The sequence below is a fragment of the Anolis sagrei genome, chromosome 5, assembly GCF_037176765.1.
Source record: "Anolis sagrei isolate rAnoSag1 chromosome 5, rAnoSag1.mat, whole genome shotgun sequence".
Lineage (NCBI taxonomy): Eukaryota > Metazoa > Chordata > Lepidosauria > Squamata > Dactyloidae > Anolis > Anolis sagrei.
The window spans coordinates 49,897,805-50,041,983 of NC_090025.1; the positions used below are offsets into that span (position 1 = coordinate 49,897,805).

General features: G+C 39.5%; 2 protein-coding genes and 1 non-coding gene across 5 annotated transcripts; 2 read left to right on the forward strand and 1 right to left on the reverse strand.

The window, feature by feature from the left end:
* Positions 1-22,439: 22,439 nt before the first annotated feature.
* On the forward strand, positions 22,440-29,573 carry RPS3A (ribosomal protein S3A). Its single transcript, XM_060778847.2, has 6 exons — positions 22,440-22,549; positions 26,128-26,231; positions 27,215-27,402; positions 28,045-28,253; positions 29,037-29,146; positions 29,406-29,573. Exons 1-6 carry the CDS (start codon positions 22,488-22,490, stop codon positions 29,525-29,527), a joined length of 795 nt encoding a protein of 264 aa, XP_060634830.1. The 5' UTR covers positions 22,440-22,487; the 3' UTR covers positions 29,528-29,573.
* On the forward strand, positions 29,204-29,270 carry LOC132777399 (small nucleolar RNA SNORD73). The gene has a single exon (XR_009631681.1). It is a non-coding gene; the product is annotated as a small nucleolar RNA SNORD73 (small nucleolar RNA).
* Positions 29,574-35,487: 5,914 nt separating the features above from the next.
* SH3D19 (SH3 domain containing 19) lies at positions 35,488-113,792 on the reverse strand. 3 transcript variants are annotated; one of them, XM_067468690.1, is made up of 22 exons: positions 92,924-93,177; positions 91,110-91,149; positions 78,777-78,817; positions 75,073-75,113; positions 73,992-74,034; positions 70,484-70,604; positions 70,105-70,312; positions 66,898-67,884; positions 64,793-64,900; positions 62,710-62,822; positions 59,999-60,057; positions 56,433-56,691; positions 55,642-55,710; positions 55,407-55,547; positions 54,490-54,562; positions 53,353-53,483; positions 47,531-47,589; positions 45,164-45,351; positions 43,962-44,008; positions 42,568-42,754; positions 38,875-38,969; positions 35,488-36,836 (listed from the first exon to the last, which is right to left on the reverse strand). In XM_067468690.1, exons 4-22 carry the CDS (start codon positions 75,086-75,088, stop codon positions 36,720-36,722), a joined length of 3,021 nt encoding a protein of 1,006 aa, XP_067324791.1. In that variant the 5' UTR covers positions 75,089-75,113; positions 78,777-78,817; positions 91,110-91,149; positions 92,924-93,177; the 3' UTR covers positions 35,488-36,719. The 3 variants fall into 3 exon arrangements, with proteins under 3 accessions (XP_067324791.1, XP_060634829.2, XP_067324792.1); XM_060778846.2 differs by lacking the exons at positions 75,073-75,113; positions 92,924-93,177 and adding an exon at positions 113,296-113,791; XM_067468691.1 differs by lacking the exons at positions 35,488-36,836; positions 38,875-38,969; positions 42,568-42,754; ... (1 more) ...; positions 75,073-75,113; positions 92,924-93,177 and adding an exon at positions 113,296-113,792 and having other exon boundaries at positions 45,262-45,351; positions 47,488-47,589.
* Positions 113,793-144,179: the final 30,387 nt, after the last annotated feature.

A 144,179-nucleotide genomic window follows, 5' to 3' on the forward strand; every position in this document is an offset into this window, starting at 1 on the left:
GTTAGACATACAGGATAGATAACAGGTAGTGGTATTTGTTGACATTTTTCCAATTTCAGCATTCTGGAGGTTGTGCTCAATTCCAGGAATAGGGGGTGCTGTCGCTCCATCCTCTCTGATGACATGATGATCACAGACTTTTTTTCCCTCCTGTTGTTTGATTGCTGGCATTTTCTGGTATTTCCTTTTTATGGTGCTGTAAAATACCTCCCCACTTTAAGCAGTGCCTAATTTCTCTACTCACAGCTCAGAGCTGTTTCCAAACTGCTTAGGTGGACAGTTAGTTGGGCAGAAGGTTGGGTGCTCACCCTGACCTGGGCTTGAACTGCAAACCTTTCAGTTGGTAAATATCTATTGCTGCTGGTGATAAACCAGTTGTGCTAAAGCCCAGTCCTCTGTATTTGTATTTGAGTCTCATCTTCTTAATGAGGGTGGGATTGACAGCAGCTACACTTCACCTGTGTCTGATGAAGACAGAACTGGGTATTATCTTCCTACCAGCAATACTTCAGACCAAACCTCTGGAACTATTCCAGCAGTTTCATGGAGATAAGTAGTTCTTAAATTCTGGTTCTGCAAGTATTTGGAATTTCAACTCCCAGAAGTCCTAGCTAGAATATCAGTGTTCAGGAAGTATGGAAATTGAAATGAGAGACAAGTTTGAGAACCATTGAAGTAGATGCTGAACAGCATTTGAGGAAGAATACAACCCTGAAGAATTCAATCACGATTGGCAAAGGGTCATGAAATAATTTCCCAATAGTACCCACTGGAAACAGCCACTTGCCATTGGGCAAGCTGACATCCTGGCCAGTCTGCCACTGCTTTACCCCATTTAGGAGACACCTGTTCAACCCCACAGCCATTGTTTTGTGGAGTTCCTCAGGGCTCTATATTGTTCTCCATGTTGTTTCGGGGTGCGGTGTCATCTGTACGCAGATGATGTCCAACTCTGTCACTCCTTCCCACCTGCTACTAAGGAGGCTGTTCAGACCCTGAATCGGTGTTTACCTGCTGTGAAAGTCTGGATGAGAGCTAACAAATTGAAATTGAATCCAGACAAGACAGAGGAACTCCTTGTCCGTCGCAAGGCTGAACAGGGCATAGGGTTACAGCCTGTGCTGGACGGGGTTACACTCTCTCAAAGGTTCAGGTTCGCAGCCTGGGTGTGATCCTGGATTCATCGCTGAGCCTGGAACCTCAGGTTTTGGTGGTGTCCAGGGGAGCATTTGCACAGTTAAAACTTGTGCGCCAGCTGTGCCCGTACTTTGGGAAGTCTGACTTGGCCACGGCAGTCCACGCTCTGGTTACATCCCATATAGACTACTGCAATGCACTCTATGTGGGGTTGCCTTTGAAGACTGTCGGGAAGCTTCAAATGGTCCAACAGACGGCAGTCAGATTGCTAACAGGAGCAGTGCTCAGAGAGCACACAACTTCCCTGCTGTGCCAGCTCCACTGGCTGCCAGTCTGCTACCGAGCACAATTCAAAGTGGTGGCTTTAGCCTATAAAGCCCTAAATGGTTCTGGCCCAACTTACCTGTCTGAATGCTTCTCCCCTTATGAACCCTCCAGGACTTTAAGATCATCTGGGGAAGCCCTGCTCTTAGTCCCGCCTTTGTCACAAGTATGTCTGGTGGGGACGAGAGACAGGGCCTTCTCAGTGGTGGCCCCTCGGCTATGGAATGCCCTTCCTAGGAATATTAGATCGGCCCCTTCCCTTTTAACATTCCGAAAGAAAGTCAAGACTTTTTGAGCAAGTGTTTGCAGATACAATATAACAGACATAGAGGGGAAAAAAATGGAATGACCAGAAGATGCTATTGGATAATGCTTTTAACTTGGAGATTCAAATTGATACATGTTTTTATTGATATTGATTGTTTTATCTGGTTCTATATTTAAATTAACAGTTTTAATTGTATTTTATGTTTTTGATGTTGACTGTAAACCACCCTGAGTTGCCTGCGGGCTTAGAAAGGCGGTATATAAATATAGTAAATAAATAAATAAATTTAGAGGGAAAAATATGAGGACTTCAATGCAGCCATTTCTCAAGTGTCTTTCCCCCTTCCACAGCTGATAGAGACCTCCTCCAGGCACAAATTATATCATAACACCACCCCCCAGAACAGTGACATTGTACACTGATCATTAAAAAGTAATATGGTGATAACAGGCTTGCCAGATGGAGCTGTCCCACTCCCCAACTACACCACATTGCATGATAACACACCAATCTAGGACACACATTGGGGGAAACAGCAATAAAAAGTGAGTTTTAAAAATTACTTTAAAGTATAAAATTGCATTTTCACTATGAAAGTTGTTGCATGTTATGTGTTCCAACAGCAACAGCAACAGAAGTGAGGTGGTTATGGACATTTTAGCTGGTGTGGACCAGGCCTCAGTCATCTTTAGAAGAAAAGAAATGTTAATCAATGGCCTACAGAGGTTAATATTGTACAGGTCTAGCTTTAATATCTTCAGGAGCAATTTACCCTTTTTCACTGGATCATTTACAGTGTTCTGGAGCCAACCAGACATGCCTTCTTTCCTAGATACAATAAATTGCAAAGAGTAAGGATAAAATGGAGAAAAACCCACCAGAATCAATGCCTTTTTCATACCCTCAAGATCCAAAGTGAACCAAACCAGAAAATACTCTAGACTTTCCCATCAATAACACTAAATTCACAGTGGAGTCCAAAAAGAGTTGTCAGGTTGGATATGGGATGGCTCCGCTGGAACATCAGTCCTGAACAGACTGTGGAACAAAGTGATGTACTCACCGGAGACTACTCACCGGAGTGTCATACAGGGAGCATACCACCCCTCTGTTATGTCAGCTCCACTGGCTGCCGATCCAGTTCCGAGCACAATTCAAAGTGCTGGTTTTGACCTACAAAACCCTTTAAGGCTCTGGCCCAGCATACCTGTCTGAACATTCTACGTCCCACCTCGGAATCTAAGATCTGCTGGGGGGTGGCCCTGCTCTCGGTCCCACCTTTATCACAAGCGAGACTGGTGGGGACGAGGGACAGGGCCTTCTCGGTGGTGGCCCCTCGCCTGTGGAATGCGCTCCCCAGGGAAATTAGGACATCAACATCCCTCCTCTCCTTCAGAAGGATGCTAAAGATCTGGATGTGGGACCAGGCTTTCGGGTAAGCTGGCAGATGGGCAAGGACAACCAATAATGACCAGAGTAGGAAAGGCAATGACAATGCAAAATGGTTGGATTTGGTGAACATTGACCACTAGATGTTTTATTGATGCTAGTATACTGTTGATTGTTTTAATTAGTTATAACTGTGATAGTATATGGTAAATTGTGTATTGTATATTGTATTGTATTTTGTAACTGTCGGCATCGAATTGTGCCTTTTGTAAGCCGCCCTGAGTCCCCCCTAGGGGGTTGAGAAGGGCAGGGTAGAAGCACCCCAAATAAATAAATAAATAAATAAATAAAATGTACAGCAACACTGTGTCAGGCAGGATAAACGGGCATTGAGAGAACACAATAGCTGAGCAGGACAACTGTCCTTTCACCTATATCACCACCAATGAGTGAGATCATGGTGGTTTTCAGTTGTGTTCAATTGAATTTATCATTAGTTTTTCTTCTTCCATCCCAACAGCTTCCAGTCTGTGCTGCTGTCCGCTCAAGTAAATATTAAGAAGATACATGACTGAGCAACATTTACAGCATAAATGGAGTGATCTTTCCATGAGAAGAAAATGGATGTTGGAATGCTCATGCTTAGATTTCTGTGTCTCCCTGTCCAGTTGGGAAAATCAAGTCTAGAGCCCATGTTGATTCATGTGGGGAGATGATATTATTATTAATAATAATACACTTTATTTGTACCCCACCTTATCTTCCCATAGGGACTGATGGCATATTGGAACTTCTAAGCTTCCCCATAAAAAGCAGTTCTCATATGGACAATGAAGATTGTGGGCAGTCATCATAGGAATCCTCAGCACAAAGTCCAAAAACATGTCTACCAGATCAGGCAGTGGTTTCTCTTGGATATTGGGGGGAATGAAACACCCAGCAGAAGTGCCAGCTGTTCAAGATGCCAACACTCAAAATTGTTACACTATTGGTTCAGAGGCTGGGGAAAAGCCTGTAGAGAACAGCAAATCACTCTCTCTGGCTCTGATGCTGTGTTCAATGCTGACAAGGACATAGCTGGGAGAGACTAGACCAGGTACGGGCAAACACAGGCTCGGGGGCCAGAAGCAGCCCCTTGGACTCTTTTCTCACGTCCTCCTCTTTCATACAATTTTATCCTTCCTTCCTCATCTCTTTCCTCCCTCCTTCCCTTCCTTCTTTATCTCCCTCTTTCTCCCTCCCTCCCACCCTTCCTTCCTTCTATCCTTCTCTTCCTCCCTCCCTCCCATCTTTTTTCCTTCCTCCTTTCCTCCTGGGGGATGCTTAACTGGGAGAAGGTAGAGAGGGAACATGAGAACCATGTTTCAAGAATTAAAACGGTGTTCCATTGAGGAGGAGGGAGGGGAAAAACTGATTTTCTGCTGCTCTAGAGACAAGGCCACAAGGGAGCAATGGTTTCAAATCGCAGGGAAAGAGAGTTGACTGAAAAGATTAGTAAAAACTTTCTGAGAATAATTGCTGTTGGAGAGTGGCATAGGCTGCCTGGGAGTGTGATGGAGTCTCCTTCTCTGTAGTCTTTTCCGCATAGGCTGTCTATTGGGAGTGCTTTGATAGTGCCATCTTGCATGGCAGGGGGTTGGACTGGATAACTCTTGGGGGTCTCTTCTGGTGCTAGGATTCTATATCAGGAGTAGGCAATACGGGGGGGGGGGGGGGTCTAATGGATACACCTTTTCTCTCCTGTCCAATGTTTCCCATCTTTCTTTCACTTTCTCCCTCCGTAAGAAAAGAAGGAGGGGAGGAAAGAGCATGGAGGGGTCATGGGAGGGGGGACCCACTCCACTCTGGCCCACCATACACCCCCCCCCCCAAGTTAGAAAGTTTGCCCATACCTGGACTAGACCTACACCCAGCTACTATGAAAAAAATCAGGTCAGATTCTTCATCCATGGTTAAATCATGGAAGACTGAAATTTTATTTTGGACTGACTTTGCTATTCAATTGCAGTGCCAGGAGGCAAGAGGGCAATATGATAATCAGTAAGCTTCCTCTTGGGGTAGCAGCTGTAAGAGGGAACAGATGTTGGATCCTTATTCCCATTTGGGAGCTTATTTTGATGCAATCGCCTTCTGAGGGAACACACCATTTGTTTCTGTACTTGGTCTTTGTTTATTCTTAGCTGCACTTAGAAGAATATTTTTAATCAGGAAAATATATTCAGCAAAGCTTTGTACTGCATATTTTAAACAAAGGGTGGTTGGCAGCTTATCTGAGCCAAAGCTTGAACACCAGTTGCCACAGCTAACATTGTGTGTGTCTATTTCTCATATCTTTTCCTTCATTTGCTAATAAAATATATTTGCACTAAAACATCAGGGGGAAGAAAAGTGCACTCTGCCAGCCTCCATAGCCTCTTACAGACCTATGTTGAAGATTTCTAGAAGCTATAAATAGTGGGGAGGAGTGTTAAGTCTGGATTAGTACATCTGCAGTCAGAATTTGTCATGAGAGTGGGAAATAAGGAAGCTGCAATTCGAATGGTGTCTGTGGAAAGACAAACAGTGTATATGGAAATACATGTTCACCCTAGAGGACAAAGTAATGTACCATGAGTACTGTTGTGTTGACAATTTGCCATAATTTTATTTAGGTCTGACATAAATTTTCCCCATAAAGCCTGGTGAAGAGTGTCCCAGTGTGCAAGCCTGATTTAAAATGTATGTGTAGGCAGTATTGTTTCATTTATCTAGATCTTCCCTGTCCAGATCTTGTTATATGCTGACATACTTTATGTTCTTTGACACATCAATATTGGGATAGTATTGTTCTACAGGCGTCGTAATGTTTCTTCCTGGAACTCCCCTTTGTGTGATGCCTATAATAAATGTGACAGTAATCGGACAGTTTCTCATGGACCTCAGGATATACATATTTAGCTTTCTTCCCGAGTATTCTTCTTTAAAGAAAATACGATTTCTTACAGTGCTAAAGTTAACCATGGAGTACGAATGCCCTTGTTCAATATTCCATTGGTATGTTTTGTTTTTGCAACTACTCTGGTGTCATTCTGCTGACTCTTAAATCAACAGTTCAGTCCTGATAGATAACCTCCCCCATATGTTACATTACTCCTTGAAATAAAATATTGTGCACTGTGCAAATAAATCCATACAAAGATGAGACTGAAGATATAGTATTCTGAGATGTGAGAAATCATGTTACATGATTAACATACTGTATTACACACAACAGGATAGGGTTGGGAAATATTTCAACATCCAAGCATTTGTATCTTTAATACACTTACACTCAAAGGGAAAAAATGTAGGCAGCTACAAGAATGCAGATGTTAACTTTACTCATGATAAATACAATTGGCATTGGCTACAGTAGGGATTTGCTTTATATAATTACTAGGCAGCACAGTGTAGACAACAGAAACTATTTAATTTATGATACTACTATTGTCGCTGTTAAATGATCTGGCCAGAAATCCTGTTACAATAATGTGAAATATCAGACTAGTAAGTGTAGTCTGCATTATATTGCATAGCTACAACCGTAGTTCATCTAAAACAGTGTTTCTCAAACTTCCTAATGGTGTGACCTCGTAACACAGTTCCTCATGTTGTGGTGACCCCCAACCATAAAATTATTTTGGTTGCTCTTTCATAACTGTAATTTTGCTACTGTTATGAATCATAATGTAAATATCTGACATGCAGGATCTGTTGTCATTCACTTGACCAAATTTGGCCCAAATTTGATTACTGGTGTGATTGTTTGGGGGGGGGGGGAGGTTGATTTTGTCATTTGGGAGTTGTACTTTCAGGGATTTATAGTTAACCTACAATCAAAGAGCATTCAGAACTCCACCAACAATGGCATTTAACCAAGCTTGGTACACAGAACTCCCATGACCAAAATAAAATACTGGAACGTTTTAGTGGGCACTGACCTTAAGTTTTGGAGTTGTAGTTCACCCACATCCAGAGAGCACTGTGGACTCAAACAATGATCGGTTTGGACCAAATTGGCATGAATACTCAATATGCCCAGTTTGGAGAAAATAGACCTTAACATTTGGGAGTTGTAGTTGCTGGGATTTATAGTTCACTTACAATCAAAGAGAATTCTGAACCCCACCAATTATAGAATTGAGCCAAACTTCCCACACAGAACCCCCATACCTTGAAGGGACTTGCCTAAGACTGTCAGAAATATATGTTTTCTGATGGTCTTTGGCAACCTCCCCGCCTCCCCGTTGAGACCCCAAGGTTCAGAAACATTGATCAAAAACATTGCTTCACTTTTATTTCACTTTTATTTCATTTTTATAACTGTTACAAAAAAAAAAGGCCTGAGCAGCTTACAAGACCAGTAATAATATTTCTGCTTCAAGTTTGCAATTTAAAAATGAAAAAAGATGGGGTCGAAGTCATGTTCAATCAAGAATATTTAGTGTTCCTTAATGTCCACACTCGATTTATGTTAATTCCCTCATCCAACCACAGCCCCCTTTCACTACAACTCCATCTTCAAGTATTTCCACAATCTCATTGGAGTAGCCTTTTAGGCATTTCAGTAGGATGAACAGAGGAGTGAGGCTTCCATCCAGGTTACTATGGATTATTGCAACAACTATTTTTCAAGACCAGAGTGAAAAAGAACAGTTGCATAGGTGTACAGCAACAGTTCAAGGACTCAAAAGACTTCCTTTTGTGCACATAAAGCAATTGTGTGGGTGGCGGAAAGAGGAGAGGGGGCTTTATTTGCTCTGATGTGGTGGAACATGTGGTGACTTTGACGTACTCCTTCTTTCATTGCAAAGCACGGGATCACTGCATTCCACAAGGAAAAGAACAGCCATGCATTCTATGTCAAGCACTTCAAAATTAAGTGGTTTCAACAGTGTGTATCCATAAAGCCTCTATAAAATGTGGCCCTGACTCATAAAGGATGAAACGCAAATGATAAATATAAACGATGGAACTATATGTGTGTGTGTGTATGTATGTATGTATGTATATATATATATATATATATATATATATATATATATATATATATATATAATTTATTACAGTTTCAAAATCATTCTAGAGAAGTTTCCAATTAAAATTTACTGCTGAGAATGTGATTTTTGAATTTGCTTGTATCTGATCATAAAACATGAATCTGGCGATTTCATTAGCTTTCTCTTAATAGTATCAGGAGTAAACTGTTTAATTTTAGAAATGCCTGTAACTTGAAATGCAAAGCAATTTTCTATCTATTGTTGTAGAAGAGCCACAAAGTTGATATTATCAGTCTCTGGTTTGTGCACTTGACATTTTAATATTAGAAGGTCATTTAGACTCATGTTTCTATTTATATATTTTGAACGTTTGATATTTCCCCCATGACTTGCTTTACATTTATTCAGTTTTGTTCACTGCTAATATTGTACAATTGGTTCATTGGCAAGGTTTAGATACGTTGGCTATGCTGACCAACAACTTTCAAGTTGTCATCTTGAAAGTAAATTTTCTAAGCTCTGCATGTGTCCCTGCAATGTTAACTCTCGTGTGAGAATTTAACAATAAATATTTTCTCTGAAGAACCACACATTACTTTGCCACAGAACAAACTTTTAGATCAAGGGTGTAAAACCTATTTCCACTATTTTCACATCAGCCTCATAGTTGCCTTCAAAGGAGTGTTGGATCAATGGATGGAAAATCTATGGATACAGAGGGCCAACTATGATTTTTTTTACATAATGGTCAATGCTCTTTAGTTTTTACCCAATTTGTGTCCCCAGATGTTATTGAATGGTGACTCCCATCACTTTTGATTTATCTTCAATGCAAACTGGGGATTACAGGAATTGCAACCCAACAGTAGCTCTGAGGTTAAGGAACGTTTAAAGGACATTTTGATGTCAGACATGTGTCTAAATTCAAGTCCCACTCTCGTGAATAAACAGAACTACAGCCTCCCAGATGTTACTATATCACAACTGTCATCAACTTTAATCATGATGTCCCCGAGTTCCAAGCATCCAACTTACAAACAACTCATAGTTAAGTACAGGGTTGAGACAACAGGAAGTGAGAGCCATCTACTCCTCGGAAGGGAAATTCACTCCTGAAAGAGTTATCATAGGGAAAAGGTATCTCAACTGAAGCTTTAATACCAATCCTCATTTTCATGATAAGCAAAATTTTGCAAAATCCAATTCTCACAGGGACAGAAAGTGAGGTGAAATCTTCTCAATAGGGGCACAGAAAGCAAAACAAACACCACAGGGGTGTTAATCCTTCCTTATGATATCCAAAGCTTTGTGTGTGTGTGTGTTTATGTATGTGTATGTATGTACCTGTTCTGACTTACATACAAATTCAACTTAAGAACAAACCTACAGGACCTATCTTGTTTGTAACTTGGGGTCTGCCTGTATATACCTTTATATCGAGGGTCACATAAAAATCTCTCGAGCTGAAAGGGGTCTTGAGTGGAAAAGCTTAGGAAGCCCTGCTCTTGGATTGCTTGGCTTTTTGCACTTATGTCATAGATTGCACGTTACATGTTTTGGTTGAGATTTCTCATATTCCATCTTTTGCAGCTCTCTTTATGGGAAATAACGTAAGACTTGGTGTAGCTGTTAGTGAATGAAGCAAGAACCCAAATCCAGTCTCCTTTATTATAGGGATCTTTCAGGCAATTGAGAAATTGGGAACAGTCAGGATTCTCCCTTGCTTTAAGGAGTCTATATATGTAGGGCTGGAGAGAAAGCACACTCTGTGAGATCAGGAGCCAATTTTCCATCTCTGCAATCAGTTCTCTAACAAAAAATTGGAAGGACTTCATCAACTTTTCTAGATGGGAGCAAAAACAAATAACGGGGGCACACTTTGAAAGAGAAATCACCACTTTCACGGGCTTCCAAAAATAGTGATTCTCCTTTTCCTGGTCAGGTTGTTGTTGTTATTTTGCAAGTGAGAATTTACAAAAGCTGCAATATTCCAACCTTGATATGAGAATCTACCCAATGGGTGCGTTGCTGGTATAAGCATTAGTAGGCAGGCAAAGCTAACCACATTTTCCAGCTATCAGAGGGATTATGTGAACTGCCCAATATTATATGTGATTTTCCATAAAGCTGAACTATTAAACTGAATTACAAAAAGACAGTGTGGATATTTCAGGTGCTTTTACTACCCATCCTCCAAGCTTCACAGTTCAATAGTCAGCTAATACAGATTACTTTTTTAGACAGCAGTGTCAGCTTGCATTCTATCATCTTCTGTGGATTTCTTAGAGCTAAATAAATGCTTCCTTTGCCAGGTCTGATCACTAAAGGCATCTGGCTTGTGAAGCAGACATTGAAAATGGAAGGTGCTAAAAAGTGGCAAGATAGATTTTTGTTCTTAAGGCATGCACTGTAGTCATTGAACCCAGGCATGTCTAGAATTGTTATTTTTGCAAGAGAATTTCTTTTGTCTCAGCCTTTTTGCACAGCATCCCACTTTTGTCTCAGCCTTATTGCATAGCATCATTGTTCTTCCAGTGTTGGTTTGTGGTACAGCCATAGTGAATGTGATTTTTTTTGTCATATTCACAATAATCTATTAATGACCTCTTTCCCAGAAATGATTCAGTGGTCAATTTGAGTGTGGAAGTTTCATTCCACTTCATTATGAGAACACTCAGTGGATGTGATCCTTGGGCACAGAGATGGACAACCAGACTACACACCGCAATGTTGCTACCATAGCATTACTTTTTAAAATTATTTTTAATTTTTAAGGTACAATGTAATAATAATCATTTGAACACCACATTTCCGAGAGGCCTTCAATCCACATTAAGTGGTCAGTGTAGATGTGCCCGTAGGATCAGGGTTTTCTAGTTTCTATATCTCTGGCCCAATGGTTTTCTGACACTTTGGTCTCTGGGGTTTCTGGTTCTCCATTGGTGCTGATATATTGCCTTTCCTGTTGACACCACAGATATTTCAATTTTGGTGGCTGTGTCCAAATCAGTACTGGAATCTGGGTCAGAGCAAGTCTGAAGGCTACAAATGGAAAATGATAATTCCCACTCCCTGTGTCTACTCCTGTGTTCATGGAGATTAATGGTTGAGCTCTTAATTAAATGTGGGTGCACATTTTTAAGTTTATGCCATTTTCTGAGCAACACTTCGAAAGTTCAAGTTTCATAGCTTGGTATCTAAGTTAGCAAAACTTTTAAAATTTACTGGATGGTAAACCTCACACTCTATAATGGGACTTTCTTAAGAGTGGGTATGTTTACGATTTAGCTATAAATACCCCAAAGGTGCCAGATTCTGTTTGATCTTGGAAGCTAAGAAAAGTTAGAATCTGGATGGGAGACCACTAAGAAATACCAAGTGCGGTAGACTGTATTTCAGAGCCATGAACTGTGTCAAAGCCAAATATTCCTTGCAAAGAAAAAAATCCCACTATGAAATTAATGGGGCCACACTAAGTTGACAAGATTATTTGAAGGAGCATACATATATAAAACTGGGTTGGGAAACATTTTGTCCAGTTGTTGCCAGACTAGAAGTCATATCATTCCTCACCATTCATTGACTGTTTTGGATGGGAATTACAGTTCACAAACATTATCAAGTGCCATATTTTAAAACAGGTGTAGAAATCATACAGCCTTCCAAGTCATTATGAACTGCTCAACAGCCCTTGTCAGAACAGTCAATGGTAAAGAATGATGGGAGCTGCTGGTGTCCAACAGCAACTGGAGGGCTGTATGATGCTCATTTCTGCTTTGAAGGGTTTGTAATATGTTATCCATAACAAGGCAAAGAGAAGTGTCCCTCAGAGTGTAATCCTATAAATGTGTTCTCAACAATTCTCCCAACTTGGTTTCGTCAAATTTTCTTTCAGGAAGTTGTATGCGGGAATGAAGCTTTCATGAAATGAAGATAAATATATATAATGCTTATGGAAAAGCTTCAATTTAGAGCAAAAAAAAAATTAGGAAGAACAACAAAAGACATATGTCTCACCGTGTTCTGCTTTAGAACTATGGAGATACAATGGTTTATTATGGTATCTGCTTCTAATGATCTCTATACGATCTTACAAAAGTTCATATTACAAGAAACCCACTTCTAAAATGCCATACTGCTTTTGGCAAAGTTTCCATTATGTCACTTTTTACAGTTGAACTGCTTTCAGGAATTAAATCAAGCATAATAGCATTAGTAGAAGCAAGTGCAGGAGTGTCCAAACTTTTTGCAAAGAGGGCCAGATTTGATGAGGTGAAAATGGGTGGGGGCCGACCATTCAGCCTGACATTTTTTAAACCATAACATTAAATGCAAATGAACTACTTTATGAAATTTTTATTGCAAATGTTTCACTTCTTCACACAGAACACAAATAAATTTAAACATTGTAAGCCTCTTTTAAGAGAGGCAAAGGTTCCCCTTGACATTAAGTCTAGTTGTGTCCAACTCTGGGGGTTGGTGCTCATCTCCATTTCTAAGCTGAAGAGCTGGTGTTGTTCATAGATGCCTCCAAGGTCATGTGGCCGGCAAGATGGCATGAAGTGCCATTACCTTATCACCAAAGGATTACTTATTGATCTATCACATTAGCATGTTTTGGAACGGCTAGGTTGGCAGAAGCTGGGGCTAACAGCTGGAGCTCACCTCGCCCCTGGATTCGAACCGTCAACCTTTCGGTCAGCAAGTTCAGTGGTTTAATCCACTGCACCACCAGGGGGCTCCTTAAGAGAGGAAAAAGCAGGATATAAAAATCATCTATAATTTATCTAAGTCAGTGTTTCTCAACCTTCCTAATTTTGCAATCCCTTAATGTTGTGGTGACCCTCAAACCTAAAATTATAGTTCACCTACAATCAAAGAGCATTCTGAACCCCACTGACAATAGAATTGGGCCAAACTTCACGCACAGAACCCCCATGACCAACAGAAAATACTGTGTTTTCTGATGGTCTCTGGCGACCGTTCTGACCCCACCCAAAGGGGTCACAAGGGGGCTGTTTTTATATACACAGAAAAACACATGTGTGTGAATTTTAAAACAGGAGGAATAGGAATCAAGCACCACCTTTGAAACTCATTCATTTCAACATGTGCTTTCGTGGATTTTAATCCAATTCATGGACACATTGGTGGAGTTAATGCTAAAGCACCATCTGTGACAGGAACATAATAGTATACCAAAAGACACAAACTGTGATCATGCTAAAAACTTCAAATATTTGTATCAAACATAAATTTGTTGAGCTTTTAGTAATCTTTAAATTTGAAAATACCTAACAAATCTGCATAGTGGAAACTCTCTATGGAATCCCTCCCCAGTGAAATTAGATCTGTCCCATCCCCCCTGACCTTCAGGAAAAAACTGAAAACATGGCTCTGGGATCAGGCTTTCATCCAGTAATGGGAGTAGTGTAATATGAGACTATAAATTAAAATAATGACGACTTGGACCGGGCATGGAATACGATTTGAATCATGTGAATGTAATTGATGTTTTACTGCTATGTTTTTAATGGCTTGATTTTAACTTTTGTGTTTATTTACTGATGTATTAATAAATGACACTGAATTGTTGCCTTTGTAAGGTTGCTCTGAGAAGGGTGGGATATAAATGTGGTAAAAAAATAAATAGAACAGTAACTTCTTTGGGAAGAATTCACTTGTTGCACCTGTAGGTTCACTCTTTCCCCTGCACAACCTCCTCCCCTTCCTTTTTGAACCCTGTCTTGAGACCTCTAGACTTAGTCACCAAAGAGCTCCATGCATTCCCATTGGCCCAGCAACATAATGGCATCACATGCCAAATGTGAGGTACCCAGCCAATAAGGCACAACATCAGCAAGGTGGGTATTTTTAAAAGAAAAAACACCCGACGGAGCTGGAGGCGGTGTGCTGTGGGGTGCTGGCCAGCTTGAATGCCATCTTCTGGTCAAATATAAAATCTTTTTTGTACACATGTGGTCAACAGTGTGGGCTGCACTGTGGGCTGTACAATTGGCCCCTGGGCCAGACTTTGAACATACCTGAGCTAGTGGTTCCTCTGAAAAGATTTGCCATCCTGCCTTTGGGGAAGTCTATGTCCTATATCTGACAATATACTTTGTAAGGGAAAAATTCCTCTTGTCTTGGACCTGAAAAAAGTAGTTAAAATTACAAATTATATCAGTTCTGTGGTCAAAATGAAAATGCCAATGCTGGAGAATAAATATTATTCCCATGCATGCAGTTCTATATGTAATTATTGGGAGTAAGTTTAATTCAATTTGGTGGAATTTCAAGTGGATATGCAAAAATATTTCACAACGCATATGGAAGGCTATACAGGGCTCTGAATAATTTTCATTGTGCTGATCCCTTCTGCTAACAAGTGCATGGAAATAGTTATTGAAATGAGGACAGAGGGAGAAAGAGTCTCCAAACTTCCTAATCCAGAAGTGCTAAATCTCATTTTCAACTGATTCTTTTCCAGTGTGTTTGTGAGGACCATAGGGGTCAAAAATAGCCATTGGAGATACAGGCAGCCCATGGCCACATTAGTTTCATCCCTGTGAAAGACTTAAACATGCCATTTTGTAAACAAGACTTAAGAGGTGTGCAAAATCCATTAGTCTGCAAAGGGATTTGAAGAAAGACTCACTGGAGCCTTAATCCTCAGCCGATTTGGTCATACGAAAATGTACTACAATTCACTGACATTGTTACTAAAGCTGATGGGAGTTGTAATACAGTAACAAATAGAAGGCTGTAGTTTGTTTCATTTAGTCAGGATAGGGGGGTTTGAATTTAGATGCAAGTCTTGTGGATATGATGTCTTACTTTAAAATGTCCCTTAAGCTTTCCCCAACATCTGACCTACAAGTTCTGTCAGGTTGCTATTCCCATTATCCCCAATCTGCATGGCAGATAATCAAAAGTGATGGCAGTTGTTGTTCAGTTACATCTGGGGACCCAAACTAGGTAAACACTTAAGACACTTAAGAGCACCAACGACTATGTTAAAGTTATAGCTGGCCCTCCATGGCTCAACATAATGGAATCATGGGAATTGTACTTTCACAAGATCTTAAGCCTTCTCTGCCAAAAAGTGCTGGTGTCTCACCAAAGGATTCTATAGCTTTGAGCTATGTTTATTAAAAATGTGTCAAATGGCATTAATTCTGCAGTGTAGCTGCACCTGAAGTGTACATAGAAAGGGTCTGTGAATATTCATGGGGAGTCCTTATAATACATTTCCAAACTCCCAGCCTTAGACTGTGAGTGTTCTTTGAACATATGTGAAAGGAAGTAGGAGGGGGGTCTTCACTCTTTTCATTTGATAATGACACTTTAAAAAAAAAAACATGGTCAAGAGTTCGCATGGAACCAGATATTTGGCTCTAAAAATATGTTTTCTTTGGAATTCATTGATAAACTCCAGGAAATAAATCAAAGGTGAACTGTTGCTCCCAAAGGCTTATGCGAAATAAAACATCTTCAAGGTATCATAAGATCACCTCCCCCCCCCCCCCCCCCCCGGAAAATCAAAATGATTAGTTACGTCATTGGGGTAAACAACAGACTGAAACATAATTTTCTTTCCCTCAGTGGGTTTCTAGGTTTTCTCAAGCTTTCACTTCTTCAAAGCTAAGATCTCATACATATTTGTCAGGAAAGATGTCCTATTGAAATATGAGCACTTGCATTTGAGTAGATACCTTCAGGACTGAACTGTACTAGTGTGGTGAGTGAACCATTCAATGTAGCCATTTGCTCCTAGGGCTTCATCACACAAGGGGGGAAAGCATCTTTTCCCCATCACACATCGTAGCATTCCATCTTGAAAGTAGATGGAAATTTTATTAAACCTATCACACAGGATGTGCCTCACGTCATTTCTAATTAAACCATGAGCTTCATTCCTCATTACACAAGAGGCTATTGTTTCCTTCCAGTCTGTTGTCTCTGGAGTGCCCATGTTAGTTTTTTTTCATTCATTTTTTTAAAGTGCAATTTCGTGCGAGAGTGTTCTATGAGACCAAAACAATAAAGCAATAAAACCTAGCCATACATGCAAAACAGGAAATTATCAATAAGGCAGAATTATAGTAGTTTGAAATTATGCATACAGCAGCAACAACAAAAGGATAGAATTATTTACTGGTCCTTTTGACCTACAAAACCCTTTACGGCTCTGGCCCAGCGTACCTGTCCGAATATATCTCCTTCTACGTCCCACCTCGGAGTTTAAGATCTTCCGGGGAGGCCCTGCTCTCGGCCCCACCTTATCACAAGTGAGACTGGTGGGGACGAGGGACAGGGCCTTCTCGGTGGTGGCCCCTCACCTGTGGAATGCGCTCCCTGGGGAAATTAGGTCATCAACATCCCTCCTCTCCTTCAGGAGGAAGTTAAAAACCTGGATTTGGGACCAGGCCTTCGGGCAAGCTGGCAAATGGACAAAAGACAATGATGACCAGAGTAGGAAAGGACAATGACAATGCTGGATGGATTATGGATTTATGAATTGGCGAACATTGACCACAAAATGATTTTATTGCTGTTATTGTATTGATTTGATTGTTTTAACTAGTAATAACTGTTGATGTTAAATTGTAAATTGTATATTGTATTTTGTGAATTGTTGGGCATTGAATTGTGCCTTTTGTAAGCCGCCCTGAGTCCCCGCTAGGGGGTTGAGAAGGGTGGGGTAGAAGCACTCCAAGTAAATAATTAAATAAATAAATGTTCTGTGTCTGGAGAGCAATGGTGGCAGATGGAGCATCGAGGGGCATGAAAAGACCATCGTCATGCATGCTCACACTGAAACATCAGAAAATGAAATGAAAAAAAGCAAATGAACCATTTCCCATCTAACAGAAAAATACCAGTTTCTAAGTGTAAGGAGATAAGTGGACTTGATTCCAGCCTGTCTTTCAAATCCACCAATTTCTAGACACTGAGAAACGGAGTCCCATGAGCAACCCATATATGCCATTCAATGGGATCCATGGGATTTTGTCTTTGAAGCATGTACAAACGGAAGGCATATTCCATGTGATGAAGTCCTTAGATCAGTGGTTCCAGACCTTTTTTTGACCAGGGACCACTTGACCAGGGACCACTTTGAGCAGGGACAACTCTCCAACATTAGTGCCAAAAGGATTACGAATCCGTTTTTGGTAAACTTTAGATTTGGTTTGGTTATTTGGGGTGCTGATTCAGAAAATTGCATTGGATAGACCGCATCAGCCCTAGTTTCTAATACTGAACATATGCCATACAGTTATTGACATCTGCTCACCCACAGAAAACCATATTTAATATGCCCCGGGACTACAAGAGGCTTTTGCAAGACTGTCACTCTTGTTGCAATGATGCAGTAATGGTGAGGACCATATTTTAGTTCTTGCGGCCATTGGCGGTCCATAGACCACAAGTTGGGAACTATAGTCTTAGATCATACTGCCTCAGTCTGTCAATCTGATTGTTTATTTAGGTCCTTAAATTAAAAAAAAAACCCTGTAGGACCATCTTTATTGCTAAAGGAGAAAATGAATCTAAATTATCCAGTGACCTGTGACTTGTAATATTAAAAGTGTTGGGTTTATGCACTGTTTATGATTGATTCTTATAGGTATATTTATTTATTTTACATCTTGGTCTTAGGAATCAAACTTGTCTCCAACTAGAGGAAGCTTAATAAAACAATATCACTCATATCATATGATAACTATAAAAAGACTATAGCCATTCATGAGTTAAATAAAATAAGGCTAATGTAAAGGGATGAACTAGAATTGAATAACCTACATGTAGTTCTTTCATATGAATTATTTCATCACTAGTGTAGATACTCGATGTTGCCCAAGTATGTATTTTCTTTGTGGTGCTGTATTCCCTCATAAACTTTGACCCTATTGCTTTTCTTTCTTCCCGTACTTTCCCTCACATGCTTGCCCTCTCTTTTTCTCTCTCTCTTTCTTTCTTTCTTTCTTTCTTTCTTTCTTTCTTTCTTTTTCTTTTTCCCTCCCTTTCCCTTCTTTTGCTTTCTTTCCTTTCCTCATACTTTTCCCCCTTTCCGTTATCTTCCCTCCCTACTTTTTTCTTTATCCCACCCACCCATCATTCCTTTCTCTTGTTTTTTCTATCTTTACTTCCATCCTCTCTTCCCCTCATTGACGTCACTTACCATCAGCCAAGTCACTTCACTCTCTTCTTCCCCAGTAACATCACAGAGGGACACTTCACCTAGCAACAGCCAATCTCCCACAGCTATGGGCCTGTAAAAGGTGAGGGTTTTTTTAGATCAACTTCCTCAAGTATTTTAAGTTGGATAATGAAGGGTATCATGTGGGTGCCTTTGTGGAATCAAACAACCTATATATATAGATATAGATACACACACACACATATTTTGATTTTTATATGCATAGATAGATATGTATGTTTCAGTAATATTTCTTCCACTGAACTGGCAGCTTCTTGATCCGAGAGGAGCAAAGTACTTGACCAAACCTAGATGTAAGTGGAACATATATTCCAGGAAAATCACTAAAGGTTGCAATTTTTACCCAGTCACCATAATCTTGACAGGCTGTCATTAGCAATTTTGTCGTTATTAAGATGCCTATGATGTCTGCAAATATCATCTGGAGAAATGTCTATTTTTAAAGAAGAGTGCAAGTAATTGCCTTGAGGATCTAACAACTTGACCCTAACACCATAATTACTGTCACCCCCAAAAAGCTTGGTTGAGAAGGTGGTGATTTTGTAGTCATTGTGCAGCCAGAGCTGGATGGAAAGCACCCTTTGACTACATTACTCTTGTGATCTTACACAAATCTAATTTTCTTTTTAAAAAATCTTTTTAAAAGATCTCTATGTGTTAAAGGCTTCTAAGGCCTTGAATTGGGTTATATGGCAGTGTGAACTCAGATATTCCAGTTCAAAGCAGATATTGTGGGTTATTATGTCTTGATATTCTGGGTTATATGGCTGTGTGGAAGAGCCCTACGATATCCATGTAGTACATTTCCAAGCTTGTCTAGAATCATAGAATTATAGAGTTGGAAGAGATCTCATGGGCCATCTAGTCCAACCCCCTGCCAAGAACCAGGAAAATTACATCCAAAGCACTCCCGACAGATGGCCATCCAGCCTCTGCTTAAAAGCCTCCAAAGAAGGAGACTCCACCACACTTCGGAGCAGAGAGTTCCACTGCTGAACAGCTTTCACAGTTAGAAAGTTCTTCCTAATATTCAGGTGGAATCTCCTTTCCTGTAGTTTGAAACCATTGTTCTGCGTCCTAGTCTCCAGGACAGCAGAAAACAAGCTTGCTCCCTCCTCCCTATGACTTCCCCTCACATATTTATACATGGCCCCCATCATGTCTCCTCTCAGCCTTCTCTTCTTCAGGCTAAACATGGCCAGCTCTTTAAGCCACTCATCATAGGGCTTGTTCTCCAGACCCTTGATCATTTTAGTAGTCCTTCTCTGGACACATTCCAGCTTGTCAACATCTCCCTTCAATTGTGGTGCCCAGAATTGGACTCAGTGTGATTCCAGGTGTGGCCTGACCAAGACAGAATAGAGGGGTAGCATGACTTCCCTGGATCTAGACACCATACTTCTATTTATGCAGGTGAAAATCCTATTGGCTTTTTAAGCTGCCGCATGACATTGTTGCCTCATGCTTAACTTGTTGTCCATGAGGACTCACAAGATCTTTTTTACATGTACTGCTCTCGAGCCATACATCCCCCTTTCTGTATCTTTGCATTTCATTTTTTTCTGCCTAAGAGGAGTATCTTGCAATGTATTTATTTATTTATTTGTCGTGTCAGGAGCAACCGCTCCTGTTGTGAGAGAATTGGCCGTCTGCAAGGACGTTGCACAGGGGACGCCCGGATGATTTCTGATGTTTTGTCATCCTTGTGGGAGGCTTCTCTCTTGTCCCCGCATGAGGAGCTGGAGCCGATAGAGGGAGCTCATCTGCCTCTCCCGGGATTCGAACCTGCAACCTGTCGGTCTTCAGTCCTGCCAGCACAGGGCTTTAACCCACTGCGCCACCGGGGGCTCCTTATCTTGCAATTGTCACTTTTGAACTTCCTTTTGTTAGTTTTAGCCAATCATCTCTAATCCATTAAGATTGTTTTGAATTCTGCTCCTTTCTTCTGAAGTATTGGCTATCCTTCCCAACCTTCCAACCCTTCATCTAAGTCATTCATAAAGATGTTGAACAGGCCCAGGACCAGGACGGAACCCTGCGGCACTCCACTTGTCACTTCTGGATGAAGAGGAAACATTGGTGAGCACCCTCTGGGTTCATTCGCTTAACCAGTTACAGATCCATCTAACTGTAGTTTTGCCTATCCCACATTTGACTAGTTTGTTTGCCATAAGATCATGGGGGACCTTGTCAAAGGCCTTACTGAAATCCAGATATGCTACACCCACAGCATTCACTGCATATACCCAGCTTGTAACTAGGCCGGGCAAGCTGGCTGTGCAACCCTTGTGCCAGCTGAAATGCTGACTTGAAGTTTGGCAATTCGAATCCATGAGACGGGCTGAGCTCCCGTCTGTCAGCTCCAGTTCCCATGTGGGGACATGAGAGAAGCCTCCCACAGGTGGCAATTTATCATCAAAGGCTTTCATGGCTGGTCTCACTGGGTTGTTGTAAGTTTTTCGGGCTGCATGGCCATGTTCCAGAAGCATTCTATGCTGACGTTTTGCCCACATCTATGGCAGGCATCCTCAGAGATTGTGAGGTCTGTTCTTTCACACCAGATATGAAAGACGGTTCTGGCTGATTTCCAGACGGCGACTGGTCAGACCTCACTACCTCTGAGGATGCTTGCCATAGATGCAGGTGAAACATCAGGAGAGAATGCCTCTAGAACATGGCCATGTAGCCCAAAAAAAACCTACAACAACCCAGTGATTCCGGCCATGAAAGCCTTTGACAATACAGCGACTGGTCTTATCTATCTCCTCATTAACTCCACCAGGTGTCAAGCTATCTTGCAAACTTGAGCCTGGAGAAGGGAATAAACTTTCTTCCCTTGCTCTGACAGAAACTTTCTCATGAGAACTTAGCCTTTCCCTTGACCCTTCTTGATCAGTATGGTCAACATTTTCTAATGTTATACCATTAAGCTGTATTTCTGGCATTGGAAAGGGATGTTGATGCTATAGTGTAAACACACTATAACGCATTAATGCTATAGTATAAATGCTTACTTAGGCGATCCCTTGTTGGACGAGTAAGATGGTCTTCCATGATGGGTTTCCTTGTGGATTCGTAGGTGGCTGTGGAGCCCTATTCTTGACCCGCATCTTCTCCCACAGTGAAGGCATTGGTTTCCAGGTGGAAGGCGGTCCCGGTCGGGGTTGGCTTGACGCGCCTCCCCCCTGGCACGTTTCTCTCTTTCACCCTCCACTCGTGCCTCCTCGAATTCTGCAGCACTGCTGGTCACAGCTGACTTCCAGCAGAGCGCTCAAGGGCCAGGGCTTCCCAGTTCTCAGTGTCTATGCCAGAGATTTTAAGGTTGGCTTTGAGGCCATCTTTAAATCTCTTTTCCTGTCCACCAACGTTCCGTTTTCCGTTCTTAAGTTCAGAGTAGAGCAACTGCTTTGGGAGACAGTGGTCAGGCATCCGGACAACGTGGCCGGTCCAGCTGAGTTGATGGCAGAGGAGCATCGCTTCAGTGCTGGTGGTCTTTGCTCCTTCCAGCATACTGACATGTGTCTGCTTGTCTTCCCAAGACATTTGTACAATTTTTCTAAGTCAACGCTGATGGAATCGTTCTTGGAGTTGCATGTGATGTCTGTAAATAGTCCACATTTCACAGGCATATAGCAGAGTTGAGAGGACAATAGTTTTATAAACAAGCGCCTTGGTATCCCTATGGATGTCCCGGTCCTCAAGCACTTTCTGCTTCATTCAGAAAAAAACTGCACTTGCAGGGCTCAGGCGGTGTTGTATTTCAGTGTCAATGTTGACCTTTGTGGAGAGGTGGCTGCCAAAGTAGCGGAAATGGTCAACATTTTCTAATGTTACACAATTAAGCTGTATTTCTGGCATTGGAAAGAGATGTTAATGCTATAATGTAAAGACACTATAACGCATTAATGCTATAGTGTAAATGCACCCAAAGGTAGAAACACCACTTTCCCCTAAAGATGAAAGAATCCAATCCTACCAAGAGTGGCTCAGCTCCCAGCCGACCGCTAGAGGCCGCTGTGATATCCCGCGCCCATTTGGCTAATCCACGAACTCTCGCGCGAAGCCGACTCTCGTATATTCTCGCGTGCTTTTGAAGTTCCGGCCTTTTGGTTCCCGGCTCGGCGCTATGGCGGTTGGCAAGAACAAGCGCCTCACGAAAGGAGGCAAGAAAGGCGCCAAGAAGAAAGTGTAAGTCCGGCCGAGAAGACGCGCGGGAGTGAGAGGAAGGCGGCGGAGGGGCGGTGGTCGCCAGGGAATGGCGGATGGCTCCGATATTGCTTGGATTGAGGAAGGGGGGGTGCTGTAGGGAAAGCAGCGCTGCTGGCATGGCGGCCGCTTCGGAAAGGACAGCGAAGGGAGGGAAGGGGGGACAGAGAATAACAGTCCGGGTCCAATTAAGCCCCCGAAAAATTGTTCCGGGGGCCTCACAGCCCGTACCCTGAAAGTGAAGCTTTTCGCGGGGCCTTTGCGTTCATCTACGCTCTAGAATTCATACAGTTTGGCCTACGCTCAATATTGTGGAATCTTGGGAGGTTGTAGTTCCATTCCCAGGATCCCAGGGCATTGAAGCATAGCAGCTAAAGTGGTGCCAAACCGCATCAATTCTACAGTGTAGATCAGGCACGGGCAAACTTGGGCCTTCCGGGTGTTTTGGACTTCAACTCCCACAATTCCTAACAGCCTGGTGTAGATGCCCCCTTCCTTTCCTTTGCAGCAGTTTCTGTCCAAAGTCTTCTCTCGTAGAGGGAGAGATTGGTTGCACACAGAGGTTGGATAGCCATCTGTCGGGGGTGCTTTGAATGCAATTTTCCAGCTTCTTGGCAGGGGGTTAGGCTGGATGGCCCATGAGGTCTCATCCAACTCTATGATTCTATGACTTCAATTGCTATAAAGGGAAGCTAAGGCCCCTTTCACAGCCCTATATCCCAGAATATCAAGGCAGGAAATCCCACAATATCTGCTTTGAACTGGTGGGCTCTTCCACACAGCCATGTAACCCAGAATATCAAGACAAAAAATCCCACAATATTTGCTGGGTTCCTGAGTCCACACTGCCATATATATTCCAGTTCAAAACAGATAATGTGTGATTTTATTTAGCTGTGTGAAAGGGACCTGGGTTATCTGAGTCCACACTCAAATAATGTGGGATTTGGGTTGTAGGTTTTTTTGGGCTATATGGCCATGTTCTAGAGGCATTCTCTCCTGACGTTTCGCCTGCCTCTATGGCAAGCATCCTCCCTCTGATGATGCTTGCCATAGAGGCAGGCGAAACGTTGGGAGAGAATGCCTCTAGAATATGGCCATATAGCTTAAAAAAAAACCTACAACAACCCAGTGATTCTGGCTATGAAAGCCTTTGGCAATGTGGGATTTCCTGCCTTGATATCCTGGGATATAGGGCCCTTCCACACAGCCCTATAGCCCTGAGTAGGGCCCTTCCACACAGCCCTATAGCCCATAATTTCAAGGTAGAAAATCCCACATTATCTCAGTGTGGAGTCAGATGACCCAGTTCAAAGTAGATATTGTGGGATTTCCTGCCTTGGTATTCTGGGATATATGGCTGTGTGGAAGGGACCATGGATGATAATTGATGATGTGGCTTTCCAGAAACAGAAGGAGGGGAAAGACATTAAAATCTCCCACTTAGCAGTAGCTTTCCACGTGTTTGTTGATTTGTAAGCACAGTATTTGCTAGGGTTTGGTTCCAGGGGTTTTTTTAGTCGAGGAACATTCAGGGCCCTTCCACACAGCCCTATATCCCCAAATATCAAGACAGAATATCCCACAATATCTGTTTTGAATTGGGTTATCTGAGTCCATACTGCCATATATTCCAGTTCAAAGCAGATAATTTGGGATTTTGTTCAGCAGTGTGGAAGTGTGTATTGCTACAGTTCCCTCCTGATCTAATCGGTGGAACCCTTTATGCACTGGTGTCTCCCACACAAGTACAAACCAGGCCTAAGTCTGTTTACCTTCCAAGTTTAGATGGCATTGACATGTCTAGGCCATATGTAGGTGCATCTACACTGGAATGAATACTGTTGGACCCCACAAACAGCCCTAGCTCAATGTTGTGGAATCAGAGGAGTTGTTGTTTACCAGCTCTTTAGCCTTCTCAGCCAAAGAGTGATGATATCTCATTAAACTATAACTCCCAGGATTCGATTGCTTTGAGCCATGGCAGGTTAAAGGATCAAGCTGCAGTGTAGATGCACCCTCTAATAAAATTTTAGATGTTGCACAATCAATTTTCAGTTGAGAGTAAATGTATATAGAAAATCACATGCTATATCTGTCCTGAAATAGTACAGAGAACAGAGGTGATAGTCTAGATTTTCCCCTGATCACCAGGGAAGCATCATAATGTTATACCAAATGTCCCATGTACATACCATTGAATCCCCAGAGAAGCCTATAAAGCATTCCTTTCTGAAATGCTGGGAAGCCAATTCATGAAATTGTGATGGGGAAAATCTGTTATAAACAGGCAATCGTATATAAGTATATAAACTCTCTCAAGTTTGGCTACCAGTATTAAAAACTTAAATCAGGACATTAAATAAGGAGCAATGCTCAAAAAGCAGGGGAATTCCATAAAATAAACAATTAGGGCTAGCTAACACCTCCCAATAAATAATTTCTCCAGGCAGCAACCAGTTAGCCTTTGAAGCTGCTAGGCCATTAAATGCTATTCAAGGTGGCCAGTTGCAACATTCACATCTGCCTCAAGCAGACAAGAGTTATTTCTCCCACTCTAGACATTCCACAGATGTATAAACCTCACTGGCCTATCCACCAGACCCCTCAACCTCTGAGGATGCCTGCCATAGATGTGGGCGAAATGTCAGGAGAGAATATGGAATATGGCCATACAGCTTCTGGAATATGGCCATACAGCCCGGAAAATTCACAGCAATCCCTCAAGTTTATACATGAATTCTGTACTTAAAATAATATAATCTAAAACAATAACAGAAAGCTTTTGCGTTCTTACATATAAGTATTCTAAGGCACCCCTCTCCAACTGGATCCTAGCTGTTACGCTGTGCTTTTCAATATTTTACTTTCCAAAGCAATACATGTTGAGTATCCCTACTCCAAAATGCTTGGAACCTGAAGTGTTTTGGATTTCAGAGTTGGGAATGCTTGCATGTCCATTACCTTGGAGATGGAGCTTGTGTCTAAACACAACAGATTATGTTTCATATACATCTTGCTGGAGGAAATGTCATACAAATTCATTTAAAAATGTGCATAAAATAAAGTTTGTATACAGTTAATCTTTAGAAAGCAACAGTGTCACTATCTCAGCCACCCATGTTGGGAGCATTTCGGATTTCTGGTTAAGGGATACTCAGCCTGTAGGTGTTGTGGATGTGTATTGTAACTTCAAATCACCAGATAACCCCATGCATTTCATAAAGCTTTCTTAGGCAAGGAATACTCAAGAGGTTGCTTTGCCATTTCTTTCCTCTGAAACATCCTGCAGCACCTAATCTTTCATCCAAATGCTTAGCCAGGGCTGACCCTGGCTAAGTTCAGATAGGATCTGGTAGCTTTAGGATATTAAGCATTGCTGCTCATTAGTAATGTGAAATTGCATTTTGTCATAAAAAGGAATTTCAGCATTTCTTACCATAATTAGAAATCTGAAAATTGGGGGGCATGGATTCTGCGAGTTTGTAGCACTTTGGAAGTACTGGAAAATTCTGAGATGATTTAAAACTATTCCTCCTTTTTTTTTTCTTCAAAATCAGGGTCGATCCTTTCTCAAAGAAGGACTGGTACGATGTCAAGGCCCCAGCAATGTTTAATATTCGAAACATTGGGAAGACATTAGTCACCAGGACTCAGGGAACAAGTAAGTTGCATCAATATGAGGTCTGTGCTTTACTTCTAGTGTTGTAGGACCTGTTCAATAATATTTGATAAATTGAGGTGTTTCTACCAATCATTTCATATAGTACTTGATGTTTTTAGTTTAAATGCAAGGGTTAAGGTTGTCTAAATTGAGCTGTATAGGAAAAATCTTAAATTGTGTTTTCTCTATTTCTGGTAAAGTCTGTAATTAAAAGAAACTATAAAAGGTAGGGCTTAATCTGATTGTTAGTGTGACATAAAGTAGACCCACTGAATCGGTATGAACATTTATGTAAATTCCATTGATTTATTAGGTTTGTCTGGTATAACATTTGGACATAGGGTACTGTGTGTTGTTGAAGGCTTTCATGGCAAGATTCAGTGAATTGCTGTGAGTTTTCTGGGCTGTATGGCCAAATTCAGAAGTAGTCTCTCCTGATGTTTCGCCCACATCTATGGCAGGATGCCTGCCATTGATGCTGACGAAATATCAGGAGAGAATACTTATGGAACATGGTCATACAGCCCAGAAAGCTCACAGCAAGCCATAGGGTACTGTTTCATTAACTGGGCGGAGGCCATCAGGGGGTGCTAGAGAGAGGATTGTTCCATTTATTGGGGAGGGAGGTTAAAGGAGGAAAACCATATCTCCCGTTTTCACTAGTCATCCCCCCCCTTCCCATGGTTGTTTCCATGACTGGGGACATGGGTGGGAAATTGTTTTCCTCCTTCAACCCACCCTCCACCCCCATAAAAGGGACAATCCTCCTCTATAGCGCCCCTGGTGACCTCCACCTTGATAATGGAACAGTATGGACAGCATTGAACATTAGGATTACACTGTGCTTTTTACTTAAGATTTTTCACAATTTCTGGTGAAAAGATGATACAATTCTGAGGTGTTTTAGATTGCAGCATTAGCTTAGTATAATGGATTTTGCAACAAAGGCCTGATGAAATATTAACACAATGTAATTATTACAGAAATTGCCTCTGATGGACTTAAAGGCCGTGTGTTTGAAGTAAGTCTTGCTGACCTACAGAATGATGAAGTTGCCTTCCGTAAATTCAAACTGATCACTGAGGATGTGCAAGGAAAGAATTGTCTGACCAATTTCCATGGCATGGACCTGACACGTGACAAAATGTGCTCGATGGTCAAAAAATGGCAGGTTAGTAATGCTAGCATATAGTTGTACTAAGCTTTAAGTGTTACATTTCTTTGTGGGATTTTTAGACTCTATATGATTGCTAAAGATTGGTGAAGTAGACATTATGGAGGATGGTGGTCTAGGAACATGGGTGCTTGAGGAAATTATGCTGGTTTTGTTAAACTTGGATCATGGTAGTTCTAAGGGCATTTAATCTTGTTAATCTAATGTTAATGCTTTGGTAGTTAACACTTTTGTCTTAAGTTGCACATAAATTGTGATCTTATGTGGGGGGAGGGCTGGTGGAGCAGTGGGTTAAATCACTGAGTTTCTGAGCTTGTTGACCGAAAGGTTGGTTGTTCAAATCTGGGAAGTGGGATGAGCTCGTGCTGTGAGCCCAGCTTCTGCCAACCTAGCAGTTTGAAAACATGCAAGTGAGTAGATCAATAGGTACCGCTTCTACAGGAAGGTAACACCACTCCATGCAGTCATGCTGGGCACATGACCTTAGAGGTGTCTACAGACAATGCTGGCTCTTTGGCATAGAAATGGAGATGAGCACCCCCCCCCCCCCCCCCGGAGTCGGACGCGACTAGACTTAATGTCAGGAGAAACCTTTACTTTATCTTATGTTAAGTCTTACGTTTTATGTTTTTTCCCCAGACAATGATTGAAGCCCATGTTGATGTCAAAACTACAGACGGATATCTTCTGCGCCTTTTCTGTGTTGGCTTCACTAAGAAGCGTACCAACCAGATTCGCAAGACTTCCTATGCCCAGCACCAGCAGGTCCGCCAAATCCGGAAGAAAATGGTGGAAATCATGACACGAGAAGTACAAACAAATGATCTGAAAGAAGTTGTCAACAAACTGTAGGTTGATTTGTTTTTAGAAAGGCAGTCTTTACCTTAATGTGTAGCAGTGTTCTTGATTCTGCTTTTTGTTCTTACTTTATGCTTGCAGTCTCCAAAACAATGTTTTGAGTAAAAGCAATTTCAGTGCCACTGATATAGCCCAACTTCATGCAATGCAATGTTGTATAACAGCAGCATCATTTTATCTTGCCATTTGTAGATAATCTTAACTGTTACATTTTCCTCGGGTGGATCCACACTTGGTTGTAGGCAATTACAGGGGCTTTAATTGGTTATCACTGATCTGTCCTGTTAATTTTATTGGATTTGCTATGCTGTATCTAGTAATCTAGTTTGATCTCATTGTAGTTATTTGTAGACAATTTTTTCAGCCATACTTGGGATTAAGCTCTTCTTATAGGCATTGTAATGCTTCACAAATCACAGATGGTAATCAGACTTTTTAATTAAAAGGGGGGGATCAAATTTGGGTGAATTTAAGGTGATACCATTATATTTTGTAAAGAGGGAACTGTGCTTGTTTTGATGCTATCTACTGTTGTGCTCCCATCACGCACATAAGGGTTCTCTGTACTATCCAAATCACATTGGATGGCAAGTGATCTATTTTAGTTTGAAAATAGATCACAACATCTATCTGTTTTGCAACATGGGGATAATCCCATCAGCAAGTGGACGTCCGAAACCACCGTCATAAAACAGCCACATTTCAGTCTATCTATATTTCTGTTAAGTATGGTAATTTAGAAGAATGCTAAGTGAAAAATTTCTTTCTTTTAGGATTCCAGACAGCATTGGTAAAGATATAGAAAAGGCATGTCAGTCAATCTATCCCCTTCATGACGTCTATGTTCGTAAAGTCAAGATGCTTAAGAAACCCAAATTCGAATGTAAGTATTGTTTTATATCTCAAAAGATTATCATTCAATATATTCATTTGGTATGGGAATGAATGATGACACCTTGTTTCGGTCCCATATGAATCTGTGATTATGCTTTTCTAATGCTGACATTCCCATACACCACAAAAGAGTAATTTTAAAAGTTTTGTGAAAGATATAAAACAAATGTTCAAGCAGCTTAATATGAAATGTGGTTGGATTCCTTAAAGGCCCATGAATTCATTTAAACTTTAATTTTCTTTTGTAGTGGGTAAGCTGATGGAACTGCACGGTGAAGGTGGTGGTGCTGGAAAGCCATCCAGTGATGAAGCTGGTGCCAAGGTAGAACGGGCCGATGGGTATGAGCCCCCTGTGCAAGAATCTGTCTAAACTCAGTTAACAACAACACAAAATAAAAACAAAAGATTTAATATAACCTCTGGTGATGTGTTTGTGTGTGTGACACTTACTTACGTATTATTGTGGTTTGCTAACTTGCAGTGGTTCTCAACCTGTGGGTCCCCAGATCTTTTGGCCTTCAACTCCCAAAAATCCTGACAGCTGGTAAACTGGCTGAGATTACTGGGATTTGTAGGCCAAAGCACCTGGGGACCCACAGGTTGAGAACCACTGTGCTAAAAGTCTCTGACTTGGAAGCGATTTTGATAGTTGGAATTTTCTGTTTTGCTTTAATTTTGGGAGCAAAATTGTTCCCAGGCACAAGTACATGACTAAACCTGTCTGGGCAGATTGCCATGCAGCCTCTGAATGATAATAATAATAATGACAAAGTTCTATTCCTGGCTTGAAAGTATCAGTTTCTATTTAATAGTGTAGGTCTGATGCTGAAAGTAGTGGTTCTACTCCACAAACTTGGTGTGTCACAAACTTCATTAAATTTGTAGAGACAAAGTTTTCGCCCTCTAGTCAACTTTTGCCATTTTTTCAAGATAAAAACAATGAGGAACAGTTACGTGTGACCCAGGAACAAAATTTGTATGAACAATGCGGATATTTGCATCTGCGCATTTAGTTGTGGTTTTTTTAAGCCGAAATTTCCGGCAGACATCCCACAGCAGCCATCTTGCGAGCTTTGAAATCCTATCACAAGAAACGACTTGCAGTATTTTGACACTAAAATTGTACTTCTAAAATCTGGGAATGTCCCTACATATCCTTCTTGCTACCTGGAAAAATTGCTTTGTCAACTGTATGTTGGTTTCTGCTCTGTATTGACGTGAGCCATAATGTTATTATATGTAGAACAACTCTAGGTGGTTTCATCCAGACTTCAGTTAGGTAGCAGAAGTTGGCAGGCAGGGCTCTTCAGTTTCACCTGGGATTCTTGTCTCAGGCTACTTAGAAATACATGGTGTTATCTAGGTATTTTCTGTTCAAGGACTAAGTAAGTCCATACCAGTTTACCTGACAGGTTGTATTTAGGATGGTAAGTTAAATATAATGTGCTTAATACAGCACATTCAAGCTTTAAATATATGAGATGTAAGATTAGGATTATAAATATATTTTTAATTGACATATTTTAAGAGCCCTTTAGGTGGCACTGTTGGAATGAGGCTAGTACATTTGGCAACAGTTTGCAAAACTGAGATGACTCAGCCAGATGCTTATTTAAATTTATGAAATGCTAATAGATACAATAGCACCAATTTACTGTCTCACAAAATAACAATTAATGCATTTTTCATTAATAAGGCCAAAGAAACCCACACGGAATTCAAAGTACCATTAAATATCAGAATTTGCTCTTGATCAAAATACAAGTGTTTGTTATTCTAATGTTTCAAACAAGTAAACACTGTGTTTAGTCTGCTTAGAATTGGCTTTCAGTAAACACCTCAAGTGGCCCTTCACAGCTAAAGCGATAGTTTAAGAGTTGCACTGAATTTTATATTTAAATAAATTGACCTTAGCACATAGTGGGTTCAAGTTTTCTCTATGGCAAGATGGGAAATGTTTCAAAATAGGAGGTGCCCATATTTTACATTCGATCATTCTGCTATCATTTGGACTGTCTAATACCAGGCCCACACTTCCCATTCAAATAATAATAAGTTTATATTTGTTAAATTAGTTCTTCATTTTAATTACTGTATTGTTTTTTAAGTGTTTTTTGCACTTAAAATAAGATATGTGCAGTGTGCATAGGAATTCGTGTTTCTTTCAAATTATAATTCAGTCCTCCCAACAGTTTGAGGGATTGTGACCTGTCCCTCTGTTTATAAAGTTTGAGGACCCCTGGTCTAATAGATGCAATTATTTTCCTTACTGTGTCTCTTTCTATTGGGATGAATGATACTTCTTGTTTTGCAGCCACTTTCCTTTGTTAACTGAGTGAGCTCACCAGTTTAGAAGCTGCTCATGGTTACTTAAAAATATACATATTTATAAGATTAATGTTTATTTTTGTTTTTTAAAAATGAAACATGTCAGACTTAAGATGTCTGTATATCTTCCCATACAAAAGCTTAATTACCTAATAAGTAGACACCAAGATGCAACATCTATGGATTGTGTTATGAAAATATGCTAACTTGCGAAGTGTTGCATTACAATAGGAATCTGAGAAATTGTATTAGAAATCAAGGATTTCCCAATACCCAAACAAGTTTACTTGTGATAAAAATCTTTTCTTGAAAATAACATTTTATGCATCCTCAAAGTACTACTTATAGTACTTTCAACTTTTTTATGAAGTACACCTATTTTGAGCCCAACTTTATGCAATGGAAATACACCGTGAAGGAAAGCCAATGCTTTGATTGATCAGGAGGACATGTTTTGTTAAAAATGTAATACAACTGTCTGGTTGCTCCTGACACGATAAATAAGCAGGAGGACACAGCAATTAATGTTAACATGGTGAAGTGATTTGAGCATTGGACTAGAATTTGAGTCCTTGTTGGGCCATGGAAACCCATTGGGCGAGTCACACCCATCACCAGAAAATCCAGTAGAAGATTTACTTTAGGGTCACACTAGTCAGTAATGACTTGAAGACAAACAGATACATATTCTTTCACCCCAATAATAAAATACTAGTAACAAAAGGAATAGGTTTCTAAATGAGTCATATGTGACAACCACTCTGTAGACAAGGCATGGACAAACTTCAGCCCTCCAGATGTTTTGGATTTTAAGAAACCCCAGTGTGTTTACCTGCTATTAGGAATTGTGGGAGTTGAAGTCCAAAACACCTGGAGGGCTGAAGTTTGCCCATGTCTGCTATAAACCACCAAAGCGTAACCACTAGAAACTGATTTCCTGTATGCATTGTACTGGCTTTCTTGTCCACCCATGCACAAGTATGTGTGGATATTGTCACCATGCATTAAATTTAACATACCTTCCTCCATTTCCAAGCTACTGGGATAACTTTGGTTTTAGTGTTAACATTGTCTCAAGCCAAGGGTGGCATCTCATCATCGCAGCACTACTCATTTATATCTTGGATACCCAGCATTGCCCGGGTTATTTGAAAAAGTCAATTTTTTTAATTGTACAAAATGCATAAGGTTGTGAGTGAACTGCAACTCACATCATGCCAGGTTAACTCTGAGAAACTCCATCAGTACTTAGTTTGTCATTTTGGGCAAGTTTGCTCTAGATGCATCATTGGTGGGGTTCAGTGTGCTCTCTGGCTGTAGGGTAAAATACAACTCCCACTATGGTGAGTCCGTCCCCTCAAACCCCTCCAACAGGTTGAGTTAGTCATGGGGGTTGTGTGTGCCAAGTTTGGTCCTGGTCCATCCGTGTTTGGGTTCACAGTGCTCTCTGGATGTAGGTGAACTACAATTCCCTCAAATCAAGGTGAATTTTCCCCAAAGACCGCCAGTATTTTTTGCATGTCATGAAGGCTCTGTGTTGAAACTTTGATCCAATTCCATCTTTCGTGGAGTTCAGAATGCTAATTAATTGCAAGTGAAGTTTCAATCCCGGTACTTACAACTCTAGGCCAATTCCCCTCAAAACCCACCAATATTCAAATTTGGGCATATCCGGTATGCATGCCAAGTCTGGTACAGATCCATTGTTGTTTGGGTTCATAGTGCACTGTGGCTCTAGGTGAACTCCCAACTCCTATAAATCCCTCCAAAGACCTCCAGTATTTTTGTTGGTCATGAGGGTTTGCGTGCCAAGTTAAGTTCCAGGTCCATCGTTGGAGTTCAGAGTAATCTTGGATTTCAGGTGAACTATACATCCCAGTACCTACAACTCCTATAAATCATGAATTCTCATCAAATCTCTCTAGTATGTTAAGTTGCTTATCAATTCCTGTTTGCTGTCTGCCATAGAAAAGAATACAAAAGGGTTAAGGGAGAGGCAGTGGGCGGGGTCATGCTAATTCCACACTAATGGAGAGAGTTAAGAAACACTGGGATGTCTGTGGTGGAGGAAACACATAAAATCTAGGATGAAATTGTCCCCGTTTGAAAACCTTCACTTGGGTGGTGAGCAATATGGTGTTTGTGGAGGACATTGGCAGGGCTCTTGCACATGTTCACGGCGCTCACTATAACCTGCAATGTCACTGGAGTGAGGGCCTTTGGTGCCTCCCGATTAGTGGAGCAACGGCTGTGTGTGGAGACAGGAGCTCATAAGTGGACACCCCAGCTACACACACACATATTGTCACTGTGGACACCCCAGACACGCAAACACATATTTTCACTTTTATTATATGTATTATGGTGCTATACTTTTCATTTTGTAAAGGGTCCTCCTGTTACATGCCATATAGGTTTGTTTCACAGACTATGTGATAAAGTATGTTTTCTATTAGAAACACTTCGGGTGCTTTAGCCCTTTTTTGGGGTAGTCTCTGGCTGCTTTGTGATAAAATGTCAGGATGTCCTCTGCAGGTTGTTGCATTTCTGCCTCTCATGAAATCAGGATTTATGCTTGGGTTTTATTGTTCTTTTGGTACAAAAAAGCACCCAAGTTAAATAAAACAATTTTTTTCTGCCAGTTGTTCATTACAAAAAAATCATATGACAACTTGCCAAAATTCAGGGACATTATGTAAATTATTTGGATAACATTACAAAGCTTGCCTTGTGGATCTACATCTGTACGAATTTAACAGAAAGAGGGTACTAAAATGTGTTTTGCAGGTTGGCAATGACAAATGATATCCTATTGACTGATGAAACGAAATTCTTCAAGTTCCACATTTATCTTTGGAAAGTAATAGTTTATGGAAGTTTACCAAGAAATACCAGGTGCTGTAAGCTATATTTCAGAGGAATGAAGTGGCAGAACTCTTCTCAAGTGTTCCTTGCTCAAGAAAATTATGAAATTCATGGGGTCACCATCTTATTGAAAGAACATAACACACATTGCAAATGCCAGTGTCTTATAAAGCTGTGAAGAACTGTTGGATTTGTCTAAAGGACAATATTGGGGAAAGGCTATGTCCTATCTATAAAAGGTGGGGGGAAAGGTAAAGTTTTCTCTTGACATTAAGTCTAGTCGTGTCCGACTCAATTTCTAAGCTGAATAAATGGTGTTGTCCGTAGATGCTGCCAAAGTCATGTGGCCAGCATGACACACCATTACCTTCCCACTGAAGTTTTTGAATGTTTTCGAACTGCTAAACTGGCAGAAGCTGGGTCGAGCAGCAGGAGCTCACCCCGCTCCCCAGATTCGAACCGTGACCTTTCAGTCAGCAAGTTTAGCAGCTCAACAGTTTAACCAACTGTGCTACAAGGTTACAAATTCATGAATATTTTAAGACAAAGTTTTCCATACAGGGAATGTTTTCAGCAGGCTGAGAACACTGTAATCCCAATGAACATAATAACATTTGGAGCTTAATTGTTTCTTACTCAAGTTACATGTTTATACATTGGAACTTTGAGCTGTTTCCAATACTAATAGCAAGTATGTAAGGACAAATACTCAGCACAGAAGCATATGGATTTCGTTTCCAAAAGATACCAAATTGAAAAATCAGTTAAAGGTGAAGCTCATTGTTGGCTATGAGTAGAATATTATGTACACATCAAAACTATTGAAATGTGTGAAATCACTTTGATCCATGGCTTGGGAAATAGTATGCTTATTCTCAACATATTTTTTTTCATTTCTTATAAAATTTATTTAGATGGATCTGGAACATTTTTGGAAACAAAAGCCACATATGCCACTCCTTCAGCTGTTGCTTTTCCTATATTTTAGCAAATTTCCTTTGAATGAGGGAAAGCTGGAAATGCCAAATTTCACTTGATTTATTCCAATGTCTTACTGTGTGTGTTATGTTTAAATTGTTTTGAAGATAAAGACAAAAATCTAATAGAAAAGGCAAAAATAAAAACAGAACGAGACTCTTTTGTAGTAATGACACCATGCAAATTATCTCATTATTCGGGTAAGCAGCTATGGCAATGAGACACTGTTTAACATACATGTATCACTGCTTCCAAACATGAAACACCACATACTTTCTCCCACATGAAACACGATTCTTGAAAACACTTGTGAAAAGACAAGTAACTTACGTGATTTAGAAAAATCTATAATGATAACAGAATAAAAGACACAAGAAACATTTATCTATACAGAAGCCTTCTAGACATAAAAACAATTGATAGGGCTGTGGGTCCCCAGATGTTTTGGCCCTCCCAGAAATCCTAACAGTTGGAAAACTGGCTGAGATTTCTGGGAGTTGTAGGCCAAAACACCCGGGGACCCACAGGTTGAAAACCACTTAGCTAGGAAGATCACATTGCTCGCAAGGACCTTTCCTTGAAATTTACCTGGTTAAAATAAATGGGGCAACAAGCCAGCTCAGTTGCAAAATATATGTCTTGCATACACAATTCATTTCATGTTCAATCCTTTCCATGTTTAGGTTAAAAGGATCATCTAGCAGACAATAGAAAATACAACTGTTTTTAGATCTCAGAGAATCAGTATCAGCGTAAATAATAAGGGGCCAATCAGACAAAAATGTTCTAATCCATTGTAAAGTATGGCTTGTTCAGATAGCTATGTAACTAATTCCAGAGAATCTTGCCGTTTCAAGGTATTTTAATCTCTTCTGTCATAAAATAAGTGATGCGTTAAGCAATGGGTAATTTACTTGGCCTGAGTAAAAGAAAAGGTAAAATAAAACCCCAAACCCTGTACTTTACCCTGATAATACTATACATGACAATGTATTGCTTTCACACAGTGGCTGTTAAGAGTTTACTGAGAAAATGTACCATATTCTTTGCTTCGGAAATGAAGAGGTACAAGTCAATGCAGCTGTACTTGAGAGTGCTAAAATGGCTAAAATGCAATCAGTTTAAATAGGTTCTGTATCAAATTCTGTTTTTTTGAATAGTAAATGGGGGGGGGGGAGGCAGGGGGAATGCTTGTAAGTGTCAACTGGAAAATAAAAGTATTTTACAATCTAATGTTTTTAATATAAAAATAGTGCAAAAAATGCATTTGATAGTCAAAAAGTTTGATCAAATGATCATAAATGGCAACCTCCGTCGCCCAGCGTATAATGTGCTTTTGTGCTAATAAGGTATTCATTTGTATTGGCAGATTGTTCAAAACTGTTTCAACCTTAGGAAAGTTCTAGAATCTGGACAAAGTTTTTTGGAAATATTCCAGATTTGCCACGTAGTTTCCCACTCAGCCATTCTTCATCTAAAGATTCCAGTTCTGTTATAATATCACCAACCTGTAGGAATAAATAATTGGAATCAATATAAAACAGTTTACCTGGATATATCTCATAGATACTAGCTTTCAGTACTGTACTTTAAATCCACCTCCTCTTCATATTTCACTCACAGTACCTTTATTAGCATTTCAGGTTAGGATGAAAATGAGCAAAAGTGTAGATTACAATGGCTTTCAAAACTTCAAGTGACGAATTCTACAGTGCAATCTTTCATTTTGTTTCTGCAGAGATTCTACCATATACCAGATCATATTCCATAGAATTTGAATAACAAAACAACTATTACGACTTTACACAGAGCAAAACACCTGTATGACAGGTCTTCACATTTTAGAAAGCTGATTGACAGACTGCCTAAATTTAAAATACAAGGGTTATCCAGAAAGTAAGGTTACAAGACACATAGCTCTTGCGGGGAATTTTCTCAGGGAAAGTTGGTATCACTGCCGTGTAGTGGAAAGCAAGCGGAAGTGAATGAGCAATGCCAGGCATCAGTAGGTCATCGACTGGCATTGTGGTGAAGGTTAGAGATGAGCATCCTTATTCCATTTCCCTCCAAGTGCAAAATTTGCACTGTAATACGTTACCTAAATGCTAAGGGCATTAACACTGCTGCAATTCATCACGAAATCATTTTAGTTTATGGAGAGGATATAATGTCAAGACAGCATGTGACAAAATGGGTACAGGCTATATTGTGAGACCATGAAGAAACTTCGCAGAGCCATCCAAAACAAGCGTTGTGGGATGCTGACGGTGGGAGTCTCTCCTTCATGACAATGCATGTCTGCACACTGCTCATGCAACACAAGAGTTGTTGACTTCATTTGGTTGGGATGTTTTAAGCCACCCCTCTCACAGCCCTGATCTTGCACTCAGTGACTATCATCTGTTCACTAAATTGAAGGAACACACTTTTCTGACGATGACTAGGTGAAAATCAAAGTGACGAACTGGCTGAAAAAGGCGGAGGGAAGCTTCTATGGCAAAGGCATCAAAAACTCGTCCCACAGATGACATGTATTGAACTGAATGGTGATTATGTGGAAAAATAATGTAATACATATGCTACAATCCATGCAAGTTTCATTAAAATATATTTATTATTTGTATTTTTAAAAAATCTGGTAATTTTACTTTTTGGATAACCCTTGTAGCTGGGAAACAGAAATGAGGTAGTGCTTTGGCTTGAAGTTAGAAAGCATGCTAAGCATATCCTTCAAGATAGACATTTCAAAGCTGGGATGCCACCACTGAAAAAGCCCTTCAAATTGTTATTAAATATATACTTATAATTAGTAGAGGCACTTGCAGTAAGACTGGGGTGGAAATCAGGGAGCTTTCTAGATGTAATTCAGCTGAAATCCCAGAATTCCTCGCCACTAGCTGCTGAACAGAGCTGCTATGAGTTGCAATCCTACAATATCTAAAAGCCCACAAAATTCCTACTACAGAGTATGGCTTCAGCAGAATTTCTTGAAACATGAACAGTTCAGTAATACAAACATTTGAGATTAAGTCAAATTCACTGGGGTTTACTTATCGCAAGAAATGTATAGAGTTAAATTGCCAATGAAAAGGGATTACATTTTATCATTCTAGTTGATCGCTGCAATACTTACAGCGGATCACCACTATATCCCTTTGCTACTTGAAACAGTCAGGCCATTAGTGAAATTAGCTCGGCACTCTTGACATTAACCAAAACCAGGTCTCATGTTTCAGACAAGGATAAAGTTTAAACCTCTTGCAAGCAACACATAACCTTCAAACTACTGTTGGACCTTGGATTGCTTTAGGAAAGGCTCAACACTTCAGCCATAAACTGAAGGTTAAGCAATATATTGAGTCAGGCGAGCCAACAGAAAGAAAGCTGGTGTTGGAAGCAGTAATACACAAGAAGTAACTATGAAACCACAATTAAAACCTCTTTCTGCATCCATGTTTTCAAAATATTATCCAGAATAAGAAGATCTATGGTATCATCTCCCTACCACAGCATTGCCGCAAACACAAATTAATTAAAGATGCTCACTTTGAAGGAGAGTTCGTCTATGTTCTCAGCATGGAAGTCATACAGGGCCTTGGCTTTTCCCTTCTTCCCATTTGGAGGTTCTGATACCCGCACACCTGTAACCAAAGACAACCAGAGACAGTGAAGACATCTGCCCTTGTGCTTTGCTACTCTGCTGCTCTGCTGATGAATACACATGCCCAGTATGTAATACATCTCACCACATTAAAACAGTAGATGTGACTCTTAATGGACATGTCACATTGTCACAGGATGTCTGCGCCCAATACCGTTGGAGAAATTATACTGTTTAGCTGGTATTGCACCACCTGATATCTGCCAGGAAGTAGATGCTAGCAATGAAATGACATCTACAGCCCATCAGTGGCTAATACCAGATGAGAAACTCGCTCCAGTGTTCTGGGCGATTTGGGAGATGCTGGACAGACTGCACTCTGGGACCATGAGATGCAGAGCCAATCTCAAGAAATGACGCTACAAAGTGGAGTCTGTGACATATGAGTGTGGAAAAGAATAAACCACAGAACACTTATTACAATGCAGTCTGAGCCCTGCTACACGCACAATGGAGGTCCTTCTTACAATGACACCAGAGGCACTCCAAGTGACCAGCTTCTAGTCAAAAGAAATATCATAATGCCCAGTTTTTAACTTTGTTTGTAGTTTTTTGAATACATTATAATGGTATTCTCAATTTGCTTCTGACATGATAAATACATCACTGAAATGCTATTTTTTGTCAAAGCTTGGAAGGAGTTAGGTTTTTTTTAGCTTTTCAGATCATGGGGCCTAATTGGGAAGTGTCCTTTGTTGCATATAGAGAAATGAGGTACAGTGTCCCGCCCCCCCCCCCCCCCCCCAATATCAACAGATTCTGTATCCATGTATTCAACCAACTATTAATAGAAACTATTCAGGGAAAAAAATCCCTACATTAAATCTTGATATTGCCATTTTATATAAGGAACACTCTTTTACTATAGCATTGTACATAATAGGATTTCAGCATGCACAGATTTTGGTATCCACAGGGGGTCCTGGAACTAAGTCCCAGTGGATACCAAGGGCCCAAAGCATTCTGTTTTTACTATGAGATAAACTGGGATGACACCATACCAAAGTAGTGACATAGGTCAATGTTTCTACAATAGTAGCAATCCCAAGATGTAGCATTAGGATGATAAAAGGTAAAACAGCAGCATGGGGGTATGGCTGTTATTACCAGTGCAAGAGGAAAAAATGATCACTATTATTGCCAATAATACAAATGCAAATATATTTTAATTTTATAACTATTCTATATGTAGAACTGAATGGATAAGCCATATTAATACTGTACATAATATGATACCTGCAACTCAGAACATCAACCCAAAAATAAATATGGAGGGCAACTTATGTTTTGTGCACTGACAAGGTGTGACATAACAGTCCAATTATTTTAACTGGACTTTTTTGTTTTAATTGCTGTTGTTTTGTACTGTATTAAATATGTTGGAAGCCGCTTTGGGTCCCTTCATGGGAGAAAAGTGGGATATAAAGATGATGATGATAATGATGATGATTATTATTCTTATTATTAGATACACAACAAGATTAGTATACAGTAAACAAGATCACTATGCTGGCCGTTGTATTGGATCACAAGTCAGATACTTCCCAAGTGTCTAGGACTACGTGATGTATTGGTGAATAATGCGTGCAGATCTGAGTAGGGTGGCCTTTTGCAGCTGACAGATGGTAATTTTGTCAGAACCAATTGTTTATAAGTGCTGGCCAATGTCTCTAGGCACTGTACTCAGTGTGCCGATCACTACTGGGACCACCTTTACTGACTTTTACCATAGCCGCCATTATTACTATTATTATTATTATTATTATTATTATTATTATTTTACTGACACAAAAGCACAGTATGTCACAGCAAACAAGATCTATTATTATTATCTCTGCCACTATTTTTTTTCCTCTAAGCAAACATTTTTCCTTCTAGTACGCTGTCAGCTTTTGAGTTTCAAGAGTGATTATTTTATTTCAGAAATTGTAAGCAAATCTCTCCCTGGGATGGATAAACTGTTAGTTTGATGGTAGAATGTGCACTGCTTCAAGGACCAATCAAGGCTGTGAATCAGGGACATCTGGATTATCTGCAAATTAACTTCATTTGCCTGTTGGGTAACTGCTTCACAATGTGAGCAGTGCACAATGTGAAACAGTTTCTCAAAGTGTGGAACCTGCACCAGTGGCGTGCAGAGCACAATGAGCTAGCAACAGTATTGGCTAAGTGTACTCATTTATAACTTTATACAATTCAACAACACTGAAAGTCTAGGAGCTTTTTAAATCTGGAAACTTCAAGGGCAAAAAACTATTGGTGTTAGACTGCATGACGTTTTTGCATAATAAAAATGTTACACTGGAGTGTAAACATTATTTAAAATACAAAATAGAGGCCATTAGTGAAATTAGAGATTAAAGCCTGAATTAGTGGATACATCTTAAACAAGTATCTAAAATGCAACATTGTCTGCATCTGCCTAAAATTAATGAAGACAATGTTCCATGGGGCAAGAACTGTAACAATACAACATCCACAACATTAACATATTGGCATCCATAAAACAAATTTCAGGAAAAATATGGCATTGTAATAAATGCCTCTCTTGAGGATAACAATGCAGCAAGGTTGGAATGATCTTTGAGATTACCTGGTCCCAAATGGTTCAACAGCTTTATGAGCCAATAACAAAGCTGAACTTGAGCCAGTATTATTGGTAATTATTATGCTGCAGAACAAACCACAGAAATATACCCTCAACCAATTTCAACCCAGTGCTGAAGCTAGAGATTCAAACCAACGCCTCTGCATTTTGAAATATATACAGTATGTGTGTGTATATATATGTCTGTCTGTACTACAGAGGCTGTTGCTAGGTGAAGTGGCCCTCTGTGATATCACAAGGAAAGAAAGGTGATGTGTATGAGGGTGAGGAAGGAAGAAAAGACAGAAAGAATAACCAATAGCCATGTTGCCATGGAAAACATGGGCCTGCATTTGGACATTTTTCCTACTTTCAGGGATGTTGAATTGCGGTCATTATGTGATCTATATGTATACAAAAGAATATATACACAGGTAAAATATTTTTGGACATGTACGATAAGATTCAATGAATGCCTATGTTCTTTTCCACAACCAACAAAGACATATTGGAGCAGCATGAGAAGGACATTTGAGAATCATAGAATCATAGAGTTGGAAGAGACTTCATAGGTCATCCAGTCCAACCCCCTGCCAAGAAGCAGGAATATTGCATTCAAAGCACCCTGACAGATGGCCATCCAGCCTCTGTTTAAAAGCTTCCAAAGAAGGAGCCTCCACCACACTCAGCAGCAGAGAGTTCCACTGCTGAATGGCTCTCACAGTCAGGATGTCTCATATTCACTTGCCACAGCCCACCAATCCATTATGCAAGTTACTTGTTCTTTGGATCGGCATCAAATCTATTATATTTAAGCCGCCCCGAGTCTCTTCGAGGAGATGGAGGCGGGGTATAAAAATAAAGTAGCAGTTGTTGTTGTCGTATCCATAATTTGAATGATTTCTTAGTGAACTGGCTTTTGCTATAACTTATTTATACATAATTACCCCAAAATGAGATCAAGAAAGGTATTTTTCTTTCAGCAGTGTACCTGAGCAAACTTGGACAAACACAGCAGGGAAAATCCCTTCCTTTCCATTTAGTCTCCCTCTGCACCACTCTGAGTCCAAGTGCTCCAATATCAGGATGCGGTCTCCTTTTCGAAAAGATAAATCTTCCTGGGTTTCCGCTGTAAAATCATGGAGCGCATCACACCACTCTCCAGTTTGTCCATCCGACTGTGAAAAATGAAAATGAGTCCGAGGTCAGTGCATTATGTGAGAGAGAACTTTCCTAGTGCTGTTTAGAAAGCAACCCTGCCCCATTAATTCCGCACACATCATTTAATAGGCTTAAAAGGGATTAGTGACTTGAGGTTAAATGTGAGAAAAGCTTTATATCAATCCTACCCTGTGAGGCACAACGGAAAGATAGTGAATCTTTTGGCTCAGCTTAAGTGGCATAACTGCAGCGGGCTGATTATTTCTTTGTGTGCTCTTTATATGAGAAATGTTTTAAATGACTGTTGAGTCCAGATCTCAGAAAAGGAGTCTGCCAGCAGAGAATTCGATGAGTGCTAGAAGAGACCTCATCCCAAATGAGACCTTCCTCTTCTTAAGGAACACAGCAATGAAAGTCTTTGCCTCCCTATCAAAATGTTTCTTGCTTTCCAGATTTCAGAAAGCTACTTGTAAAAAGGAACAAGTGGCTGAAATTACAGTAGCCAGCTATTATTTTTATAACTGTTTTTGAAAAGAAACTTCCTATTTTGCAAATTAACTCATTTTAGTTACATTTTAAGGGGAAAATGGATTCCTGCTAATTAATGGCCTGGTTGTTGCCTCAACACTCACAATGGAGCATCAGTGTAAGCCAGTGGTTCTCAACCTGGGGTCCCCAGATGTATTTGGCCTTCAACTCCCAGAAATCCTAACAGCTGATAAACTGGCTGGGATTTCTGGGAGTTGTAGGCCAAAACATCCGGGGACCCACAGGTTGAGAACCACTGGTGTAAGCCTTCACGCAAAGCTTGTGATATTCCTCCTCTTCCATTGAATGAAGTCACAATTTTGTATATAGAGAGAGTTGCATCACAAAAAAGAGAGCTGTTATCCCTCCTTATAATGTGACATAGTTGAGTCTTCTTTATAGGAAAAAGGAATGGCAAGTACCTGACTATTTTAAAACAATTATTCCCACTTTTCTCTTCAAAAACTTCCCATTCTTTTTTCCAATTTTACTTTCAGTTCCTTGTTTAAAAAGCTTTGGTGATCACATTTTAGAATCCTAAACTTTCTTACAACTATTTTTTAATCCCTTAAACTTTTTCCATTCACGAAGTGAAAACACTGGATATTACTCATATTAATGAAATACATATTTATTAGCATATTTATTTTTCAAAATATCTTACACTGACTACAACATTATCAAATGTGTTACTACCTCTTTAACAGGAGCAGAATTCTTGTTTTTCCTTGGTGCTCCACCACCTATATAAAAAGATAATACAGTATTATTATTCATCACTCATAAAACACCTAGCAATTTTTAATTACTACATAGATTAAATAATAAAAAGTCAAGATAAAGAAGGGAAAAAGGAGATGAAAGTTAACAAATTATCTCATTTCGAATATAAGACCGTGGCCTTTTCTCCAAATCTGCCCCCTATAAACAGCTAAATAAGCAAACATTACAGAGAGCGGTCAACCCTCCTGTTTAAGGAGCTCCACTGGCTGCCGTTTATTTTCCGAGCCCAATTTAAGGTGCAGACAAAAACAATGATAAGAACAGATACTGCACTTGATCTTAGCCAAAAGGTCGAGAAACTTATAACGCTCCCCCAGATCTTTAAATTATTCTTATAGAGAGTATTTTAAGACATGCAAATATCTAAAAACCTTACAGTAATTAAATATTGTACACTCTTTACAAAGGCAAAACTAAATACATTTCCCTCAGAGCTGCTAAGTGGCAAACTGACCAGAATCCCTTACTCCCAAAGACTATGCCCCTGTGAAGGAAATGAAGTAGAAACAATAGAACACATTATATTGCAGTGCCACTACTATTCAGTGCAATGTTGCCAGCTTTTATGTCCAATTCTGTCCCATATGACCAGCCATCCTCTGCAGGGGATTGTTAGAAGACAAGTGCCATGGGGCGACTCTCATAGTGGCAAAATTTCTCACAACAGCAACAAGACTGAGAAAGAAACTAACCTCTTATAGGGATATGTACATATATCTTACATAATGAACTTCTCCTGAGATGGGAGAATTTATAAATGTCTGTTCTTTTGCACGGATGGGTCTATGGACTGTAATAAATTGTTGTTGTTGAAACAATGACAGAAACAACATGGCATAGCATATTGTCTTTTGATATTATTATTATTATTATTATTATTATTATATTGAATTGAGATTATTTCTCATAAAAAGGTTTTCCAAGATAGACATTTTTGTATATAGTAAGATATTAGTGAAGTTTAGACTATAAAGCCTTTGTGTTTTTTTCCAATTCTATTATATTTAAAGTAGATGGAAACTATTTTTCAATCATCCTTGTTGACTATAACAAACCACATGCTTTTGCAAAATTTCAGTAATTTGTTCAGGTAGAATACCCTCCCTTTTTTTTACCTGGTTCAGGTAGATCTTCAATGATTTCTACAAAGTTCAAGGGGAAAATTCCCGAGATTCCTCTCAGTTCTCCTTTGGCCCACTCGTCACTGACATATTCCTTCAAAATTATGATTTCACCTTCTGCAAAGCTTAATTCATCTTTGAGGTCTCCAATGTATTCAAATCGAGCTATACACCTAGGCCCTCTAAAATAACATACATCAGTCAATCCAAGGAACGTCATAGTTCATTTTTTAAAACAATATTTTCCAGTTTCTGAGTCCAAACCATGACTAGTTGGGGCAGGTACTGAGAACTCTTAGGAGTGCAAGTCTTCAGCAAGAGTGCTAACGAAAAGACTGTGGACTCTTTCTATTAACATTAAATTAATTCTAGGACATAGTTGCCACAAAAGGTAGTGTTTTAATTGTGATCAGCACAAAGCTCAGGAACACAATAGCTAGAGTGTTGATGTAGAATTGTTCTGAGGTCATTCACATAATGTAAAGTCACATCATTTTACCTTCATAGCAACCATGGATCATGGAGATAACTATGCAGAAATGTATTAATGGAAAACTATACACAGAATTGTTCCACTTTTCTAAGCAACCACACTTATAGCAACTGATTCAATTATATGTAAATTAGCCCTAAAACAGAATCTAGTTTTGAATCTTCTTTTTGGTTCAAAATTGAAAATCAATATTGCTTCTCCTTTTGCCCAGCTGGCAGAGTAGCTACTGTGATTAGCTGAACCTAGACACAACAATGAATTTTGGAGGAAAACCTACTATTAATGTGGCAGAGCTGAATGTAGAATTAGAATTCTTGCTGCTTAGCCAGCAGCCAAATATCCTGAAGGGAACTGAAAAAAGGTGTCTGTAAAATAGTGATGGGGGTATGAAGAGAATATAATTTTTTCTCTGTCACAGAATAAAACCTGAGTCAGAAAAGAATTCTGAAGTCATAATGTTTGTCTCATTTTCGAGCAAACATTTTAAGCTTCTGAATTTCTCAAATCAGGAAATACGAGTTTCAGTTGTATCACTAGTTCTTATACAATACATGTCAGTGGGATGGGGTAGGGATCTTTCTTTCCATTTTTGGACACTAACCAGGCTGAACCAAATAAGACAGCTGTAAGTGAAAATGAAAACAGAGACCAAGCAGCACAGTAATTTCTGTTGCTATTCCAATGATATAAAGAATAAGGCAAAATAACTTCTAAGCATGTCTTTGGAGAGTAGAAAGTAAAAGGGAAGCTGAGCTCACTGTACAGTGAGCTCACTGCACAGTTCTATGTGAGAAAGAAAGTTAATCTTAATTTTGATAATGAAATAAAATAGCTTAAACCACTTTTTATTCTCTACAACTGTTCTCTATCTTCTAAACTATCTTTTCTACCATGAGAGAAATCCCGATAATTAATAAAATGTACTATAAAAGAAATGTTTTCCCATTATTCTTTTGCATGATTATTGTATTTTTTCCATAGTCTACAGGAGAAGAAAAATAAATTATATTTCAAGGGAGGAGAGGAGAAAGTCCTATTGTAAAGAAATCTTACAGTACTCCGGCACTCAAGAACCAAATTTAATTAATCCGATACCTTAACTTTCATTTTAAAATGCTATAAACAGTATTTCATGCGGCAAGCCTGTAAGGCTGAATATATATGTTTTGATTTTGCAGCCACCTCCCATAAAGATGTTTGCATTGGCTGCCTTCCTGACATAACTCACTCTTTAATGAGAATCTTGATCAAAATTACTGTTCTTTACCTCCATACATTTTACTGCCTATCTACTGCAGGCAGAGACTCCACATCTAGCAGAAATTAACATAAATCCTTAAAAGACTTCCTTGAGAAATGATGCCATCTGGCAGTTCCTTTAATCATTGCAAGTCAACTGATGCTTAGATTTGAAGCACAAAAAGTCTTGTTGTTTACCTTATGTTGTAATTGATTTTGAATGAGGAAGAAGAATATACTCTCACATTTTAAAGTGCTATATAGTATTAGTAATACAGCATTATACACTTTCTTATTTTTTCCCTTGTAATTCACAAACCCTTAGGGCCAAGCTAAAAGTTTTCCAGCTTTTGTGGGCAGGAGCTATAAATATCCAAGTGGGCCATGGAAAAGGTCGGTGGGTATATTATCATTCTAGTTAATCATGCAAGTATGGCAACCTATACACATCCCCATAATTACACAGAGATTCCTAAGCTACAGGAACAAGTTTTCAGAGTAGTACAAGGGGTTGTAGCAGGGAAGCTTTGTTACCAAAGTGAAACTTTGCTCATGACTCCCCTCAGTCCCATTCATAGATATTTACTTTTATTACTATCTTAAGGTGAACATCTGTTATCAAAACATACACGATACTTGGCGATGAAAAGTGTACTTTTCTCCTGTTGCTTTCTTCTGGAATATCAACCTAGGAAAGAAAAAAAAAGAAAAGCATTTAACTAGCTCAGCTATTCACTCTATTTGGCTTTAGAGCAGGGGTCCTCAAACTAAGGCCCGGGGGCCAGATACAGCCCACGAAGGTCATTTACCCGGTCTTCACTCAGGGTCAACCTAAGTCTGAAACCATTTGAAAGCACACAACAACAACAACAACAACAACAACCCTATCTCAAAAGCAGGCCCACACTTCCCACTTATATTTGTTAAAATTGTTCTTAATTTTAATTATTGTATTATTTTAAAGGGTTTTTTTGCACTATAAATATGTGCAGTGTGCATAGGAATTCATTCATGCTTTTTTCAAATTATAATCTGGCCCTCCAACAGTTTGAGGGACTGTGACCTGGCCCCCTGTTTAAAAAGTTTGAGGACCCTTGCTTTAGAGGAAGGATATAACAAGTTGCTTGATAAAAACTGCAGTTCCAACCATGGCCTTTACGTGGCAATGCTCAATTGTTCAAATGCTTTAGTCACTCTTCAAAACTAAAAGGACTTCTTTCATTATCAATTTTCTTCAGTATTCTGGAAGACATGCCATGTTCCACAGTTTGTTATTGTCGGTCTAATAGCACAGTTCAACACCAACGCTGTTTGCTAGCATGCATGAATGGCAGAAATCAACACAGAATGTAATTACATGCTGTTGCCTTTGGCTCATGCTCCTAATTGATATTACAGTCTATTATCTGCTTGTTTGTGTCACAATGGTCAGAACAATTATTCAGATGTATCAATCCCTGGACTTTGATCTCCTACATCTCACCATTTGCAAGCCAAAACATATAGACATATGACACAAATCCTATTATGTTATTCCTACAAAAGCAGAATTTTAAGAAGCTGGGTGTTTTAGTAATAAATTACCCAAAGGCTCTCTATGCTTCTGACACTGTAAGCAGGAAATATATCTATGGGCACTCTAGGAGAAGTATGGCTAAACCCAGACCTGGGGGTCGGATGTGGCCCCTTGGGTTCTGTTCTCAGGCCCTCCTCTCTCTCACCATCTTACCCTTCCTTCCCTTGCTCCCCCCCCTTCCTTTTTCTACCTCCCTCCTTACTTCCTTTCCACCCTTTGGTCCTTCTTTCCTTTCCTCTTCCCTCCCTCCTGCCCTCTCTCCCTCTTTCCCCTTCCTTCCTTCCTTCCTTCCTTCCTTCCTTCCTTCCTTCCTTCCTTCCTTCTCTCTTTCCTCCCTCCCTCCTTCCATTCCCTTCCACCCTTCCTTCCATCTTTCTCTTCCTACCTCCCTTCCTCCCTTTTCTTTTTCCTTACTTCTTTCCTCCTGGGGAAAGAGAAAACTGGGAACAGAGAAAGTAAGAGGGAACATGAGAACCATGGTGCAAGATTTAAAAGTGTGTCCATTGAGGAGGAGGGGGGAAACTGACTTTCTGCTGCTCTAGAGACCAGGGCACAAGGGAGCAATGGGTTCAAATGACAGGGAAACAGATTCAACTGAAAAGATTAGGAAGAACTTCCTGAAGTGTGGAATAGGCTGCCTGGGAGTGTGGAGGAGTCTCTTTCTCTGGAGGCTTTTATGCACAGACTATCCATTGGGGTTGGACTGGATGGCCCTTGGGGGGTCTCTTCCAGCTCTAGGATTCTAGGATTCTATATCAGGAGTAGGCAATATGAGAGTCTAATAGATACACTTTTCTCTCTCATCCACCATCTCATCCTGACCAAGGTCAACCTTTTTGGGATCCAAACATTTTCAATCTTTCCTTCACTTTCTGCCTCCGAAAGAGAAGAGGAGGGGAGGAAAGGGCAGGAAGGTGGTTTGGGGTAAACCCTCTCCCTCCCGGCCCACCCACCCTACTCCAGCCTGCCATGCAGCCCCCAAGTTAGAAAGTTTGGCCATGCCTGCTCTAGGATGATTTTGATAAAACCTATTGAAAAACAGTCACTGTACCTGATACTAGATCTCTTATCAAATGGCAGAGCTGAGATTGTGCCTTGTTATCTACTCACATACAAGTCACTCCTTTCCCAAACTGTGCTAATTTCTATGTTAAAGAAACATTCGCTTGCTGAATGAAAATATTTGGAGTTCAATTCCAAGTGAAAGTCATTACCTATAAAGCCCTAAAAGCCCTTTTTTGTGATCGCACCCCCTTCCCCATGAACTGGTGCGGATGCTAAGATCTGCCAGGGAGGCCCTCCTTGCAGTCGCACCATCATCACAAGCACTGTTGGTGAGGATGAGGGAGAGGGCCTTCTTAGTGGTAGCTCTAGAATACCCTCCCCAGGGAGATTAGGCAAGCCTCAACACTGTCCTCCTTCTGTAGGGACCTGAAGACTTGGCTATTTAAACAAGCTTTTGAGAACGCCTAGTCCCTAGTTGACCTATGCAATTGTTATACAGCCTCACATTTTATCCCATGCCCTCTTCCCATAGTAACAGCACTGCACTTCTCCCATTTCCAGTTCGATTGCTTGTACCATAGCACTGTTTTTAATTGAGTGTTAGTTGTTTCATAGTTATATGTTTTATTTAATGGCATTTTAAAATTGTTTTCATGTTATGTTCTATTTTTAGGCTCCTTGTACCGTGTGTAAGCTGCCCCGAGTCCCTTCGGGGAGATGGTGGCTTGATACAAGTTATTATTATATTATTAATTAAACTACTTAATATCATCTCAATTGTTAGAAATAGTCAAGAACAAACACACAAATCCTCTCAGGAGGTTTCTCATTATTGATGATGTCATAGAAGCTATGTTTACTTTTTAGGTGTGTTCATCCATTCACCTGATCACCTTTGTTTAGATGAAAGTCTATATGCTATACTAAGACTGATAAATGAACAACAGCTCTCCTAGCCCATTGCCATTATCTGTAACTACTGGTTTCTATGCCACAGTGCAATATAAATATTATCCAGGAGGTTCACATAATAAATGGTCAGATATGCCTGAAGATGTTGCAGATGCATGGCAATAAGGCATGTCTTGCAATACCCTGTAGAAGAGTAATAGGAACGAAAAACAAAAGCATGTTCTTGGCACTCTCTTGTGAAGGATAGGATCATCAAAATTATGGCAGATGTTCTTGTACTTGGGAGTCCAGGTGAGATTGGGCTTAACTGTAAAACGAAGTATTTGGATTTCAGCAATTCAATCCTATATATCAAAAGTAAGGCCTGCATGCCAAATCCGGCCCGCCATGTCATTTTATGAGGCCCATGAGGCTTTCAATGCCAGGGCAACATAGTTACATTTAGACAGTCTTACAAGTACAAATGATCCTTTGAAAGCAAAGCAACCATAAGGCTGATGTGGCCGTTGGTGAAACCGAGTTTGGCACCCCTTGTTAGAGATCAGCCTGAGAGTCCTGAGGCTGATGGGTTCACTGATGGGATTACCTGTGGGATTGCCTGGGGGCTCAAAGTGATGAAGGTTCAAGTCAGGAGAATGATGCCTCTCTCTGTGAGAAATCTGACTTGGAAAGTGCAGGCCTTCAAGGTCAGTCAGAGGAGCCAGAAACTGCAACATTAGATAAGGAGTTGGCCAAAATGGTACGTGATTCCAAAGGCTGGAGTTATGGAGATCAACAAATATTTCCATTTCCATTATAGGTCCAAGTGCTTACATGGGAAAGTTGAGGAGAGATTTTGTGGGAAAAACATGACTTCATGGGTTTACCTAAGAGTTAGTTCAAGCAATGTAGCATTCAAGTCAAAAGCTAGGCCTGAGTTCTCTGGTTCCTGTTTCAAGTCAAGCCTTTGGGTTTGGATTTTTAGTTTTCTGGAAGTATTACTTGCTCTTGTTTGAAATTCCTGCTCAAATTTTACTAAGTATACCTTTAGCTTGTAGACTTATGCTGTGGACTTATGCTGCATTTGTGACTTTTTGGCTATTCCTGGACTTGGAATCTGTATGAGACATTTGGATTATTGTTTGGATTATCATCTATTGCTAAAACTTTTTGGATTATACATCTACTTTCTTTATTCCTGTTTTCCTCCTATACTTTTTATGTGTTCCTACAATAAACTGTTTGCTTATATTATGGACACTTGTGTGGTGCTGTGGTCATAGGTGTTCCTAGACCTAGAGTGCAACACTCCTACCATATAATGTCATGAACTCTATAATTTTATGTGTCTTTGAAAACCTACATCAAATACCTGCCCTTCATTTAAAGGCAGCCCATGACCAGTATAGCACAGTGGATGAACGTTGGACTAGAACACCAAGAGATTGGGTTTGAATCCCTATATGGCCATAGAAATACGTTGAGTGTTCTTGGTCAAGTCACAATGTCTCACCCTTAAAGGAAGGCAATAGCAAATCTCCTCAGAACAAATCTTACCCCCATGATAACTTTGCCTTAGAATCACCATAAATCAAAAACTAGTTGAAGACACACAACAACATGGCATGCCATCTCTCTGATAATGTGAAACTGTTTAATAGTGAATTAATGAAGTTCTTTGCATACATGGAAACTTCCACAAAGGCAAAGAATTGTAGAACTGAATGATATCAGTTTGGCATGATCTGTATCCAGGTTTTCTGGGGTTAGCTATTAATTGAATTCTAATATAGAGTTTTCATTTACAACCAGACAGACAGACAGGCATGTCATCCAATGCTATTGAAGGAAACAGATGTCTAATTCTGGTTTCAAACTAATAATATGTCACAATGATAGGGGTTTTTTTGAGCATATATAAACAGAAGTAGCAGTGAACATACAATTCAAATCTTTTGAATTATATGGGTAATATGACTAATGAATTTTAGCATTCTGAGGCAGAAGACACCAAGTTTTTTCATGGCACATGGGATTTTCTGCTCAGAGTCCCTGTTGTTCAGGAAATCAGAATGTGTGTGGGGGATATTTCTATATCTGCGTGGACATTATTTATGCAAAACAAAATTAACTTGAGGTTTATTTCCCCTACAATTAGTGTGACATATATCTAAGAAATGGAAAAAGGTGGGAGGATGTCTTCTTGTCCCCTTTCAGAGAATTACAATAATCCTATTATTTAGATCTGCAGAGAAGCTATTTAAAGTTGGCAGACACTGCACTTCTGCCAGAGTGGTTATGTGGACTTCTCTGGTCAATTGCCTCTCTCTCTCTTATTTTTTGGGAATTCTTCTTTAAAGACTAGTCTTCTCCAGTCTGGTACTCTTCAAAAACTCTAAGAACTTTTGAACATTGACCATGCTGACCTATACTGATGGGAGCTGAAGTTAAAAAACCAGATGACACCAGATTATGTAAAGCTGTTCTACAGGTTTTTTAAAGATGAGGTACTACAGCACATGTTAATGAAGTTCCCCAAATTCCTTGTAATTTCCTACTGATTTCCTACATGACATACAGCATGGCGTCTTATGACCAGAACATCTTCCTGGGCAGGCAAAACACTTAAGAACAGCAGTGAAAGATTATATAATATTACACTGAGGAGAAATCCAAAACGGAAAATTGCTGTGGAACATGCTCTAGCATGATTTATGAGCATACTTGAATTAAGTAAAGAATGTGTTCTCGCTTAACTTGAAATTATCATGAAAATGATGCCCATAAACAGTCAGGCAGAATTGTAAGATTAAACATACTTGCTGCACCTCACAAACAACTTGATATCTGCTTTGTGCACTGAAGCAAGATTTATCTACGTGGCAGGCTCAATAACATGCACCAGGGAGAAATTAAATTAGAATCAGGATATGTACACAGATGGAATGCACTATATTTCACTCGAAGCAGCCTACTTACAATAACTTTGACAAAACTGGCAGGAAAAATCCCTGTGTGATTTCTGCATTTTCCTCTGTACCACTCATCATCTATTTTTTCCAGAAGATAAACAATCTCTCCAGAGTTGAGGTTCAAATCACCAGTTTGTTCTGTGGAAGGGAAAGGAATTACCATACACAATGTAATGAATCTTGCTAAATATAATCTCATTTGAAACAAATACTACATGCAAAACAAAGCAAAGCTTACCAAACACTAAAACATAAAGATATTTAGTATTGTCAGCAGGGACTATATTGTAGTTTGGAGATGGATCTCCAGTATACAAACTAATGTATTACCATCACTGGGTGTGCATCTATACTGTAGAATTAATGCAGTTTGATGCCACTTTAACTGCCACAGCACAATGCTATGGAATCATGAGAGTTGAAATTTTAAAAGCTCTTTAGCCAAAGACTGCTGGCGTCTCACTAAACAGCTCCCATGATTCCAATGGCATTGAGCCATGGTAGTTAATGTGGTGTCAAACTGCAGTCATCATATGAAACTAGATATAGAAAGATAAACACACTTCAAGGAGATTTTTAGTGTCTAGGCCAGGCATGGGCAAACTTTGGCCATCCTGGTGTTTTCAACAACAATTCCCACAATTCCTAACAGCCTGTAGGCTATTAGGAATTGTGGGAGTTGCAGTCCAAAACACCTGGAGGGCTGAAGTTTGCTGATGCCTGGTCTAAGCACACTGCATTCATTATAAGTAACACATCACACACCTTACAAAATATTGGGCTTTCCTAAGTCATATACCACCTGAAGGCACACTCAGATGGTCATTTACATACCGTCTGAGGACATACTCAGGCATCCAAGGAACATGATATCCTTGGGCATTATACTATCTGAAATCAGAGGGTCTTTTGAATCTTATCAACTAGGAATAGCATTATAAGCAAGGTTGTATATTGCCATACTGTACAGGATAAGTTAGTATTTACTTTACTCACTGCAACATGCACTGAAGCCTGCATTTTACACTGGATTTAAACCTATTACTCAAACATTCAGAAAGTAACCAAGCATCTGTAAAATATTTTTTGGGGAAAAAGAAGAATGTAAGTATCTTTAAACTTATTGTTATACATCGCTACTCACCTGCTATAAAATTATGCAGCACTTTTGCATGAGGAACACTTGGATCAGAAATATTCCGCATATGGTCTGAATCCTTGAAAAATAACAGATTTGAAAAATTATTATGTTGATGTATTATTTATTAGGTGAGCTAATTTTGATTTGGAGAGCCTATCACTGATTAAAATACACCTTTCACAAAATTATTTTGCTAAATGACACATTAAAAGAGTACATTGGACATAAAATGGAGGCCTGATTCTTTTTTTTAATCTGGATGTTAATGCTGCCTGATCTCATTGAAAATCAATGGTCTCAAACCAGCAAAATACTTGTCTCAGCAAAAAGCAAATCACCTCTTTGAAAATTGGACAAAGCTGCCTTGTTACTCTAAATGAGATGTGTGCCTATCTAAGCTTTTTTTTTTCTTACTTAGGAACTTTTCTAATCAGTTCTCAAAGAAACTAGTGAAACTAGTTCCATTTGGGACAGTTGAACAAATGATTTGAAAACCAATCAATCACATTCACCCTTTTAAAAGCAATGAACAATGACTTCAAGTATGCCTCTGAAAACCATATCATATACGTAGTCTAAAATTACAAGTTGCTAAATAGTCCCATGCTATACCACCAAAACTGTGTTTCTGTGTGGGATGTGCTGCTTTTTTGGTAATAAGTCAGCTCCAGCTTCTTATGAAGGGACATGAGAGAAGCCTCCCACAGGATTGTAAAACATCCAGGTCTCCCCTGGACAACGACCTTGCAGACAGCCAATTCTCTCACACCAGAAGAAACTTGCAGTTTCTCAAGTCGCTCCTGAACAGAAAAAAAAATCTATATCTAACATCTACTTCTTCTACATCTAGATTTTTTTTAATGGTAAATTGTAAATGTATTTTTCAGTTCATTTTTCTTACGTATATATTATATTCATACCTTCTGCCTGCTTTTTAATCTCTCATCCAGTGGAGTTATTATCTGCATTTGGGACAACTGAACTTTGCCTTTTTCTTCTCCCTTCTGACATTCAACACAACTGTTGTCAATCTTGTCCATCAGCACAAGCACATCTCCTTGCTTTGTAGTGGAAAGAAGAAGCCACAAGATTCACAATTGAATATCCTGCACAAGTGCATACTCAGATATTTACAACTGCAAACAATAGCTTTACCTTGCAAGCAAGATGTCCAGTACTTTGGGGAGGAATATCTTCCTTGGCAATTCCATGAGGCACAGGAAGCTTAAGACAAATTCATCTATTCAGTATTGCTATCAAAATGAATTTCTGTCAATCTACTAATCAATTTAATTAAAGTTTTGTTACAGATTTTGAAGAAAAAAAATAAGAACATTAATATAGATCACTTTCTTCTCTTGCATTCAGACTCCTGCACAAATTTAGATAAATTCGGGTTTTCATATAGAATCGGTCTGTTTGTTAGCAATATAACAGACCCACAGCTTTCGTTTGCCATGGAAACCTTGAACTTTATTAGGGAATCTATTTCTTTCACAGTTTTTGGTTAAGGGTGGAAAGACCACTCAAAAGAATTCAAATCTAAAGAGAAGATAATCCAACTAGAAAAGCTAAATATTCATATGTGAAATGGGCAAAGGCTCTGAAGTGGTATCACAGCTAAACCTGGCTCAAATTAAGTTCTACTTATCTTCCACCAATTTGGACCTCTCCTTGTACCAACTGACAACAGTCTAGAAGTGCTTGCAAAATCAACAGGGACTATTTGCCCATCATCATACCAAAATAACAAAAGCTCAATGACCCTGGAGAGGAACAAAAATCTGAATGGCTTTCTGGTTAGACATGATCACTGGTGTCTCAAGCAATGTCTGGAGCTTATCTATCTTTGTGTTTTACCTGCACATTTCAAATCAATGTGGCTGATAAAATTTCCTTTCAAATCAGAATTGGATTAAGTCAAAATACGTTGGTATTCAACTCACCATATATTTATTGTACAGAGGATGACCTGGTTTGGGCCGAGGAGGTAAAGCTGGATCAAGATTTTTAATGACCTCACTCTTTGTTCGCTTGGCTTCTAACCCAAATTGACTGGATTTCTTATGTAGAGCCATGTCCGATACTGAACGAGAAAATCTCTCAGTTTGGGATGAAGATTTGGTGGACTTTGGTGGTGGTGGTCTTCCTGGGGCACCCTTAGGAGGAGGAGGGCGAGCTGGCACAACTTTTCCTTCATCAGGCCTAAAGTTGCATATGAAGTACAATGACACAAAAATATTTATCATTTACCTGCATACAAAAATAATCCTAGAAAAATCAAAGGGAGGGGGCAGAATCAATCGCAGCCTATTCTATTAAAAAGAGAAGACAATTTATGTTGACAGATTTTAATTACAACTAGGGGTGTGCAAAATGGCAGAAAACCATTCTATCAGGTCTCCCCCCCCCCCATTCTGTTTTTGGGAAAATTCTGGGAGATTAGTAAGGGGGGGGGGCATTTGGATTTATAATTTGGGATCCAGAGTTCTGTTTCCATTTCTGAAAGAATCCTACCTCCAAAAAAAAAAAAGAAAGAAAGAAAGAAAGAAAGAAAAGAAAAGAAAAGAAAAGAAAAGAAAAGAAAAGAAAAGAAAAAAAGATTGGGGGGGGGGGGGTCACCTGAAATTCAAAACAAAACACAGAATGGATTTCTGCTGTTTCAAACACCCATAATTACAACCAACTACTAAAGGAAGGAGAGCCACCACTGCAGTGTTTATCTAATCCTGCAAAATATGCCGGATTTGCCATGTCTACATTGTCTTGACTGAAAGCTTATCCAACCAGCTAGATAGAACATAAAGCTATTGAAAGATGAGTTAAACAGAATGTTTCTACACAGGCCCGTAGCCAGGATTTTGATCTCTACAGACCTATCTTTGACCACCCTACCAATATTCAGGAAGTCCTGAATTACATGCATATGACTTACATTTGAATCCTAGTTACAAACAAGGGTAAGACAATAGGAAGTGAGAGAAAACCTACCCCTAGGAAAGGAAATTAACTCCTGAAAGAGTTATCATGGGGAAAAGTATCTCCACTGATGCTTTATCGCCAATCTTTGTTTCCATGACAACCCAAAATTTTCAAAATCTAATTGTCACATGGACAGTAAGTGAGGTGAAATCTTCTGAACAGGGACACTGGCAGCAAAAGAAACGTTACAGGGGTGTAAATCCTTCTCTATGCTATCTAAAACTTTAAAAAATGTTTGGCTGGAGTTATACATATTTTTTACTTGTTCTGACTTACATACAAATTCAACTTATGAATCTATTTTGTTAATAACCTGGAGAGTGCCTGTATTATATAGCTTCATTATTTTTAACATAAAATATTTTCCCACTGAAGCAATCTTTTATTTACAGATATTCATTACAAAAAGACATTCGCTAAAAAGTTAAATGAACTGAAGACAGAAAACCATGGATAACATTTGATTTACCATTTAATAGAATGGGAAAACCCATCTCAAACTATATATGTGGTTCGTACTAGCATGTTGGACAGATATCATATGACTAGATATACACAAATGTTCTATGTTTGAAAACCATCTTTTATTTTTAACCAGGACTTTCTAGACTACCTGGTTTTGAATATTCCCTAGCCGCCTGAGAAATGCTGTCGGAGACAAGAGTCACCTGGAAGCAACCTGTTTGTAAAAGGCTGCTGTAACTTCTTAAACCAACAATCATGCGAAAGATGGGAGATGTAAGGCATTCTGTTTCTTCCAAAAATTCTTTATCATGCAAACATGTTAAATATATCCCAGAAAAAAGGCCAAAGCTCTGCTACTGTAACCTTACATCCAATTTTTAGAGACTGAGATTTTAGAAGCACTAGTCTGAGAAATCTTTTCAGTCTTCCAGCCTCTTGATATGAATTCATGGACAGTCTAGATTAGACACATCAATAATGCATGTGTCCAAGCAGTGGTTTTTGACAGCATTTGCTACAGAAAATGGTGTATGTATCAATAGCACTATTCGGCAACTTCATGCTATTAAGTATTTTGTGTATATGAAGTGCTAACTATTCCAATTAAATTAGTTTCAGTTCCAGAGCAACACAACAAGTCAAAACGCAGTGAACAGTTTTGCAAAGTACTGTAAACAGCAGAAATGAATCATCTCCTTTGAGATTTGCTGAAGCTTGCTGAAAAACTGCTCTAGAGCTTAATGCTATTACAATTCCTATTGTAACTAGTTTTATGATATGAATAAGTGTTCTGTCTTCTTGCTGTGTTGGACTGGACTTTTTCTACTTCCCTGATCGGTTCAAGATGTCTAACACAGTATATAAGAGGGGCAGCTATATTTACTGTACACTTACGTAGACTGGAACGCTCAACAATCTCTGTTCTATACAATAATTACAAAAACGTCCATAAGGCTCAATTAGTATATTACATAAAGACTCTAATAGCGCTTTGAAAATGGATTCATATGAACAGTATCCTGGATGCTTTGACTGAAACGCGGCTATGGCAAGGATACAGCAGATTCCTTTTGCAATATGTAAGTTCTGCTGGTTTGGTGAAAACTCAGGATTACATTGGAAACAACATCCCTTGGGAAATAATAGCAGCTATAATGTTTTGTTTGACAGATCACTAGCCATAATAAATTGGCCATGAAATATACATTAGAAATGCTGTAATGCTTAGCTGTGGAACGAGACAGTATGAGAAATACTAGCACTAACTATGTATAATAGGGCCAGGTAATGGAAAAAGTAGAGAGCTGTAACCATGGGATGAGGACATGGGATAAAGTGCAAGGCTGTATAACAAAATCATAGATCAACTAGGGACTAGTTGTTCTCAAAAGCTTTTTTGAACAGACAGGTCTTCAGGTCCCTATGGAAGGAGGACAGTGTGGAGGCTTGCCTTAACTCCCTGGGGAGGGTGTTCCATAGCTGGGGGTACCACCAAGAAGGCCCTCTCCCTCGTTCCCACCAACCGTGCTTGAAACAGTGGATGGACCACAAGGAGAGCCTTCCCAACAGATCTTAGAGCCCATGCCAGTTCGGAGGGGGGATGTGGTCACAAAGATAGGAAGAACCCAAACTGTTTACGGCTCTATAGGTGACAACTTGCACTTTGGATTAGGTCTGGAAACTTCTCGGCAGCCAATGGAGCTGTTTTAGTAGGGGCATAGTGTGCTCCCTATAGCTAGCTCCAGTTAGTAGCCTGGCTGCTGATCTTTGCACTATTTGCAGTTTCCAATGAAAGGAACAGCCTAATGAAAGGTCTGGGCCAAGGGTATAAAAGGCAAGTGCTTTAACATTGAAATTAACAAATAAACCGCTGGTATTTAACAACAAAAGTTCAAGTAGATTATGACAAGTGACTTGAACAACATCAAACCTTAGCCTTAACAACTATGATGGTAACAATAAATAACTAGCCATATTAACATGGTGGTAACACTATTCATTTATGATAAGATTTCTTACAACCTTTCCACCATAGTGTTATTGGCAACATGAATATTTTACTCACCTTGGGGGCATGAAAGGTTCATTCTTGTATAAGTGTGCCAAATTGGAATAATCAGACTCCTATTAGGGGATAAAATGCGATCATTATTATTTATAAGACACATTTTAAATATTCAACATGATTAAATTTACATTTTTTTTAAAAAAAAGATCATTCCTCCCATCCAAATAATTAGATCGTTACCCACTCCAATTACGTATTTAATTTTTCATATCCTACTTTTTCTCTAAGGGTTTGGACAAAAGGTGGTTCATGATATTTTGAAAGATATCAATAAAATGTCATAAATTATACATATTTAATTACATAATAATTTAAAACACCTATTAAAACACTTTAAAAAGGCATATTAATAAATACGTTAAAACAGTGGTTCTCAACCTGTGGGTCCTCAGGTGTTTTGGTCTACAACTTCCAGAAATCCCAGCCAGTTTACCAACTGATAGGATTTCTGGGAGTTGAAGGCCAAAACATCTAGGGACCCACAGGTTGAGAATCACTCCATTAAAACATTTTAAATTCAGCAACTTCTGTTAGATGCTGATGACCTGCCTGAAGAAATATATATATCTGCCAAAGGAAGACAACTGAAAGAAGGCTAGCCTAATCTGTCTACTACAGGAGAGGTAATCAGAAAGGATATTCTGCAGTCTAGAGATTGGCAAAATAAAAGTCACACTGAGCTTCCACTACTGGATTCTCAACATGCTAGCGCAATTATTTCAAGTGGTGAGGAGCTGTTTGGATCAGGCTCAAAGAAATCAGCAGTAGAGTACTTGGTTGCCTGCTGTGACAAGTTTGTCAGATACTTTGAGAAGAAAGCAGCTTGTATTTGCTAGGAATTTGGTAGTACTGGATCAGTGGGTATTCTGGGCAACATTTGAGCAGGATTCTTAAGGCCAGTTTGAGTTGTTGCAGCTTAATGATGTAGACTAGACAAGTCACTTGAATTAGTCTGTCTCATCACAAGTACGCTTGATCCTTCTGCATCTTAGGTGATACAGCAGAGGAAGATAGTTCAGAAGGGTTTAGAGAGTTGTAAATGTCACACTGTGCTTTGAGATGGTGATGCACTCCTGAAGAGGCCCCTTCTCTGGATCAACAGGCATGTGACAACAACTGTCCCGTAACTATTATCACATTTGGGGACAAGATGTCTGAACGTATGCTTTCTTACAGGACCAGCTCTATCAAATGGCAGTAAAAGGCACTGATTTTGCTTCACTGTAATCCAGTTCCTTTTACTGCCATTTGATAGAGGGGCCAATTCTAGAGAATGGCAGTTAGGGATTCCTGTTAAGATTTTTAACTATTGTCCAATGAGATATCACAAAGTCCAGCTTCATCCTCCATTTTGTTATTGGAAAGATCATAAGGCGTTTTGGAGTGGGCTGTCATCAGTTTGCTTATGACACCTAGTTCTGCTTCTTCTTGTTACAGCTGCAGGCATTCAGTCAGTGCCTACATACTGTAATGAGTTGGGTGATGGCCAATAAACTGAAGTAGAATCCTGTTAAGATGGAGGTTCTGTGGATTGGTTGTTCTCAATTCTGGAGATTGGGTAAACAATCAACTCCAGAAGTGGTTGCATTCTACTTGAAGGAGCAGGTGCATAGCTTGGAGGATTCCAAGACTGATCTTTGTCGAATTATTCTTAAAATATTTACTTGAAAGGGTATTTTTCTCTTCAAAATGCTTAGATTTAAAAAGGGGACAAGTTTTGGAGCACATATGTTAAGCTGTGATTTTGGCTGAGTTCTCCAACTTGCAAAAACAGCTTTGGAAGCGGTCCTGTGGGTAACAAGATGAACAAGAGGAAACCACAGCTGTACCCACTTCCTCTACTTCCAGCAGAATTCCTATGACTACATCTATTGATTCAACCCGCAGAAACTACCATAAACTATGCACTATATTTAGCAGAAAATGCCCATGTGACTTATATACTAACGCTCAGATTCTCAAGAATCCCTAAACAGTGGTTCTCAACCTGTGGGTCCCCAGATGTTCAACTCCCAGAAATCCTAACAGCTGGTAAATTGGCTGGGATTTCTGGGAGTTGTTGGCCAAAACATCTGGGGACCCACAGGTTGAGAACCACAGACCTAAGAATTTTCTGTTATGTTCATTTCTGTGAAGCACAACCAGATTTAGATGTCCAAACACCATGCACGTACATATGATGCAACTACAAAGCGTATTTGCTTCAAAATTCTCAAAAGAAAATCATGGGATGTTGTAGAAGGTGCAATACTTCTTAAATTGCTCTCAGGAAATTAATTTCTGAATAAAAAATAAAATATTCTGTGTTGCTTTATCTAGCTCTAGGAAAGGTGACTAGAATGCTGGATTAGATAGGCATCAGGTTTCATCTAGCATGACTCATCTCAGGTTCTCAAAGCAAAGTTAGAGCACTATTATTAAATCCAAAGGTAAATGTTGGGACAATACACAGTGTAGAAATTAAATTAAGGATCTCATATATCTGTATGCATTGCTCATGATATAGAATCAAGGACACCTTGCGAGCCATTTAATACAGCCTCTGGCCTGAAGCAGGATATTCAAAGCTAAAGCAATCACAGCAGATGGCTGTCTAGCATCTACTAAAAGGCCGCAAAGAGCCTCATTACACAAACATAGTTCAAAGGTGTGGTTTCATTACTGTTTTTATGATGTCTTATGTGCAAAGAGGATGGATTTAAACATACCACTTTTTTTGTAGTTTTGTTGTTGTCGAGTTTTCCAGCTAAAATCCCAGATGTGTTCCCAATTGGTTTCTCAGTAGGAAGCGGAGGAGGACTTTCTATAACTTCATTTAAAACTGAAAAAAATATTCGTCACTTGCAACAGCTATAAAACCAAAATATTAAAGGGAAATAATAATAGAATTTATCCATTAAATGGAACCAAATGTCTACTGGTACGCATACATCCTTCACCTTGGATGTATGCTTCTGGGAATACATATGCATCTGAAGAAAATTTGCTAGGTCTCTCCAGGAAACTTTATCACTTTCAGATGAAGCATACCACAGACCAAGAAAATTCCTAGAGATGACATATTTTGTTAGATTTGTGGGTAAATCTTCACTTGCCCGGGTATGGCAGTTGTACTTGCAATTTAATTCTTTATGCAGTTAAAATGAATATGATCCCAGATACTAGCAATATCCAAAGAATAATTAAGACACAATTTAAACCTTTTTATTAATATAATTGGTTTATAGAATCCCCTTAATTTTTTAATCAAAGGAACTCTAATTATAATACATGAGCTTTTAAAAGACAGTAGAAAAGATATATTATTTTAGGGAGATATATCGTTCAGATACAATACAGCAAATCACTTACTGATGCTAAACAAAGATCCCTGGAAAATTAGGAGTTCTATAAACTTATGATTATCCCAAGTACGTGCCAACAGGAAATAATAATCTTTTCAAAGAATAATTCTCTTCATATTTCGCTTGTACTCAAGCCCTACTAGGCACTATGCTGATTAGATGAATATGGATATTTACTGTTTCTGAGGAAACCACTTCAATATGTGGTAAACTTTCTTGCCCAGAGTTTAAGCACTTAGGGAAAGGCATCTTTTAAAAAGTATTCATTTTGAATATTTTTTTTTCTATTTACAAAGCATTTTAAACAAAAGAATGACAAACAGGGCCATGGAATAATGTGTGGCAAGGGGCATATATAGAGCATCCTAGATGATGAATGTCCATGATCATGGAAGGAAATGCTGTCTGGATAAATTTAATCTTAGCTCTAGCCCTGGTGTCTTCCAATGATAACACAGGCCTGCAAAAAATGTATGCTGGTGTTCTAAATAAAAAAAAAAGACCCCTGATTTTCTCCAACAGTTTTTTTTCACAATTTGTTTTGACATTTTTATTTTGTAAGATATGGCTAAGTAAGATTTTTTGTGCAAGGGAGGAAGAGACAACTCCAGGTGGACGAGCTAATGGGCAACAGTCAGATAGAAGATTAATGTTCCATATCTCATGAAGCACAGCAAAGGTCAGCTTGCCTATTAAACAAGAAGCCCTTATTGGTTTTGGAAGGACAAGAGTGTGGCTTTCTGTCTGTATTAGAAAGGCCAGCAGATTATTCCCTCAGTCCAGACAACATTGATTTTGGAGCCAAGTCAAGTCTTCCAAGAGATTTTTAGTTCCAAGTTTATTTGTGTTCACACTTGCTGATTCCATGTTTCATGTTCCTGCGGACTATTCTTGTGTTGAATGTTTGGCCATTACCTGCTTTTGTATTCCTGGTTTTTGATGTATTTCATGTAATTTGAACTCTGGGGATGATTCCTGGTTTTTGGACATTGATTTTATACTATTTTTCAACTGGATTGTGTGTTAAGTACACAGGTGATTCCCAGCATTGGAGTGCAACACACAAGTAATACCAAAATCTGTAAGTTTGGTCCCAAAACCTGTCATCAATTACTTTGTATAAGTATATATAGTAATCAAAACTGGATACAACTACACTGATAAAATACTGAATTTATGAAGAGCTACGTGTGGTGTGCCACACAGTATTTTTTAGAATTCAGCACGCAAAAATACATTAAAATCAGTTACAATATTGTAAAAAGGTTTTTCATCACAGGCTTATCTAATTGTTCATTTTACTCTGTATTTGTTTTGAGAAGAATGAGCCTTTTTTCCCAACAGCAGATTTGCTGTATCAGAGAAAAGTTTCAAAATACATGAGATTCATCCATTCAATGCCTTCTAAAGTACAACTGAAAAAAAAATAAAACTCTAAGACACTTACCTTTTGCTGATTTAGATGGGATTCGGATTACAGTTGGCTTCCTGGCGACAGGTGGTTGAACTACTGGTTCTTTCACAGGCTCAGGTTTAGAAGCCAAATTGAAAAGATCTAAAAAAATTACAAAATTTTGCACAACATTTTCAAGATAAGCATCAAAAATGTCATTCATCATGGGAATGGTGTCTCATATGCTCAATGAAGAAATCTAAATGACAGAAATGTGAATCACGTTAATGTAATTCTACAGACAACATGACTGCAAAGACTTGTCCAATCTGGGAGGCTGCTCTTGTAAACTAACCTGTTCTTTATGTATGAATTTCTAATGTTCTGATCAGTTATTATCTATCTTCCCATTTGAATAAAACTCATTTTGTGGATGAGGCATCTCAGTTTAAATACCATTGCTCTCATTGTGTCATTCTCATGCAAAGAACTGGATTGGTAAGAGAAATTAAGTGCACTTTGGATGGTTTGCTATTTGGCCAAAATCCCAAATGGCATTCAATAACCTGCAGAATTGGGACTTTTACCTTTCCCTACCAACCTGCAGTTTAACAAAAAACTGCCCCAGCAAGTGTCCTCGGCTCCAAGAACAAGTTTTTAAATATGCATGCTAAAGCTGCAGGAGGAAGAGACATTACTGACCCTCCCAGAAGCAGAGTATCTAGCAGAAATATATCAGTGGAAGCATTTTCTGATAGGTTTTTTGGTGTCAGCATTAGGACGTTTTTAAAATACACTTCATCTGAAACCTCTAGGTTCACATTTGAAGGCATCAGATGTGTCCCCCAATCTCATAATTAACTGAAACATCAGCCATGCATTAACTCACAGGCAGCCTCGAAGTTCTGTTTTAACAAATTTCATCACAATTGGCAAAGAGGGAGACTTTCTCTGATGCTCTGCAGCTTATATTCAACAGCTTCTGAATCAATCAAATGGAACTAGCTACCAGAGCAATGAGGCTGTTTGAATTCCACACATAAATTGTGCAGTTATTTAAGTGAATACTTAGTACTATTCTTTTGTGTATCTAAATTAACCAAGGCTTACGATGAGCCAAAGATTTCTGAAGAGGAAAATCAGTACTTTAATTGATCAGCAGATTTTACAATCATATTTCATATAAAAATTGCCAAACATGATGATAGAGTTTCTTGAACTGAAGAAGTCTCATGTGTTGAATAATTCTGTGTCATCAACATGTAATGTCACTATTATAGTTAGCACAAATTTATTTAATCTCAAACATTGATGTGGCTGGAATTCCTGTGCTAAACGTACATCTAGAATCCAAACGTGATATAGAATCAACATATTTCATTCAAGTTTCTAAATTCAATAATGTATATAATGCTATAAAATCATAGAGTTGGAAGATATCAAAAGAGCCATCCAATCCAATGCATGAAAACACAATTCAAGCATTCCTGACAGATGGCCACCCAGCCTCTGCTTATAAAACCTCCAGAAAAGGAAACTCCGCCATATTTCTAAGGTGTATATTTCACAGCCAAACAGCTCTTGCCACCAGGAAATTATTCCTAATTATATATACGATCGTTATAAGCCAGAACCACCTTTTCTCTTGCCTATATCGTAAGTTAGGAGCTCCTCCCCACAGCACCAACTTCTACTCTGGGCCAGAGTGAAGAGAGAGGGGACCAGGAAGACAGCTCCACCTTGTCTCCTGTCTATGTCATCAGCTGGGAGCACCTCCCCCCAGCACCAACTTCTACTCTGGGCCAGAGTGAAGAGAGAGAGGACCAGGAAGACAGCTCCACCTTGTCTCCTGTGCTATGCTAATAATATAATATAATATTTATAATATTATAATGTAATACAATAAAAAACCAATAATGATACAATATTATAATTATATATTTTATATTACATGTAATATTACTAATAATATTACAATATAATGGTATAGTACAATATAGTAATATATAATACTGATATTGTGCTACGCTAATAATATAATATATTGTATGTATATATATATCTTGTAAGCCGCTCTGAACCCCCTTCAGGGTGAGAAGTGCGGCATATAAATGCCGTAAAAATATTCCTACAAGTTCTTTTCTATTTTGAAATCTCACCTGACTCTGACTGTGTAAGTTCTTGAAAAGTTGCTTCTGAGTTCACAGGTAGGAAATCATCATCAAAGTTAATCAGATCTCCCTCTATAGATAGTGCACTTTGCACTGGAGCTGTTGAGAGGCCACTTCCAGGAGTCTCTGCCAGGGATCTGAAGGCACTTGTCTGAGCAGCTACAGAAAGCTTTGGAGTGGCACTTATTGGTTTGAGTGGAAGTAGAGGAAGAGAAGGATTTTCAAAAGAGACAGATTTCTTGGGAACAAGTGGTCTAGGAGTAGGAACAGGAGACTTTCTCTGTCCTTCACTACTCTCTGAAGCTGGTCTGCTCCCTGGATTGAATATCCCATTGCTGCTGCTTTTTGCAATGACTGGTTTAGGTTTCTTTGGCAATTCAGGCTTGGTTATAATATTGCTCCCAGTGTCCTGAAGTGGAAGGGGTCTCTCCTGGGAAATGGCCTTTAGTTTGGTTTCTGTCCATGAATTCCATTCACCTGAAGTTCTGTTAGCCCCTGGCTTTGGGGCCACAATAGGTTTTTTTGCACTCACAATAGGTTTGGGGCCTAATGAGCGTGGAGATACTTCTGGCTTCTTATTTAGTCCTGAAGTTTCTGTACTAGTTTGCGATTCAAAAGCTTTAATGCGTGACACTATACTACTTTCAGTCTTGTCCATATCCATGTCTTCCATCACCATATGACTGTCCCAAAAGTCATCATCTAGTAATGAGACCAAGTGAATTGAGGGTGTATCCTTTTCAGTCTCTGACTGCCTTGTTTCTACTTGATTGCCTTGTGTATTATTTTGAGGATCTCTGACAACAGGTTTCAGATTGCCTTTCGATCTTGGTTTTGGCACAGGATGTATCACAGCGTTAGGTGTCTCCTGGCTTGACTGGTCTTCCAAGACAACTAAGAGTTCTGCATTTATGAGATGATTGCTATTTAGCAGAGATGATGAAGGTCTAGGTGGCTTGCGAGGAATTTGCACAGCTATACAAAATAAAAGGATATTTTAGAATGGTTTTCTTAAGATTGCAACATTTAATTCATTACTGAGTTAGGTTAATCCATTTTTATTAATTGACTTAAAGTGTCACCTCTCAATTAATCTCAAAACTGTGACATCTGAGACAATACACTCCAACCTTCTGCTCAGTGCAGGATCTACAGTCAAGTTTCTCCATATAGAAAGGAATAAGATGTTTTCTGGGGCCTTTCTGAAGAAACACAGCTCACAATGACCAGGACCACTGGATACACTTTATTCTTGGTCATCAGGTAACAAGCAAGACAGTTCTAACACACAATCAAAATGGCATTTTTAATAGTCTTTTTCACACCAGCCCCCCCCCCCCCCCCCCAAATCCCCATTCTACTTTCGATTCTCCCATTCTGGTTCTCAAAACATCAGACAGACCAGATGGGTTTATCCCTCTTATCCTTGCATTCCGTCATGTCAGAATGACTGAAACGGCCTATCCTCCAATGTCAGTATTTGGGCATCCTGACATGTTTAAGATAACATGGTTCAAATATATACATGTCACAAAACATTTTTTCTTTCAGAACTATTAATTTAATTCACAGCTTAGAATTAAAATGCTTACATGCCACACAGTTGACTGTAATTGTTAATTGGGGAGGGGGGCACTGGATGAACCATGAAGCCACATTTCAATATAAAACTAATGAGTAGGGATGACACTGATTTGTGTATGTGTGAAGATTAACATTTTCTAATTAAGAGGCTTTGAAGTGTATTTAGAGACATTTTGAACAAAATCTTTCAAGTTTTCCCTCATACTCATTAATAACTTTAAAAAAATAAACTAATGCAAAAACACCAATTAATGTCGCAAGTCAGGAAGAAAAAATCCTATAATGTTAATGGAAACAAATTAAGGAAGAAAGGCACACTTTCTAACAACTGACACAAGGATGATGTTTTCACATTAACATTCTAAACTCCAGGATAAGTGAGCAATTAAATGACTGAATTTATAAATTACTCTGTTAATATCACTTTAACTCAGTCGTAGCCTTAATTCAGCCCCATCTTTACTAAGCATATTTAAATTGTGATTTTGTTTCTTCCTCGCACAGCTCCAATAGTTATGGGACCACGTCATTTCAATTAAAACATTTACTTTGGATGCTGCTTTAAAGGGTCAGAAGTTTGGGAGGAGTTTTGTGTGTTTGTAGGCATTTGGAGGGCTTTGATGCCATGCAACATCTACCCAAAAATAATACAGAAAAAAATCAGGGAGCTCGGCAGGGCTGCTGAGGGGCTTTCAGAAGCCATACACATGGGGAATAAAAGCTGCATACAGACTCTGGGTGACACTTTCCTTGCCCCTTTCAAATAATCACAAATTTGTTTCCTATTACAGTATTTATAAGTTCAGGGCCTTCTGAAAAGCAGATTTGGAATTACACTGCTTCTCCCCTAGTTATGCTCTAAAAGGAAAAGTTGAAAATGGGATGCAATTTAAACAGGATTAAGAGATCCAGGCTAGTACTGAGCCCATGACTTAGACAACAATTAAATTAAAACATCTTGAAGCTGCTGAGCAGACATCAAAGTAACACAAATTTTCAAAACACCCATGAACAGAAAGAAAGAAATGTGTTGTTGAAGGCTTTCATGAGTGGAATCACTGGGTTGCTGTGAGTTTTCCTGGCTGTATGGCCATATTCCAGAAGCATTCTCTCCTGACGTTTCACCCACATCTATGGCAGGCATCCTCAGAGGTTGAGGGGTCTGTTGGAAACTAGGCAAGTGGGGTTTATATATCGGTGGAATAATGTCCAGGGTGGGAGAAAGAACTCTTGTCTGCTTGAGGCAAGTGTGAATGTTGCAAATGACCACCTTGATTGGCCTTGCAGCTTCAATGGTCTTTGAAGCTGGAAGGCCATTAAATGCTAATCAAGGTGGCCATTTGCAACATTCACACTTGCCTCAAGCAGAGAAGTTATTTCTCCTACCATGGACATTCCAAAGATATATAAACTTCACTTGCCTAATTTCCAACAGACCCCCTCAACCTTTGAGGATGCCTGCCATAGATGTGGGCGAAATGTCAGGAGAGAATGTTTCTTGGAATATGGTCATACAGCCTGGAAAACTCACAGCAACTCAAATAAAGAAACCTTTTTTGGCCAGCACAATTGATTTCAATCACCATACTATTACAATTAACAGTCATATACCTGGAGTGCTTTTGTGTTCAGAAAGAGCATGCAGATTATTTTTCACATTTATTCCTGGCAAACTGCTGATTATCTCTTCTGGAAAGTCAGTCTGTGTTGAAGATGTAGCAGTATTTCTAGAATAAGCAGCACTGGCAGCATTATTATTACTGGTTGTGTTGACTTGTACTTGATTGATTTCTTTGATTACCTGTTCATATGAAGGAGGCTAAAAAACAAAAACGCCATGCTGAATTATAGAAGGCACAGTACATTTCTAACTGTCAATAATTCTGAAAGCACAGAAATTTATGCCATGTGCCATGATTTTATATAGCCAGCTATGTACTCAGATTGTACAATCTGCATTAAAACCAAACTCAAAGCTATGTTTCGTCACCTCTGCTGGAACAAGCTCATTCGTTCTCCAAACTAGTCCTTGTTGAGGGATGCGATTTCTACCTGGAAACCAAGAGGTTGGCCCAAGTGGCTCAGCTGCAACTATTGTGATTTCTGGGCGTCTGAAATGGGGAAGGAAAAACATATACCAAGGTTATAGTCTTGACTACTGATAACTTGCAGACAAGAAATTTGACTGATTCTTAGATTTCCCTCAATCTTTGTTTACTATACAATACTCTCCATCTTTGCAAAACAACAGGGGCTGTTCACATTACACAATTATAGCACTACTGTTCCACTTTGACTGCCACCATTCTGTCCTATAGATTTTGTTTAAGGAGTCCCATTTTGAACCCTCAGTGAAAGCATTCCATTCCATCACCAAATTAGAGATGGAAACATGTAAGTTAAAATTGAATAACAGCACTATATTATGGAGTATGAATGGGCCCTAAATGCCCCAGGTCTTTGCAATATCCTTTTTAAGTTCTACTGCCTGGTGTTTTGGTCTTTTTTGACATTGTGTGGGCATACCTTTTGGATTTCATCTATAAGTCAATAGTAATTCTTAAGAGTTTCGACTAACCCCTCTGCAAGTGTTTTGGAATGTTTACAACGTATAAATTAAAGTTTGCTTTGAATGATATATTCTTACAGTTAAGGAATCCACTGTTATTTTTTTCTGGAGAATGCTGTTGTTCCAACCGTGATACTGGATGGTCTAATCTTTGGCAACACAGAAACTAATGAGAGTGATTTAACACATTTTTTTCACAACTGATATAGTGCACACATGTACGTGCATACAAGGCCCCCTTCAATAGGCAGATGATTAATTCCCCAGCCATCCATTAGTAGTCATGAACATTCTGCAATGTTTAAATCGCTTTTTCAAAGGACTGTACAGGATGACAAGAAGTAAGGCTAAGATTGTGAGGGGAAGCCCTGCTCTCGGTCCCACCCACCCCCCTCGTAAGCACGAGAGGGGGGAACAAGAGACAGGGCCTTCTCAGTGGTGGCCCCTTGTCTATGGAACTCCCTCCCCAGTGAAATTAGATTGGCTCCCTCCCTCCTGGCCTTCCGAAAAAAACTAAAAATATGGCTCTGGGATCAGCCTTTTGGTCAATAATGGCAGCAAGGCCATAAGAGATTATACATCAATTTAATTATGACCCGGACTGGTTGGTTTTAATGTTTTTGTTTATTCCTTGATGTATGTATATATGCAGCACTGAATTGCTGCCTCTTAAGGCCACCTTGAGTCCCTTTCAGGGTTGAGAAAGGTGGGATAATAAGTATGGTAAATAAATAAATAATAAGTAAGATACAATGTAGTCTACCTTGAACATGAGAAATACTTTGAATAGCAGCATGAAACCTTACAGGAAACAGTAGATTAATTATGAATATTAAAATGAATACCAGGCTTTACTTTCATTGCTCTCTCTTCTCTTCCCCATCCCTTTTCTTTTTACATTTTTCTTTCCAATCTTTGATCCAATTATTGAATCATACATACCTCTTTCTCCCCCTCACCACAATGCCCCTTCTCTTCTGCCACAATATTGTTTTCTATTTCCTTCTTACATCCTGGGGGAACTTAAAAGACCCTTAAGTTTCCTCTATGCCCTTAGCTGGCTCTCTCTCTTTCTCCCCAGGTTACCACATTCTGGTTCCCCAATTGTAGTTAGTCATATTTGCAAACAATTTGCTCATTATTTAAACATGTGGAGAATAATGAAATTGTTGATTGCCACATACACATGCATCACTCTGACATATTTTAGTTTCCGAAACAATGGGGATTCTATAAATATTACTCAAGTGCCCCCCTGCATATTGTGAGCATGTTCGTTAGTTTTGTGTGTATGTGCCATTTTTTCAGGGTGAAGCCATGCTTAAAAGTAGCATCAGAAAACACTTACATGATATGAAACAACAACATTTCCAGACAATTCAATAACAATTACTACTCAAGATTTTCAAAAATCTTAATCAATGAAACACTTCACAATAATAAAGAAAATACCTACTAAGGTTAAACAATCCAATAAGAGTGTGCACTACATTAAGATTCCAGTGTCCACGGGAATACTTTCCTGGCCAGACCAGTTGTTTAGGTTTCACTTTTGTGTAGCTATTTTGAAGATCTATTGTAATAACTTAGGAATATTATATTTAAAAATGTTTTATCTCAGGATAAAGAAGTAATGGTTATTTGTCAATTATTGCAAATAAAAAGGACTGAATGTGAAAACACTTTCCTCAAAAAATGTTAGAAGAGAGACTAATGACTCAAAAGAACAGGAGACAATGCCATCTAATACATAGCCATCACACATGAATGCTAATTATTTGCCTGTTGGCACACTTTTGTTTGTGCTGATGAAAATGATGGATTAAAAAGCTATTCTTCTACAATCTTTTTCATGTATGCTTGCCAATGGGCAGATTTAGGAACAGGTGGAGTTTTTGGTTAATTCCAGGTAATGAATCTGGAACAAAGGTTTAGCAAAGCATGAACAATAACAAAAAAGCAGCCAACATGTTGTGAGCTTTAAAGGAAGCTTTAAAGGAAGTCAGCACAGGAAATAGGACAAAGCATTTCATTTTGCATTAAAGAACTCTCACTTTTTCAGTTCAGTGTTATCTTTGCTGGGGGAAAGATTTTTTAAAATAAATGTTACATAGAAAGCAAACTTGATCACTGTATCTCAAATATGTTTGAAAAAAAGTGATGAACAAAATACGATCACAAATAAAAATAAGTGGTGTTGTAGTAGCTAGAGCAGTGGTTCCCAACCTTTTTTTTATTCAGGGACCACTTGAACAGGGACCACTAACATAAGTACCAAAAGGGCTATGAATCAGTTTTTGGTCAACTTTAGTTTAGATTTGGTTATTTAGGGTGCTGATTCAGAAAGCTGCATTGGATAGACCACATCAGCTCGTTTCTGATACAGAACATATGCCATCCAGTAGTTGCTATCTGCTCACCCACAGAAAACCATATTTAACAATCTAGAGCTGATGTGATAGTAGTAATCTTTGGTGGATAGGTCAGCCTCTCCCCTTCTGATATCCTCAGCACTATAAAAGGGTTTCGTGAGACCAGTCACTCTTGTGGTCATGTGGTTTTGAGGCAATGGTGTAGTAACTGTGAGGCCGCAGATCATATTTTCGTTCTTGTGGACCACTGGTTGGCAACCATTGAGCTAGAGGATTGGAGTGGAGTGTGGGACACCCCAATTCAGATCTGCAATCAGCCATCATTCACATTGGATAAACTGGAATTAGTTACACTCTTCCAGCCTGATTTAACTCACAGGATTGCTGTAAGTAAAAAGTGGAGAGGAGAGCCACATATACCACCCTGTGCTCACTGGAAGAAAGGTGGGATATATATCAAAGTAGTACAAAACAAACAAATGATAATGATAATTCTGTTAGAGATGAACTCTTAAACTAGTAGAACAATGAATGAAAAAGCAATGATCCTATCATACCTTCTGTCTCTCTGTTGTTCACTGTGGCCAGTTGTCCGAGAAGCTAATTTTTAAAAAAGTGAAAAGTTAACATTTACTCTAGTGTTAATATAAGACTTGCATATCAATTCCCAAATGCTTGCCAGATTATTGAAAATGAATTATTCATTGATAATATCTGATTACCACCAGCATAATAGTTAATTAACAGAAGTCATAACTAAATTAAAGTCACAGGATATTTCTAGAAGGTAGTTCTTGAATTTCAGTTTAGAAGGATACCTGTTTATGACTGGGAGATAAGAAAACCTCAGAAGGTATACTTTATGACTCAAAAGAGAAAACGAAACAAATAGATCCCAAACTGGTTGACAACACAATATCAATACATATATCTATATGTTTCAAGAACCAGGATAGTAACAATAGAAAAGCAACAATCTGAGATTGCTTGAGATTACAGGCTAATATATTCATCTCAAAAGAGAACAAAAATGTGCACGTGCAAACATATGTGCCAATGGAGTTGCTTCTGGCTAAATTAATGGTGCACTTTCAAAGAAATCAGATAGTGTTGTTATATGCTTTGCAGTTCTTTTTAATGCCGTTGCAATACAGACTTGGAAATTTATTAAAAATGTAGGGCAACAGTGATGATTCCCTCTTCTGAGGCCCTTCCTAATACTTATCATGCTCTCAAAACAAGGAGGAAGCTAGGCTAGACACTTCCAATTAGGACTGCATTGTTTTGATAGGTAATTCTAATAGACTTCAGGCACTATTACCAATATTAAACAATTATGTTTATGTTAGGCTGTTAGGCTTTTAATGCATTTTCATTAAGGGGAATGAGTCCACTACAGCCTCCACTCAGTATATTTTTATTAGCTTTATGAAAAATTTATTTGAATGTAACCTTTCACATTTGTCTTACGTAATTAAAACAATGAGCAATTAAACCAGTATTCCTGCAGCCAGGCGATTTAGGGATAAAGTCTTGTTTTCTTGTGCACAAGCAAACTTCCCTAATTACACCATTGTGGATTCATAGGGGGGAAAAAATTAGTAAAGCACCAGCCAGGAAAGCACAACAGGGACATACCTCTTCCACGGGGCATATTTGAGGTGCACTATTCATGAGTGCTGAAGGAAAAAAAGAAGGGGTTACAGCAGAGGAAGAGAAAGGGGCAAAAAAATGAGAGAGAATAAATGGCACAAATAGTAAAGATTCAGTGTTAGTCACATAGAAATATCATAGTATTTTCCCCTACAAGGCAAATTCCAGGATTGGCTTAAAATGCCTCCTCTACAGTTTGGAACAAATTCACACCTATTTTTTAAAATTTAAAAATCAGCATATTTTAAATTTAAAAATAACTAATCTGACTTAGTATTTGTGCTTTATATTAAACAGTGATAGCTCTTCGGACACCTTCCACTGAGTCTTTCCCAGCAGAGCAAATGGTGAGAGATTGTTGAGGGTCACACTTGCTTATTCCTGCTTTATTGAAGCCCCAGTAAAAAAGATCATCCACCCAGATCCTTCCATATTGCACTGCTTATATGGTTTCTTCTACTCTGAAGTACCACATTGTGCGGCCCTGTACAACTTGAAAATCCTGTTCCCGGTGTTATCTGCAATAGCAACAATTTCAAGCTATCTCTTTATTGTTTTATGAGACTTTAAGTTTTGTGCCAGATCTTCTTCTGTAGGCCTTTTCTCTGACTGAGGTGTTTCTGGATTAAAGTAAGGATTTAAACATATTTCTTTTATCTGGTCCTACGGTCTGTTTCCTCCCCTGTCCTCTCCTTTTTGCCCTGAAGCATAGCTGGCACTGATGTTGAGAGATAAAGGTTCAAGATGTGTTTTGAATGCAGCTCTATTCCCTGGATATTGTACAAGGACGCATGCCCTATATGGCGTGCTCCCAGAAAACTGGCCATAATCCAAAGAACTCTGTGTTTTTGTTAACATCACTTCTGTTTGCAAAAAAAGAAAAAAAGGCACTGTCTTTTTCTCCTTCTGTCACTTCAGCTCTTTGTGCTGCTTTGAATCATACAACAAAATGTTCTCTAGATTTCCTTCAATCTCTCAGCATGTCACGTAAAATTATAGGTTGCTCAATTCTTTGGGACTGTTCAGTTATAACATTAGGGAAGACTGACCAGTGTTTGGAGAGAATGTTCAATCTATATGGATCTTGTGTTGCCGAAAGATTTCATGGCCAGAACTACTGGGTTGCTGTGAGTTTTCAGGGCTGCATGGCCATGTTCCAGAAGCACACTCTCCTGACATTTTGCTCATATCTGTGGCAGACATCCTCAGACCTCACAACTTCTGAGGATTCCTGCCATAGATGTGGGTGTAATGTCAGGAGAATATGCTTCTGGATCATGGCCATACAGCCTGGGAAACTCACAGCAACCCTATATGGAACTTGAAAATATTTATTTTACTTCCTTGCAAGGATAAACAGAGATGGTTTACATAGTGTCTCCTTGGACATTTGATACAAATAATCCCTATTACTTCCCAAGATTTATTGGGTGGTGAAGGAGACATTATATTCTAATGAAGTCCAAGCTACTTCTAAAAAGATAAGAAAAAACCTGGGGAAAATTTACTTTGATATGGAAATAGTTAACAGGGAATGCATTTATAAAACATGCAAAACATGGTTAGTAAAATCATTAAAATATTTAGTGAAACGAAAATAAATATTGGTTGGAGAGACAAAAGAGAACATTCCACATAATTATGTACTTTCAGGGCAGGGCAAAGGAAGGCTGGAATAAAGGATGGGAAAGTCTGGAATCAGTATTTGAAATGGGAGTGAAAAGGAAGTAGAACAGTTGCATTTTCCACTAGGTCAGACCAACTCTGCCAAGAGTCCAAGTGTGAGGAATACACAGCCACATGCTATATGTGCATCCAATTATCTTACAAAACTTGAAATCACTCAAAATATACTCATAGATAGCACGTTTAGCTTTATTTACTCTTCCCATATGAAAAACATGGAAAAAATGCTGCCTAATTGGCCAAGAATAAAGCAAACACAAGTGATGGCCAGATGATTCAGAATGTATTGGTGCAGCCTGAAGAGGGAAACCTTCACCTCCCAACAGTTTACTTTCCTCCCCTGGTTTAAACAGTAATCCATTCTTTGTATTTATAACCATGTAACCTATTTACTAGCAAGCTTGACTACTAACAAACTTAGAAATAGTCATCAGAAAAAAGAAAAGAAATAAAATGAAGTGAAAACCATAGCGTGACTTCCCTTGAAGATGGAATATGTCCTGCTTCTTTCATCTAGACTTGCCTAGACCAAAAACTATTTGCACAGCTGAGAAAAGCAGAGTCTAAAACTACAATTTAGGAAACTGAAGCTGTCTCTGCCAATATCTGCTCCTGCGTACACCAGCTTCACAAACAGTTCTAACTGAGTCAGATGACTTCTAGGAGCAATCATAGAGCTGGAAGGGACCACAAGGCCATCCAGTCCAACCCCCTGCTATGCTTGTTAATGAAATATGCAGTATTGCAACCCTGTCCTGTAACATCGTAGGATGGCTTTACATCAGTTGAAAAGAAACAGGCTATCATCTCATCCTGTCCTACTTTACTTTGAGCACGGAACAGACTAAACATAGACACCAGTATTGAATTGTAGCGGAAGGAAAACAGTAAGGCCTTTTCTATTCACCTGCTTAGACCAATCCACCAAATTAGTACTTTCCTGATGGACTACAACAGCAGGTAACAGCTCTGGACTGGACTTTGACTTTTTTGACCTATCTGTATTGCATCCTTTATTGAGCCAGTTCAGACTGAATGTTAAATTGTAGGATTTTAGCATAAGAACAAGCAACAACAAACAAAGTTTATGCATTCCCCCTTTTTGCTATGCAGTGACAAGGAGGCGTTTGAACACTTAATTTTCATTGTATATTAAGCATGACTTGCTTTGTTATTCCAAAACATCCCATAAACTATGGTTACATGTTAACAATGGTTATGGTGTAAATAAGCTACTTTAAATCATGGTTTATAAAAGCACTCTTCAGTAAGCTACACTTACTTACAAACCATGGTTTAATATCAATAGCACTAAATTGCCTACAGTGGAGGTGGAAACATCTGATCTGACTCTTGCGCCTATGTTATAGAGAAAGATAAAGTGCTGAGGTCTGTTTCTGAAGTAAACGGAAGAATGGCTAAATGCTGGCATTGTCACGTGGGCCATGTATTATATTTAAAAATATGAGTAATAAATAAAGATATATTTTAGTCAGAATTAGGTCTTTCATTTATTCAAAGCAATAGCTTTGTGGAAAATATAATATATGTAATATATTTGTATAATGGCTGCTTGCTAGTTGCAATCAAAGTATGACTGACAATGTGCAAAGTATTATTAGAAAATGTACTACCGTTGTACTCAACTGAAGATTACACAATTTATGAAATTTGGATGTAAATATCATTAAATTCATTTAAAAAACAAACTCAGATAATGAGATGTTTTGTTGTTGAGTAGTAAACGAGGGAGGAGTGGCTCAAATATAATTACAAGCAATTTTAGGAATCTGAGACACGTACAGCACAAAATGCAGGTAAGAAAAATGTTAGTTTAGCAACAGCTTATCAACAGCTACAAAATGTGGTTTACAACACTGCAAAACAAATGCATTTACAGAGTGCTTAATGCAGCTATAAACACTGGACTAATCATTTCCTGTGATCATAAATGTTAGATACCTGCTCAAAAGGTAGATAAAACAGTCTGAAAGCATACTTACTTCTCTTGATTGCTGCTTTAATGGATGACAGAGGACCTTGGCTTGGAGGGAAAAAAGAATAAATAAAGTTTGGTACCCACTGTCCAAAAAGAGAAGGACAAAATAGCTTACATTTATGAGGAACTACTTGAAGAAAGGTTAGGCATTCTTCCCTGACCACTAGCACATCAAATTGTCCATTTTGTTTCTAGTAGCTGACTTAGATTTCTGGATCTATAAAAAGCCATTTAAAACGGCTAAGTATTCATCCACATACAATAAAACCAAGGCATCAAGTTGAAGGAACTGCAGTTTAACTTCCTTTATTTGCACTGTATTCTTCAAGTTTGTATTATGCCTTCTAGAGAAAGTTTAGAATATACAACGAGAAAATGCTAACATTGTCTAAACAGATATTGATCTAAATAGACATGCATGTCACAATCAAATTAAGGTGGGACACCTTTCTTCTAAGTGTTTCACCCACACTTAGCTAGGATTTTTGCTTTCAACAAGAAAAGTACGAATTTATGCAAGACCATTAAAAACAATGGACCCCACAGAATTTAATGGGGAATACTTCCAAGGAAGAATAAACAGCCAGTATTTTAAACTGTTTTGATACATGAACAAGCTACAGTTCCTTGTATCTGGTTATTTTAGTGCAGCTGCAATGCCTGGAAGTTTTAATTCACATACACAAACACACAGTTTTTTCAGATTCCAAGTTGCACTTTATGAGAGAAACCAAATTTGATCCATACAACATAAGGCCTCAATCCCATTGCTGGTCCGAACTAGAGCAAACTCATTAAAGCTATGGAATGTATATAAGGATTAATTTACCTTTCAGGTGTAGATTCAATAGGTCAACTGCAGTAGGGACTAACAATTGGATTTAGGCCTAAGGTGCAAGGTTTTGTAGCACAAGCATGACTGTTATTTCCAGCCACAAGTTCTAATATGTGGTAAAAATGTAATTATTGAATAGTAAGCACTTGTATTAATGATCCACAAAAGGAATAATCTATATATTTGGAGAACATATTCAATTGAGCAATATTAAGAACCTTTCAAGTACTTCCTTCCACATAACTGTATTCATGGGAACCATTTAGACAACATTATTACAATGTATTGTCGAAGGCTTTCATGGCTGGAATCACTAGGTTCTTGTGGGGTTTTTTGGGCTATAGGGCCTGTTCTAGAGGCATTTCTCCTGACGTTTCGCCTGCATCTATGGCAAGCATCCTCAGAGGCAGGCTTTAAAATGCTAATGAAGGTGGTCAGTTGAAACATTCACACCTAGCTCCAGCAGGGAAGAGCTCTTTGCCCCACCACAGCCATTCCACAGATATATAAACCTGTTGTCCTAATTCCAACAGACCTCACTACCTCTGAGGATGCTTGCCATAGACGCAGGCGAAACGTCAGGAGAAATGCCTCTAGAACATGGCCCTATAGCCCGAAAAAACCCACAAGAAACTAACATTATTATAGTGCTATATTCCACTTTAATTTCCATGGTAACATTCTATGGAATCCCGGGGAACTGTAATTTGGTGAAGTACTAGATCTAGGAAGCTGAAAATTCTGAATATTACGTTTGGGATTACTAGGTGTTTCTGACACAAATATGGGATGATCCTTCCTGTCAACCAGTTGGCTAAAGATTAGCGAGTACATGTGAAGTGGACCTATTTGTTAGTTATTACCACAGCTGGTGCTCAGTCTTCCTACTCTCAGCCCTACAGGCAACTGAGAAAGTGGTGCCCCACTACTAACCATAACCCCAGCAGGTAGTCCTCGCAATTTGTTATGCTATGCACTGAATACTCAATGGGTGGTCTGTCAAGACAGCAGTTGTTGTACATTTCAACAAATCAAGACAGAAGGAGTTTGGGGTGTCAAAAGAACCTAATCCCAGAACAAATGGAATAAATAGTATATAAACGCATAGTGAGAATGGCTGGATTATGGTGACCTCATGTTCTTAAACATGCATATGTTGGGAAATAGGTCTGCAAAGGGTAGTCTGCTGTATGCTTCCATGATCTGGAATTCTGCACATACAGAAGGCTTCCCCTTACATACATCATATACCCAGACATGAAGTGATAGCAGAGCAAACAAGATTCTCCTGATCTAGAAGGAAAAGATCAGTAAAGGATTATAGCTTTTCAGGAACAGCTCACCTTTCCTGCTTCTCTAATGCTTTCCTATTTACCTTTCTCAGCCAACTCTACTACCCTTTGCCATCCAACTTAAGGTTCCAATTCCAAGTGTTGTTTATGGATATGAAATATTTTAAGGATTTTGAGTTATTTTTCTCTCTGCAAGACACAACAGTCATATTTCTGATGTTACAGTACTGTGTATTATATGGTCAGAGCACCAGGAACAATGTATGTTTATATGACATAATCATAATGTCATGAGCTAAATATTTTAGTTTGTTTTCTTTTCTCCTTTGCTGTTTTAGTGTGTGTGTGTGTGTGTGTGAGAGAGAGAGAGAGAGAGAGAGAGAGAGCCTAATACATGTAGATGCACACATTGCTACCATTAAAAAAAAGTAACACATGTCTCATGTGCATTATCTAAAATCATAAACAATAGATACTCAAGAGGGGTTGGGGAGAAGGAAGAAGAAGATTTCAAATGTTTACGTTTAAGGCAGACCTCTGTGTGTACACATGGAACTTCTGGTCAGTCCAGCAAAAGTATTCACAGTAAATTCAAAGGCTAATGTGGTTTAATCTGTTTCGCTAGAGGCTCAATGGATTAACATGACTTGATAAACTCATCCCCTCAGACTACAACCTCTAACATTGCTTCAAAGGCAGATGTGGTCAGATCAAACTGCAATTCCTCCTCCAATATCAAGAAACAAGAAATAAGGCAAGAAGAACCTGAGAAAATGTCTGAATTGATCTCTACATTCATCACCAGCCTCTCTGAGGTTTCTCTGACCTCCATCTATGAGACTCATATATATCTTCTCTTCCATTCGTTATGATTGCCTCATGGGCTTGCCTTTAACTGAAGACAATGTTTAATTTACTGTATTTTCTGGCATATAAGATTACTTTTTAACCCAAGAAAATCTTCTCAAAAGTTGGGGATCATCTTATACACCGGGTGTCGTCTTATAGGTCGGTGCTGAAACTTCTGAGCCAGACTGGAGAATCTGTAGAATGGTGGGGGAGCTCAAAAATGGCTGCGGCTGCATCCCCACTGTATGCGGCGACCGTATGAAAGCAGCAAGGACGGCACTGTACAAGTACGGTAGAAGAAAATCCACTCACCAGGATTTGTGGAAAGAAGTGACTTAACGCAGTCCCAATGAAGAGGTGAGGGGGCGTCTCACTGGGAAGATGTAAGTGAAGGGTGGAGAAAGCTGCAGGCTTCTGGGATGCCCAGGGTATGGAAAAAAGAGATAGGGCGGTGCTGTGCCCAGAAAAACACGGCTCTTTCACTCGTCTGGCTTGCCCTTGTATCCTATTACCGTTACCTCCTTCTCTGCTTCTGAGATCTTGCTCCTGAGAACTGCAGTGAAGTGGTGCAGGCGCGCATGTGCAAGATCTGAGAGGCAGAGAAGGAGGTATGGTAATAAGAAAATTACAATATTGAAATCAAATCTGATGTTTTTTATTTTTTTTTATTTGATGTGCATTGGAAGAGGGGTAGTCTTATACGACGAATATGTCCCGAACTCTATCTTTTCACTAGAAAAGTTGGGTGTCGTCTTATATGCTGGAAAATACAATGACTTTTAAATTGCAGCCTCTTCCATACAAAATTCAATCCTGGCCCCTAAATCTTTGTTTCATGAAGCAATTATGTTTATTGTACAGGCAAAGTGTAAAAACATTATACCTTGGAACTATGGCTTTTTTTACACTGCCAGATATTCCAGATTATCAAGGGAGAAAATCCACATTATCTGATTTGAACTGAATTATTTTAGTCTACACTAAAATAATCCAGTTCAAAGCAGATAATGTGGATTTTATACAGCTGTGTAGAAGAAGCCTGGTGTTGGTGGTGATAGTGTGCCTTTCTGACTTTTGGCAACCCTAAGGCAAACCTATCATGAGGTTTTCTTGGGCCCCTTCCACATATCTGAATAAAATCCCACATTATCTTCTTTGAACTGGATCATATGGCAGTGTGGGCTCAGGGTCCTTCCAGACAGGCTCTATATCCCAGGATCTGATCCCAAGTTTTCTGTTTATCTCAGATGATCTGGCAGTGGGAACTCATATAATCCAATTCAATGCAGAAAACCTGGGATGAGATCCTGGGATATATGACCTGTTTGGAAGGGTCCTCAGCTAGCCCATTTCAAAGCAGATATTCTGGAATTTTCTGCTTTGATATTCTGGATTATAGGACTGTGTGGAAGGGATTTACGAGTCTCAGAATCCTCCAGTCAGCATGGCCACTTCAATTGTAGTCTGCCAAAGTAAATCTTCAAAGATAAAAGAACCAAAACAATGAAACAGCCCCCTTACAGACCCCATGAACAGTCTTCCCATAAACTCAGCCACCTCTTCCTGTATGAACAAGATAAAAGCAAAGTGATTTTATCCCTGATCATAACAGTAGAAAAGCAATAATGTTATGTGCCATCTTTTTTTATATACTGCATGCATGCCAAAACATAAGGTTGGTTTTTATAAAAAAAATATTACAAAGGTATTTCCCACACCAGCCTTTCAACATCTTGGCTTAAACTCTGAATGGTCTCTACTACTTTATAGAGTGAAAGGGATAGTCTGTATTTTTAATGCTCCCATACATTAATGTTGTTTTTTAAACCCTACAACTCATTGCAAATGGAAGGCCATCACCAGAGGGATTAGGCTGTATTTAGCTTGCTAGATTTACAGAGAAACCTCTTTCTTTCACATTTTAAAAAAGAAGGGAGACCCACATCTTTGGTTTTAAGTGTCAGAATCCACTCTAACCACATCATGTGCCGTTCCCTGCCACATGTGCAGACAAAGATCCTTAACCCCTTCCCCTCCTGCTGTCTGACATACTCCTGCCATTGTTCTCCCTCATTTCCCTCAGCTGCTCACTCCCTGGCATGAGTAAAGGCACATGGGAGATAGTGCTGCCAAAACATCTGCTCTGTTCACATTGTGAGGGAAGGGGTGAAACAGCTTTCTGCCTGTGTTGGCTTGCACAGGGATGAGTCACTGGGTGGTTTTCTGGCCTTTCCACTCTTGCTCCGTTCCAACCATGACCCCAAATAAACATTAGTTTGCCAAGCAGTCATAATCCATTGTATATCAGTATTTCTCTCTGCGTACAATGATGCATCATCCCTACATGGATGCTGGCTGCAATTTATCCAGATCAATTAGAATCATAGAATCAAAGAGTTGGAAGAGACCTCATGGGCCATCCAGTCCAACCCCCTGCCAAGAAGCAGGAATATTGCATTCAAATCACCCCTGACAGATGGCCATCCAGCCTCTGCTTAAAAGCTTCCAAAGAAGGAGCCTCCACCACACTCCGGGGCAGAGAGTTCCACTGCTGAACGGCTCTCACAGTCAGGAAGTTCTTCCTAATGTTCAGATGGAATCTCCTCTCTTGTAGTTTGAAGCCATTGTTCCGCGTCCTAGTCTCCAAGGAAGCAGAAAACAAGCTTGCTCCCTCCTCCCTGTGGCTTCCTCTCACATATTTATACATGGCTATCATATCTCCTCTCAGCCTTTAAATGCTGGTTTGTGTGGAAGGGATTATTGCTTTTAAGCTTCAACATAAAACTTGAGTCTACACGCATTTCAACAATGTAAAATAACAGTAATCAGTGGAAAGATAGATTTGAATTAAGACATCACACCTATAGTACTATAAAAGCCAAGAATGCTTGGGCACGTCACTAGAGACATCTCAGAAACAGCACAACAAGCACACATTTGATGTTGTTCTCTCTTTGAAACAATATGAGAAGAGAGGGAAGAAGATCCCCAGACCTCACAACCTCTGAGGATGCCTGCCATAGATGCAGGCAAAACGTCAGGAGAGAATGTTTCTGGAACATGGCCTTCCAATCTGGAAAACTCACAACAATCCAGTAATTCCAACCATGAAAGCCTTCGACAATACATAGATCCCCAATACTTCGAACAACAATGTTACAGGTGTTAATGACAATGTTAATGAATTTGTTATAAACTTTTGTGGCCCAGAGTTCAATTTGAGATAATTTAGCCACAAGGTGACTTTACTAAAACAATCAACCTCTCTACCTTCTATACAGAACTTCACCTTTTAGAACCTGCAGGCATTGTTGTTTTGCTGCAACTAACCTACTTATATTCTCTGGAATTTGACATTATAGATACTACTAAGATTAAGAAGTCTGTAGAAAACCAATTTCTGTTTCCGCACAGCAACAGCTTGTTCCACGTAGCTGCTGACTCAATCGAGTTCCACCCAGTATTAGACATCCAAATTGGTGATAGTGCCTTCTGAAGGCTATGTGTTGCACAGAAATTCTGAATTAGTATAATGCAACCACACTCCCTCTAAACTTGTTTTTCCAGATGTAGCAAGACAGTAAGCAAAATTGTAGTAATGAAATGCCGAACGTTACAATGCAAACCCTGAGACTACATGTTCGCCATACCATGGCCCTTGAAAGGAATTCTCACTGAAAAGAACAATGCTTCTAACGAAAGAAAACAAAACCCTCTCACGTCCCTATTTGAAATTCAGCAATGACATGCAGTTATTCAAACTGCCACTGTGTTGATTTTTATTTTCTTCCTTTTCATGCATAACACTGAAAAGAAAACCTGCATGGGGACTGAAATCATCACACTGAAGTAGCCTTATGAACTGCAGACTTGTCAGCTTAGGTAGCAAGGAAGCAGGAATTCCCATGTAATTTTTCACAATCTTCCAAAGTTCCCATGTTCTAACATAAACATTCTGTCTTCTCATTTACAAACAAAGCCAAAGATCAGCAACTAAGAGACAAATACAGAGATGCCCAGATGCCATCAATATTTTAATGGCATTAATCCACAGTCCACCAATTTACGTGTAGGCTGCACCTGACATTGTCTATCAGAAGCAAATGAGCAAATTAAATGTTAATTCATGTTCACTGTATGAACTGTGTGCAATGGAATCTTGTAGCACTAATTTAGACACTAACTGGGAGAATGAAGTTAGTAACATAAGCTTTGGTAGAAAAGGGGTACATATAGACTGTAGAATCAATGTTGTTTAACACCACTTTAACTGCCTCGGCTTAGTCCTATGTAATCATGATTGTTGTAGTTGTACAAGCCTTATCTACCAAGGAATGCTGAAACTATAGCAAACAAAAATCCCAGGATTCCACAGCATTAGGCCATAGCAGTCAAAGTAACGTCAAACTGCATTAATTATTCAGTGTGCACTTCCTCAGTTGCATTTTAGGACCTCATCACACTAGCACATCTATCAAATTTTAAATCTAGTTGCTGCCCTCTGCAGATTTCTGTGGTTTGTAGTTAGTGAGTCGCAAGAACTCTATGACTGAGCAGTTTAAAGGTCCATCCCTAAACTACAAACTCCAGAATTTTGCAGGACACAGTAACTGGATTTAAAGTGGATAGATGTTCTAGTGTGATGAAAGCATGCACCAGAAGATGCTGTGAACCTATGGAATCTAAAGTTCTCCCATTCCCCGCACAATGAAGAATTTGTTGTTTATTTGTTCAGTCGTTTCCGACACTTCGTGAACTAATGGACCAGCCCACGCCAGAGCTCCCATGGCCACCCCCAGCTCCTTCAAGATCAAGCCAATCACTTCAAGGTTAGCATCCATTCACCTTGCCCTTGGTCGGCCCGTGTTATATTTTCTTCCATTTCCCCCAGTATCATTATTTTCTCCAAGCTTTCCTGTCTTATTATGTGGCTAAAGTACTTAATCTTTGCCTCTAATATCTTTCCCTCCAGTGAGCAGTTGGACATTATTTCCTGGAGTATGAATTGGTTTGGTCTTCTTGCGGTCCAAGGAACTCTCAGAATTTTCCTCCAGCATCACTGTTCAAAAACGTTTATTTTCCTTCGCTCAGGTTTCCTTATGGTCCAGCTCTCGCATCCATAGGTTACTACGAAGAATACCACTGCTTTAACTATGTGGATCTTCGTTGCCAGTGTGATATCTCTACTGGACAGGACAATGCTCTACAGACTGCTAATGATATTTATTATACTCTAAGTGGAATAAATGGGAAATTAAAAATCCCTATGAAGTGGACCAAGGGGATGGAGGGTTTGTACGTATATGTCATGTGCACCAGATTTTGCCCTGTTTTATGTTAACCCATCAAGGCCAAGGAAAAGATCCTCACATTCTCCCTCTCATCCCTTGCAATGTTTTCCTGCTAAATATACTATCAATATAGATTTTATGAATTCAGTATCCTAAACTTAGCTGTTGGAAGTCCTCGTTCTTATGATGTCGGGGGTGGTGGTTGTCATCTAATAATCTGACTTGGAAATTTTCTACTCTTTGTCTTTCAATTTCTGCATGCCTAAATTGCACATCTTCATTCATTTTAATGATGCTTTTCAAACAAAACTGCAGTTATCTGAATGTCATCTGAACTAGATAATAATACATGTTCCGTGTTATAAGCTAAATCACCACATAGGGAATCACAGTCCTTCTTTGTTCTGCAAAACAACATGCACCACAAATAATATGTTGGAAGCAGAATAGAAAATGACTAAACTATTGTTTAGTATGCTTTCTTTTTGTGAAATAAAGCTGAATGTGTTGAAAGTTATTTCAAATAGCCCTTCCTGACTATTTCTGAATTCTTGATTTTTTAAAAATGGAAAAATTTGTGCAATGTAATCTTATTTTTATATTTCAATTTTATTTCCATAAATTATGCAGTACTCCATAGTACTGAATGAAAATTTTATTTTCTAAATGTACACCTTCCAAAAGATTTCTTTTTAAATATATATTTATATATATTGTAAAAGAAAGTTAAGCAAAAAGGACAACAAGGTTGTCATACCTATTTTCAAAGTTTTATTTAAAGTACTTAGTGTTTCTTTAAAATCATATCATTATAATCAAGCTTAACAGCTATGTTAGATACCAGACAACCAAAATAACTACCTACAAATCTTAGTGAATAGTTGGAGACTTTAAAGGGACTGAGCATGAGCAAGTTTAGGTATTGACTATGCATCTTTACTTAACACAGGATAAGTCCATATGTGATAGTTCCTTTCTGCCTAGGACCATTGCTTTTCTGAATATGAGGGGCAACCATTTCAAAGTAGAGAACCTCCATTATCCATGGAGATTGTCCACATTGGTTAGAAACCTGATTCTCCAGGTTTGTCTTCTGAGTGTAGAAGATGATGGAAATGGAAGGGGGGAAGATGCTGTATTCTCACTTGTTCAGTAAGCAAGATACAACAAATGACTATATGGGTTATATACAAATGCACCCGTTCTCAACATCCTGTTATACACTAGCATAACTAAGAAACAAAATTAAGGTGAGGTTCATGAGTAAATTTGGTTGTCAGTGGTTGGAGTTATCATAGCACAATCAGGCTCAGGCTCCAAGGGTTATCATTGGACAACATGTTCTTAATTATAACAGGAGAAAACAAAGCTGTTTGAACCAAGATCCCTAGCTTAACTGGTATGACTACTGGATGACCTCCCTTGTAGAATCATAGAATTGGAAGAAACCTAATGGGCCATCCAGTCCAACCCCCTGCCAAGAAGCATGAAAATAGCATTAAGAGCACCCCCGATAGATGGCCATCCAGCTTCTGTTTAAAAGACTCCAAAGAAGGAGCCTCCACCACACTTCGGAAAGAGTGTTCCACTGCTGAACAGGTCTCATGGTTAGGAAGTTCTTCCTCATGTTCAGGTGGAATCTCCTTTCCTGTAATTTGAAGCCATTATTCCGCATCCTAGTCTCCAGGGCAGAAGAAAACCAGCTTGCTCCTTCCTCCCTATGACTTCCCCCTCACTGACAATGTGGAATTGGAAATTGGACTATGAGATAGCGAACGCTGACCGTCTATGAGGAGTAATTGGGATTGTATTGTTTTATTGGTTTTAGGGTTGTAATGCAGGAATTGTTGTTTAACTGTTCAAATGTTTAACTGTTTAATTGATGTTATTTTGTTTTACTACTGTTATGTGATGCTAGCATCGAATTGTGCCTTTGTAAGCCGCCCTGAGTCCCCTTTGGGGTGAGAAGGGTGGGGTAGAAGAAACCGAAATAAATAATATTTATACATGACCCTCATCATATCTCCTCTCAGCCTTCTCTTCTACATGCTAAACATGTCCAGCTCTTTAAGCCACTTCTCATAGGGCTTGTACTCCAGACCCTTGATCATTTTAGTCACCCTCCTCTGGACAAATTCCAGCTTGTTAACATCTCCCTTCAATTGTGGTGCCCAGAATTGGACACAGTATTCCAGGTATGGTCTGACCAAGGCAGAATAGAGGGGGTAGTGTGACTTCTCTGGATCTAGACATTATACTCGTATTTATGCTGCCCAAAATCCCATTGACTTTTTAAGCTGCTGCATGACATTGTTGGCTCATGTTTAACTTGTATTTCAATGGTATACCTGACATACTAACCCTTGTGCTACTGAGCAGGCATCACACACAAAATCAACGTTAGGAACAGAAAAAAGAATCTCCGCCCCTAGTCAGACTGGTTCTTTAAGAAATCTGGTTTTCTTTATGAACCAGCCAGTACAGATTGCATCTTCATTCCTTTGTTTTGAATGCATTGGGGTCTGTTCAGCATGGCAAACTGTTTTTGTTCCTCTGTCCTCCAAATTTGTTTGATTTGGATTAATGCTAATAGGATACAACATATGGAAACCTATCCTAGATATGAGAAGGATACAGGCAATACAAAGCAAGAAGCAAAACAGACAGATCTTTTGGTTTCTTCCCCACATTTCTTTTTATTCTGACCTCTTGCTTGAAAAAAACAGAAAACCCAGGCAATGACTTGCATGCTGTGCAGCAGGAACACTACTTGCTCCAAATGCTTCGTAGATGCTATGGCCAAGATTCAAAAAACATGCTGGCAGAGTGCAACACTGCTCCGAAATACATATGCCAGAGGAGGGTTGCATTTGAGAGGTGGGTGGAAACTGCTCCCCTTTCCCATCCTTGATGTTTAATAGCAGCTGAGGCTCTCAGGAGCACAAATCCAGCCCCACAACCATCAAATGACTGCTGGGGTGTGCTTTCGTAGAAATGCATGAGTGCTGCTCTTCTGTAGTGGAACAGTTGCTGAGAGGACAAAGCTGCGCTCATGAGTGCCCCCAATACTATGGTGCAAACCTGGGAATTATGTAAAGAATTACAGAATACCTCCTTCCACAACAACCTTCCCCTTATCTACACTAGGGATTATGTTTGTGTATTTCAGAAAGGGGAATCTAGCCTTTGCAAAACAAACACACAGGCACTTGGGACAGCATATATTATTGTTGTCCCAAAAGCCCTTTTCAAATAAACCCTTTTCTAAAAATATGTTAATCCACAGCTGGAACAAGCAACAGTTATAAGAAGACGACAAGAATAATTCACTGGGGACCTTGGGAAGAAGCCAAAATTTACTTGGGACCAGACTCAAGTAGAAGAAAGAGGCTTGAAAGAGTAGATGTCAAGTGACTATTAGGCAAGAAAAACTTTCTTAATGCCATTTTCAGTCTGAGGGTTCCATTTATTTTATGGCAAGAGTTCAATGATAAAGATAATGAGATGTAAAAAGAGAAGTACAAAATTAAAAATGACAACTGTTGCAAAAGTAAGGACACAAAATGTCTACATTGAATTCCAATCTGAATACAATTTTATAATTTATCAGAAGTAATCGAACAGCCCATATAAGAAACTTTGGATGATAAAAGGACCTTAATGTGCAACATTCTCTTTTCACAGTAAGCATGTCAGTGTTGTGAAGGCACATGATATTGAAATCCAATAACTGAAGACTGAGTGGACTATTAAACTTCATCAGAAGATTTCATTACTGTATCCGTCAATAATTGCTAATGCTATGGATTTTAAAGTAAGCCTTTTTAGCTTATTACAACAGAAAGATTGAAGTGGTAATAGGAAATAAAAAGAGAATACAACTGGTCTCATTGAAATATCTTGCCTATTAGGAACAATACAAGGGGACAATGCGATGACCTGCATTTACTTAAATGACTATAGCAGATCTACAATGCAAAACTGTTATTTAGATATATGATCCTTTTCTCAATAGTTACACAATAAGACAAATGAGCGTAAACAAATTAAAACAGGAAAAATGATCTCACCCTGATGAGCGATGGTCGGATTTACTTCTCTCAGAACGATCTGGAAAACAGAAGACATACACCCAGAAGAAGCATTAATGTTGAATAGTTCAAGCATGAACACATCATAACCTCATATTTTACAAACTATTTTTAAAGCTAGTCTCTGCTTGTCCTCTTAAAGGGGCTATTTTGTCTGACAGCAAAGAAAAAGTCTGCAATTGTAAGTTTTGTTAAGCATAGCTCTTTGAAATACACCCTTCTCCTGGCTTATTAAGTTTTCTTGTTTTTAACTTTAACAGATACTCTTTCTTAAAAGTAAACATCCTTTGTTTTGCAAAGAAAGTGCAAGAGCAATGGAAAAGAAAACCACTGGATTAGTCAGCACATAAAAATCATTCCATGATTCACAGCTGGAAAGGAGGGGAGTAAGAGAAGTGGATCCAACATTTCATGCAAACAGACTGCAATTCTATTCTGTATTAACTCTTTCAGTGCAATCCTATAAATGTAGCCAGATGAAAGCCTCAGTGAAGTCAATGGAATTTAAACCCAAACAAGTGTGTACTGAACTGGACTCAAAGTCTCCCACACATTTGCAAACATCTAAATCCTTCATGTTCTTTAATTTTAACCTTAAGAAATGGGACCACAAAGTGGAGTCCACAACATGCAAGTGCAGAGAAGAGCAAATCACAGACTACCTACTACAATGCAACCTGAGCCCTGCCACATGCACAATGGAGGACCTTATCACAGCGACACCAGAGGAACTTCAAGTGGCCAGCTTCTGGTCAAAGGACATTTAGCATAATGCCAAGATTTTTTAACTTTGCATTTTAACTATACCCTCAACTCGCTTCTGACATGATAAATACATAAATAAATGTTGTTTAATATAACTTTATTCAGGAAGACATTTTTTTATTTAAAGAATTAAAAAACAAACTATCTATGGAGTTAAACTGTTCAGAACAAGATAATTTATACATTTCTTGCTTCTACTATCATTCTGCTGGAAAAAACATTTCTGCTTTCCAGAAATCCAAGTAACGAATATGCAGTATATCTAGTTCACTTCGACACTGTTGGCTTTGTTTTCAAAACCATGTATGATAAAAGTTTTTTGCATGAAGTTTAGAAGAAATTGTTCCAAGTACAGAAGCATACAAAGATTAGAAGAAAATAACACCATATTCTGTTGCTACAGATTTTATTGCTCTGCTCGCTATTACCATAATTAGAATAGCAATTTTAAAAACTCTTTTCTCGCTAAACACACAGGAATTATTTTTAGCTTCATGTCTGATGATTTATGTAATTACTTTTCAGCTGGCACCCTTTTCTTGTACCTGGTACAATTTTCTTTTAAAAGCCTTTCTAAAAGAAGGAAATTCTAAACCACAAAACTCCATATATTTATTTCACAAATCAATTAAAAATACTTCTTGAATCCAAGAATTTGCCTTAACAATAGTTGACATTATACACATACACACACTTAATGCACAAGCAGAATGCACTGATCTATATCATTCCTTTCAATGCACAACTGAAGTCTCAATTGTTTCCAGTTCTGTTGTAGCTTTCTGTTTTTGGTTAGTAATTATTTTTTTTTATTATTTTGTCCTATTCCCAATCTTTTCAGTTTACAAGCTCCAATATTACATACATGCAGCAGCAGCAGTGCAGTGTTTATGTTGTGCTCTGCACCGAATGTCATCATAGCCAACACACTAAACAATTATTTCTGCAACAACAATAAAGTTTCCTAAGCGTAAAAGAAAAGATTTCCTTCTCCTCCTCACAATTCAATCTGGTAATCTTCTTCTTACCTGAGTCTACAAAAGAACAGACAAATATTTCATTTCAAAGTATTTTCTACTGGATGCTGGAATTAAGGTTTCTTGCAGATTCAGACACTTAACAGCAACGACGCAAGAGGGCTTTCCAAGTTGTACAACATCATAAGCGAGAAGGAGAACATGTAAACAGAATCCAAGAACTTCCCTCTATGGCCCGCTTCTGATTGGCAGCTTCATCGTGCTGTGTCTCAGAACTGGAATGCTGTCATTCAGGAAGTGAATGTTATTCCTTTTTCCCTTTCAGTCTTTATTTAAACAGGAAATGGTTTAGAAGGACTTACACAATTTTCCTGCTTAAAATAGGGATGAGGAATTGAGCCCAACAGAAAATAATGCCAAAACAAGATTTTCAGAAAAGAATTACTCTGCAGACAGAAAATCTGGCTAACTTAAACAGATTGACCAAGGATGTATGAATTTTACTTTATGGAAAGACAGTTGGTTTCCTTTATAAAGGATATTCTCTTATTTGCATTCCTTGTTAACAGACAGGAAAATAATTATGTGAAAATGGAGAAGTTACAGATGTACTTTCTCATGACTTGCTTCTAATATATATTAAGGGAGGGCTAAAATCTCAAGCACATAAAATATGAAGCTGACATGTAGGAATCTTAAATATTTTCCAGCTCTGGAAAACAAATAACTTGCTTCAATAAGGAAAGCACGGCAATGGCCAACATTTCTTCTAAATGTGTCATCAGTAAAATCATGAAATAGCGGCACTGTACTTACACTGTAATACATACAGAGCAATTCTTCCTACCAATCTCATTGTTGTGGCTTCCAATAAGCAGGAAACAATATTACACTAAATAGCTAGGCAGAGGTGTATATTGTCACCTAGCTAGGTAAACCTATTGAGTATTTTTGGTAAGAGCACTAATTCACAACCTATGGATATTAATATTTCCATACATTGGAGCATAAGCATGTCTGAAATAAATTTTGTTTGGATGTGCAATAGTACACTAATTGTTGTGCATCTTCCATTCATTTCTGATTTACTGGGCAGTGGCACAATGGATTAAACCCTTGTGCTGCTGAACTGTTGACCTGAAGGTCAGCTGTTTGAATTTGCAGGATGGGGTGAGCTTTGGCTGTTAGCCGTAGCTCCTGTCAACCTAGAAGTTTGAAAACATGCAAATGTGAATAAAGAAATAGGTACCGCTTTGGTGGGAAAAGGGAAAAGACGCTCCAAGCAGTCTTGCTGGCCACATAACCAGGAGGTACCAATGCAGGCTCCTCGGCTTGAAAATGGAGAAGAACACCTCCCCTAGAGCTAGAACTGAGAAACTGGAAATGAAAATGGAGAAGCCTTTACCTTGTCTGTGTTTGTGTCTCACTGTATGTGACTGTAAGGCATTGAATGTTTGTCTATGTCTGCTGTAAATGCGGTAATCCGCTCTGAGTCGCCTAGGGGAGAAGGGCGGAATATAAAGTATATAATCATCATCATCATCATCATCATCATCAGTTAATACACAACAAGATTAGTGCACAGCAAACAAGATCACTATGCTGGCTGTTGTATTCGATCACATGTCAGACACTTCCCAAGTGTTTAGGACTGTGTGATGCACAGGCGAATAACGCGCACAGATCTGAGTAGGACTGCCTTTTGCAGCTGACAGATGCTAATGCTGTGAGCACCAATTGTTTTTAAGTGCAGGCCAAGATCTTTAGACACTGCACCCAGTGTGCCAATCACCACTGGGACCACCTTTACTGGCTTGTGCCAGAGTCTTTGCAGTTCTTTCTTTAAATCCTCATATTGTGAAAGCTTTTCCAGTTGCTTCTCGTAAATTCTGTCACTTGGGATTGCGACATCGATAATCCATTATTACTATTATTATTATTATTATTATTATTATTATTGTGACCTTAAGGTGAACTTACAATAGGGTTTTCTGGGACTGAGTGTGTGTGACCTGCCCAGGTAAACCCTGTGAGTTTTCATGGATGATTAGGGACCCTGATCTTCAAAATGGTACTCCAACACTCAAACCACTATGGCACAAGGTGAGTCATATATGAAGCAAGATTATAGTATCCCAATTCATTACATCATTAAAATGAACTGGGCTATATCTGGTTAATCAAACAAATTCGATTCAGAAAGCATACTGCATTCCTTCAGTTCTAAGACACACTTTTCTCCTATATAAACATCTCTAAAAATTGAGTGAATCTTACAATCGCAAGTGTATCTTATGTATTTTTGATGGCGGTGGTGCTACTGAAATTAGTGTGCATCTTACAATCAATTGCATCTTATAATTAAAGAAATTTGGTATATCTGAAACAGGCTGGATCCCAATTAAGTCATATAGTAGAGCAATAAAAGCTAGTGAGATTTAAAGTAGTCAGTTGTGAGTAGCTTAAATTCTGTTGGTTTCAGTAGGTCTGTTATATGTAAAAAGAAACTCGGGCTGTAAACCCAATATTCCTGTGTAGCTGTATATATGTTAATAGAAATCAGACAGAAATGTGAGTATATATTCCTAAAAAGCAAGGTTCATTTTAATTTAACCAGCTTCACAACAAAAAAAAGGCTATTTCAGGTAATAAAATCAACTGCTAGAGTAGTCTATCATAAAATGAGAATATAAGTCACAGAAGATAAACGTTTTGCAAACTGCAACACCTCTGATAGCCTTGTATACAGCCACAAAAGAACAGTTCATAAACAGTCTGGGAAGCTCATAGAGTCCATCATCCATCTGAATGTACTCTAAATGTCTGCTGTGGTAGGGGACATAGGCCCTTCTGATAGTTTGTGCTCTTTGGGTATGGCTGAAGTGAGAACTCACATTAGTTAAATTCTTTCTATGTCTTGCCATCAGCTTCTGGAAGGTGGTTTGGTTCTTTGTTAGGGATGTATGCGTAAAGTAGTACGACAAATTTCTCAAAAAATTCAAAACATTTAAGTTATAGAGAAGCAAGTACAACATCTTCTGGGATCCTACATGTGACCTTTCCTAGTCTTAGCAAAGCATTACTAAATTCTGGCAAGAAGATTCTAACTGCAGAGAGCCAACCTGGTGTAACGGTTTAAGCAATGGATTATGGATGGTCCTGCAGAACAAGGATTGGGATTTCCTGCTCAGAAGATATAAGATGTTGGTGCCCCTGTTCAGAAGCTTTCACGTCATTTTTGGTTCCTGTAACAATTGGATTTTGAAAATTTTGGCTTGTTGTGGAAACAAGGATTGGTAAGAAAGCTTCAGTGGAGACACCCATGGTAACTCTTTCAGGAGTAAATTTCCTTTCCTATGGGTAGATTTGTCTCACCCCCATTCTTAACTATGAGTGGTTTATAAATCGAATGTCTGTAATTTGGAGACTGCCTATATAGGAAATTACAAGAACAACATTAAAAAACAGGAGAACTCCAGACAAAAAAAATCAAGGACAGCTAAACACCTCTGAACTAAAGATTCCCCCAGGCAGCAAGAAGCCACACACTGAAACTGCAATGCCATTCATTGCTAATCAAGGTAGGCAACTGAAACATTAACACCTAGCTCAAACAGACAAAAGTTCTTTCCCCCACACTTGACATTCCACAGATATATAAATCCCATTTTCCTAGTTTCCAACAGACCTCACAACCTCTGAGGATGCCTGCCACAGATGCAGGCCAAATGTCAGGAGAGAATGCTTCTGGAACATGGCCAGACAGACCAAAAATTTTTTAACAACCCACTGATTTTGGCCATGAAAGCCTTTGAAAATACAATTACAAGGTGGTGGAGTTATGATGTGGGGGGAACTGATATCATAAAAGATTCCATGCATCATTAAACAGAATAAACTGTATCCTAATTGTCTGGTTCATGTGTACATTTTGGCTTTTGTGTGATTAGAAAATAGCAATATTTTATTACAACAGCTAAATTTAAAGTAAAGGCAAACAGAAGGTCTATACCTGAAAAAGGCAAAGTCATACCAAAGAACTGTTCACTAGCAGGGGTTTTGCAAAATCTTAATCTGAACAATGTAGGTAGGATTAGTTACTTGGCAACTACAGGGACAAAGCCGCCCCTGAAGGGAACTTTATAGCACATTTCCTCAATGCTTCTGATACCATGCTGTGTAAAACGACCTTTAACCACAGTTTGTCATGACAAAACCTAAGAACTGTAAATCCTAAGGGTGCAATGGCTTGACTCAGTTATCACCTGAAAACAGTTTCTTTTCAAGAATGGAATGGGAGCGTATCCTGCGTGCCCAAACCTGGTAGGAAACCAGACTGAGAATAAACAGAATGCCCTTGAGCATTATGAGTGCAATTCTAAACAGTACTAATTCAGTAAACCAGACACCTCAATTTTGAACACATCCTGACTGTCCTCTTATATGAAGATCTGCCTCTAGTAGACCTTTCAATAGTTTAGAGTTGCCTTTCTTTTTTCTGTACAGAATATGCTGACCCACGCTAATGTACTGTTTGTCACATAGAGAGGTAATCTCTACATTTGACCTTTCTTTCTAATATACGTAGTATACATAATTATTTATCATGCATGAACATGAGGCCATCAACGTTGCCTTCAGACAAATGTCAGCGTGCTGGAAGAAGCAAAAACCACCAGCATTGAAGCGATGGTCCTCCGCCATCAACTCTGCTGGACCGGCCACGTTGTCCGAATGCCCGACCACCATCTCCCAAAGCAGTTACTCTAAAGATGGGCTCAAAGCCAACCTTAAAAACTGTGGCATAGACACAGAGAACTGGGAAGCCCTGGCCTTTGAGCACTCCAGCTGGAGGTCAGCTGTGACCAGCAGTGCTGTAGAATTTGGAGAGGCATGAATGGAGGGCGAAAGAGAGAAATGTGCCAAGAGGAAGGCACATCAAGCCAACCCTGATCAGTACCGCCTTCCACCTGGAAACTGATGCCCTCACTGCGGGAAAATATGCAGGTCAAGAATAGGGCTCCACAGTCACCTACATACCCACTGCCAGTACACCGAACTTGGAGGACAATCTTATTCGAACAACGAGGGATTGCCTAAGTAAGTAAGTAAAAGTAAATGATTACTTAGAAGGTAAGAGGGTTGTGCTGTAGTTGAAGCATTTAGCTTTTACACTAGGGGGAAGTACTGTGGGCCCTTGGTATCCACTGGGCTTTGGTTCTAGGACCTCTTATGGATACCAACATCCACGGATGCTCAAGTCCCTTTTACTACACAATGGCATTGTAAAATGGGAAAATTAAAAATCGGTTTTTAGATTAAAAAATGTTCAAGCCACATATGGTGAGTACATATATGGTTTTATATATTGGTTTTATATGTTTTTAAATATCTTATTGTATGTACTTTTAAATTGTTTTAAATGTGGTTTTAAGTGTATATTGTTAAGGCATCAAATGGCTGCCTGGTTGTAAGCCAACTTGAGTCACCTTTGAGTTCAAGAAAGGCGGGATAGAAATATCGCAAATAAATAAATAAATAAATACCCTAGAATACAGAGGGCTCACTATAGCATTCTAGATAGCCAATTGCATGGGAATCAACTGCTATATATTCCAGACACACAGCTAATTTTAAACTACTGTTGTTGTTGTTGTTGTTGTTATAATTCATTTATACCCCATACTTCTGATAATGGGCCTTAAATCTGCAACCTATACACATATTTACAACTATACAATTTAAAATACAAAAAATAAAAACACAAAATATAAATATAAGACTTAAGGAAGCAATTTATAAGTTTAAAGTTCAAAAATATTGAAATAAATTTAAAAGATATACACAGGCCTTTAAAAACCTCAAAATTATAGCATTAAAAGCCCAATTTTTGTCAGATTGTAAATGTCTGATAGCACAAAAAGTGTTTGACCTGCCACCAGAAGGAGAACAATGATAAGGTCATCCTGGCATCTTGAAGGAGGGAGTTCCAAAGTTTGGGAGCAACCACTGAAAAGGCCCTCTCCCTTGCTCACACTAAATGAGCCTGAGAAGATGGCTGAACAGAGAGCAAGACCTCTTCAGATTATCTTAGTGCTCTAATGTACTTATACGGGGAGACTGAATCCTTCAAATAACCTGGACCTAAATTATATAGGACTTTATAGGTCAAAACCAGAACTTTGACCTGTGCCCAAAAACAGATCAACGCCCAATAGAGTTGTTACAACATTTAAGCTGCCTGCTCCCTGTAGCCAAGTGGTTTCTAACCTGTGGTCCATGGACTACCAGTGGTCTGCAAGAATTAAAATATGATCTGCGTCCTCACCATTACTACACCATAGCCTCAAAACCACACAGCAACAAGAGCGACTGGTCTCATGAAACTATCTTATAGTGTCGAAGCAACAGGAATGTCAGGAGGGGAGAGGCTGGCTACCCACCAAAGATTACCACTACCACATCAGCTCTAGATTATTAAAAATGATTTTCTGTTGGTGAGCAGGGAGTTACTTCTGGATGGCATATGTTCTGTATCAGAAACTAGAGCTGATGTGATCTATCCAATGCAATTTTCTGAATCAGCATCCCAAATCACCAAACCAAATCTAATGTTGACCAAAAACTGATTCGTAACGCTTTTGTTACTAATGTTAGGGAGTGGTTCCTGGTCAAAGTGATCCCTTGTCAAAAAAATGTTGGAAATGACTGCTGTAACCAGTACTAGTTAACAACTTGGCTATAGCTCGTTGGACCAACTGAAGTATTTGAGCACTTTTCAAAGGTAGCCCCACCTATAGAGCATTATAGCAATCCAAACAAGAGGTAACTAAGGCGTATATATATATACACAAAGCTATCTATCAATAAATCCTTTCACTACTCAATAAACAAACAAACAAAAAGAAAACATCAATTACCTGAAAGAGCACAGACAACAAGAGGCAACATAGAGGATATGAGCAATAAGCAACATGAGGGAAAAAAACCATGAAATATAAATGGTCACTGAGAGTGGCCCTTCTTTGGTTTCAACTACTGCTATATGATCTTGAGTTAAACATGCCTGCTTTTTCAACATGAAATGTAATCATCTCCCTTTATATTTGCAGATTAACCATAAGACTTTAATCTCCAACATATTACTTTATTCCCTTTTTGTCTGTATCAGGAAATAATTTTGAATAGTCTGCAGCAACAAACAGATTGCAGGTGAATTATGAAGTGTTAGAAAATCTCAGTGTTTCATCGGCCACTCTTTATGAAGATGAGAATGTATTCAAAGATCATGCATTCCTTCCATCACCCTTCCTGCCTGCTTGCCACAAGTTAGGTTTAATGTGAACTTTCATTTACGCATTAAATGTATATATCATTCAACTAGCAAATGTCTACAACAAAATTTACTACCAAACAAAATCGCAAAATCATGGAACCTAAATAATAATACTTTCAGGTAATTCTGAAATTTTGAATTGCCATATTGCAATTCATTTTCTGTAATAGATTATCTAATTCAATGAACGAGCTAAAAAGGATAGTCATAGAAAAGATCATTAATGTATTGGACCAAATGCTGTTCACACAGAAACTAATAGGCATCAAACACTTCACACATTGTGAATTGAACCCTTCATCCTCATCCCACTCATTGATTATTAAAATTCTGCCAAATAAGTAAAATCAAAATACCATCCAATGCCGACCTTTAAAACATAGCTTATTAGTTTTTGGATTTGACCCATTAATTGAATGAATTAAAAGAGTTTGCTCCAATAAAGCTGACTACTGTTTCTTTGACCTACAAGGAACCTGCCCCCACCAGTGACATTTTATTCAATAGACCTCCTCCACAGAAAAACTGAATACAGGAAGTCCCTGAGTTACAAACATCTGACTTACAAACAACTCATAGATAAGAACAGGGGTGAGACACCAGGAACTGAGAGAAATCTACCCCTAGGAGGGGAAATTCACTCTTGAAAGGGTTATCATGGGGAAAAGGTGTCTCAATTGAAGCATTCTCATCAATACTTCTTTCCACAACAAGCCACATTTTTCAAAATCCAATAATCACAGGCACAGAAAGTAAGCTGAAATCTTCAGAACCGGGGCAGAAACAGCAAAACAAACACCACAGAGGTGTTACCCCTTCCCTACACTACAAAGTTGTGTGTGTAATGTGTGTGGGCTGGAGTTAAACTTAAAAATGTACCTGTTCTGACATACAGACTCGTCTTATGAACAAACCTACAGTACCTATCTTGTTCATAACTTGGAAACTGCCTCTACCATGTAAACTGTTTCAGAAGGTTTGTTCGCCAGATAGAAAGGATGTGTGGAAAGTGATCATACTGGAGAACTGACCAATTTTGTTATTTACCATTTATTATGGTTATTTCCTATGAGTCACCAACATTTTTAAGCAAACATATTCCAAGGTAAAGCCCACACCATTAAAGTATAACATGAATAGGTTCATGAGTACTAACAATGGAAGTCATAAATCTAAGGACAGAATTCTGTGGTGCCAAACTGCCGAAATAATCAAAGTTATAGTAGCTGTCAGTTTCTCTGCTTGTGAAACAGGGACCTCGTTATACATGCAAATTTAGGATTCCCGAACAGGGATTTTATTACTATGCTGGGAAGGCTTTTTGCTATACCAGCAATTGTAGCTTGCAAGTGTAATGTGCATTAAGATTGTGGCAAAAGCTGGGAAAATCATGGGACCACTGAGCTGGGACTACAGATGCCACTAGTTCCAATTTCCATGGAAGCTTTAGGACAACAGCTTCCCAAAAAGGTGACTTTTCAGTAATTACCTCTAGGAAGTTTCTCCTCATCTCCAGCCAAAATCCACCTTCTTTCAATTTCTACTTATATGTAGTTCTGGTTCTGCATCAGTCTTGTGTGGTGGTTGAATGCTGGATTGGACTAGCAGAGTTCAAATCCCTGATCTGACTTGGAAATCAGATCATGGGGGATTTCCAGATATAAAATAATCAGGGGCAGCTAACACTTCCCAATAAAGGATTCCCCCAGGCAGGAATCAGCCAGGACTTGATGCTGCAAGGCTTTGCACTGCTAATCAAGGTGATTAATTGCAACATTCACACTTGCCTCCAACAGACAAGAGTTTTTTCTCCCACCCCGGACCTTCCAGTTATATAAACCTCCCTTGCTTAGTTTCCAATATACCTCACAACCTCTGAGGATGTGGGTGAAACGTCAGGAGAGAATACTTCTGGAACATGGCCATACAGCCCGGAAAACTCACAGCAACCCAGTGATTCCGGCCATGAAAGCCTTTGACAACACAGTAAAGTTTTAGTTCTACCTTGGAACAACTTCATAAAAGTCCTTCAGGTATTTGAATACCACTATCATTTGTCTCTCTTAGACAGAATGACATCATTTCAAAGTATAAGACATGTAAGTACACATCTTAAAAGAAAAGGAAGTATAAATCTCGTTCCTGAAAAACGTATAAACAGATTTTCCATTAATATTAGCACCTAGTATTGGAATATGAGAAATACTTGGATAGATCATGAATGAATGCAAGGTGCTGTAGGATACATCTTAGAGGAAGCAACTGGCAAAAAACACCTCTTATTATTCCTGACCTAAGAAACCCCTATAAAATTCATGGGATCACCCAAAGTTGACAGGTGACTTGACAGCACTTGATATCGCATGCACCAGCCACCAATGACTTGCATTCTTTTTTCACATAACAGCTTATCTGAATATAAAAACTACAGAACTATATTCCTAAAACTGTCAGGATTTAATAATTTCTCAATGGATGGAATGGCTTTCTGCCATATATATTTTAAATGAGAAAAAAATGTAATCAAGATGACCACTTCATAATAAACAGCATCACGGTTTTCATATCTCACTACTCTGGAAAGAGATAACATTTAGACATGTCTTTTTCATTTGACTCTTCCTAGAGGAACAATGAGCTTTTCACAGTAAATATGACTGGTTAGCTTGGATTTTGTTGCTGTTGTTAAAGACAGTTCTATCTATGTTTATAACAATTAAATATATTTTCTTAACATTATCCTTTATTTTTTATGTTTTACAGTTATTCCAAAAATGCAACTTTTTAATGGTTCCAATTGTTGCCTGGTACAAATGTCAGCAGACAAGTACTTTTCTGTGAAATAAAAACAGACTTTATACTTTGTGGTGGCTGGTTCATTTCCAAGGACAAGCTGCGATAGATAACAGCAAAAGAGCCTCTGTTACCATCTCTAATTTATTCTAGCAGTACTTGATCCAGTGCCAGATGACTTCAATGAATTCTTCCTACAGACTTCCTTGGACTTTAGACTAATCTCATAAGTGACAACCTTTCAGTTTAGAGGCAATCAAGTATTCGCTGTATGCATAATTACTGGTCGCAAAGAGAGTTGCAAATCATAAAATCAAAGAACCGCAAGTAATCAAAGGCACAATTACTCCAACTCAAGTTCTAAAAGGCACAAGAGTCTATCAAGTAGTTTTTCACAAAGCTGAATCTGATCACAGCTTGTCAGGGAACATAAACATGTGAACTGTAGGAAAGCTAGATGTAGGGATCTATGAAGACAGTTTTATCTTTTGCCAAGTTCATATAATCATTTGCATGTATTTTACAACTGTTTCAGCCCATTCATTTTTACTCCTGCTACAGAATTAGTACAGATGAATCAGTCTAGACAGCTAATCCACATGACTTAGTGAAACCCTAATAACAACAGCTGCAGCAGCAGCAACAAGCATCAAATCTAGCAGAGACTCTAGCTAATGCCATGGTCTCCCCTAGTTGGGACTAACAGACCAGTGACTTAAAAAGTCAGCTAGATCACAACTACAGGTAAAATTTACCACAACATAATTATTGTGCAAAACCTCATATCATTCCTTATTATGCTTCTTAAAGGGAAACTAGTTATCATGAGAAAAACACACCCTATCCAAAGGGTGAAAGTTATGTTGATCTCTGGATGTTGTTAGACTGCAATTCCCAGAATTCCTCTCCATGGTCAGTGCTGGCTAGGGTTTATGAGAGTCTCAGTTCAACATCTGGAGGGCTGCACCGTTACCATGTTGGCTAGGGTTTATGGGAGTGTTGATACAACATCTGGAGGGCTGCACCATTCCCATCTTTTTCCTGTGCTATATTTTTATAGATTACCTATGCCCATTCTACTGAATATTTTACTACAGATCTATTCCTGATGTGTACAGTGACTGTCATTACCAAATAAGCCTAGGATGAGAATTCATTGTCAATAATTTGGTCATCTGGATAAGCTCTCACCTTTGAACCTTCTGAAGTTCAGCACATTCCCAAATGTTTCCAAGAAAACTACTTATGAGAGATAAACTAACAAGGCTTTTGTTCTTTGTAAACAATGCATGCTTGAGATACAACAGAGCAGTTTGAGGCTCAAAGTAAAAGAGTCAAAAGCCCTACTGCACAGGCTCAACCCAGACTTTTTACTTTGTCCATTTCTAAATAAGTGTGTGCTTTTTTATTTTTGCACATTAAATGTAAAAAAATCTGTGTATGAATATCTTGTTTTTACCTTTTCTTGTGTTTAGGGACGAATGAGTACTCCTCAGAATAAAAATATGTTAAATAAAGAACAAGTTCTTCATACATGCTACCAAACTAACTCTCCCAAAGTGTTGCAATCCTCTCATAGAATTTTCTTGGCAAGATTTATTGTGAGAAGACATGTTACTGACTTCTAATGCTGAGGGAGTGTAATTTGCCCAAGGTCACCCAACAAGCAAGAATTTTAAACCTAGTCTCCCAGAGTCCTAGTCCAACATGCAAATCATTTATGTTGGCTCCCAAAAGACTAAATCAAACATGCAAAAAGTTGTGTAACAATGAGGCCTTAACTATAAGAACAATCAAAATGGTAATAAAAATTCCCCCTCTCCTTATTAAATATCAGTTGAGCACTAATACTGCAATACTAAATACAGCTATTAGGACCTAAACCCCACTGACTATTCTTAAATTTGCACTACTGAGCACACATGCATACGTATGAACTGTCCAATATTCAGTGGCCAGACAATATATTACACTTACACCTTCTACCTGACCTTTGTGTCTGTAGTCCCTAAGGAAGTTTACATTACTGATAAAATATAGCTGACACAGTAGTATCAAAGAGTAGAAAAGTACAACTGCTAAACAACATTGTAAAGGTAAAAGGAAGCACTAAAAATATCAACCTTGGTTTTCCAGTTAGCTGCTGTCAATTCAACTTCCATTTATGGTGACCTGATGTATGAGAGGCTTACAAGTGTCACAGCATTGCTCAGCTCTTGGATAGGCAAAAGGCCTGAATATGCCTGTGGCTTCTTTAAGTCTATCTAACTGTAATGTGGTCCAACTCTTTTTATACTGCCTTCCACATTACCAAAAACTGTGTCCAAAGTATGACAGCCTCTGTTTCGTCATCTTGGATTTTATGCAGAATTCAGGATGATTTGCTCTAATACATTCATTTATCTTTCAGATGTGGTATCTATAGAACTCTTCTTAAGCACTCCAATTCAAATGAGTTTTCTGTCTGTTTTCTTTACTATCCAGCTTTCATAACCATACATACAAACCAGAAATAAAATGGCATGGATAATCCTGACTTTGGTATTCAATTATTTATTTTGACATTTTATCTAGTCTACTGCTTCATATCTGCCTTTCAAAGTCCTGGCCTTCTTCTGATTTCTTGACTATAGCCTCCATTTTGATTTATGACAGAGACAAGATATAAACAATCTTCAATGTCTTCATTTTCTACTTTAAAGTCATATAAATTATCAGTGTTTTTTGTTTTAAGTTTAAGTGTAAGACTATGTTGTGCTTTCTTTCTTAACTTTCCTCAATATATCTTCCAAGTCTTTACTATTTGCTGCTAGCAGTATACTGTGGTGTCACCCGCATACCCTACACTACTGTTGATGTTCTTTCCATAAATGTTCGCATCTCCTTCCTCTGAGTCTAATACAGCTTTCCATATGATACATTCAGAACTATTAATTGGAGCCCATAAGGTGGACTATAGGTAAAGGTAAAGGTTTTCCCCTGACATTAAGTCCAATCGTGTCCGACTCTGGGGGTTGGTGCTCATCTCCATTTCTAAGCCGAAGAATCGGCGCTTTCCGTAGACACCTCCAAGGTCATGTGGCTGGCATGACTATATGGAGCACTGTTATCTTCCTGCCAGAGTGGTATCTGTTGATCTACTCACGTTTGCATGCTTTCAAACTGCTAGGTTGGCAGAACCTGGGGCTAACAGCAGGAACCCACCCCGCTCCCCAGATTCAAACTGATGACCTTTTGGTCAGCAAGTTCAGCATCTCAGTGGTTTGACAGAACCACCAGGGGCTCTAAAAGGTGGACTATAGTATTACAAAAAAGATAACTTTTGGTCAGTATATAATGTCTACTGTAAAATACATCCCAACGATTTCTATGGAGCTTGACCTCATGAATGTGAGTACAGGATTGCAAGGAATCACATAAAATGGAATAAATTTCAGTATATGCAATAAATGCTACCTATATTATTGAACCATAAATAAGCATTAACAGACTGTAGTTCTATACACTTTGCTAAATGTTGCTTTCAGTTCAGAGGGTTGAGAAGGGCGAGGTAGAAGCACCCCAAATAAATAATAAATGAATACATACCTTCAGTGTACATTAAAGGAACAGAATAATGTATTTCTGAACTAGCATTTATCCACAAATTGGGATGCCTCAAATATTCCCAGATTAAATCAAGAAACAGCTTAGAAGAATGAAGTTTAATATAACAAAACATAAAGTGCTCCAGCTAGTCCATTTCTACATGTGCAACTTATCCTGACAGTATTTTGTTTGGCAAGTTAATATTTCTGGTGCAACTTTTGGTGCTTCTGTTGTTCTAAACACTGCTAGCAGTTTAAATATTAAGAACAAGTCAGCACAAGTTCAATGTGGGAGGACAGAAGGAATAAAGCTGCTGTGAACTAGATGTTGCTTTAAAGGAACATTATACTCAATGTGGGAAGCACACACAGTTTGCCAGTTTTCTGACTTTTGCAAAACTTAAAATACAGCAGGGAGATTGATACATGTGAAAAAACAAGCAATGTGACAAAAACAGCATCGAAATAACAATATATCAGAGAAGACATCAATTCAGCATGTAACTTATTTGAAACATTCATGGTCATCACAATGTTAGAACTACAGCTTGTATTTTAAACAAATAGCAGATACAACCGCTTATTCACAGAACAAGCCCAACAGTCTTTACTCAGAAGTAAATCTCCCTAAGTTCAACAGGGAAGAGCCCATACTAAGTATAATTAAGTCTTAGCTTTTAAGATAACAATTAATGACACAACTAGATAGGTAGCATAACGCTGAAAAAGCATTCTATGGCAATGCAGTCTGGAGGAAAAACCTCCTGATATATCTGCACAACAGAATGAATGATACCTCAGGGTATACTCCAGAGCTGTAGGGCCACAACACTTGATCTCAGGATCTCCAAAGGGTTGTAGCTGGTATACTGGGCAACCAGAAGTGATATTGCACCACTCACCATTATCTTTGAGGCTGTCTGTGGGGAGGGTCTTTCTCCACTGTGATAGGGGGTCCCCTGGACAGTTTGTGAAAGTATTTTTAAATTGTTATTAATGGGTTTGGGGCAAAACCTTGGAGGCTTCAAATAAAAATAGTTGCAAAGATTAGAGATCAATGGGGTTCCCAAAGTCCTCATGCAGTCTATTGACCATAAAAGATCTACCTTTACATGCTAGTAGTAGCATGTTTCTCACCCTCTGATCTGGTATATATTACTGCAGATACAATCATGCTGCATAGCAAAGCAGGCCTCTGTAGAAACCCTATCCAAAAGTTAAGACCTGCAGGAGAGTGTCATTTTTTTCAGTTCTGCTTTGTTAGATGTTTGATGAGGATGCAAGAGGACCTTGGTGGCTGCTCCTAAACTGTGGAACTCCCTTTCAAGGGAGATTCAGCTGGCTCTTTACCTGGTATCCTTACAGAAGTAGGCAAATATGTTTCTGTTCAGGAAGGCCTTTAGCAACTGACTGCCTATAAAGAAGATGATTTTTCACTGGGAAAATGCAACCGTATATGTGTAAATAAGCAACAATAAGCATTTCAACTATATTTTAATCTGATTGAGCATATCATTGTAATAATATCATGCTGTTCCATCATTAATATTGAAATTCTTCTATTCTACTGCCAGTCAAATCAGTCTTATACGTTGATTCTTCTTGCACTTTGCCTCAATGAATACAAGCTGGAGCCATGTTGGTGTGCTACACAAACACTTCAACTTTTTCCAAGGGTGGCAATACTGGAGAATGAAGGCAGATAAAATCTGCTACCTCCTCCAGCCTGTTTCTGCTTTCTTTCTTACTTTCTTCCCAGCTGCTACACTAGGCTTGGGGAAAAACATAAGGGAAGTTCTGCCTATATTCCTCCTCACATACCAAAGACTTTTTGCCAAACCTCCAGTTGGGAGAATTTATCTCATTGTCAGTTCCTGGGAAATCTGCCTGCCACAATTCTGCAAATCAGGAGGGAAAGTGTGTACAATTACTTTGCTTTAGAATGATGGGAATGTGTAACTGTGTATCTTTTAGTCAGATTTTTAATAAGTAACATCCCAGCCAATGGGATAAGGAATGAAAACAACACTTGGAGGGCACACGATAGCTTCCTGTTGTGTAAACACAGAAACTATTGATAATTCAGGGTAGTTAGCAAAGTTGGCAGTCCAAAGTCAACACTGCACAAAGCTTGAAATACTGCTGGCTGCAAAATAGATGGACCTCCAGTGTTCCCTCTTTTTTGAAAAATGAATGTATTGGCAAGACTAATTCCTCTTACTAAAAATTTTTTACCTTCAAAACATTTAATCCTATTTTCACTGACTGGTAACATCTGTTCAGGTTTTCAGAGAAGCCTGTTCTAGCCCAAGCAAGAGAAGTCAGGGACTGAAGAGTAGCTTTTACATTATAAACCATGAGCTCTGCTGATTTTACATAATCCAAAGGGCACATTATGGTAATACCTACTCATCATGCTAACTCACGAAGAGTCCTCAGGAAGCTTCAAAAGTGAACTTGAAGAATTTTGCAGCTTTTGTTTATCCTAATAAACATATCCTCATATGTGCTTTGGCGTTTGCTTCCCTGCATTTAAATTAAATTCATTGGCCAGTGTGCTGGAGATTTGAATTGCACAAATAAGAAAAATAAATATTTTATGTATTAAATAATTTTAACAAAAAGTATGCTTGCATGATGCTTGATAAAACTTATGTTCAAGTGAAACATTAATCTCAAACGGGAAACAAAGTGTGTTGGAATTTGATCTCTACACCCTTTCACTGAAAGGTGAGAGATGACTAAATATTCTGACTCAGCATGAAACAATGCAAAGTGTAGTTCCTGATCTTTCTACCTCAGAAATCTAGGAAGACATTTTTTCATTTCCTTGATGGTCAGCAAGACAGAATGCTCCCTAATTCACAAAGATAACCCCACCAAAAAGTGTGATTCCATTCCCCAATTCTCCTAATATTACAAGATTAGACAGTACTAAACATGATGGTTTAACTTTTGTAAGGTAGCTATCTTAGTAAACCCTTTTTGCCCCGAAGCAGTGCAGTTTTGAAATTCACTTCCTAAAGTGGTTAAACTGAGTTCACATTACTGGCTTTGAGACAAGGTAAAAACCAATACCAGGTGTCAAGTCATTTTTGATTTATGGTGACCCAAAGGCAAACCTGTCACAGGGTTTTCTTGGCCCATTTGTCCAGATGATTAAGTCTGCTTCCTCTGAGGCTGAGATACTGTGACTTGTCTAAAGTCACCCACTGGATTTTCATGGCAGAGCGGGCATTCAGATCTTGACCTCCAAAGTCCCATTCCAAAATCCAAGCTATTGCACCTCTTGAGTTTCAAATGAAATATTTTTTATTGCAACATACACAATCAGATTTCTTCAGATTTTAATTATTTAGAATTATACTGTATTTGTTTATGAGAGTGGAATAAGTAACTGGATGGATAGGAAAAAGTTCTATAAAGTAAAGTAATAATCCATGCCTAGTTGACTTCTATCAGACACTAGGATGCTATCTTCAAGAAAAAAAAACATGTTGCATATGTAATTTGCTTGATGTGATGTGTCCGAACATCAGAAAAGGCCAACACTGATCATACCTTGTCCTATGCCTCCTGCCATCCACCTGTCCCAAGAAACATTTGTACCCAAAGTAGCAACCCTTACAATTTTCTCGATTTTCAAACTGATTTAACCCACATAAACTAGTTTATGGAAAGAAAACACACTTGGGGTCCACCTACACTATAGAATGAATGCAGTTTGACACCACTTGAACTGCCATGGCTCAATGCTATGGAATCATGGGAGTTGTAGGTTGGTGAGGTGCCAGCACTCTTGGGCAAAGATGGCTAAAGATGGTGACTTTATCACTCCCAGGATTCCATAGCATTGAACTATGGCAGACAAACTGTATTGATTCGACAGCAAAGATGCACCCAGAGAGAGACAAATAGAATGATTTGTGCAGTGTAGGGTGCACTGTAGAATGAATTCAGTTTTGCATCATTTGGACAACCATGGCTCAAAGCTAGGGAACTGTAGGACTTGTAGTGTGCTGAGACAGCAGCAGGCTTTGGCAGGTAAAGACAGAAATGCCTAAACATCTCAGGAGGGTATCTGCAAGACCTAGATTTGAACAGCTTGGTCAAACATGGAAGGTTTAACCAAGTTCCACATAGTGAATGATTTTGTATCCGTGGAGCATCAGAAGTAGAAGATATCACACATGTACTGTTTAGTTGTAACTTGTATAAGAAAGAGAGAAACCAATACCTCGGGCCATACATTATTTTATGTATTTATTTATTTTATTTGACTTGTATACTGCTACTCCCAATCTGGCTCACTGGGATCCTTATATTAAAACTACATTTTTATTGGCCAGCCAGAATGCTAAAATAACATACAAAATGGCCCCTTTTCTATATAAAGCAACTCAGATGAAAACTGTATATTTGGAGTTGACTGCGATAAATTGTAGGGGTGATGCAGATATTTGATCTGGATCGCGATCTTGATCCCTTATTAACAGCTCGTTTATTTCAACTTTTGTTGTACTGCTGTATGTTAAATGTGTTTGTCAAGTGTTTTGATATGGCCAATGGGCTAATCAATAATACATACTACATTCTTTGGCAGGGAAGGTGCAAGACATTGCAAAATGCGAACTCCCATTGAGCTGTGGCAGTTCAAGTGGTGTTGAAGTGGATTGATTTTACAATGTAGATTAAGCATGGACAAACTTCAGCCCTCCAGATGTTTTGGACTTCAACTCCCACCAGCTGTTAAGAATGGTGGGAGTTAAAGTCCAAAACACCTGGAGGGCCGAAGTTTCCCCATGCCTGATGTAGATGAATCCTTACGCAGAACTCTCCCACTCCCACAGTTCTCTGGATGGCATTCTGAATGGAGAATATGCTTCCAGAGGAGACGAATAATGAAAATCATGGCATCTGTCCCTGCCCAGAGAGTAACTTTAAAATGATGGAAGTGCTGGAAATGACAACCTTCTTCAAGCCTTCTCTAGCAATGGTTGTCTTTGATCCTGTTGCCTACTGTTTGCATGTATGTTCTGGTATGCAGCTTCCTTTACTCCATGGTTCCTGAAAAGTTATAAAGGGGCTGCAGATCACATGATCTCTCCCTCTCCCTCCTTTTGACTATGTGACCTGTTGGTAGCTATTTGGTTATAAGAGAGATGCCATGGCTGGATGGCACAGAGAATTATCTCAAACATATCTAAAACTGGACTGATAAGTTTTGTACCTACATATGCTGAACACATGAAGGTTGTGAGTAAATCAAATACTTTATTTTTGTCTCTTTGAGTGCATGATATAAAACGAGTTGTTTTATGGGAGACTATATATATACTGGGGCATTGAAACACACTTCAGATGTTTTTATGTACTGGCAAATCTTGGTTTTCATAGAATCACAGAGTTCAAAGAGATCTCATGGGCCATACAGTCCAAACCCTGCCAAGAGGCAGGAAAATCACATTCAAAGACATCCTGTCTCTGTTTAAAAGCCTCCACCACACTCTGGGGCAGAGAGTTCCACTGCTGAACAGGTCTCACAGTTAGGAAGTTCTTCCTAATGTTCAGGTGGAATCTCCATTCCTGTAGTTTGAAGCCATTATTCCACATCCTAGTCTCCAAGGCAGCGGAAAACAAGAATGCTTCCTCCTTGCTATGACTTCTCACATATTTATACATGGCCATCATGTCTCCTCTCAGCCTTCTCTTTAGCAGGTTAAACATGCCCAGTTCTTTAAGCCACTCCTCATAGGGCTTGTTCTCCTGAACCTTGATCATTTTAGTTGCCCTCCTCTGTACATATTCCAGTTTGTTAACATCTCTCTTAAATTGTGGTGCCCAGAATTGGATACAGTGTGATTCCTGGTGTCATCTGACCAAGGCAGAATAGAAGGGTAGCATGAATTCCCTGGATCTAGACACTATACTCCTATTTATGCGGGCCAACATCCCATTGGATTTTTAAGCTGCCATATCACATTGTTGGCTCATGTTTAACTTGTTGTCCACAAGGACTCCAAGATCTCACAACCTCTGAGAATGCTTGCCATAGATGCAGGTGAAACGTCAGGAGATAATGCTTCTAGAACATTGCCATATAGCCCAAGAAACCTACAACAACCCAGTGACTCCAATATTTTTTCCTAAGAGATTTTTCCTAACAGATCAGAGAGAACAGGTTATTCAGCCTAACAACTGAACCCATTGCCTTGCATAATTGTATCTGGTTGTATACCACAAGAGAAGATTCTACTCTAATGGGGTTTTGGCTCTTCTGTGAAAGGTCATGCTTTTCTAAAATGTTATGATCTCCAAATGATGTTTTCACAAAATGCCATTTTCCCAAAGGAAGAGACGCCCAAGGGACATCCAGTCCACACCCCAGGCAGGAAAATACCAAAGACAATGGCCATCCAGGATCTGTTTCAAAACCTCCAGAGAAAGAGACTTGGTCACATTCCCTATTCCACTGTCAACCAGAGCTCTTACCATCAGGAAGTTCTTCCTAGTGTTGAAGTGGTTTCTCTTTCCCTAGGATTTAAGTCTAGAGAAGTCCCTAAGGCAGCAGACAGAGCCTTGCCCCCCTCCTCACTCCATGTGGCATCCTTTCAAGTATGGAAGCAATGCCTCTGGGCCCCTCTCTCTCCACCAACCAACCCACCCTCTTGGCCCAGGTGCCCTTCCCGGCTGCCTTCGGGGCTCACCTGCGGCGGGGTTGAGGTTGGCTCTCCTGTGGTGCCTCCTGCCCAGCTCCTTCAGCTCCTCCTCGTCTTCCTCGAGCCTCCGGGCTTCAGCCATGGACAGGCGGGGGACAAAGGCGGCTCCGAGTCCTCACACCCGCTCCATGCGCGCTGCCTGGCCGCCTCTCTCTCCCTCCCTCCACCTGCGCCGCCCTCAACCTGGAGGCGCGCCCCGGAGAGGCTTCCCCTTCAGCCTTGCCTTGCCTTCCCTCTCGCTCTGACTGAAAGTTTGCAAGGTTCTGCTGCTGCTGGAGAGAAAGAGGAGGAGGAGGAGGGATGAAACAAAGGCCTTTCTGGCTCCTTCCTCCTCCTTCTCCTCCCTCCCTCCTGGCAGCTGCAGGAGAAGAAAGGAATGAGAGAGGGAAGAGAGCCGGAGGGAAGGGAGAAGGCGAAGGAGGAAGTCGCCCAAGGTGGCGCTTTCCTGCCCATTCACCAGATTCTGCAGGAAACGGGGCTTTCGAACAAAAGGAGAAAAGGGGGAGGTACCTGGAGCCGCAGGAAACAAGGGAAAGGACTCCTCCCGCCCACCTCCTTGGCTTGGGAAAGGGAAAGGGAAGAACCAGGCTCCTCTCCACAACCCCTTCCTCTCCATAATATTTAACCTTTCCAAAAGAAAGACCCCCTTCCGACCTCAATTCAAAGTTTTGGTCCTCCTGACCTATAAAGCCCTATATCAATGGTTCTCAACCTGTGGGTCCCCAGATGCTTTGGCCTTCAACTCCCAGAAATCTTAACAGCTGGTAAACTGGCTGGGATTTCTGGGAGTTGTAGGCCAAAATACTGGGGACCCACAGGTTGAGAATCACTGCCCTATACGGTTCTGGCCCAGGTTACTTGTCCCAATGCATCTCCCTCTGTGTCCCACCTCACAGTTTAAGATGATCCGTGGAGGCCCTGCTTTCGCTCCCACCAGCTTCTGGCAGGGATGAGAGACATTGCCTTCTCAGCTGTAGCCCCCCACATGTGGAACTCGCTTCCCAACGAGATAAGATCGGCCTCATCCCTCCTGTCTTTTAGGAAGAAATTGAAATCGAGGTTCTGGGACCAGGCTTTTGGACAGCAGGCCCATAGCCAGGATTTTGATGGGGGGGGGTGAGTTTAATGGGGGGGCTGAGTTTGGTTTGGGGGGGGGGCTCAGGACCTACCCTAGCAAACCTTTTGTATCATCCCCATACCCCCATGCATATGGGATATATTGAACATGGTGATCAGATCATGATGTGAATAAACATAACAGTTTAAATAATGTACCAGTAAGGCCTTCTTGCAGACCACTCTGAGAATTTGGGGGGGGGGGGCTGAAACCCCTCAAGCCCCCCCCCCCCCCCCCCCGCCCCAGCTACAGGCCTGGACAGCAGGCATAATAACGTTTTGGATGTGAATTTGACTGGAGTGGTGACACGGCTGACATTACTGTTTTTATGGTTTTAATGAATGCTCTATTTATTGTTTTAATTGTTATTTTATTGTGTTTGTTATATGTAACGGCATCAAATTGTTGCCAAATGTAAACCGTCCTGAGTCTCCCTTCGGAGGTTGAAAAGGATGGGGTAGAAATGCTAGAAATAAATAAATAAATAGTACATAATTAATATTAACCCCACTCTGACGAACTTGCTCTACACAATATTAACGAAGAACCCCCTTCTCTACAGTAATATTAACCCCTTTCAGATGAAAAGCCTCCTCCACAGTAATATCCCCTTTCAGAAGAAGAACCCTCTTTTCTACAGTGATGGCCCCCTCCAGAAGAGGAACCCCCTCTCCATCACAATAATAATAATAATAATAATAATAATAATAATAATAATAATAATATAATGATAATAAAACTTTATTTATATACTGCTCTATTGCCCCAAGGGGATTCAGGGTGGTTTCCAAATTGTAAAAACACAAGAACATACAAATAAGCCAAAATATAAGCACAAAATTATCAACACAATACATATACAGTAAAACCAATCCTGCCTTATTCTTTGTATCAAGATTAATTGCTAAGGCCAGGATTTCAAAAACAACCTGGACAATTTGGGGTGGGTGGGCCGGGCTAGTGCATAAGAGGCTAGGGGATTGGGTAAAGTGCATAACCAGATTCAACAGTAGTGATAATGGAGCCTGTACCTGTTCATTTCCTGAGCCTATTGGGGAACTGACTGGGGTAATAGGTGGGGGTGAAGGTTCAGATTCTAACTAGCGGCCAGTGGCTGGAGCTCATATTACATATATTAGGTGTTCTTGGAGGCCTGCTGAAACCACCAAGTCTTCAAGCTCTTACAAAAAGAGGAGAGGGGTGGGGCCTATCTTATTTCCCTGGGGAGGTTGTTCCAGAGGCAGGTGGACACAACCGAGAAGGCAAGAGAAGGACCTCCCCGGTGGATCTTAGAGTTCACAGTGGTTCGTAGAGGGAGATGTGATCACGAAGATAGGTGGAGCCTGAACTGGCTTTATAGGTCATAACCTGCACCTTGAATTTAACTTGGCAACTTATTGGCAGCCAATGAAGCTGTTTTAATAGGGGCGTTGTATGGTCCCTATAGTTTGCTTCAGTTAGGAGCCTGGCTGCCGCCCATTGTACCAGTTGCAATTTCCGGGCCATCTTCAAGGGCAACCCTACATAGAGTGCATTGTAGTAGTCCAATCTGGATGTAACCAAGACACGGACCACTCTGACTATGTCAGACTTCACGAGGTATGGTTGCAGCTGGTGCACAAGTTTGAGTTGCGCAAAGGCCTTCCTGACCACTGCTGACACCTGAGCATCAAGCGACAGCGAGGACCCCCAAGCTACACACCTGCACCCCCAGGGGAATGTAGCCCCACTGAGCACAGGTTGCTATCCAATACCCCGATCGGCCTCACAACTGACCAGAAGAACCTCTGTATTGTCTGGATTAAGCTTCAACCTGTTAACCCTCATCCAGTCCCCTGCTCACAAGAAGGGCCCCCGTCTCCAAAGCAATAACCCCTTTCAGAAGAAGAACATCTTCACCACAATATTAACCCTTTTCTGAAGAAACCCCTCTCCATAATAATCCCCCTTTCAAAAGAAGGACTCTTTCTCCACAGTAATAACACCTTTCAGAAGAATGCCCTCTCCACAATATTAATCCTTTTCAGAAAAAGAACCCCTTCTTCACAATATTAACCTGTTTCAAAAGAAGGATCTCTTCTCTACAGTAATAACCTCTTTCAGAAGAAGGACCCCTTCTCCACAGTAATAACCCATTTCAAAAGAAGGACCTTTTTCTCCACAGTTATAACATATTTCAGTAGAAGAACACCTCCACACTCCACAATATTAACCCTTTTCAGAAGAAGGACCCTCTTTTCCACAATGATTGCCCCTTTCAGAAGAGGAACCCCCTCTCCATCATAATCTCCCCTTTCAGAAGAATGACCCCATCTTCAAAGCAATAACCCCTGTCAGAAGATGAACCTCCTCTCCACAATATTAACCTTTCAGAAGAAGAACCATCTCTCTACAATATTAATCCTTTTCAGAACCCCTCCTCCATAACAATCCCCCTTCTGAAAGAACCCCTTCTTCACAGTAATAACCCTTTTCAGAAGAACCCCCTCTCCACAATATTAATTCCTTTCAGAAGAATACCTTCCTCTTCAAAATAATACCCCTTTCAAAAGAACAACTCCTTCTTCACAATATTAACCCATTTCAAAAGAAGGACCCCTTCTCCACAGTAATAACCCCTTCCAGAAGAAGGAACCCTTCTCCATAATAATAACTTGTTTCAAAAGAAGGACCCCTTCTCTACACTATTAACCTGTTTCAGAAGAAGGAACCCTTCTCCATGATAACCCTTTTCAAAAGAAGAGACCTTCTCCACAATATTAACCCATATCAGAGCAACACCTTCTCCAGAGTAATAACCCGTTTCAGAAGAAGGACCCCCTCCTCCACAATGGCAATCCCTTTCAGAATGAGAACCCCTTTCTACAATAACAATCCCTTTCTCAAGGCCTCCTCAATTTTAGCTTCTATTTTCAGATCCAGTCTTTCCAGGAACATTCCCTGAAGTGAAGGTTTATTCCCCACATAAATACCTTTGTCTTTAAAGAGCCGCTGGGCAACTTTTGCTTTCCCTCACTTTTTGAAATCATGGGATAAACTCTACGCTGTAGAAATTATGCAGTTTGACACCACTAGAACTACTGTAATTAAATTCTATAAAAGTGTGGGGGTTGTAGTTTTTCAAGGACTTCAGCCTTCTCTGCCAAACTGTGCTGGTACGTCATCAAAATACAACTCAGGATTTCATAGCATTGGACCATGTTCACTAAGGGGATGTCAAACTGCAGGACCTTTCAAAAGTAACTTCTTTGAAAACTCCATTTGAAACCTATACTCAAGTTACATTGTTATATTATGTCTGGAATTGTATGATTCCAGGAGGAAAGGATCAATTGAAAGAATACACTTTGAGTGGCTTTTGGGAAATAGGTTTGATGCTTGCCAGTTTCCTTGTTTTGGAGCTGCCATTATACCAGAGCATCCACACTGATGAAATCATAAAGTTTCACACTGCTTTAACTATCATGGCTCAGTGCTAGGCATCATGGGAATTGTAGTTTGCTGAGGAAGCAGAACTCTTGGGCAGAGAAAGCTAAAAGACCCACAGTTTCATAGCATTGAATGATGGCAGTTGAAGTGGTGTGAAGTTACACTAGAATCATAGAATCATAGAATCAAAGAGTTGGAAGAGACCTCATGGGCCATCCAGTCCTACCCCCTGCCAAGAAGCAGGAATATTGCATTCAAATCACCCCTGACAAATGGCCATCCAGCCTCTGTTTAAAAGCTTCCAAAGAAGGAGCCTCCACCACATTCCGGGGCAGAGAGTTCCACTGCTGAACGGCTCTCACAGTCAGGAAGTTCTTCCTCATGTTCAGATGGAATCTCCTCTCTTGTAGTTTGAAGCCATTGTTCCGTGTCCTAGTCTCCAAGGAAGCAGAAAACAAGCTTGCTCCCTCCTCCCTGTGGCTTCCTCTCACATATTTATACATGGCTATCATATCTCCTCTCAGCCTTCTCTTCTTCAGGCTAAACATGCCCAGTTCCCTAAGCCGCTCCTCATAGGGCTTGTTCTCCAGACCCTTGATCATTTTAGTCGCCCTCCTCTGGACACATTCCAGCTTGTCAATATCTCTCTTGAATTGTGGCGCCCAGAATTGGACACAATATTCCAGGTGTGGTCTAACCAGAGCAGAATAGAGGGGTAGCATTACTTCCTTAGATCTAGACACTATGCCCCTCTTGATGCAGGCCAAAATCCCATTGGCTTTTTTTGCCGCCACGTCACATTGTTGGCTCATGTTTAACTTGTTGTCCACGAGAACTCCAAGATCTTTTTCACACGTACTGCTCTCGAGCCAGGCGTCACCCATTCTGTATCTTTGCATTTCGTTTTTTCTGCCAAAGTGGAGTATCTTGCATTTGTCACTGTTGAACTTCATTTTGTTAGTTTTGGCCCATCTCTCTAATCTGTCAAGATCGTTTTGAATTCTGCTCCTGTCCTCTGGACTATTGGCTATCCCTCCCAATTTGGTGTCGTCTGCAAACTTGATGATCATGCCTTCTAGCCCTTCATCTAAGTCATTAATAAAGATGTTGAACAGGACCGGGCCCAGGACGGAACCCTGCGGCACTCCACTTGTCACTTCTTTCCAAGATGAAGAGGAAGCATTAGTGAGCACTCTCTGTGTTCGTCCACTTAACCAATTCCAGATCCACCTCACCGTAGTTTTGCCTAGCCCACATTGGACTAGTTTCCTTGCCAGAAGGTCATGGGGGACCTTGTCGAAGGCCTTACTGAAATCCAGGTACGCTACATCCACGGCATTCCCTGCATCTACCCAGCTTGTAGCTCTATCTATTCTACAATATAGATGCTCCCCATGGACATTTAAAACCCAGTCAAACCTGCATTATGTTAGTACTACTACTGTTGTTAGTATTCATACTCCACTTTTCTTTTTTGACCCAAAGTGGCTAACAACCTTAAAAACAATACAATTTAAAATCTACATAATTATCAAATATTAAAGCAGAATCAAACATAGAGCTATTGAAACAAGTCAGTAAAAATCACATTAAACAAGTATGACTCATTTTTAAAAGCATGCCTCGGAGTGTGGCCAAAGCTCCTTCTTTGGAGGCTTTTAAACAGAGACTAGATGGCCATCTGTTTGGGGGTACTTTGATTGTGCTTTTCTTGCATGGCAGGGGTTGGACTAGATGTCCCATGTGGTCTCTTACAACTCTGTTATTCCGTGATTTTGCTTTTAAAATCTGACTGAATAAAAATACTATTCAGTAGAAACAGGTTGGGAGGGATGTTTAGTGAAATCTGATGAAGGCCAGATTACAGAATTTTAATTCCACCCTGTGCAAGGCAAGAGCTCTTAATCAGCCAAAAAATGCAGTTCATTATAGTTTTCCATAAGAGCACACAATGGAGTCTTTTTAATTCCCATCAAATACAAGTTAGGATAATATATGTTTTTGGAGTGTGATGCCTAGAGTACCTCTTTATGGTCAGTTTGGTTTCTGGGAGTTGCATTTAAAAACAAATAAACCCTAATCCAAACTCTGATTCCAGATCAACATATTTGACAGTTGTTGCATTGTATAAGTCAGCAGTTTCACCTCAGCATTCTTAGCAATATTGCAGCTAATAGATGTTGTCACACAGAAGTTTCAGAGGAAGCACAATTGCAGATACACTCTTTTATGCTCACAATTCTTCTTGATGCTATACAATTGTACACTGTAACAAAAAATATTAGTGCCCAAGAGCTTAACCTCTGCATTGCCACTCTAGTCCTGACATACTTTTAGAGCCCAGACATCTCTCCTCAATGCTATGGGAGTTGTAATTTTACAAAGTCTTCAGCCTTCTCTGTCAAACAGTTCTGGTTCCTCACCAATCTATAAATCTCAGAATTCCGTAGCATTCAGTCATGGTAGTTAAAGTTGAGCCAAACTGCATTAATTCTGCAGTGTAGGTTTTTCCTATGTCAGGATAGGAAGACATTAACCATGGTTTTCAGTATAGGATAAGTATTTGCTGCTGTGATGGTACTTGAAATGGAAATACCATGTTCTCCCTGAAAACTCTTTTTTGGGTTAAACAAAAGGGGAAAAGCTACAAGATTCTGCACTACATAAACCTTTTTTATGAAGCAGAATTACCATCTGCAGAGAAAGTGGGCCATTACTGATACATTTTTTCTTATAAAATTGAAATAATATGGTTAGTGGTACTGTTAGATATATTGGAGTTCTCCAGTCAGATAGAGATTGTAGAGGCACACTTCGTATCCAGAAAAAAAAGTTAACTGAAAGGCTTTGGAAATATTTCACTGGAGATTTACTATGCATTGTTTTTCATAATATCCATGTTTATATACAAATATACACATTTAGCATACATGGACTTTTTAAATCCTTTACTAAACATCATTCCCACAAAAAGATTCTGGAGAAACATTCTAAGATATTTTACCAGAGCTGACCTATTACACATTGGAGCAGAGACCAACAACGAGGTGTCCTGCAACTCTGTAAGTGGGATTACACTGGATCAGTTTCAATTGGTGAGTACTGTTAATGTGAACAAGCTGCTGGAACAAGTAAGGAAGACAACCTGCTTTCTTGATCTCTGTCCATCTTGGCTCGTCACCCAGGAAGAAGATGCAATAAATAAATAAATAAATAAATAAATTCAATTTCAAATACAACAAATTATTAATTCATCTCTCAGGGAGGAAAACTTTCCATCCTGTTTAAAAGAAGCAGTAGTGAGACCACTGCAAAAAAAAAAAAACCCTCCCTGGATCCCCTGGATTTAAATAATTACAGACCAGTGTCAAACCTTCCTTTTTTGGGCAAGGTGATTGAGAAGCAGTTGCCCTCCAACTCCGGGCAGTCTTGGATGACACACACTTCCTGACCCATTTCAAAACAGCCTCAGAGCAGGATACAGAGTTGAGACTGCTATGGCCACCTTATTTATTTATTTATTTATTTACAGTATTTATATTTCGCCCTTCTCACACCGAAGAGGATGCAGGGCGGATCACAATGCATACATGCACAGCAAACATTCGATGCCATTTTTGGACGTACAAGATAGACAGACAGATAAAAGTATTTTGGCATTTCCAACTTCAGCGCCTGGAGGTTATGCTCAATTTTGACCACAGGGGGTGCTGCCGCTTTGTCCACTATGGGGCTGAACCTTTTTAATCTCAGTATTTCCTCCATGTTCTTTGATCAAGGCAGTTTTATAGTGTTATAAAATACCTCCCCGCTTTAAGCGGTGCCTAATTTCCCTACTCACAGCTCAGCTGTTTTCAAACTGCTTAGGTAGACAGTAAGCTAGGCTTAATAGTTGGGTGCTCAATCCAACTCGGGTTTTGAACTTGCCACCTTCTGGTTGGCAGTTATCTATTGCTGTTGGCAATTAATCTCCTGTGCTACAGCCCGGCCCATGTCGCCTTAGTGTATGATCTCCGTCTCAACATCTACGGAAGTGGGATGTGTCCCTGTTGATGCTTCTAGACCTCTCAGCAGCTTTCAATACCATTGACCATGGTATTCTTCTGGAATGCTTGGAGGGACTGGGAATCAGAGGCGCTGTGCTGCAGTGGTTCCTGTTGTACCTCTCAGGCAGGTTCCAGATGGTGGTGTTTGAGGATAGATGCTTCTCAAAAAAGGAGCTGTTATGTGGCTGTTATGTGGTTAGAATGGCACCTAAAAGGTGCCATTCTAGCCCCAATGCTCTTTTATATTTTTATAAAGCCACTGGGAGAGATCATCTGTAGGCAGGGGGTGGGGCATTATCAGTATGCTGATGACAGCCAAATATATTTCTCCATGCCTTGAAATACAGCTTCAACTAAGGATAGTGTGTCTCCTCTAAATGAATGCTTGCAGGAGGTAATGGGCTAGATGAGAAAAAACAAATTGAAACTTAATCCATACAAAACAGAGGTGCTTGCCATCAAGGGTCCTAATCTGGGGATGGAGATGTGTCAACTAGTTCTGCATGGGGTTACACTCCCTCTGAAAGACTGTGTTAACAGCTTGGGAGCGCTCCTGGATCCGTCTCTCCAAATGTCAGTCCAGGTAGATGTAACAGTCAGGAGTGCTTACTACCAGCTTCGGCTGATACGCCAGCTGCACCCCTTTCTACATTTGTAGGACCTGAAGATGGTAGTGCATATGCTGGTAACCTCAAGGTTGGACTTCTGCAATGTGCTTTACATTGGGCTACCTTTTTACCAAGTTTAGAAAATCCAGTTGGTTCAAAATATGGTAGCCAAATTAGTTACAGAAACATCTAGGAGTGAGCATAGTACATCTATCCTAAATTCACTCCACTGGCTGCCAATTAGTTTCTGGATAAGGTATAAGGAGTTGGTTTTGACGTTTAAAGCCCTACATGGTTTGGGTCCAGGTTTATTATTTATTTATTTATTTATTATTTATTTATTATTTGCACTTGTTAACCGCCACTCTCAGCCCGGAGGTTATCTAAAGGATCGCCTTCTCTTTTAAGTAATTATTATTATCACAGAGGGTGCATCTATATTTGTAATAGGATTTTAGGATAGATGTATTATGGAAATCCTGGGGGTTACTTACTTACTTAGGCGATCCCTCGTTGGACGAGTAAGATGGTCTTCCATCATGGGTTTCCTTGTGGGTCCGCATGTGGCTGTGGAGCCCTATTCTTGCTCTGCATCTTCTTCCGCAGTGAGGGCATTGGTTTCCAGGTGGAAGGCGGTCCCGGTCGGGGTTGGCTTGACGCGCCTTCCTCCTGGCACGTTTCTCTCTTTCACCCTCCACTCGTGCCTCCTCGAATTCTGCAGCACTGCTGGTCACAGCTGACCTCCAGCTGGAGCGCTCATGGGCCAGGGCCTCCCAGTTCTCAGTGTCTATGCCAGAGTTTTTAAGGTTGGCTTTGAGCCCATCTTTAAATCTCTTTTCCTGTCCACCAACATTCCGTTTTCCATTCTTGAGTTCGGAGTAGAGCAACTGCTTTGGGAGACGGTGGTCAGGCATCCGGACAATGTGGCCTGTCCAGCGGAGTTGATGTTGGAGGACCATCGCTTCAATGCTGGTGGTCTTTGCTTCCTCCAGCACGCTGACGTTTGTCCGCTTGTCTTCCCAGGAGATTTGCAGGATTTTCCGGAGGCAGCGCTGATGGAATCGTTCCAGGAGCTGCATGTGACGTCTGTAGACAGTCCACGTCTCACAGGCATATAGCAGGGTTGGGAGGACAATAGCTTTATAGACAAGCACCTTAGTATCCCTACGGATGTCCCGGTCCTCAAACACTCTCTGCTTCATTCGGGAAAATGCTGCACTTGCAGAGCTCAGGCGGTGTTGTATTTCGGCGTCGATGTTGACTTTGGTGGAGAGGTGGCTGCCAAGGTAGCGGAAATGGTCGACATTTTCTAATGTTACACCATTAAGCTGTATCTCTGGCATTGGAGAGGGGGCGGCTGGTGACTGCTGGAACAGCACTTTGGTTTTCTCGATGTTCAATGACAGGCCAAGCTTTGTGTATGCTTCTGCAAAGGTGTTGAGAGTGGCTTGTAGATCTTCTTCTGTATGCGCACAGACGACATTGTCATCAGCATACTGGAGTTCTATAACAGATGTTGTTGTGACCTTGGTTTTGGCTTTCAGTCTGCTGAGGTTAAATAGCTTGCCGTCTGTCCGATAGATGATTTCCACTCCGGTGGGAAGCTTCCCATCAACAAGGTGTAGTATCATGGCGATGAAGATGGAGAATAAAGTTGGGGCAATAACACATCCCTGTTTGACACCCGATTCCACCTTAAATGGGTCACTTTGGGAGCCATTGCTGTCCAAGACTGTTGCCATCATGTCATCGTGGAGGAGCCGCAGGATGTTCACAAATTTGCTTGGGTACCCGATTTTTTGGAGGATGGTCCAGAGAGCGCTGCGATTCACTGTGTCGAATGCCTTTGCAAGGTCGATGAATGCCATGTACAGAGGTTGGTTTTGTTCCCTGCATTTTTCTTGGAGCTGTCGTGCAGTGAAGATCATGTCCACGGTTCCTCTGGAGGGGCGGAAGCCGTTCTGGGATTCTGGGAGGGTGTCTTCTGAGAGGGGCAGAAGGCGGTTTGCAAGGATTCTTGCGAGGATTTTTCCAGCAGAGGTTAGAAGGGAGATACCTCGATAGTTTCCGCAGTCTGTTCTTTCCCCTTTTTTGAAGAGGGTGATGATGGTGGCATCCTTGAAGTCTGCTGGAATTTTCTCGGTCATCCACACTTTTTCTATGAGCTGGTGGAGTTGGTGTGTCAGCGCAGGTCCTCCCTCTTTAAAGATTTCAGCAGGGATCCCATCCGGTCCGCTGGCTTTGTTGTTCTTTTGTTGGCTGATGGCATTGCTGACTTCTTCCAAACTAGGCAGTGCTGCAAGCTCATCCCTGGTTTGTTGTTGCGGGATTTGTGAGAGGACCTCTTCGGCCACACTGGAGCTGCGGTTTAGGAGGCTTTGGTAGTGTTCTTTCCAACGTAGTGCAATTGACTTTTGGTCCTTCAGGAGTTTGGTTCCGTCTGATGAGCGTAGAGGCTGTATGCCATGGTTTCTTGGCCCATAGATGACCTTTGTGGCTTTGAAAAATCCTTGAGCATTATGGGTATCTGCCAGGTGTTGGATTTCTTCAGCCTTCTTTGTCCACCAGATGTTCTTGAGTTCTCTTGTCCTTCTTTGGACCTCAGCTTTTGCACTGGCGTAGATCTTTTTCTTAGCAGCACAGTTGATGTCTCTCTGCCATGTTTGGAAGGCTTTCCTTTTCTTGTCGATTAGCTGTTGGATCTCGATGTCATTTTCGTCAAACCAGTCTTGATGTTTCTTGGCTTGGTATCCAATAGTTTCTTCGCAGGCTTGGATGATGGAGGTCTTCAGTTTGTTCCAATGTTCCTCAACATTTTCGGGGTGTACTGTGGGTAGATGGTCCTTGAGTGCTGTTTGGAGATGGGCTCGCCTGGAGGGCTCCTGAAGGGCTTGGGTGTTCATTTTGCGCCTTGTCTTTCTTCCTTGGAGTCTGCGCTTGGGGGCGATCTTGATAGCCATCGTGGATCGGATTAGCCTGTGGTCGGTCCAGCAGTCGTCAGCACCTGTCATGGCTCTTGTGAGAAGTACGTCACGGCGGTCTCTGGCACGTGTGATTACATAGTCTAAGAGGTGCCAATGCTTTGACCGGGGGTGCTTCCATGATGTCTTGAACTTGTTTTTCTGGCGGAAGAGCGTGTTGGTGATGACAAGGTTGTGCTCCGCACATTTGGTGAGAAGCAGGATGCCATTCGAGTTGCTGTTTCCAATCCCGTCTTTTCCTATGGTGCCTGGCCACAGGTCGAAGTCTCGCCCGACTCTTGCATTGAAGTCCCCCAGGAGAATGATTTTGTCCTCCTTAGGTATCCCCGATAGGACAGTGTCCAGCTGATAGTAGAATTTCTCCTTGATGTCTTCATCAGCGTCTAGTGTTGGTGCATAGGCACTTATGATGGTTGCCCGTTGGTTTTTGGCAAGATCAATTCGGAGGGTGGAGAGTCGTTCGTTGATGCCAGTGGGTGCTTCGGACAGATGTTTCATCAGATCATTTCTTATAGCGAAGCCAACTCCGTGCATTCTTTGGTCTTCTTCGGGCAGTCCCTTCCAGAAGAAGGTGTAGCCTCCTTTTTCTTCCTTCAGCTGTCCCTCTCCTGCTCTCCGGGTCTCCTGAAGGGCTGCTATGTCGATGTTGAAGCGTCCCAGCTCCCTTGCGATGATGGCAGTTCTGCGTTCGGGGCGTTCACTGTCACTGTTGTCCATCAGTGTCCGTACGTTCCACGTACCGAAGTTCATTTTTCTTTTTTGGCCGCAGGATGGTGACCCCACTGGACGCGGCAGTCCAGTCAGGGATGAGTGAGGCAGACTATGTTTAGGGCACCTTTTCTAGCCCCCTCCCCGTGTGGGGTGAGCAGAGTGGGTCCTCAATAGGGCTGCTCAGTCGCGGATACAGCTGCCGAACTACTCAACTGCCTCGGACCTTGAGGTAGAGCGACTGAGTCCGTACCCACCGCCCATGTGCCAGTCTGTGACTAGGGGCTTCCAGATTTCACAGTCCTGCCCCCGTCGCCACTCGCTGATCGCCATGGGACTTTGGTTGCTTGGTTTTTATTTTCTTTGGAAGACGCCTGTGCGTGGGTTTTTTTAATGTGTGGAGGTCAGTGCACAACTGAACAACACACAGTCTTCACAGATGAGGTTCCACTGGTGATGTAGTTTAACACAATGACCATGGCTTCTCAGTCTGTTGCAGCCTTCTTCCGCCTTCGCAGCCGTTGTAACATGTACCATGTTATCCTCCGCCTGCTCCGCCGTTGAGGTCTTTGGGTCTTCGGACTGTGCTTGGTCTGGGACCTCCCCTGCGGCCACTCCTGGGAGTGCACGACTCCAGTTGTTGTGCCCACAGGTTCATCGGAACACGCAAGCCCCCTCACCACGACAAGGTGACAGTCCATCGAGGGGGCCTGGGGGTTATAGTTTTGCAAGACCTTTAGACCTTTGGTGAGGCCCAGAATTCTACAGTATTGAGCCATGCCAGTTAAGGTGATATCAAACTTCATACATTCTACAATGTAGATTCACCAGAATGAAGCAATTGCCGCTGGCAGTAGATTATAGATGTTATAAGGAGAAAGCAGTGGTAGCCTTTGGATATCCCCTTATGTTGGAGGACATGGCTCTGTGTGCAACCCGAACAGTCCTGTATCTATAAACTAGGTTGTTATTCCTTAGGTGCAGTGGAGTTTGCTGTCCCATCGCATGTGCTGAATCTGATTCTAGGCTAAGTCCGTTTATTTTCTCTAAAAACCTGGACAATTGAGGATGCCTCCTTTTGTTCACCACTAGCCTAGTTAAGCGCAGCATTTTTAACTTGTGAAAAATTGAAGAAATACTTTTATAGTAATGGACATTATGTTACATTTCACTCTGCCCCATTTTACAGTTCCTGGCTGTGATAAGTCTCATAAAAACAGAACCTTTTACTACCTGTAGACCTTCCTAAAATATTATCTATGACCTTTAAGTTAATAATACCATATTATGTAGAAAACTGAACAGAAGCTTTGCGACTTGCATTTCCATAAGCTATATATTTTATTTTTAATTCCCATAAATCGTAAGAAAGTAAGATTAATTGCTGTGGGTAACTGTGATGGTACTTAGACTTTGGCAAGAGGGAAGGAAGGACATTCACAAGACTCTATGAAGGGAAATCATAAAAATCAAAGAATATGTAACAAAACAAACCCCACTATCACCGCTAGCCACATAACTAACACAGAACTTGCCAACACCCAGAAACTGATATGGAAAACAAATATGTAGAAGTTATGTCTTCATTCTTAAGATAAACCTATGAACACAATGATTGTAATAGCCAGAAAAAATCCAAGTGACTGTGATTACATAAGCATTATGTTTTGTTTAAATCTTGATTTTCACTAAGCAGGGTTGAAAGATGGAAAGAAACTCTCAGCTAATTCCAGTTTAAGGTGTTACTCTTGTGTACTACAAATTGAAATAAGACTAGATAAGTAATGCTTCAGGGTGCAATCCTGTACTAAAGCACCATTGGTTGTAGGGCTGAGTGGAAGTATTGCTATACAGGTAATGGAATACAGCATTGCACAGGGATGGAACATATTTGTATTGCATTCTATATCTTCAATCCATGCCTATGTCCATAGTAAAGGCAGAACTCTATACCAGCCCACAAAGTCAAGATTTTCTTCTCATTGAGTTCAGCAGGAAGGAATATTTTTATTTTTAAAATAGCCCCTACCATACCACATTGCCTAGTGGTTTGAACTAGTGGACTACTACTCTGGAAACCACGGTTCAAATCCACACTCAGTCATGAAAACTTACTAAATGACCTGGGGCAAGTCAAATTCTCAATTCCCCTTTGAACAAACTATGCCACGAAACCTTCGTTATAGTCTCACTTTAGGGCCACCATAAATTGGAAACTACATGAAGACACACAACAACAGCAAACAGTTTAAATTACTAAAAGTCTTTTCAGTTTCCAAAGTTGTTGTGTTTTAGGGAGAATTTGGTTTTATTAGCATATACTTACCAGATGGAAGAAGTTTCAAGTCTTTGATAATCTGTCTTGCAAAGCTTCCAGGATTTCTCCATACTTGTATGCAAACTATATGTACTCACTTTCTGTATAGTTGTGTACTATTATTCACAGCTAGTAATAACTTTCAACAATATTTATCTCAGTGGTGTACTGTCCCTAATTCCTTATCTCTGCCTGGTGCCCTCTAGATCCACACTCCTAAATTGGTTTTCTGGCATCCTTTCTCTATGATATAATAACTTAAAGACCATCTCCAAGAGAATGACTAGTATTACGTGAACAGTTCATACATATGGTTCCATTCACAAAGAAAGCCCAACTCTTTGATTAGTTTGGAACTGGACTTACATTTCAACAAATACAATTGCCCTGGAGCTTGGCAGTGGAAAATGTCTTGCTTGAGCATACCTAACTTGCTTCAACTGCTCCTGCTGTCTAGACCCCAAAATTTGTATGAAACCTTAGACCAGTGTTTTTCTACTTTCCTAATGCCACAACCCCTTAATACAGTTTCTCATATTGTGGTGACCCCCACAACATGATTTTGTCATTTGGGAGTTGAAGTTGCTGGGATTTATAATTAACCTACAATCAAAAAGCATTCTGAACTCCACCAATGATGGAATTGAGCCAAACGTGACACACAGAACTTCCCTGACCAACAGAAAATATTGGAAGGGTTTGGTGGGCATTAACCTTGATTTCTGGAGTTCACCTACATCCAGAGAGCACTGTAGACTCAGACAATGATAGATCTGGACCAAACTTGGCACAACTACTCAATATGCCTACATGTAAACACTGTTGGAATTTGGGGAAAATAGACCTTGACATTTGGGAGTTGTAGTCACTGGGATTTATAGTTCACCTACAATCAAAGAATATTCTGAACCCCACCAATGATAGAATTGGACCAGACTTCCCACACAGAACCCCCATGACCAACAGAAAATACTGTGTTTTCTGATGGCCTTCAGCGACCCCTCCGACACCCCCTCTTAACCTCCCCAGAGGTCCCGACCTCAGGTTGAGAAATGCTGTCTTAGACGTTCCGCATTATAGTCACAATACGTCCAAATGGAAGGGCAATGTCCACTGTTTGCACAGAGGAACTCCCAGTTGAGCTTTTCTCCTGAAATACCAGTTTTCCCATATGAATTGGAATTCCCAGTTTATTTTTTATAAGCCATCCTTGCAATTACTAATGCTATCACATCTGTGACCTTAAATGGGCTCAGTTTACATATTTGAAACCAAAAGACTAAAAAGCTTAATTATGCATATGTGTAGGCCAGAGTGCCTTTACCACCAACTGTGTTTGAAAGCAGTAGCCCATTGTTTTATGCCACAGGTGACACAAAATCAAATACCCCAGCAAATTTGTAGCAAAACAGTATGTTAAAATGCCAATGCAAATCGAGCAACAAGCAGCAGGGAGGCCAGTGGCTGTGAAAAGCTAAAACACTCAATCATTGCTATTCTGAATTGCTGCTTCCAGTAACTAGAGAGATTACTTTTTTCCAGTTTTGTTGAATATGTTAGGGGAAAGTCATGTAAGTCTTATTTTAATTACCTTCTATAGAGTATTTTTTAAAGAAATTACTAATATTACTCTCTGTTCAATTTCCCCCATCGTTCCTTGCCATTATCAATGAGTATAATATTTAGTACCTCATTATGTTAATTGCTGCATTGCAGCCATTCTTCTTCTTCTTCTCCTTCTTCTTCTCCTTCTTCTTCTTCTTCTTCTTCTTCTTCTTCTTCTTCTTCTTCTTCTTCTTCTTTTGAAACTGTTTCAGAGAGAACTATCCAAGAATGTAATCACAACTGGCCAAGATGATAAAGGGACAGATGAGCCAACACTAGGAAGCCATGTTGAATCCAAATCTGTCACCCTGAGGATGTTAGAAACTATGTAGTAGTTTCTATGTAGTACTACCTGGCCTAATTTTGTGCTGGCATAAGCTTCTGTATTGGAAGGGGTTTCATTCTGGCATAATCTGATTCGTCTCTTGCTCACACCTTCTTTGGTTCATTTCAAGGCACAGGTTGTTACCTACAAAGCTCTATATGCCTTGGGTCCAACCAGTCTTTGAGACTGCATCTCTTTCTATGAAATGGTGCAGGCTTTGAGATTGGCAGGGGAGGCCCTTCTCTTAGTTTCACCACCATCTCAAGTGTGGTTGGTGGGAACAAGAGAGAGGGCCTTCTCTGTAGTGGCTCCTCAGCTCTCGAATATCCTCCCAAAAGAGATCAGATTAGCCCCTACTCTTGAATCCTTCCATTCTAGCCTAAAAACATGGATTTTTAAAAACAGGCCTTTGGCCTCGAGTAGGCTGAAATGGCCCCATATTTGGTTGATACTTTAGCCCTTTAATTGTGCGTTGATGGCAGATAGTTTTAACCATTGATGGAAAATGTTTTTAAATTGTGTATTTTATTTGATTTTATACATTGATAGTGGTTGTTTATAACTTTTATGTGATATTGTTTTATACTCATGTACTGTTGATGTTTATACTGCACTTACAGTGCCTTGTTAGCCACCCCAAGTCCCTTTTTGGGAGATGGAGGCGGGATACAAATAAAGATTATGATTATGATTAGCATTATTTGAAACACAACAAGATTAGTACACAGCAAACAAGGTCACTATGCTGGCTGTTGTATTGGCTCACACGTTGGACACTTCCAAAGTGGCTAGGACTGTGTGATGTATCGGCTAATAATGCATGCAGATTCCAGTAGGATAGCCTTTTGCAGTTGACAGATGGTAATTTTTTTCAGTGCCGATTGTGTTTAAGTGCAGCCCAAGGTTTTTAGGCACTGCACCCAGTGGGCTGATCACCAGTGGGATCACTTTTACTGGCTTGTGCCAGAGTCTTTGCAGTTCAATCTTTAAATCCTTGTATTGTGTCAGCTTTTCCGGTTGTTTCTCTTCAATCCTCCGGTTGCCTGGGATTGCAACATGGACAATCCATACTTTGTTTTTTAACACAATTGGGAGGTCAGGAGTATTGTGGTCCAAAACTCTGTCAGTCTGAATGTGGAAGTCCCAGAGTAGTTTGACATTTTCATTTTCCATAATTTTTTCAGGCTTGTGATCCCACCAGTTCTTTGTCACAGGCAGATGGTATTTGTGGCACACAAGTTCTAATTATTATTATTATTATTATTATTATTATTATTATTATTATTCACCTACTGGTAAATCCTAGCCGTCAGGGAAGTGCTGCCTGCAGATTGCTTTGTTAATATATCACTAAAATCTAATGACAAAATAGGTTCCTCACAACATCTAATCTTAAATCCCTGCAGATACCATGGGCCATCTGTGAATTATTACTCAACTGTAAAAACAAAACTATAACCTACCTACTTTGGGGGGAGGGGGATCTCCTCCTAATCCCTGCCAATTACTAACACTGTTGTGATTATTACAGCATTTTGTAAAAGAAGTATCATTGTACTTTTGCTAACTGGCAACCACACTCTGTTACAAGTAACATCATTATCTCATATAAGAATGCCACTGAAACCAAGCATCGGATATAGTAGAGATAGGACTCATATTCATTTTAGGAAGCACCATATGAGGAGTCAAAGAGTAAGTGAAATGACATAGGATGAACCTGGACTGTCCCTGCTAAATTGGGACAGTTAGAAAGTATGCATTCATAGAGAATCAGCCCAATAAGCCAAAAATGGAAAAGCACTGATATTATCATACAAATACTCACTGGTGACATCTCTTATTTGCATTTCTGTCTTTATCTTAGAATGACTCCGAAGCAGTCATGCAAATAATATCTACCTGTGTTATTTCATGAGTTATCTCAGAGAGCATTAAAATAAAATTTGTTTATTCTGATTTTATACCCAGACCTTATGTGTATAAGTCTTTTATGCATTATTAGAAATAGCTAGGGGTAATTGACTGAGGTGTCTCTTGAAGCTACAATTGCTTTAACATGAAGAATGCAGGAAAAAAGGAAGAAAAATATTGAGAATTAAAATAAGAGGAATAGTTGGGTGTGGTGGGATTTATTTCAAGGAACATTGAGGAGAGATGAGAGAAACATTCTGCTAGCTAGTCCTACCAGTTTTAATTGTGGGCTATGAGAAGAGATTAGCATAATGTCAAGTTAGGGTTAAATAGCAGTTTTGGAACAAAAAGTAGACAGGTAAGAACTGGTTTCTAGAAATCACCTGATGTGGGCCCAGATCAGAAACACAATGCTGTCAGTTAAAGGAGATAATTATCAGTCGGAAACTTGGCATCTATGTGCCCATATCATTAATGCAATGGATTTGTGGCAGAGAGGATGGAACTACTTCATGATCCAGTTTAGATTGGATACACAATCTATACTGAAGGCCCTTGTAAAACTTTTTCTTCGAATAGAAGTGGATATGTGTTTTGTTGAAGAAGGTCCCAATGAATGGGCCCAAAAGTAAATTAAACCTGAACACTCACTACAGTGAGCCTGCCTTACGTCAGATATCTCATGAGATGACATGACTCACTGGAAAAGACAATAATGATTTGTAACATCGAAGGCAGAAGGAATAGGTCACATTACAAGAACCCACAGCCCCAAATCTATGAGATCTGAACTGGGATACTAATGCCTGAAACTCATGGAAGTTTCCCATTCATAAGGACACCATAAGTCAAAATTGACTTGACAGAACATAATACCAATAACAGGCTCAGTTAGAGCCTTTGATTCTGCTAGGGTGGGCTTGGAAAAACAGTGTAATGCAGTTTCATATGTATGGTGAAAATGGGGAGAAAGCAGAAAAATGGTTGACAACTAGCTAAAAAGTAGAAAGGGAGATGTGTTGGTAATTGGAAATATTAGGCCATGGCCATCCGATGTAAGTAGTGGTATGCCCCACTGAAATGGTGAAGATCTTATAGCCAAGGTCACATTAAGATTTACTGAGGACCCTAAACAATGGAAAGTTTAAGTCGCTCCATAGCATTGCCTCCCCAAATGTAACTTTTAAGAGTTGTGGTCCAAATGAAACAGCTTTCCACACTCTATTTCTCTGCTTGAGTAATCCCATATGTTGAAATCATCAATGCATCAAAAATCAGCATACAGAAGTAGGGGCGTCATATTAATTTTAATATTTATACATTATTTTATATATTATTTTCTTACCCACCTCCCGGACCATCCCACAGACCCCTGCAGAGCCTCTGGAACCACCCAGGCGGCAGCAGGCCAGGAGGCAGGCCTTCCCCATCGCACATCAGGCTGCCACACTTCCAGGGTCCCTGGCCTTCACTTGACATAAATATTTTTTACAGGTTACAGATAAGAGCAATCTGTGCATATTGCAAAACAAAAGAAAATATCAATATGGTTAAGAGAGAAGATACCGCCTTTGAAAAGATAATAAGAGAAAAAGGGGAAGGAAAGAAGGCACAGGCCAGCAAAATATATACAATGCTAATAGAGGCCGATGGATGTACAATACAGGACTTGAAAACTATGTGGGAAACGGAGTTACAAATCTCGGAACAAGAAATGAGAAATGTGGTAGAGATAATAGGGATGGAAAGGAATATTAAAGTATGAGAAACGAGGAGGAAAATATTGCACAAATGGTATCGCACACCCTGCCAATTAGCATACTACTATAAAGAGGGGAGTAGTCAGTGCTGGCATGGATGCCACCAGAAAGGGCACTTTATGCACATGATGTGGGAATGTGAATATGTACAAGACTTTTGGCAGACTATACAAAATGTGGCAAATCAAATATTAGGAAATGAGTGGGTCATAACAAAGGAATTAGCGGTGTTAGGGAAAAGAGAGGAAATGGGAAATAAAAGGGAAATAAAAGAAGCAATAATTGAATGTGCACAAGCAGTAATAGTATTAGGGTGGAAAGATAAATCAAAATGGACAATAAATAAATGGTACCATTATATGGTGGAGCAAATGGAATTTGAAATTATGAATGTGAAATTAAATGATTTAAAAATCAATGAAAATCGAATGAGAGAACTGGAAGATAGATGGACAAGGGTAATGAACTATATTATGAATCATTCTGGAGATCAGGTCATAAGAAATAAGATACACATGCTATATAGCATACAGGATGGAAATGTATAAAGATAAAGAAATAATGATTGTCTCAAAAAGAAATGAATATGTGAAAGATAATAATCCTCATGTTGGTGGTGGGAATTGTAAATGTTTTGTGTGTGCAAGGTATGTATTTTCTGTATTGTAAAAATAAAAAGTTAAAAAAATATTTTTTAATTTTTTATTAATATTTTCAAAAACATGCAAAACAGCTAGTTTGCTAAAACTGAACCATGAAGTAGCAAGGGGACACTGTATAGCTCAGGAGTCTACAAACTTTTTAAACAGAGGGCCAGGTCACAGTCCCTCAAACTGTTGGAGGGCTGGATTATAATTTGAAAAAAAAAACACGAACGAATTCCTATACACACTCCACATATTTTATTTGTAGTGCAAAACACACTTTAAAACAATACAATAATTAAAATGAAGAACAATTTAAACAAATATAAACTTAATAGCATTTCAACGGGAAGTGTGGGCCTGCTTTTAGCTGATGAGATAGGATTGTTGTTGTTGTTGTTGTTGTGTGCTTTCAAGTCAATTCAGACTTAGGTTGACCTTGAGCGAGGGCTGGGTAAATGACCTTGGAGGGCCGTATCCGGCCACCGGGCCTTAGTTTGAGAACCCCTGGTATAGCTGAACCTTGATTTCTTATCTTTTCACCAATAACATTATGCATTTTAATCTCTTCTGCCGCCTCTGTGCATCTATTTAATTTGCTAATTATGACATTTATATAATAATAATAATAATAATAATAATAATAATAATATTTATATGACTGCATAGCTCCCTAATACAAATAAATAACTAATTTGGGATCATAAAACTAAGGAAAGTTGTACGCTCCCTGTACGCCACACCAGTGAGGAATCTGGCTGCCACTCATTGGACCACTTGAAGCTTCTGAAAAGACTTCAAAGGCAACATCATGTAGAGGGTGTTGCACTAGTCTATTTGGGATATAACAAGAGCGTGGACCACTGTGGCCAAATCTGGATTCCCAAGGTAAGGGTGCAACTGGTGCACTAGTTTAATTGTGCAAAAGCACCCCTGGCCACTGCCAAGACCTGGGGTTCCAGGCTCAGTGATGAATCCAGGAGAACTCTCAAGCTGCAAACCTGTGTCTTCAGGGGGAGTGTAACCCCATCCAGCACAAACTGTAACCGTATACCCTGTTTGACCTTCCTACTAACCAGGAATACCTATGTCTTGTCTGGATTCAGTTTCAATTTGTTCGCCCCCATCTAGATCGTCACAGCTTCCAAGCACTGGTTCAGGACCAGTTTATTATAACAAATAAAACCCACAAAAAAAATCTCGGCATTGATATGTATAAAAATTCAGAATGTTTTAGTGTCTGTAAGAATGAGGAATGAAAGTTCAGGTATTATTATAACTGCTTCTTAAATTGTTGTTCCAACTCCAAACGGGGTTCCCGCTTAGCTCAGTGTTGGAGCCCTGAAAGATTTAGCATCACCTAGTGGCTGTTTTAGACATTTACATGAATCTGTTGTGCATTGTTTACAGCAGACTCTGCTTCAGCTGTATTTCATAAAAAAGAAAAAAGTAGTCTGGTTATTGAGACTTGGAAATGCTAATTTGTTATCGGTAAATTCTTGTATTGTCAAAGGCTTTCATGGCCGGAATCACTGGGTTGTTGTAGGTTTTTCAGGCTGTATGGCCATGTTTTAGAAGCATTATCTCCTGATGTTTTGCTTGCATCTGTTGCAGGCATCCTCAGAGGTTGTGAGGTTTGTTGGAAACTATAAAAATGGGTTTATATATCTGTGGAAGGCCCAGAGTGGGAGAAAGAACTCTGGTCTGTTTGAGTTCTTTCTCCAACAGACAAAAAACCATGAAAATGAACAAAATCTGACTACCAGTACTAAAAAACTCTAAAATTATAACAGTAAATAAAGAACACAACTCAAACACTGGGGAACTCGAGACAAGAAACAACCAGGAACACCTAATCACCTCAACAACAGATTTTCCCAGGCAGTAACAAGCCACACCTAAAATCTGTCAGGCCATCAAATGCTAATCAAGGTGGCCAATTGAAATATTCAGACTTGCCTCCAACAGACAAGAGTTCTTTCTCCCACCTTGGACCTTCCTCAGATATATAAACCCATTTTCCTAATTTCCAACAAACCTCACAACCTCTGAGGATGCCTGCCACAGATGCAGGTGAAATGTTAGGAGAGAATGCTTCTAGAACATGGCTATGCAGCCCGAAAAACCTACAATAACCCAGTAAATTCTTGATTTTTATACCTATTTTATAAACCTATATACTTGGGGTCACGTAAACATTTCTTGGGCTGAAAGAGGCTGCGAGGGAAAATGTTTAAGAAGCCCTCCTCTAATCAAAATACTCATTTGAAGTAGAAATAGAAATGATAATAGAAGTTAACACCTTGAGACTTGCCATTTAATATATGATAGCTCAATAATTATCATGAATTACATACCTATGAGAATGTCAACAGCTGTGTTTTTGGCAACTTCAGTGCAAGTCTCTGGAATCATTAACAGTTATTTCCATTTTACACATAAAAAACAGAGAAATTATAAATGGACCCAGCTTATTTTATAAGTCTATGATAAAACTTAGATTCCCTAGTCCCAAGTCTGATTGCAAATGGCAATCAAGACTATTTTGTCGTTAGGGGATCCTAAAGATATAAACTCCAGCAGTAATTGAGAACAACAGGAATAATAGAATGCAGTTTTGAGCCTTTATTTTATCGAGCTTTTCTTATGAGGATGGTTACAACACCAGGCTTGCGATAATGGAGTATATTGTAGTTCCACCTAAAGCCAGAGAGCGGCAGAATGACAACAAAAAAATCAAGTTAAATACCGAGTTGTCGCAACAAGTTTTGCAATTCTGTTTTGTAACAGAGCTCTAAATTCCTTTCTGTATGGGATTACAGAACAGAGAATAAGAGGATTTGATTTAATGAAGTTTGGAGAGCATGTTTGGCTATTCTGTAAAAGCAAGCCAAAAATTATATGTGGCATCTTGGAACAGAATAGAGAATAAACCTAGAGAAAACACAGCCTCGATGCAAAACAAATTCCATGTAAACAGTTTCACATTAAAAAAAAAAAAAAGAACTTAGAGGTTACTGAATATTGAGATCAAGAAAGGAGAATGAAAGCAATCAGATGTATTTGTTTCCCCATTAATCGTAACATGTTATGCATATGCTAAATCATCCAAGAGATAACTCTTATCATTGATGCAGGAATGTATTGCAAGCATAGTAAACAAGGTACATGACGAAAAGTAGCCATTTTCTGGCTGATGTTGTTTTTCAAAAGCAAATGATTAATTTTTTTAAAAAAAATATTAATGTTTGTTTCCTTTTGATAACATTGAAATTTGTATTCCACACATTGTCTATCACATGGCAACAGAATAAATGGTGCAGAAAAACCCCGTTTCCACAATCTTGGCCTATGCAGTACTACAGAACCTAAAGACTCTTAAGAAATATTCCATCTAAATCTATATATGACATGGTTGAGGGGTTCCTTTCCCCAAAGCATAACTATGCAAATATGATTTATATTTAAACGTACAAAATGAGAATATATATTCTTGCAGTGACCAAGGAAACCAAATCACTATTTAAACATGTCTATTGGCCTATTTTTGTATTCCTGCTTAGCAGACTTCCTAGAACTGAAAGGGAAATTAATTGGGAAGAAAAATATGTTAATAATTTACATTGTCACCTGATACCAGATAATTTATTTAATCACACTGGGTCAAATTTGTTTAGGAAAATATATTTTGGCAACTTTCTCTAGATATTTTATACACAAGTATATCTGTGGAATACACACACACACACACACACACTCACATAGATATTTGAGCTAATGATTAAAATTGAGGTCAAACCTTATTTCTTCTAAGTAATGTTACTTAAGGAAAGCTCAAAGCAAACTTCTCAACACCTATAGTGCCAGATTACTGTGATTTTTCCAGGCTGTATGGCCATGTTCCAGAAGCATTATCTCCTGACGTTTCACCCTGATCTATGGCAGGCATTCTCAGAGGTCATGAGGTCTGTTGAAGCTAGGCAGATGACGTTTATACGAGTATATCTGTGGAATGTCCAGAGTAGGAGAAAGAACTCTTATCTGTTGGAGACAAGTGTGCATGTTGATGTTCTCAAAATTTGGTTTTGAAAAAAAAATCATATATGTTGAATTGTGCATACAATCATATATGTTGTATTTTGCACTGTGTTGTTGATGGTAAAATTTGGACTCTAATATTTTTATAATTAGGAAACCTTTCATTACTAATTCTTACTGTTGGCCTTCAGTTTATCCACAATGAGATTGTACAGTCAGCTCTCCACGTTGGCTGGAGTTAGGGGCATAGGGCCCATATAAAAGTGGAAAACCTAGAATAAGGAAATTGATATTTCTTTTTACTAAATGAACACCTCTCTTGAAATTTCTTTGTGTCTTACAGCACAACTCTATTGTTGACTTCCACTGGAAGCCGATCATAGAATTGCACTGGAGGACATAGAGATTCCTAGAAAGGTATTCTCTCTAGAAATATCTATGTCCTCCAGCATAACTGGAGGAAATTTATCATAAAGTGACACTGGAGATTACTGGAGACAACACTTTCATCAAATCTGGAAATAATTAAATCCACAAAAGTCAAAATCGCAAATGTGAAGGGGTGACTATATTTCTATTTATCAATGTTGGAATACACCTAAATATCAGAATGGTAACACTTGTTTGATAAAGTTATAAATGAGGAAAATCAGAAGAGTTTACAGCAGTTTGCACCTACTTGGAAGGGTGTAACTCGCTTCATTGCTAAGTTAATGGAGTACAAACTATTTTTGCACTTTGAACTCAGTTTGCAGCAACTGCAATAAGCTGAAGACAAAATGAAAAGTGGTAAGAGGGAGAAACTTGGAAATTTTACAAGCAACTGAATAAATAAGATGTAGAGGTTTAATAGGGACTGTCCCTGTTGAATCAGGAAGTTTGGAGTATATCTGCCACATTTCTGATTAATGACATTGCTTTCTTCATACGTAATTGCAGAAGATATAAAAATACCCTTCAAAAGGAAAAGGTGGAAAAAGCTGTTGTTGTTCTTGTTGTCGTTTTATGGTAACTTTAAGGGTGGTTCCAGACAGTGGTAAAGTCTGCGCTTTCTGCAGGTGTTGTCTACACGTCCTTCTGGTACCTACTGGGAAAACAGGGAGACACTCAGACCCCCTCACCAAACCCCCCTTCCCAAAAGACCCCTTTTAAAAATAAAAGAACTTACTTGGCCATCATTATCATGGTGCCTGAGCTCTCTTGGTGCACAGGAATGATGCACCAGGAGAAGGGGGGGGGGGGGGTAGGAGCAATTTTCCTCCTCTCCCTTTCTTCTGGTGCATCATTCCTATGTGCCAGGAGAGCTCCAGCACCATGCCAATGGCAGCCAAGTAAATTCTTTTATTTTTAAAGAGTTGGCGGGGGAGGGTGGTGAAGAGGGTATGAGAGCTGTCTCATGTTTTCCAGGCGGATTCAGCCAGGAAAACATGTGATGGCTATGCAGACGGCCCCCTCAGAAGTCCCAGGACTTCTGAGGGGCCAGTCCAGACAGCGGCCATAGTGGGTTTGCCCTGTGTCTTTCAAGAAGGTGCGTAATATACCCACTAACAAATACTGTTGGTGCAAAGCAGAGTTTTCCTGCTTTGTGCCAAAAGCATTCGCGATTTCATGACGTGTCATCTGGACACCTCCCCCACCTGAATCTCTGGGGGAGTGTGCAATTTGCACCCTGTCTGGATGCACCCTAAGATAAATCTGTTACAGATTTTCTTGGCAAGATTTGTTCAAAAGACGTTTGCCTTCCTCTGTGGCTGAGATCATGGCTTTCCCCAGTGGGTTTCCACATGGCTGAGAAGGGATTTGGTCCCTGGTCTACAGAGTCATATAATCATTTGACCATATAATCCAGTATCTGAATTCAGTTTATCTGCTTTAAACAGGATTATATGAGTCTACACTGCCATATAATCAATTTTAAAGTAGATAACCTCCATTCAAAAACTCATATGGTCACTCGTATCGATGGGGTCATAGTCAACTAAACTAACTTGAACCGCTACACCACACTGGCTTTGTAAGAAGTTCACACTAATAATAATAATAATAATAATAATAATAATAATAATAATCAAATCAGACTGATACTTAAAGGTTCAGCCCAAAGGAGCTCCCTTTACAAAATCATGTTCATCATGTCTGCAACACAAAAAAGAATGTTTTTGCACAGATACAAATTTATACATAGGTAAAACAATCATACATTTTGAAGCACCTACAGCAATTGCCGAGGGAGGAGATACAGGAAAATACTTGCAATGATGTGTCCTCCCTTGGCAAAAATATTTTATTAGCAGCTTACTTCCCAGGTTTCATAACTAGATATTTTTCATATAATTTGGCCATTGTGTTAATTTGGCACATCTATAATTTTATGGGGGTTGTATTTTCTTCCTTCCTGGAAGTGGTAATTGGTCTACTTGTGCGCTAGCCAGCAGGATTGGTTAATAAAATAAGAATAATTGCTCCTAAAATAACACTCAACTCTTAAATTGTTCTTAAAGATCTTAGCCTGCTATCTAATCAAAGAGCCTTGCTGTTAGAAAGTAATCAGGAGACAAGGGCTGAAATTCTATTTGATTCTTCTGGTGCATAAAGCTCTGCAAGTGTACTTTTACTGAAGCAATTTGTTCCTTTTTTCCTTGGCTATGCAATGACAGTTGTGTAGTGCTCACAACAATCCTGCAGCCAAGCACTGGTAGTTTGTGTTGAAACTGTGCCCATGTAATATCTAGTTACTGTTGTACAGCCGCAGTGGGAGTGGGGTTGTTCAAGGATACAGGATACTTTCTTGCAAAATGCTTAAGAAAATACTTATGCTGGTGTTCCCTCCTCCTTTTGATTATGTTACTGTAATAGGATGCTAGTCCAGAGCAGATACCTGTTTTAAAAATCCCAGAGACTATAGTGCAGGTAACAAATCTGGATTTGTTACCAGCACAGTCACCAAAGTGAGTTTTAAACGACTTAAAGTAATACAGGCCCAAGTCAAATCATTCAGGACTTTTTGTCACACCAAAACAGGATTTAGCATTATGAAGATAATTTATAACAAACCTCAAATTGTTATGCTCCACTTCCATCTTTTCCTCTGATGGAGCTGCAAGCATGTTTGGAAACCTCTACTACTTTTTTTTGTTTTATTCAAACCTAGAAATTGTGACTGATTATAACTACTGGAAAAAGTATTGATAAGTCATTTTCAAACCATAGTTTGTTCCATTAATCATAGTTAAGTCGAGTTTAAAACTCAAATAACACACTAAACCAGTGGTTCCCAACCTGTGGTCCGTGGACCACCAGTGGTCCCCAAGAACTAAAATATGGTCCACAGCTTCATTGTTATTACACCATTGCAATGAGAGTGCCTGGGCTCGCAAAACCCTCTTATAGTGCCGAGGCAATGGGGATGTTGAGAAGGGAAACTACCCACGAAAGGTGCGACAACAAGCCTCCTGGCTGCTGCTTCTCCTCCTCCCTTCCTCCCCCTGAGCGGAGCTGTTCCATGCGGCACCTGGAAGTGTCTTCGTTTTTAGGGCTGCTCCTGGTCTTATTTGGGGTGCTGAGTCAGAAAATTGGATAAACCACAACAGCTCTAGATTATTAAATATGACTTTCTGTGGGTTAACAGATAACGACTACTGGAAAGCATATTTTCTGTATCAGAAACTAGAGCTGATGTGGTCTATCCAATGCAATTTTCTGAATTAGCACCCCAAATAACCAAACCAAATCTAAAGTTGACCAAAAATGGATTCGTAATCCTTTTGGTACTAATGTTGGAGAGTGGTCTCTGGGCAAAGTTGTCCCTGGTCAAAAAAAAATTGGGAACCACTGTGCTAAACTGGGAGCAAAATTCAATAAATGTGTTTATATAGAACTAGTAAAGAAAGATTCAACAATACAGCAAGGCTGGATCTATATTGCCATAGGATGCCATTTGAATCTGAATAATATGCTTAGTGTAGAGTCATATAATGGAGTTTGATGCAATTCATTAAATAAAATAATAATAATACTTTATTTCTAGACCGCCCTCTCTCCCTAGAGAGAATTGGGGTGGTTTACATACTTATAAAAAGGCAAACATTCAATACCATGATTAAATCACACAATATCGAAAGATGAAAGATGACCATTAAACAGATACTAGTAAATAAAATACCACACTGCCATAATCAATGTTTTTAAAAAATGAAGGAAAGATCTAGATTGATGCATTAGAACTATTGTTCCCTTATAAAATTTGAATGCAAGTTCTTAGCTGCCATATCACAATGGGACCCGATGCAAATAATTACTGTTATCCAACAATTTCACAGTTATTACAGGCTAAATTAGCTACTGTATGGAAAATTATTAATCCACCATGTGCATAGAACATTAACATATTAACTATAATCCAAAATAAAATAAAATTCTATGGTGTGATAGCAAAAAGAATGTTATTTAACTGTTGTATAGTAGCTCGATAGTACAACTATCACTGACATTTTGGTTGGTGTTGTTTGCTTCTATGTGATTGTATAATTAGTGTCAGATGTTGAAGCCTTTTGTCATGGGCTAGTAAACTAGCCAGCAGTTCTGTGTATATAATTGATTTTATGATGTACAAAGTGTTATTGTGGGACTGTGTAGAAATTAAGACTACTCATAAAAAGAAATGCTGGAGGGAAAACAGATTCTGTTTTGCTTAAATGTGAGTGGCAATGATCTTCATAGCAGTTCTACACTGAAACCATTAATTCACAATGATCTACAAAGCAATTTCGCAAGTGTACTTGCCATTAAGCTCCATTTCTGTTGACCTTGACCTTTGTCTCATTGACCTTATGTCAAATTACACTAGCTAGCAGCTTAGTGATTGTCCTACTTGCACCTTTCCTTTGGCGTCTTTCTTGCTTTACAGTGTACTTTAGGCAAATGAAAAAAGAACTATGTTTTCAGCTTTCTGAAAAAGGCTTTTGCCAAGGAACATTTTGGGTACATTTGTTTGACACAACAAAACTGCTTTTCCTTCATAGGAAAACAAGGTGAAATTTTCACGGATAGTTGCTTTGGTACACATTCAGACAGTTCTAAAATATTCATTAGCCATTGTGCGTTCAAACTCTACATAAGGGAAAGTTATAAGATATATTTGAAAATATTATTCAGAAGTAACTTTTCAGTAGACCCATTAATTAACCTGAGCAATCAATACTGTACATACTGGATCTCTAATTCTTAAGATTTGTGATAGAGCTTCAGCTTTAGGCTTGTTAGGAGTCAGAGTGGGTCAATATAAAAACATGTTCTTCTCTTGAGAGCATGGTGTTTTCCTACAACTATAGTTTCTCAAGTGATCATCTCTGAACACATACACATGAAACTCATGCCTATT

Excerpts from the sequence above, each read along its gene's own strand:
- RPS3A (XM_060778847.2), top strand. The coding sequence starts at position 22,488 with ATGGCGGTTGGCAAGAACAAGCGCCTCACGAAAGGAGGCAAGAAAGGC. Across the intron at positions 27,403-28,044 it reads CGATGGTCAAAAAATGGCAG|ACAATGATTGAAGCCCATGT; the intron begins GTTAGTAATGCT and ends TTTTTTCCCCAG. Across the intron at positions 28,254-29,036 it reads AAAGAAGTTGTCAACAAACT|GATTCCAGACAGCATTGGTA; the intron begins GTAGGTTGATTT and ends TCTTTCTTTTAG.
- SH3D19 (XM_060778846.2), bottom strand. The coding sequence starts at position 113,389 with ATGGCTGAAGCCCGGAGGCTCGAGGAAGACGAGGAGGAGCTGAAGGAG. Across the intron at positions 78,818-91,109 it reads TCCGACCATCGCTCATCAGG|CCAAGGTCCTCTGTCATCCA; the intron begins GTGAGATCATTT and ends TTTCCCTCCAAG. Across the intron at positions 67,885-70,104 it reads TGAACACAAAAGCACTCCAG|CTGTGCAAATTCCTCGCAAG; the intron begins GTATATGACTGT and ends TATTTTGTATAG.